Source organism: Ammospiza nelsoni, chromosome 8 (genome assembly GCF_027579445.1).
Source record: "Ammospiza nelsoni isolate bAmmNel1 chromosome 8, bAmmNel1.pri, whole genome shotgun sequence".
Classification (NCBI taxonomy): domain Eukaryota; kingdom Metazoa; phylum Chordata; class Aves; order Passeriformes; family Passerellidae; genus Ammospiza; species Ammospiza nelsoni.
Genome location: NC_080640.1, coordinates 28,244,416 through 28,366,311, shown reverse-complemented (window position 1 = coordinate 28,366,311; position 121,896 = coordinate 28,244,416). Strand labels below are relative to the sequence as shown.

The 121,896-nt window shown below is 40.2% G+C and overlaps 2 protein-coding genes across 2 annotated transcripts; both read right to left on the bottom strand.

Moving 5' to 3' along the window:
* Positions 1-3,687: 3,687 nt before the first annotated feature.
* BICC1 (BicC family RNA binding protein 1) lies at positions 3,688-93,478 on the bottom strand. Its single transcript, XM_059476703.1, has 21 exons — positions 93,187-93,478; positions 60,603-60,649; positions 48,565-48,634; positions 26,792-26,871; positions 25,472-25,630; positions 24,474-24,527; positions 23,455-23,649; positions 22,301-22,552; positions 20,972-21,103; positions 19,896-20,082; positions 18,338-18,496; positions 17,770-17,966; positions 17,338-17,479; positions 16,124-16,280; positions 14,203-14,368; positions 12,989-13,028; positions 12,162-12,316; positions 10,360-10,513; positions 8,280-8,440; positions 7,746-7,845; positions 3,688-6,666 (listed from the first exon to the last, which is right to left on the bottom strand). Exons 1-21 carry the CDS (start codon positions 93,386-93,388, stop codon positions 6,536-6,538), a joined length of 2,940 nt encoding a protein of 979 aa, XP_059332686.1. The 5' UTR covers positions 93,389-93,478; the 3' UTR covers positions 3,688-6,535.
* Positions 93,479-115,069: 21,591 nt separating this feature from the next.
* Positions 115,070-121,555, bottom strand: LOC132076389 (protein NDNF-like). Its single transcript, XM_059477440.1, has 4 exons — positions 121,406-121,555; positions 119,218-119,413; positions 117,395-117,519; positions 115,070-116,421 (listed from the first exon to the last, which is right to left on the bottom strand). Exons 2-4 carry the CDS (start codon positions 119,403-119,405, stop codon positions 115,070-115,072), a joined length of 1,665 nt encoding a protein of 554 aa, XP_059333423.1. The 5' UTR covers positions 119,406-119,413; positions 121,406-121,555.
* Positions 121,556-121,896: the final 341 nt, after the last annotated feature.

Sequence of the window (121,896 nt, the reverse complement as noted above, 5' to 3'; positions counted from 1 at the left end):
TCTATGAATGTTAAAAAAAAAAAATCAACCAAGCAAACTAACATTTCCTTTACTTAATCTTCACGAACAACTGCTCACAAGAAGAAATTATGCCCTCATCTACTCCAGCCTTGTAACCACAATGTACTGTTTATGCTGTGCTTACAAATTTATTACCTCACACTGGCCAAAGATGACCATTAGCACCTGTATCCTCACTGCCACAGCTTTAAAGTCCAACACAAAAAGCAAACACTAGTCTGCCTGAAAAGTTAAAATGCCTCAAACTTCCCAGAAGTACTTGCTTGAAACTTGAGTGCTGATCAGAAGAGAGCAGAAACTTGAGCCAAGCAGGGAGAGCCAAGATGTAGGGGAGGTGAGCAGACACCACCAGTGGCCAGGAAAGGCAGCGGTGCCAGAAGTGTTATTTCCAGTCTCCACTCATGGTTCTTAAATCCCTTAAAAAAATTCTTTCAAAGCTCTCATCCACTCTAGTGGTTCTGGATACTGTCCACACTAATCACTCCTAGGAAAAGAAGAAAACATTATGCTTGTGCAAGCAAAAAGCTCATCAAGCTGCATGCAAAATTTAAAAGTTTGCCCTTTGTAGCATTTGGAGTCCAAGTACAATGGAAAGAAGGAAAGAAAGAAAGAGTCAACAGTGGAGCATCTGCAACCAATTTCAGTGAAGATGGAAGATAACCAGTACTGGAGGCATGCTCAGGATGAGCCTTCCTACATGACAGATGCCTTCAGCATTCCAGTTTGCTGGCTATTGTCACCATTTGGTTCAAAGAGAAGCACTGCTAGCACGAAGCTAGTTTTAATTTAGCCACACCAAAACACCTCTTGCCCCACAGGGATTAGTTACCTCGTTGTTTCCCATCCAGTTTCCAAGCAAGATTCAAATCTTTCAGCAATTTAACTTTACCATGTCAGTTTTCTTTGTAGTGATTTTTCTGTGTAGATGCTGGGCTACATAAAGAGATCCTGTAGTGTTGGAAGAATCAGCACTCAGTACTCAACTGTCAGTGCTAAGCACCCAGTGCTTATTTAAGCTACTTCAAAGAAAGGGGTTTTTTTGGGACCAGGCATTGTCAACTTCTCTCTGAGGTGAGCTTCAGCATGAAAGCAGAAGAATACTTTTGAGGAACCAAAACACTGTTCAGCTGCATGGTGGAAAAACTCCTGCCAAAGAAAAGGGTTGTGAATATTTTGTTTTATCTGAACTTTGGATCACCTGAAAGTAAAAGGAAATTATCCTTGGGATCCATTTTGTTTTCCTTTAGTATATTTATATGTAACATACAGTAAGCTTTACTGTCTACAGAAAATTTCTTATGTTCTCAATCTCAAAAATACTCACATCCTCTTCACTTTGGTATTGTATATACACAGCATGAGATTGCAGTTCCCATGGATGGCTTTAGTTTTGGAACCATAAGTTATTGCCATGTCCATTTCAGGTCTCTTCAACTCTTCTGTCCTTTGTGGGTGACAAACCATGACGTTTATCACAGCAAAGAAGTGTAGCAACATCCATATCAGTTTATGCTCCTGGGGTTATTAAATTAGTAGCAACATTATTTCCTAAAACATTAATCACCCATTGTTAGAAGTGACAAATTTTTTGCTTCATTAGATAATTATTTTAGGTTTGTTTTTTTTTTTTTTTTCTCATATTATGTTTTGCTTTTTCCATCTGTTAGTTTCCATGAAGTTGCAACACAGTTTTGGCACAAACTTGGGAATTTCCATCACAATGTATTCATCTTTCTTCATATTTTCATCAACATCTGGAATCATTCTGCATTTCTCAGAGAAAATATTCCCCAAATCTTACTCCTTAAGAGAGCAGGGAAATTTGACACCAGATGATGCTGTAATGCAAAAACTTTCTACATTGTTTGAGTCTGTTTCTTTAACAGTACCTTTTCTTCAAAGTAAGAGGAAAAAAAATCTTTATTAACATTTAACCACTCCTAATAGCTGTGTCAGTATTCAAAATTGGCAAGTATGACTGTTCTACTACTTTAAAAATTAAAGTCTGCTTTACTAACTCATGAAAGCATGTAAAATATTAAAATTATAAACACTATAAAAAAGTACATCTGCAGCACAGGAAACAAAGATAAAACTCAAATTTTCCTTAATACAAGATATATAATCTACAAAAAGCTTTCTATAATTTCTGGATGCTTGTTACTTCTGCTCCAGATGCTATCTTAACCCAAATAAAAAGAAGGGAATTTTATACCAAAGCACAAGTTTATTGTGTGCTTTTCAGATTACAAGATAGTCCTCACTCACAACTACACCTAATTCAAAATAAGAGCTCTTTTATCTTTAACCATGCTAAAATACCACCCCTCCACCTGCTTAAACATCCTTACAGCTCACCATTTTCAAAGCAGCTGTCATCAACATAACAGACACCAACCATTCATATTGCAATTTTTTCTACAAGTTCCCCAGTTTATACATCTTCTGACACCCTCAAAAATTTTGCAGCAACTCCAGATAAAAGCAAACCTTCCTTCTGCTCCAGGATCAGTGATGGAAAGGAAGCTGGTTCTTCAAGGATAAAATGTAGCTCCAACTGTATCCAGACTTGCCTGGAATCAAATACTCCTGGGCTTATTTACAGTGTGAGCACAAGCTTTTGAATACCCCTGCCCATCACACCTGTAGTGACCAGCTAACAACAGCACTCATAAAAGTGGTGTAACTGTGTTTTCTGGGATTTGGAAAAACAAGATTCCTCCAGCAACTGTTAGATTGGAGTGGGATTCAACAGCAAAGAGAGATGCCTCATTTTAAATCTTTACAGAGTTTGGAGACTCCATCTATTTTCTCTTGTGTATTGGCAACAATTCTTAGAATGCAACTTTTTGTTCAGACTGAAAATCACCAGTTTTGTTCCACTGATTGACAGCAGAGAGAGACATGCCCAGTTTGTTCAAGAAGCAATCCTGTTGATGCTGTGCCATGCCAGCTGCTGGTAACACTGCTTGCACCATAAGGAGAGCAGCCAACAAGCTCTAATGCTCCATCACCTCCTTCTCTGTCCCACACCAGCTTTACACTCTACTGACTAAAGCTGTTGGAAGCAATATGCCCAAATAAATGGTCCACAAAGGAAACAACCTTGCTTCAGACCCTTGTAGATCTCTATAGGTCAGACAACAGAAACACGGTGCAAATTGCAAGCCCATCTGCCTGTAAATTTCCATGTAATTTATGTCAAAGCCTGGTAAATTGGTGCTCAGCACCACACCCAGTACTGAACCTGTACCAGCAGCTGTGGAGCAAACAAGAGGACTGACTGTGCCTGTTGTGTGCATGTCACCTCAGTGCCTCTGGCCAGCCTGACTGGTCATGTCCCAGCAGCCTGCAGAAATAATTCCCTTTCCCCTCCCCACCACTTACTGGACTTGCCAGTACAATGACCACTGTGAAAACACACAATTCTCTGCTAACCTGACCACAAGAGTCAAAGCGGGAGGACCAAAGGAAAGAGAGAATTCATGAGCCAAACCACTAAAACCTGCTCTGAATTGAACCTGTCATAATTTAACTCCTCTTGGATTAAGAAAAGGCACCCCAAAACAGCATTCTCATTTAAAATCCAGACAAAGACACTGTATGTGATACAAAATGAACAGTAAAACACATAAAGCATTAACATGTGAAAGAAACATGTTGCCATTATGTCAAATAGTGCTTTTTATATTTTATTAACAAGCAAGCATCCCTGGAACTGGGTCTATATAAAAATATTTCATGAACCAATCAGAATACAAGGGAGTTATATAAATTTATTTTATGCAACACTGATTAGTTTTGAAAATCTCCATTTTTAATGTTTTAATTTCAACTTTCATTTTCTTAAAAAAATCACTAAAAGGACACAACCCACAAAAATACAATCTGTATCTGCTCTATATTTACAGATAACTGGTCACTGTTAAGGCACAGATTTAAAACTAACATTTTATGTAGAAAGTCAAATATTTGTGCATAATGTAACACTAACGATACGATACACTGTACTGTTATATTCCCTTTGTGGAATCAAAGTAAGTGAGAATTTACTTCCAGTGTGGTTTTTTTTTTTTTTTTTTAATGTGAAGCCCTACTGAAAAATAATGTTGTTCATGGGAAATTCTTCACTTTGGTGTAGATTAAACAAGCTGCTCAGCAAAAGACCACATCAACTTAATACTGTAAAAAAATCAGTTTCTGAGTATAGTACCATCTGGATGGATAGCACGTACCTACAAAAGGCTAAAAATTTGAGTGCAAAGCTTCTGGATGCTTTTAAATTTAGGCAAAAAAAGTAAGAAGGGGTTGCAGAAAATTCTGTAGAAAGTGCTGCTGAATATTTAGTTCATTAAAAACATTTGATGAAATAAGGAGTCTGAATACAATTTGATTTGCAAGCGCTGGGCTTGCAAATGCAAACATTTAAACAACAGCTTATCTGTAAGCACATAAATAGTCTGTGTGAATGGAACTATCTGCATGCTTAGAAGCAAGCACAAGTGTAAATAGCTTTAGAATGAGAAGAGGTGGCTTCCAAGAGGGTTTCCATGAAGTTGCTCTTGCCTGTGCAACACACACACACACACATAAATCTCTCCTAGACATGTGGATATTGACTCTTGGCATTGAGCAGAGGAAGCTGCTGTGAACAACTGTGTGAGTACCAGATACAGCTTTAGCCAGTCACGTCTGCAGTGCCATTTGAAAACCAAAGCTGCTACTTGATCTACAGGGGAAGTCACCCAGGTATACACCATTAAGTAGATATGGCTGAAATGAGCACTGAGCAGCAATTTTTAGCTAACCACAAGACTTTATATTATTGCTTAATCATCTATGCCCTCAAATAATAGTCTCTTGAAATTCCCTTTGTGTGTGCAATTTTTGCCATAGATCATTTTGCATTCTCACCTTAAAAGAAAGAATTACCCATGGAAAGTGTCAGAACTCCTCTCACCCATTTTTACGTAAACCCCAACTACTGTAAATGTTATTCTAATGCCTTCTGTTAAGAGCACAGTGGTTTATGTCCATCTCAAAAGGCTTGTACACTGAACATAAATAATACATTACAGTAGAGGTAAGGTAATTCACAATATTTCTCATGGGAATGCTTTTCAATTAATGCTTGGAAACTACACATAGCATTGCAAAAAGAGGCACTTAATGGATTCCTTCATTACATTGAAACCCTTCATAAACCCATAACACAACACCTGTAAAGACAGAGGAATAACATTGCCAAATCTTTCGGACTTTCACAGTATAAGAATGCAAAATTTAGCTCTAGCCACTTATAACATGGACTCTTTCTGTTGAACATAACTTGTTTCAGAAATAGTTCATCTCCAGAGTTTCAAACACTTCTGCAGCTGACAATTACAAATCTAGATCGAACAAAACAGATGCTATTACACCTATTTTATGTAGGTCACATCATTGCTGCATGCATAGTCATGTAAGTAATATGTGTCATTTATTAAATGGCAACAGTGCTGTCTTGTCAAATTAGATTAGTTGTCTGTTTAATCAAACTGACAGCCCAGAGCTCTAGTTTGATGAATGCCTTTTGGTCTCTACCATAAATCTGCAGTAGATCAGTTTAATCTGTTACGTATTGTAGGTGTATAGAATCTAAAAATAAAAGTCTGATATAAATAAGTGTCCTTTAGTGGCAGGGTACTAAAAATAGCCCTTTGCTTTGAGACAACCATTAAAAACAGTTTTAGCATAAAGGCAGCAGTTAAATATGTTGACTGAAAAGGGTTAATATTGCAAGGTCCATTTTGGTCTTTCATTGCATTTGTTACAGTGAGTATTATTGCAGGCAGTAGTAGACTGCTTTATAAGAGCATAATAGGACTGGTCCACTACCAAGTGACTTGATTTTGGAACAATCTCTTCAGATAACTAACTACCTGGGAGACAGAGAGGAAAAACAAAACTCTGCATAAGAACCAGTTTCTAGTACCATTATAGTGAGATGTGACAATGTAGGAACACCTGAAAAAATTTGATTAGTGCCAATATAAAAATTGATATGGAAATGAAAGAGAAATAAATTTCCACAGGACAAGAAATCAGAACATGTAAAGTGCAGAAAGACCTCAATAATTATTTTAAGCAGTACCAGAAAAATCCATCTTGATAAAGCCAAATCTATGCTCTCTGGCATCCCAGCTCTTCATTCTTCCTTCATTCAACAAAGTACAAAATTCAGTGCATACATTATAGTTATAGGTAATAAAATACTAAACAAAGAACCCTATATTATTATTATTGCAAATTCTGTCCAATCTACATGAGTAAAACGTAACCCACATTTGGTGTTTCGAAAGACAACTGACAAAATGTGTTCTCTCTGATTTTTTGGCACAGGATTGTGCAGACACAACTTTGCTTTGGTCCTTGACACCCAAACTCCCAAAGTGCAGAGGGTGGTGTGCAGTGAAGGCTGTCCACAGGATTGCCATGTCCATCTTTGCAGCTGCTTTCTGAGCCCAGCCTCCTGCTACCAGCGCCCGCTGACGCTGGCAATGTCCGAGTGATACTGGCGCGGCAGTCTCCCACTGGCTCCACCTTCCAGGAACGAGGCACGGATGTTGGATGGGTCAAAGAGCTTTCTTCGGTTTTTGTTCAGTTCTGGAGGGGGCAAGCACACCCACAGAAATCCATTTTAATGCTTTCTGTCAACCAAATGCACTTCTGTTTGAATGAACAAAGTATTTCAGGCAGATAGGGTATGCACTAAAAATATCTGTGAGGTAGTCCAATTAACAAACAGTCCAACAGGATAATTAAGAGCATCAGGTTGAGACTCAGAGGCTCTACCTGGGACAATTCTTATTTGGCACTGATAATTTTTTGCAATATTGATTTAAATCAGATTGACATAGCTGAAACTTTAAAAAGTTTCTCTTACAATACTCAAACACTGCAATCTTCCTGGAAGCCCAACCATGCAGTGTAGACTGAGACTGACAGAAATGCTTGTTACCAACTTGATAATTTCTCAATGCACAATTCTTTACTTCTAACATAAAACTGAAGCAGTATTTTAACAAGGACTTTCAGAAAAAAACAGCTGCTCAGCTCTCATTTAAACATGAACCCTAATCTTGTGTTAGTAATAGCTCATCTAAAAGATTTTTCTTTTCCCCTCTTTCCTGTTCTTGTAAACAAATTCTGTGCTAGATACAAATTGCTGAGAGATTACACAGATTTTCAAGACTGCTACTGAACTAAGTACCTTTGCAAATCAAAAAACAAAACAAAAAAACCCCAAAAGCCCCCTGCAAGTAGGCACTTTTTCCCAGTAGGATGACTGCTCTGCTAATCAATAAAATGGAGGACAGGGAACCAAGAGGTTGAAAATGCCAGTTGTGACTGGTAAGTAGTGCTGTTCAGGTCCTGCAGTGCCTGTAATCTCAGAAATTCCTGGACCCACAATTTTGGGGCATTAAACTTCACAATGTGAGATGAACTTTCTACCAAGCTGCAGCTTTACAGGACTCTTGCAAGTGAGCTGGTATTAGGTAAGGGAAAAGCTTTATAAAGCCTGGGTTTAAGCACCTCTGGTGAGGGGCAAGTTAATATTACCTCTATAGACTCCAAGCATACTTTTCACTCTTTCCACTCTTTGTTGGCTGCAAATACACAGTTTGAGTGAGAAGAATACAAACAGTGCTTAAAATCAATACATGGCATTCTGAGTTTTTTACCTGAGATTGCAAGCAGCATTTTTCTTCTGGCACCAAAAGTGGTAATTCCCAGCTCTTTCAAATCTTGATCAGTAAGAGTGAGGAATGTCTGCAGATCAATCTAGAATTAAAAAAATAAGAAAACTATGCAAAACAAGTCTTTCCACAAAAGTATTAAGTAATAAACGTGGTTCAGAACAATCTCATTTTTTCCCCCTGCTCCATTTTACAGTTACTCATGTAGGCAGCAATCATGGCTTTTCAATGGCTGCTTCACATAGTTAGTTGCTCAATTTGCTACACTTGTGACAGAAAAGGAGAAATTTAAAAGTAACCAGTTCAGGAAAAGCAGAGAAAATCAGTTAGTCTTATTTATGAGTCTTGAGGTTTTGAGTATTTACCACAATTGTAAGATCTATGACCCAGCTTTGAAAGAACAGCTCAGGAAAACCCTGTCACAAAGTGAGTTCTAAGTGGCTTTTGGTGAAGAGGCAGCACAACTGGTGCTGGAAAACATCCTACCAACACAAAGCTGCCTGTCAAAGGAACACCAACCTCTTGCTGCTGGAATACATCTGTGTATTTGCCCAAACCAAGCTTGCTGAAGAGCTCAGGCAGATCAGATCCCTTGAACAAACTGTTGAGGCTACAGCCATTGCTTCCTGTCAGCGAGGAAATGCAGTCCATGTAGTTACTGCTACTGAGATAGTGTTCAGCTGGAAGGGAACAAGTGCACTTTTCAGACACATCACAGAAGAGCGTGGCTTTGCACCAACACTGTATTCAGCTAGATCATTATAGTTACTAAGTATTTAGATCTTTATTTTTCATTTAAAAAAAAAAAAAGCTTCCCAGTGGTCTGAGAGAATGAACAACATAAAGCAATTTTTTTGTTAATTAAGTTCTGGTGTTTGTTTTCTATAGACGTACTTTTGTCCATCCAATTAATCACTTTTACCCTTTATCCATACATTTTATTTTCTGGGAAAGGTACAGCTGCCACAGAACACTGTCCTTCACTGCCAATGTATTTGTGTTTCTAATTTTCTTCTAACACACATGTAAACACATTTTTAATCCTTAATTATTTTAATTAAACTAGAACTTCCATTTTTGTCCAATTAGGTTGAAAACATCAATAGATTGATTTCAAATAAACTTGTCATCTCTTTAGCTCTTCAAGTACTTAGAACACGATGTGCAGCCATTCACAGCTCAACTAATGTGCTTTTTAAAACCGTGAATATTTTTCTAATTGGAGCTATCCTTTCTTACCATGTCCAAATTTTATTATGTATGTACTTTGAGTTTGGGATTTAGGTTTATCCACTTTTAAAAGAAAAAGCAACAACAAAAAGTATAAACAGCCATAGTCCTTATTTCCCCATAAAGCAGAGAGGTAGTATGGACTTAGAATTCTCTGTCTCCAGTTCTCACTTTTTCAGAAAGGCATCTATTAACCTATTAAAAAATAAAGTTTCTAAGAGTTCAACTAAAGTAAAATTTCAATTATTTAAACTTGCAACAATGTTTAAAAAGCCATTGCAAAACATAGAGCCTGTATCCACAGAAACCAGTATTTAAAATTATGTTTGCCCATGCCAAACACATGGACAAGCTTCTTTTCATAGAATTGCCTGGATTGGAAGGGACCTGAAAGACCATCTCATTTCAACCCACAGCCATAGGCAGGGACATCTTCCACTATCCCAGGCTGATCCAAGCCCCATCCAGCCTGGCCTTGGACTCTTCCAAGGGATGCAGGGGCAGCCACAGCTTCTCTTGGCAACCTGTGCCAGACCCTCAGCACCCTCATAGGGAAAATTTTTTCATAATATCTGGGCTAAACCTACTCTCTTTGTAGCCACTCCCCCTTGTCCTGTCACTACACAGTGTTCTTGTAAATTTTATCCCCATGAGGAGACTCATGCTTTAAAATCCAGTTTCAGCATGGCTTATAACTTCACTAGTGAGCAAACAGCCCAAAGCCCTGGCTGCTGTTGCATTGGCAACAGAGCAGAATGAGAGTGGTCTAGAAATAAGCCTTTTTACAGATCTGCTTTTGGTACATCTTGAAAAACCCACTCCATGACAGCAAAGAGTTTTCAGCAAGGATGCCTGGCATTTAACAAATATCCTTAAAAGCTTTCCTTTCGGACCATTATTTGGATTATCATGTTATACAAGCTTCTTGCTTTGTTTTTCTAAGTTCTTCTAAGCTTTCTGATGTTTACATTTTTATAATGGAGTTTTTCACACATTTTTAATGTAAATAATAATAATTGTTTTACATTTCTTTCTAGAAGAAGAAAAAATTGATAGACTATTAGTTTGACCAGTGTGGCTTGAGAAGTAGCAATTTCATCCTCCAATCCATAGTCACTTTCAAAAGTCTATAAATATTAGAATTTGAAAATAAACTACCCTCTTTTTACCTTAAACATTTCAGCTTGTGTGTGTCATTCATTTCGTGTCCTACTGCAATACAAGCTCACACTTCTCAATTTGTAAAAAAAGTAATTACAAGGTGTCAGTAATTTAAATCCCTCGTGAAGTCAGGGCACATTCATTTCAAAATAAATACTGGTATCGAAATGATTATTTTCTTTTAAGCAGATAATAAGAGCTTATTAACCTGATTTGTTTTGTTTCCTTTTGGGGCTGCCAATTGAGGAGACAAAGTCGTGAGCAGAGGGTCCAAGGCCGTTCCGGTCTCTCCAGTTATCAGATTCACTGCCACTGCCCAGGTGCTCCCGACTGCTGGACCGGGACAGAGACATGGATGAGCCCTGCAAACCACAGACAGAAAATTCGGGCTGAAAACAGAGCTTTCATTGTGACTCAGATGTTTTCTTTGAAGCAGCTTGCTTGAAAAGCAGCTTTTAACGCTCCCAAACATTCTTCTGGCAGTTGATCAATAGGCAAATAATTGCAAACCGGACACAAAAACAGCAGGTGTGCCTAAAACATGTGCAGCTTACAGTTTTTAAGCAGAAGTTATTTAAAGGACATGATTCAAAATAAATTGCTCGGTATTTCCAAGTTTGTTTCCAAAACATTCCATGGTATCAAATTCCCACACAAATTCTAGACAAAGCAGTCTATTGACTACAGGGAAGAGAACATAACAGAACATTTATCTGAAGATAAGTGGATCAAGTACACACTACTTGACAACAGTTTTGCACACCATACTACAACAACAATTCTGCAATGCCGTGTAAATTTGTAGTTGTTTTGTCTGGGGTCTTTCTAAATAGATTTTCACATACCTGTGAAATACTTATTATCAACTCTCATCACTGTGAGTCAGAATGTAGCAATACAAGGCAGCAGTATTCCATGGGAACATACCCAAAAGAAATCAGCCTTGTAGATATCACATACTTACATGAGCTAATAACTATGGAAATGAACAATTTAATTCTATACACTAGTATCAAATTGCAGTTGAAAAACATCACTTAGGAGGCAATCTTTTACATTATTTAGTAAAACTGGCAGCCCTGAAGAAACGCTCTTCTTGGTTAGAATCACAGACCTATCTAGAGATTTTAGACATCAAGGCCTTGGGGAAAACCCCACCCCAGCTCAACCAAGACAGGAAAGAATGCAAAAGAAAACTGCAGATTTTGGATGCAGTTTTTTCTTTCCCCTAGTTACTACTGCATCTCGTGTAGCCAAGCCTACTACATGTAGCTGAATGGCTCAGGAAGTTGATATGCCAAGTGGAGAACACCAAGGCACATTTTTATCCCAGCTGCATATTTCTTTTGTATTAACAGACAGGTACATCCTAGAGAACTATGAAGTCCCCTTCTTCAAGGAGCATACAAGCAGGAGTGAAAAAGGTGTCTTCATGGAAGATGGAAAGGATTACAGCAAGAAAGCACAGTAAAAAACAACTTCAGCATGCCTTTGAGAAGAAAGGAACAAATTCCCTGCAAGATTCCCATGCTGGGACTCTGTGAGCCCACTGAATAGTGCAAGTAGAGACAGCTGTTCCAGTTCTGTCCACAGAAGGAAAGATGAGCTGCTGGTTCTGCTGTTCTCCTCCACCATGCAGTGGTACACATGATACAGTTTATCTGTCATATATACTCTGTTCTCATTAGGTTAAAAATTCCTTGCTGCTGGTTTGCAACTACTGAGATGTTTGGTCCCGTAAGTTGTTCAAAGCTCCTTTAAACAAATATATTTTAAGAAGCAGACATCTATGCTCTATGACTTATCTATGAAACAGATATAACTTGGTGTGTTGGGCTGAATGTATTCCATATGCCTTAATATTTGTGTAAGAAATATTTTTCACCATAAAAAAATATTTACAACATCTATCTGCAAGGCTTTGTTTTCACAGAAGTTAGACATTTCTCAAGAGAAACAACTGTATCATTCACTAAAAGTAAACTTTCATTACAGTATACTTTTATATACCTCATATGTGGTTGTCATGGAAGGCTTGTATGATACATGATTTGCTCTTCTTAGTTCCTTGATCGTTTCTGCAGGCATTGATTTAGAGAACCCCAAACCACTCCAAGTATTTGTTGGAGTTCTCACTTCTGTTACAACTGGCTTCTTTAACATAGCTGAAAATAGAGACAAATCAGTAAATCTCAGCCTTAGTCAGGGTACTGAGAAGATAATACTGAAGTGATGTTTGCTAACAGCCTGAGCCCAGCAAACAGCAAACCCTGAACACCTCCACTTGCTACATTGCTTTAAGGAAGGGTAGGATTCAAGCTATCTACTCTGCCAGAAGATAGTTAAATCCCACAGGGCTGCATGGAAGCTAAAAAAAAAAAAATCACATCTGTTTCAAAGAGAGGACCTTCTGTTTTTCTTTTGGTGAACAGGTAATTTGGTTTATTTTATAACAAGGTCAAAAATATGGTTAAGTCCCTTACCAATTCTACAACTTAATTTATCCCTGAAATAAGAGGCCATTTAGATGATACGGCAAACACCTTAAAGTTTAACTTGCATCCAAATAAAGTGAAGTGCTAGAGAAATAGGCTCTCTAAAAACCATATTGATCACTTGCACATGGATGTACTTACACATCCCATCTGCAAGCTGCTTATATCACATTTTATACTAGGTTGGTATTAAGAATTTTTTTGGAACATAAAGCTAATATACAAATGTTTCACTACCACTTTCAGATTTTATTTAAAATCAGATTACAAAACTGAAATTTCAGGAAATCATTTCATCCACATGCTAACAAACTTTTCAGAAGTCACTGTTCATCCACATACCTTTGGTTGCTAGTAGTTTCTTCTGTTCATAGTCAAATGCCTAAAAATTAAACATACAGAAGATAATTTAATTGCAATTCTAACTAAACGTCACTCCCGTACTTCTCTGTGAAAACAAATGTTTTCAAAGTGGCCAATGAATATACCTAGAAGAAACCTGAAATACTGCACAATAATTTCACGGTAGCTGAGTTAGAGCCTTAGTTAGTTAAAGTATTCACTCAAACACAGATTTTTAACAACTATTTGATTTCGATATGAGTGAGGCTGCAGCAGTATTTACAAACTCCTAAGGAAGAATTTTTTCTTCAATTTTTTTTTAATAAGTCATCTTTCAAGCATAGTTTCTCATCCTTAACTATCTGTTCTTAGCATTTACAACCTTCTGTAGCAGTACAAAAAAGATAATATATCTTTGCAAATCTGGGCACCACAGTTATTTTCAATAATCTTCCAGGTTAGGTTCTCCTCCATGCACTCATCTTGTGAAAGGAAAAGAATGTAGGTTTTGAGAGAATATAAAGAACTTTTGCTTGCATTCTACCTATGTCCATGGAAGATGTGAAGTTTAAATACCCCTGATGAAACAATCTACACTTTGTTGAATTACAAATTGGGAAATCTAAACACAAAATTACAAAAATGCTGTATTAGCCTGAAGTACTGCATTCTCTACTGAAAGTAACTAGAGGAATAACTGAAGAAAAGGGCTGCAAAACACTAGTCTGCCTCTTGTTCCACTACTCCATACAGTCTGGTTGTGCTCTCTTTCAACAGATCTAGTCTGAAAATAACCCTGTTACTGCTTCCTGAAAAACAAAGGGGTCTCCTCCCTCTTTGGGGAGATTTGCAGTAACATGGCAGTAGTTTATATTTGTAGGCTGTAATTAACTGAGCTGTCACTGCACATGAAAAGCTGCAATATGTATTTTGTAGCTATAATGTTCTCCAAACAACAATGTAAGATTTCTAACAGGCAAATGATGCTTGTGGAGACAAATACAGTCACACAATTTTCTGTACTTAAATTTTTCTTACAGAAAAGAAGAGCTTTTCAGCTTTCAAGACTTTTCATTGACAACCCACTCCTCAGCGAAACAGCTGTGAATGCTTTTACTGAACTGATGACAATTCAGTCTCCAGGGCCAGTCTCCTCTGCATTCTATGGTAACTTCACTCTGCACTTATCACTTGGCCTCATCCAGGGGACCCACCTGCATGTTGACGAAGGAGGGCTGCGGGGCCAGGCGCGCTCTCTCGGAGTTGTGCTGGGCGGCTGCCGCCCGCTCGGCCGCGCGCTCGCTGCCCGGGGCCTTCTTGTCAGCCACGGGGCCCTCGGGGGCGCCCAGCTCGGCCTCGGCCAGCAGCCTCTCCGCGGTGCTGCGGGACAAACACACTGTCAGCGTGGGGACACCTCGGGCTGGGCCACCTCAGTGCAGCCCTGCCAGTCAGCTTCACCCTGAGCACCCCGGCAGCCAAGTTTGAGACGTGTCTGTACACAGAGATCTCAGTGTTTTTAGCAATATTTCCAAACATGCCAGATCTCCTGTGTCTTTTTCTGTCAGTGAAGGAAAACAAGTGTTTATCCTTCCTGTATTACCAAATACAAGGTAGAGCTTACAGATTCAGTTTTGAGCTGTCTGGTATCTGGAGTTATTGCATTCAATCCTACACAGTGTGATTTCCTGTTTAGCCTTGCTCAGGCCAGCAGTTCTAACAGGTTCATTGTTGTAAGATAAAAAGGGATTGCATAATAGGGACTAAGAAAGCAGACATAGGCTCTGCTTGCTTTCACAGATTCAATAACTGCAGTCCTTCATGCCTACATTAACTCTTGGTGCAATTGCTTTTCCCCCAAACTCAGACACATTTTAGGGCTACTCTAGAACAGTATAAACTCTTATTTTAAAGGTGTGGCATTCTCATTTTCTGGAAAAATCCCTTTGCCCAGGATTTTTTTCCTGGGAAGCTGAGAACCATGAGAGAAAAAGGAAAACAATAATTATCTGATTTGCTTCTCCTGTGTTTTGCTTCTTTGGAATGTGTTTGGAGATTGTTTACCAACAGGTGATTGTTTAACTAGTTTCTGGTGTGGGCTGTTTTCACTCATGGGCCAATTGCGGCCAAGCTGTGTCAGGACTCTGGAAAGAGTCACGAGTTTTCATTATTATCTTTTTAGCTTTCTGTAAATATCCTTTTTGTGTTCTTTAATATAGCATTCATAGTATAGCATTCTTTAGTATAATATAGTATCCTAAAATAATAAATTAACCTTCTGAGAACATGGAGTCAAATTCATCATTCCTCCCTGCCACAGGAGCACCCCACAAATACAATAAAAAGTCATCATGTTTAGAAGCTGTAAACTACTATCCCCAAGGAAACTGTGAGCACTATGTCCTCAACAAAAAGAACAAGACACACAAACAACCAAATTTGGTAAGCAGGATTCCTCAGATTTTTAAACTGTGAAAGCAGAATGAAATACATATCATAGCCTTGACAGTGTAAATAAATGAAGCAAAAGAAAATATGTGTCTCAAAAGAGTGGTGATAAACAGTTCCCAAACAAACAGTGAGAACATGAGTACCCTGGACAAAAACACTGCATTAAGAACACAACCTGAGTTGCCAAGATGTATTATGACTCAAACAAGCCTTTCCTACTGCTGGGTCATTAAAGAGACAACCCAACCAAAATCAGCACTGAGACAAGTGTCTGAGCACATGCTGCTATGCCCTGAGCACAGCTTTCCTAAGAAGAAAATAGCCTCAGGTACAAAAGGAAAAAGCTGTCAGAAATCCTTCTCTAAGCAATCAATAAAGAAGCAAAAGCACATACTTTAGCAACAGGTAATAAAAGTTCCTCTGATAAGGATCCTCCATTCTTTTGTGGAAGAGGAAAGACATTTTTGAACTCACAGTCAAATAGGATGAACAAAAAGCATTCAAAGTCTGCAGTTACCAGACAAACAGGGGGCTATATTAACACCTAAAGTGATGGAAAATCAAGGCCAAATTAAATCAGTTCTTTAAATATCTTATGACTGAACCACCTATTCTGTGTATAAAAGCATGTGAAATAATTTTATGTTGTGGAAGTTCCCCTAATCTGTGTTTATACACTCAGCTTACTGTAAGTGGGAGTTTTTGGTGCCTTGCAGTAATTCCACCGTTTGTCTCTTGGCACAGGCCTGCTTGGAGGAGCTCATCATCTGCTTCAGGTCACTGGTGTTGGCTGAGTGCGACGGGCTCCGAGGCATGCCCACCTCCACAAAAGCATCATTGCAACCTACCAGGCCAAGAAAGGAGACGTCAACAACCACCCTGCTGGGCTCCAGGGAGCTCTCTGGGGGAATGAGCTGTGGGAGAAACACTCCTCTTCCTCATTACAGGACTGTATTCAGGTCAAGGTTAAGCAGTCAAGATGTGCAAGTTCAAATGCACAAAAAAGGCGTCAGTATTCACATATACAGTAGTCACACTAAGTATTTTCTTTCTTAAAATATTATAAGTAATATTTATTAATAACCAATGTGAAGACTGACAATTCGAAGTGACTAAGTATTCTGAAGAAATTTGATTTTATACCCAGTTTTAATAGACTTAGCCAGGTGCTCAGGTAACTTCTGCAGGAATAAGAGCTCCCCCCACTTTATGTTCAAATATCTTTATAACATGTTCTTAGAAATATTTATCACCCTAAATTGGCAATGTACCTTTTATTCAAATCAGCATTTCAAATGACCACAGCCCTAAATAAGAGATTATCTCCTTGATCAGTATTGACAAGGGAAACAAGGCCTTTACACGTATTTGCTCAAGTTGAAGTGGAGCTGTTTTTCCCCCCTCCAGGAATGATGGGGACAGTTAAGTACTTTCACTTCTAAAGGGCAGCATAACTGAAATGCTGCTGCAAAACACAAAAAATTGTTTCCCAGTGTCATCTAGGTTAGAGCTACACAATTTTCTGCAAAAAACCTTCTCAGTAACATTATGTCCTTTTGTTAAAAAGCAAAAAAGACATCATTTAAACCAGCAGAGTTTAGTTTTGGTGCTGTAAAAAATACTAAAATCCTCATAGGTTATCTCCCTCTGCTCCTAGGGAATAAGTAAAATGTTGCAAGTACATTTATGTTGATTTAAGGTGTTTCTATCAACAGCACAGCTCAGTTACTACAGGCTCTATTTACTTTCCTTGACAATGAATCTGGGACATCCAGCAATATTATCCCTAAACATGGTTGCAAAACCAATTCGGAGAGAATATTGTTATATTTTTGTATCGTGAACTGTACACAGACTGTACAAACACTACCAGACAAAGGAATGCAGTGTCAAAAACTCACCTTCTTCACTATTTGCCTTGGCAGCCACTTGTTCTGAGGCACCATGAGCACTTGTTTGTCTTACTCCATCACTGTGGTTTGTGCTCAACACGTTTTCTCCCAGCGATGTGGCAGACAGTGCAGCATACTTGATATTTGAGGCCTGAAAAGATTGCCACAAATCACTGAAGTGATTTTTATGCTTAAGGAAATACTGAAACAATTTCCCCTTTCTGTCTCTGCAGGAAAATGAGAAATTCATTCCTGGTACAGCAGAAGAGTATGTTTGGATCTTCTATTTCTCAATCTTTAAGTCATATTTGAAAACACTGTTGCGTATTTTTAAACTTAGAAGCTTTATAAATCTACTAATATAGCTAGTTTTCTATTTCAGCTTTTCTTAGCAGAGGTCTAGGACAAAGAAATCAGATTCTCTAGTGTAGTATCACTTACCTTTACATGACCATTTAATGAAGGTGAACCTTTTTTACTTTCTGATTGCATGCCATTAACGTGGACTTCAACAGGAGTCAAGCCTGGTGGTGGAGATGGAGTGTTTTGACCATAATTAGGCACTCCAGACAGCAGAATACTGGTTAAGGTTGCTTGGGCAGTAGATGGTATCATTAGGTGTGGAATAGCAGAAAAACCTGTAATAAAGTTTGGTTATGTTCTGTTCAAGTGTCTCATTTAACTTCCTCAGGCATTACACTATTTTACCTAAATTTTTATGTAGCTATGATACTTTACTAAAAAGTTTCCATTAGAATTGCATGCCAAAACCATAATGCTTTATTTGGGTAGGTTAACTTTGTTTTCTACATAAAACAGATGAAAACACTGCCTTTGACAGCATGTTATATAGTAGGTTATAACCTTAAATTTGCATATTTATTCATCCGTGCCAAGGTAAGTGTAGGAATTAAAGTTCCAAATAATTAATTAATCTCGACTTTTCAACTGCAATTCTAATAAGTTGATGTTGCACAGTTCATTTAATTCCCATTAAACTTCCACTGACCTGTGGTGTTTGTGTTAGCGAGAGATGTTGCCCACAGTGTGGGACTGGGCGTGCCTGAACTTGGACTCTGCAGAGGGCTCACAGAGCTGTTAAGGGCATTCAACAGAGTGTTTGGAGTAGTTGAGGTGTTGACTGACAGGGCTGTTGGACCTAAAAGGCCTGCAAAAAATTATGCAAGATGAATATTTAGTTTAGACTTACAGGAAAGCATTTTTCACACAAGTACCAATTGAAGAGAAACAAACAAACCCCCTGGAAATTTGCACCAGCCTGTATTTCACAAACCAATTTTAACATTACACCTGCTGCTCATTTGGTGCACATTAAGAATTTTTGTTCTTAAACTGGGCATCATATATCCAAGAAGAATTGGAGCATCTTTTTTGTCCTTCTACTGGACCCTATCTCCTGTCATAACATAGTTTGAACTCACTGCTTCTCAGCCCCAGCATCCCTCTGTATCCCCTCTGCTGCTTCTGATGGTTTGTTTCAAAGCAGCATCACAGAGACAAGAAAGAAACTGTACTGCACCACCTCACTTTCATTTCACACAATAACCTTTTGCTCAGAAGCTCCTGTGTGAATCAACCACTACTTGCACACTAACAACTATTCAATTTCTTTTTGCACCTTCAATACAGGCTGCAAGTGATCCCCCAAATCCATTGATTACTTCCAAAACATTCCTCCAAACCAGCTCTTTGTGCAAAAGCACTCACAAAGCAGTTCAGCACTACACACTGAAAAGGTAAAAGCCCCAAACCTGCAAAGTGCAGCATGACAAGAACAGTCACAGAAGCAGCATTAAAAATCACAGTCAAATGGCAGAAACATATTCTCCTGTGCGACCCGAGGGAAGCATGCGAGATGGAACTACACAGCATTCCTGCATGGCAGGTCACAAGGGACAGTGCTGTTTACACGAGAACTCAGAAAATTCAAGTAGACCCAAAAGAATCTAGTGACAAATCTTGACACAGGTCTCAGAAACTATATCTATACATTTCTGATACAAACATATTTGCAGAGCTTGAAAAGAAAATGGTAACTTCAGTCTGGACTACAAGCTGCTTCTATACAATTAAGCTAAGTAGTTTAGTCATTTTTGTCCTAAATTTCCTACTGGTAAGGTCTAAACTAGAAGCACATGGACCCCTCAATTACAGTGAGATACTGACCTGAAGTATGGTGTTTGCTACGTTACCTTTCCAGTACTGTTGCCAGGCTTAAGCACCCACCCAAATTCAGGACAGCCTGGGACATCACACAGCCAAAGCAAGTGTGAAAGCCATGCCCTGCCTCAGCTGTAATTGCCTCCCTTTCAGCTGGGTGGTTTGCACACTTACAGAGATTTTTCTACAGGGATGAGTCCCACACCTGATTACAAAAGCCTTGGAGAAGTTTTATAACAACAAGCCCTTGAGAGGCCGCTGTAATTCTCTGACACTTTAACCTGATTACTTACACAAAACACACCTCTGGTACTTTTTTCTAGTACAAGTGAATTAAGTTAAAACAAAACTATATAAAAGAAAATATAAATATAATGAATGCATACCAAGCCCAGTGAGTCCTAGTCCTGCTGAGGACAAAATATCCAAACCAGGACAAGACAGACCAACAGGGCAGGAGACAGTAGAGGGATTTGATACTACGGTGACTCCGCTACTTTCAAGTCCCAAGAGACATTTCCGTGCCTCGTACATATTTAAGGCATTTCGTTCAACACTTTTTACAATCACAGACTGCAGGGAAAGGAAACAACAACAAAAAAAGGAAAATCAGTAGGTAACACTGCTCCATAACACAGATAATTCTTCCTCATACCATTGCAAGGCTACCACAACCACAGCAGTGTGAGACAGCATGAGCTAACATCCATTAGCAACTATTTAAATTCAGGGGTATGAAGTTCAGGAGAGCAAGACTAGGGATTTCACAAGGATTTGCAATGAGAATGATGGAACACCTCTCCAAGAAAATTAATTGCTATAGTACCTTGGTGATACTTGGTAGCCCAAATGTTAAGCACCTCAAGAGCTAGATAACTGAATCAATAATTAATAAATTCTCTTTTACCTTTTACTTTTTGTCCACCTTGAAGTGAACAAAACCCCAATTGTTCATTTAAATTTACTAATTAAATTCACAGCTGTCTGAGAATAAGGTAGTAAGTTTCTGGAAAATTAAATTACAAAATCCCATTGCTTCTTGTACATTTTCTACAGGATGTTTCTTTGTACTGATTATATATATATCCCTACACAGGGAAGCTGACATACTGACACAATGGAATGATCATTTAAAATTTTAGAACTTTTGCCTGCTTTGGCATTTTATACAACACAAGAGTGCCCTATCTACACTGGCCTAATATTTTACAATAAATACCTCCTACTTTATCAATGTATTCCATACAAAAGCTAATTTCTTTATTATTAAGCATTTAATGAAAGTCAAATCACCCTAAATCAGAGCTGCTGGATTGTTTAAACTGGTATTTCAAGTAGAAAATACATATGGCTTTCACAAGTTTATGATCTGTTAAATCGGGGGGAAAGAGCACACAGCAACTCATCAGCTCTAAAACTTTGTCATGAAAGCCTAAAAGGAAAATATTAGCTTTGCACAAACCTTGCTTGGTTGTTTTGGCTTAGGCTTAATGCTTATGAAGACATCTAACTGCTCCATTAGCTGTGTTATAAACTGTGGTTCTACTTCAATTTCTTCCTTCATATCAAACATGAGCACGAGGGGAAGGCAACCCTGAAAAGGAAGGCACAAAAAATTCCTAGAACTTGTAACTGGACATTTCCCATAAAAATGGTAGCAATAAACTGAACTACAGACATTGTAACGTTTACACGCCATGATGTGTAAGGATGTAAGGAAATTTCTGTAAGTTCAGAAAAAATAGCAAGGATGACATTTTTGGGAAAGACATTTCCTTGTATGCAAGAATACAGGTGTATCTTCCTGTCCCAGGACTCTGAACAAAGAGTCTGGTAGCACAAGGGTGAAATGATTAGCTGAATATTTGACATTCCAATCAGCACAGTCTTGTCAGGAAATGATGTCAGGACACCCATACTAAAAGTCTCCTGTTAAACTGTATGAAATAAGGAAAAACACTTGTAAAAAAATGTCTAATTCACCATTGCCTAAGTCTTAACTTTTATCTTTTCTTCCCCATTCTAGATCAGCTATATAGATATTTCTGACTGATATGGATAACATCTGTAATACACTTGAAATACTACAGCTAGAGTAAAAACCCCAAAAACTGAATGGTCCAGTCCCCACACATTTTGTCCCTCAATATTCGTATATATGAAAAATGTGTACGTAAGTTAGTAGTAAAATAATGGCTGAAGGCTGTTGTAAAGTTTAAAGACCAATATAACAAAAATCACCACAAATAATGATATTCACCACCAGAGCTATGTTTATAAAAGACCTTCTAGAATTGTGGCTGTGGTACTATAAAGAATGTAAGACATCAAAACAAGTAATTATTTCCTATGGCTTCCCAATTTCATTGAACACTTGCCTACATGGGAACTGAGGAATTCCAGACATTTCCCTCAAAAGAAACCTAATTGCCTGACAAACATAGAAAAGACAGGTTGGCAAAATAAAACATAACCCATCACCCAACACCCACAAAATATTTCAGAAAACTGCCTCTACTCAGAGGCATATTGTTGTAAATTTAAATTACTTATGTCAGATTTATATTAAAAAGGTTATTTTTCAAGTCATGTTACCAGAGATTACAAATATTTTCAATAACTACAAATAATGACAAAACCCTGACAAAAACTGAATCAGCTGTTTGCAGTGCAATAGCAATCCTTCCTCTCTAAAGCTAATTTACATGTGACCTGTAAACACAGGCAGAACAAGCATATTTTCTGTGATCTGGCAATTTTTTCACACAAAAGCTTCACTGAAAGTATTTACCATGAGATATTGCCTGGCAAGACAGACAGACTCAATGGTGCCCTGGAGGTAGACAGTGGATTTCTTCTGTGGGTTACTGGGGTCAGGGAAGTGGATCTGAGCACCAGTCCTCTGCATGATATGTTTGATGTTGCTGCCGTTGCGGCCCATCATAAAGAGATGATGCTGCGCCGCGATGTCCAGCTGCGTGCTCACGGGGATGGCAGAGGCCAGGCTCCCAGCCAGGTGTTCCAAGAGCATGGCTGTTCCTTCCTGGGGGAAAGGGGAGAAACCAGTGAAGCAGGGCCCACAGGCACACAAAAGGACAACTCAGACTGCTTTCTCTCTTGCCATGCGCTCCACAGGCAAGATGAGAAAACGCTGTTGGGTTTAAAACCACGATCCATTTGTTAAAGGTAACAAAACTCTGCCCATTACTCCCATTTTATGGCCAAATGCAGCATTTAATTGCCACTCTGTAACAGGCAGTAAGACAATGGCACATGGAGTGGTCCCAATAGACCTTTTGTGGTCAGTAAGTCACCAGAGATTAATCTGGGTAGCCACACTTGCAAAACTTTGCTCTCAGTGTTGGGCTCAAATGTTCTTACTGGCTTGGGATCCACCTATCTGGGGCTGTATCAATCTCTCCTACTGCCAGTTCCTACCAAGAACACTTTTTTACTTTATTAAGATGAACAGGCTCCTGGCAGCTCCTTGCCTTGGCTGTCAAATTCACACCTCCAAGAGCTGGATTCAGTTTTATTGACTGGGCAACTTTCAAGGTTGTATATTTGTGTGTGTGTTGAGAAGAGCTCAGCATGAACAATTTGAGACGGGAGGTGTATTTTGTGGTTTTTTTTTTTTTTTTGCATTGTTTTTGAATTAAAAGATGGGTAAGACCAGCACATATTCCAGAATTGCTGAAAACCTGAGCAAGTGTGCAGGAGTTGAACACTGGATTAAAACCTCACCACCAACAATGCTAACTCCTAAACTTAAAACTATTTTCTATGCATTTTTACACTTCACCTGTATAAGTTAAGTATAGGAAAAATTCAAACCCTCAGGGTTTGCAAGTAATTACACAATAACATGTGCTGATGAGGCAAGATATACCATCTTAGACATATAAATATATGACATTCAGAAGCCTTCTTAGGAGCAGAGATTACCTTCACAGCACTAGTGTTGTTTTGTGACCCTCTGACAATGACTGTAGCACCATACATTCGAGAGCGTTGTTTGAAGGAAACCGAAATGTTGTATGTCTGACACATGTGCTGAATGGTTGGAGAATTAGGATCTGGGATGGGTTGGAGAATTCCAGCAATAGGCAATTCAAACATGAGTACCAATGGAAGCAGCTCCTACAACAGTAATGAAGAACAGATATTGAAAACCAGATCGCTACAATTTTATTCCTCAGTCATGATACACTGGTCAGTGATGATTTAAGTGATAAAACACATTCTCTGCCCAGAGTTCATGGATAAAAATATACTGCCACTTGCAAAAAGGCACCTCTTTTTTCCAGGAATACTAGAGTAGTTTTTTTTTTGGGGTTTTGTTTTTTTTTTGCAGAGGCTTTTTTGAGTTTTGTTTGATAGATTTTTTTTCTCCAAAATAGTGGGAGCATGTGGAATAAGGTTTGTGTGACACATCTGGCTCAAAAATTGCTGTAAGCTTCTGGTAATTTATTTGATTTTTCATTATCCATGCCAAAATACACATAAAAGTTAAAACTATAAGGAAAAGATAGAAAAAAAGCTACAAGTGGAGAATGACACTGAATTATTTACACAAATTATACATGAAAATGGTTAAAATGTGAGAAGCAGAAATTTTGCCTTTCCCAAGTCATAGATTCACACAGGATGCCTGAGCTTCCACAGGCCATCTGTGGTAGGTAAGTTAAGATATGATTTTCTACACAGTATGGAATTAATTTACATCTTGCTTAGAGTGTAGACTGCGTGTTCAGGACCCACTTTGGGCCAATTAAAAATTCAGCCAGAATGTGAATCACTGTTTTAATATCCTTGGCATATTTCTCATATGGATACTCACATTTGTTCCTACACTTCTGCTGTCACCAGACAGAGGCAGACAGGAGTTCCCAAAACTAGAGTTGTCAAAACTATGCATTTTTTCCCTGTTTTTAGGGGTACACTACACTGAGCTAGAGCATTACCCGAATTCTGACTCTTGCAGACTCCACTCCAGCTGGCTGTCCTGCAATAGACACCTGGAAAAGCAAGAATGTGAAAAACATTGGATTGCATTTTCAAGTGAGGCATGGAGAAGTTATTCAGATAGCTGTGCTCTCCTTAAAAAAAATAAAAAATCTAAGAAAAAAAATCAACATATTCCACACTTGCTGACATCCTAATTGTTCTCTAAACACTAGTTGAGAACTGCAGCCAACATTAAAAAAATGTTTCAGCATCTTAGGTTATATATATTTAAGCAACTAGAAAAAAAGGATACATCAAAAAATACAGTGTTTTAGGTTAAATAATGGAATTACTACTGCATACATGTGCTCAATGCTAATATTCAGGCAACAGTAGATTTTTCTGAATGTTTTGAAATTACTGCATTTTGCTCAGCAGCCATTAGGATGCACAAGTGGGAATTCTAAGTACAAGGATGAGAGACTTGAAAGTAAACATTCCACCAATATTAGCACAAGAAAAGATGAACAATTTAGGCTCAATGATTTATTCTAATGAAGTTGAACTCTTACAATAGGACATTCATTTCTGCTGGCTATTTGCTAAGTTTAGTCTTCAACAAAGTTACACCATAAGCAAAAAGCCCCAAAAAATCAATCAACATGTTGAATAAGTCATTGTGTTGAACAGGAAAAAAAAATTACAAAAGCAGATTTTTTCATACCACTTCTCTACCATTCACACTAAGTTGCTGACTTCTGTATGCGCAAAGTAATTTTAGCTTAAAAAAATTAAAATGATTCATGAGCCATCACAAATTGTTTCCATCTGTTTTTAAAGATTTGCTCACTTAGGAAGCTCTGTACTTTCCACACAGTGTGAAAAACAAAAAATCTACTTCCCTGAATATGAACACACCATCCCCAAAAAACCCATATTGATGAGAGAAGTTTAGAAATGTTTTATACTCTCAGGAATTACAACACAAACGAGCTCAGTATTAAACAACACTTACTTGGTTGCTTTTCTCTGCTTGATTGTTCCTATTTGAGTCTGGAAAATGGATATGGCATCCTGTTTCCTCCATCACTTTTTTAATATTATTGCCACCTTTACCTATCACATGAGAATGTTCTGTATGTGAAACATCCATCTTCAAGGTTACCCGATTGCTCTGGAAATCAAGCAGCCACAGTTTGACTTGGTCATAGCAGAAGCCCAGTATTTGTGTTTTTAAGAGTAATATACTTCAAGAATGACATCAAAATTGTATTTCCAAAGTATTTCTGCTATTACTTAACTTCTACTCAAGGATGTTTTTTATAGGAATCAGTTGGATGTTAATTTGGTCTTGTTTTCTTTCTAGTGAGGAAATAAATAGTGGAGATAAATACCCCAAAGATCCATCTCCAAAAATAACTAATGCTTTTAAAATACTCTTGAACTTTTATCAATTGTGACCTAAGTGTCCTTCTGCAATTTATTCTGATTTCTTTTAATTCTGTGCTCTTTCAACTGAAGTCATGCACGCCAGTTTGATCTGAAAGGAATACATTGTGAAGACTTTGCAAATCACAGCCATGGGACCAAGTAACTGTTTTTTCTTCCTCAGTTTTTTTTGGTACATGAATTTTTAAAACACACAAACATTGCCTACAGCTATTCTTAAAAGCTCTATTGTTAGCAGCTCACAATAATGTTGTTAATAGTTGTTAAAAAAGTGGTGCTTATCACTGGAGTGCTCCTCTTGGCAACGTGCTCAGAGAGCCAGGAAGGTGCCAAACTGGTACACAGGAGCCATATACACTGCCCCAAAAGAGCTGCTGCTGAATAAAAATAACATCTGATGAACAGAAGAGACCTCAGCCAAAATCTAGATGTTTTAGAAATTCTGGTCCTGATGTTTCAGAGTGCAAGAATAGAGTAACTGTTAAACATAAACCAGCATAAATGCTCCTAAAATCAAATTTCAAACAGAAACAAAATTTTAGGTTCTCTGAAGTGGTTGCATAATCTATTGCTTGCAGTGAAGCTGTATTTCAGATTTCGAAGTAAAACTCCAATTCAATGAACAAATCACTCATGCTTTTAACCATATGGCAGGAAATATTTTTTCTATATAATTCATATCTGGAAAAGCTGCTACAAGCAAGTATTTTTCTCTCAAAACGTTTAAATATGTGGGAATACACCAATATCAACATCTGCAAGGCATTTATTGGAGACTTTGCTTCAGAGCTTCCATAAATACCTCCTCTTGAAATGTGCCCATTAAAGAGATCAATGTCACCACAAAATTAGGGGCTAAGGAGTCATTCTAAGAAAGTTTTCTTACTTTTGTGTCCAAGACAGACATGATTTTCTCTTTTGCTTCCTTAACGTTCTCTTTTTTTCCAGAAACTTTAATATGGGGATCTATAAAAGAAATAAGCTTGTAAGAAAAATACAGTACAATACCTATAAAAAAATTTCCTCACCACTCCAATAAATATGAGCCCATTATTCATAATCCACTGATAAACCATACCACCAGCCTTTGGGATTCAGCTGAAGGCCAAAATGTCTTATTCCATCCCTCCTGCCCCACAATTAGTATTACCAGAGGAATTTATTAAACACAAGAACCAACTCAAAATAAACAGAAATCAAATTTCAAATGTATATCACAGTATCATAAACACTGTCTGCAATGCAATTACATAGCTAAGCCACCGTATCTTCTCAAACCAAAAGTAACAACAGACAATTCAAAGCTTTTTGGCAGCCACCAAACTCAAACCCTCCCTCATCATCACTTTGATATATTTAATTAGTCTCTACAAATACTCTTTGCAGTTTTAACCTGGCACTAAAGGTGGCTCCACGCAAAGTTTCTGATTGCAGTTATCAAATGAAATTTAAATGACATTTATTAAAGTAAATTGCTGAAATTCAAGTGCATAAATCAGCAGGAACACCAGCTGATGGGGGGTTTTGCCCAGTGAGATCTAAAATATTTAGTCTACAGCCCACTTGGTTTACATGATAATCTTCACACCACTGCCCTTAAACAACACAAGGTGTTGGGCTGAGCTACCAGGTGCAGTTCTGCATCCCATAATATACACCTGGTCAGGGAGTACAGATCCAACTCTGGAAGTAAATCAAATACCAATTACTGCAAGTGTGAAAATGACACATCAGCCAGTTTAGCAGCACCATCTGGTGTCCAGGAGCACAAAGTGCCACCGTGCAAAATTACCGACAGAGCATTAAATGTAAGTTCAGTTACAGCAAACCAAGAAATGCCCAACTCCCACCCACATTTCTGTGTGCTAGAAACAAGGGTATGACATTGCAGGTGATGCCTCTTGCCCCTGTTCTTGAGCCCTCTGCCCTTCTGCAGCGCCTTTTTCTCCTGTATTACAATGAACTGCTCTTAAAACAAAAATTCTCAACCTTCTTCTGACCCTTGAATTAATGTAATTCATTATGCTAGACAAATACATACATCTTAGGGAATATAAAAATAAATATATTCTCAATGGCCGGAGAAAACAGCTGTAACACAACAGATCTGCCTTTTGCATCTGAATGATTGAAATCACTTCCCTGCTAAAGAAATGTGAAATAATACAACTTAAGGCTGTAAACCTGTTCTATTCAATTGAAAATTGAAACTCTTTAAGTCATGCCTGGATACTCTTTTCATTCCAACAGTAAAAATAAGCCTCTAGTCGTTACCACTGAGAAGTCCTGAGCACATTCAGCTGGGGATACAAAAACACTGAAGGAACACAGGATTCACTGCCAAGTTTCATGAAAGTCAAGAAAAATGCAGCATTTTGAGTTCTGAGAAACAGACATATTTTATTTTTTAAAATGGAAAAACCGTAGTCACAAAAACATGGTATGCACATGGAACCTACAGAGGCTTCAAAAATCTGCTGCTTCAGCCTTTCACAATGGAGCAAAGTCAAACAAAACCCCAACTAAATAGTCTTAAGGGCAAATTTTCTTTTCTTTTTAAAGTTGTCAAGAAGCCATGTGGTTGTAATGCATTTAAGCTGTGAATGATATTTGAAGTGGATGTTGCCGTCAGAAATTCCCAGCAGCAGATTCTAGCACACTGTGTGTGCTCCAAGTGCTCTTCATTTGCAACCAGGAAAAACACAAGCCCAGACCATCACCACCACTGTGGAGCTGATTTTCACATATTTGTAAACATTGTATTTAAATACACATTTGATTATATGTAGGAAAATTACCTGAAATCAAGCCTGGCATCCTATTAGTACCAAAGGAGATTACTATCATTCCATAATATTTGCTCACTCATGAGTGAAAATACAGTTTAGAATACCTATTTTTTCCATTTCTCATCTCAGCTGGACACCTCTTTTCTGTTGATACTGACAGCTTCAGCCAAACATCCTGTATTTCTACACTTGCTTGTTCTTTTAAGATGAAAAAAAGCTCAATCGCTCAGTTTAAAAACAAAATCAAAAAACCCACAAAGTAAAACAGAATCCATTGATGCCAGAGACTATTCTAAAATGTGCTACCAAATCTTTTAAAATTGGTCTTAAGTACCCTCTCCTTAACTGATTTCATCTCAAGGACACAGTGGTTGGAAATGGATATGAAGCAGGTCATTTTAAGCCAAAGAAATTCTTACTTGGAGTGTTGTTCCTTCATTCCTTCAGTGAAAAACTAATTAAATACAACATCCTCATCAAATTTTGCATGAAAATAATTACTTGTAACTAAAAGATTCTGAAGTGTTTGAATTGGCCTTGCATGAGTTGAAAGCACATTGAAACTAGAGATGATCTGCAGGAAAACTCACAGGTACCCAAATAGCAATCAACAAACAGATCATTTCAGCAAACAATTAAGAAATTAGAGAGACAATTAGATCATAATAACCTGACTTTCTGTGTATTACAGAAAGAAAATTAATTTCTTAATATAGCTATGGAATCAAACAGCTTGTTTGCTTTGCAGCTGATTCCATGGATTAACAGTTACATTTAATTTAGGAAAAAAATCCTACCATGTCTTAGGCATTAAGACAAAAATCTTGGTTGGATAAAACTCTATATTTAATATTTGAGTTACCTACAGGTGTGATGGCAGCAATGCACTGTCAAAGCCCCCAGAAATCCCCATGGCACTCTCAGAAGTGTGGAGAGGATTGTCAGGCACAAATCTGTGCCAAGTGTGATGATGTCTGGGAGTGACAGTGCAGATAAGCACAAAGCAGCCCTCCAGTGGTTACTGCCACTGAGCCACCTGGCCATGGCACCCAGCACCCACTGAACCAAACAACTCCCCTGGCTGGGGCCACAACCATCAACTTCTGTCCAGGTGGTGCTAAGCCATCCCTCATCCCTAAAGAACACCTGTTTTTACTGGGGGGAAAAAAATCACCTTGTTCTTTAAGTTCCTCAGTATAACTGGGAGTAAGCTCCATATAAAACTGGAGAGAGCAAAGAGCAGGTGCCTACCACAAATAAAGACATGAGACACCAAAGCTTTGCAAGCTATTTGCAAACACAGAACAAAGGTCTGTGCACTAGAGGCATATAAGGCTTTAACACTTTATATAAAGTGTAGTATCAGACCCTGGAAAAGGTTTTAACTCATAAGAAACAACATGATTAGTGTCATGCAAACTATTAAAAATGCCATTCTATAGTAATCCATCTTTTCCATCAATTTTTGAAGGGCAGTATATTTTTCTTTGGGAATGGAAAAGATAAAATGCATTTTAACAGGCCTTCCCCCTCCACCTCAAGAATGGAGGAATATTTACATAGAATAGAAAGCTGAAGTTATGCAACAGACACTGCTGGAATTTTTTCTCAACAGTCTTCATGTTGCCAGACTCCTGCCTTCAAGTGGTCTTTTATTGCTCCTATCCTCAAATTCCTCACTCCACACTTTGGCAGAGTTTTCTCTCCCCAGTCTTTGTCCACAGCTACACCAGCAAGCCTCCAGCTTTATTGCTACTATTGTGTGTGACACTTCAGCAAACAAAACAAAATTCCTCCAAGCAAAAGTATATTTGTGCCAGTGCAAATGCATCTACACCAACTTCTCCCAGGCAAGAAATATTGCTAATAATGAAGCCATTTAACTGTATAGGACTCTCCTGAAATTCAAGTGTTACATTTAATGTCTGGGGCAGCTCTTCAGACTACAGCTATGCATCCAGCTTGTTTACAGGATGAACAGCCTTAAGTTAAGTAACACAAATACCAAAATACCACTGCTCTAAAAATAGCCAGACAACTGGGCAACACCAGGGCAGATGACAGTCATTCTTAACGAGGGGCTGATTAAGATCTGAATAGCCCAAGAGCATTACAGAACTTGAGCCATTCAAACAAAAAGACAAAAGAGACCCAGCATTTTTAAGGGACAAGTTATGAGAGTGTCTGTCCCAAAAGTACTAACAAAAACACACTAAGCTATGTGAGAAGTTAAAAAGAAAAAAAAACCCAAGCAACAAATTAACACATAGAAGTTGGTATGTTCTCATCTGAAAGGCCAAATGCACTGATCACCCTACAATAAGATGACAAAACAGACCTATAAAACAAGTGAGTTAAGCAAAAAGGTCAAACAAGGCTTCTTATTAATATGGAACAAAGGATAATTAAATTGAAACAATTTACTTAACGCCCATAAATTAGGAAATACTGGGTGTACAGTTTTAGGAGGGGACATTGCCTCGCCAAAGTAGATGATTGGTAATAGCAAAGAGAGACTTGAAATGGCTCATGGAAAAGCAACATGAAGGCTAAAAGCATGGCACAAATGCTCAGGATTAAGGGCACATGCAAAGGAGCTTGACTGAATAACAAAGTCAATTCAGCACTTGGACACTTGGTGCTGGTGGCTTACCCAGTTTAAAAGAATTCTTACTCTCTCTCCAATACAAGTCAGGACACTCACTTCTCCTCCCAGTGCCTAAACCACAGAAGGAAAAATCTACTCGTGTACTGAGGCAGAAAGCAATGAGCCATTTCCTACTGCAGACTCCTGTGTATTCTCAGAGGTATCACTCAAAAACAACATGTAGTTTTTTTCATTTGGGGCTGGTCTTTTTTCTTGCTTTTAAGCTGAAGTTAGACTGCAGCATCATTTTGTCTGAAGGAGATTTCACCCAGCTAACTTGGGCATGATCAAAAGCCTACTCAGAGCACCATAAAACTCAACATGGGCTGCAAGCAATTAAAAGTGTCTTCAGAGGAGACATATCCTGAGGCTCTGGGCATTCTGGGGGATCTGTTTGTTGTGGACAAACAACTGATTATGAAATGTCCCTGGGAGGAGCTAGAGCCACTGCCTATATGTGAGCACACATTTGAAGGACTGTTTTCTCAGCATTTTTTCACTCTTAACTTTCCCATTACTGGCACCTACCTCCAAACCATCTTTAGAAGAATTTCTGGTCAACTCAGGACATAAGAAGGAAGCTGAGAAAGAGCAAACACTTGTTGCACTGTTCTGCACACTTTTCCCTCCAGGGAAGGCAGTTTACACACAGCCCTTCACTCTTGTCACAGTTTGGTTGCTCTCACATGGGAAGTGTTAACCAGCAGAGCACTGCTTTTCAACCCTGCCCTGTAACAACTGCATGATGTGCAGCCAGCAATCCCCTCCTCACTTTTCTCCACCATTTATAGTGACACACTTACATACACAGGCAAACATACAGATATTCACAAAGCAGAGACTGAGTAACACACCAACCTTACGCATACAGAAACCTGAAGAAATGCAGCACAGCATCTGGTAGAGCAGAGAAAAAAATTTTCTTCCTCAAAGATTTCAGTGTAGCTCAAAAGAAAGCATCAATATCTGCAACAGGCTACTTAAAATGGCTCTTGGAGTGAAGTATCTGTTTGATGTAAGCCTCACAAATTAAAAGAAATGAGATGCCTGTACATGAATCATAGCTGAACCCCACATTTGGATCTCCTAGCAGCTCTGAAAAATCCCCATAGAACACTGAAAATTCATGTTCAGAATGACCAGAATTAAATGAAAATTAGCCAGAAACATCAGATAAGCTTTAAAAAATAGATTACCTGTACAACATTACGTTTGGAGAATTAAACTATTGATGACTGGATTTCGGACCACTGACAGAGGAAATGAAGTTGAAAAGACTTCTCTTAAAGCATAAGCAAAGAGGGAAGACAAGGAAGAGGTAACAGATCATATGGCAATTTAAACAGAAAAGTGACCAGATTTCAAGGGAGAAGGGGAAGCCAAGGTGGAGAAGAAAACCTGAAAAGAAGAAATGAGAATGAATTAATTGTAATCACCGAGACACTCCATTTCAGTTACACAACTTTAGTTACCACCATGATCAGCTTAAATTCCTTCTTTTATTTCCAAAAAGAGCCTTCAGGGACATTTTGCAAATACAGTCAGCTACAAAAAGGCACATATCATGAAGCCCTTCTGCTGCTGCTCTTCAGCCTTTAGCCCAAGCAGCCACCCAAAGCAAGGCAATCTCTCAGCTGGACACAAAGCCTGTTATGGCTTATTTTTTTTCAGCACGGACACAACAAATTCACAGTTCATGACTTAAACGTCTGTTGCCATTGCATCTCAAAGCACAAACACAGAATCACAATGCCTGGGAAAGAAAATAAGCAATACAGAGAGGAAAAAAGCTATAGTATTGCAAGATCAGCTTAATAGACGACCTAGAAAACAGCCACGACATTCCTGTCAGAAATAACACCACTGTATTTTCAGTGCACATGGACTCATACTCAGGGTTGCAATTCTGATGCATACATCATGAGATAATTTTAGTTTCTCTCACACACATTCTCAAACAAGTCCTTGTGACTCCTTTTTCTAAATAAAAAACATCATCTGACTCGTGAGCTGAAGTTCCTGCCTGAGGCTCAGCCTTCCTTGCAGCGCTCCCACATCCAATCCCTGGCTGCACCTTTCAGTGTCTGATTGCTCTGACTGACTGCACCCCCTGTGTGAGCTGGGCTGGACACAGCCCCTGCAAGGAGGAATTCTGGGGCTGGACCACCAGTAGAACAGGCAGTTTGCAGCTGATTTGGGAAGAGAACCTTCATCTCCTGAAGAACAGCGACTTAAAAACTTCCTTCCATGGAGGGGTTCAGAGCAAGCAAACACTGCCCACACTGCTCCTCTGCAAGGGTAATTTCCTTGTGATATACTGAGAAATAACACCAAACACCTGAAAGATGCCCAGTGTTGCCTTTCAAATCAAGAAGTCATTCCTGAGCTGTTCTCAGATGAATTTTCTCTGCATCACTTCTGTCCATCTGTCTCTCCCAGTATTACACTAATAGCAAAACTCACCTCTGGGAAATTAATCACCTATTGAGCATCTCTGCAATGTGAATTTCAGCAGTCACTCTGATAAATTGCATCTGGTGTCCCAAAAATTGAGTTTAAATAGAAAGATGGGCCTCAGAGTAGAATACTCAGTCTCCAGTTTACCTGCAAATGCAGTGCAGAGCACATTGCAAGGTATCTGCTTGCTAGAAGCTCCTAAAAATCCAAATCCAACTAATTCAAATTTTCACTGAAAGATCATGACAAATTTGTACTCTCAAGTAATTTAATTACAGCAATAAGTTTATATAACTACATTCCAGAGCTTGAAATTTCAGTTTTACTATAGTTACTGCCAAGCACACTCACTGGATATTAAGTCCCTTGATAATTCCCTTCATATTACAACTGTGTTTGTATTCTACCCCTCCCTTGTCTGGCCAAATGTAAGCAAATCATTGCTCTTCCCAAAAAAACACAGCAAGCCCTGATCAAAACCAGAAAAGCCCAAAGTCTTCCTGCTCTTACAGGAATGACCAAAGTTCAAATCACTCTTGTGTGAGTGTAGTTACAGTACAATGCTCACCTGCTGGCTCCTTTGCTACCTAGAATTTCCTTAAAACATTCACCAACGTGAAACATTGACCAATGTGACCATAAATACATTTCATCTTCCTCAGAGCCAGTACAAATCCATGAGTTTAAGCTCTGGTGGCTGCAGGCACACAGAAATGAGATAAAAGGCTCAAACAAATGTGACTTTCTTTAAAAGCCTCCTTGCCTGTCACCTACCCTGCAGAATTAATGGCTGGGGCTGCTTTCTGAAGTGGCAGCAGTCTGGGAGAAATGACTCCAGCAAATGAGGGATTTGCTGCCAGCTGCTGGCACAAGGGATGCTGTGGGTTTGTGCGTGTCCGACTGCTTGGATCAGAGAGAACCAACACCAGCTCCTGTGGCTGAGTTTCAAATGCCCTGGGATGGTCTTTCTGTCCATTTATTTATTGCAAAACAGGGAGGAGTCATCTGTGCTTGAGTCAGCTGCTCCAGAAACAAAAGAAATAAACAAACTTGTGATCTAAACACAACAATTCTTTAATTTTTAAAGTACACAGTTGTGGGGTTTGGGGGAATTTTTCTTCAGAATGTAAGAAACAGTCTGCACTGACAGTTTCTCATTTACAGAGAAAGTTAATAAAAAGCAGATGGAAGTCACAATACAGCAACTACAATACGTGCTGTAATTAATCTGGCACTCCAAACAATCAACACAATGTCAGCAAGAGACTCACTTTAAGTCTCTAAGTCAATTACAGACTGATTAACAGCAACACATTACAGAAATTATTGACCATTTACAAAGTTGCACTGAGGTAAGAAATCCTTCAGCTGCAATAGGTACCCTGTAGGTTAATTAGGAAAAGTACTTCTCCCAAGTACTTGCTCAAAGTGAATACTTGGGAGAGGTACTTAAACAAAAAGAGGTTTCCCCTCAAAATATTCACAAACCAAACATCATAAACACAGAAAACTGTGGAATTTTTCCACCTTTACATCTCACACTGAGGAGAGCAGCCACTGGCCAAAGAAAAACTGGATAATCCACATGCATGCACTCATTTCAAACGGCAAAATATGCAAACACTGTCACTCCTGGCAAACTATTAAAAAAACTAGACTAGAAGAAAGTGAGGCATAGGAAGTTAGAGCCTCCAGATAGAGAGCATGTCCACTCAGAAAAAGGGTGGCAGTGCTGTTCCATTTGAAATACTGCGAAAAATCAAAGAAAATCATCCTTGTTTCAAGTTCTACATCCACAGTTGGAAGAAAAAAAAAATAATCATCCCTGTGTTACTTTTCCAGTAACTGTTTCTCTAAAGAAAAAAATAATTACAGTCCCTTTCCAGCCATCTCCTACAAATATTTCACATCCCACCAACTTGCATCAGGAAAAGGTAGTCCCAGCTGTGGATGAAAAGCATAAGTCAGCTGAAAATTGTCCCCACAGTGTATCTGTCTAAATACTTGTGGGAGAATACAAGTTTTACATTAACTGTAGCAAAATCAAATTCTAGTTCACAAGTACAGCAAAAAAACACCCTAAAAATTGGTAATTCCATCAATAATATATTTATGTTATATTCATAAAGTTGCCTGCAACTGATTTTACTTGGGTAAATTTCAACCAGCATTAGATCAAAGGAGTTCTGTAAATACTTGTGTACTATACCAGGCATGAGAGTTACTTCAAAAATTACCAGCAAACACTAGACTTAAAAACCAGAGAACTGGTTGAGAGAAACCACAAAATATGACCCAGAACTGCCCATACTCCACCATGGCAGTCTAACTCCTGAATGGCAATGCTGGGCATAGGTTTATGTCAATATTTTAGTTAGCAGCTTCAATATTTTAGTTAGCAGCTAAGGCCTCACATATCTCACTCTCTGGATAATATTTAGCCTGCCCATGAAAAAATGAACAAAAAAAAGGCTTGTGCCATGAGGGTGATTAAGGCACCGGCAACTGAAAGAAGTCAACAGGACCAAAATTCATATCATTATCAGCAGTAGGGAGCATCACCTCTCCCTACGGCTCTTGCTCACATCTTTTCCCTGCCAGCAGATGAGAGCAGAGCAGCAAAGGGCACCACTTGCAGACACAGGTTTAGAAATTGCACTTTAGGCACTCAGGTCTGAGTTACCAGATGTTCATTTTCAGTTGCTGCTGATGCTGGCAATGAGTGAGGTTAAAGTTTTAGTTGTAAAAATAACAGAAGATGGAGCAGAAAATATGCAAAAAATATCTGCGTCCGTTAATGTATGTTAGGAAGAAAAAACGAGAGTTAATGGCCAAGAGGCTCTTAATTCTTGATAATTCCTTCTTTTGGCTGATATGCTGCTTACACTGCTAAGAAGCAATTTTCTATATAATGAGTCAGCTGATTAAAAGCATAACCCATTTTGTAGTAGCTTTCTTATCTTGGTCTGGCACTGCACCAGTAATTCATTCTATAAATGAACTTCTCTGTAGTAGTTTCTTTTGGTTTATTTTTTTCCAACCCCATCACTCTGGAACTAACTCCATCTTACTTATGGAATCCAAAATCTGCTCCCCTCCCAAATGCATCCATCTACACTGTCATGGCATTCCTACATGGATTCCTTCTTGCAACATCCTTCAGTAAGCAAATCCACAAGAATAAAAAAATAATTATGCACCCAAATAAGCACTTCCAGTATTCCTTCCCATCACAGAAAGCACACATTCAATCTGACAATTCAGATTTCTTTGATGTGACCAAATGTGCATCTATGAGCAAAGTCAATTCCCCTTTGCAACACTCCACATGACAGTGGCAGGAGAGCTGAGCACGAGCAGGAATTTGCACACATATAGCTACAAATTTACTGCTGGAAATCTCAGTGGGGGTGTTTGGCATTAGAGGATTTTACGCCAATTCCACAAAAAAAAAAAGCTTGCACTTTCCTGAAGCCCAGTATTTTCACAGCTTACTTTCTTGGCCACTACTCTCCTCCAGCACTGCAAAACCAAGTTTACATTATTTGACATTGCACTGGAAACAAATCCAATCAGCTGGATGAAAGCTGCACTCAGAATTAATCATTTTTATTGCCATCTTGGTTTACTTGCACACATTCTAACTCTGTGATTTTTTTTAGTAGAAACTGCCAATATCCTCAGCTCCCATGGACTAGAAATTCATATTTTGCATTCCTGGTATTTTAAGTCACCCATATGTTTTGATGCAAAATAAGACATCTGGTAAATGTTTAAGAAATTTAAATTGCAGTCATCAAAACTGCAACTTTATGGAAGCTGCACAAAAACATCAAATGGGAATGGTGACATGTTAGACACTGAATCACTGGTTTAGGACAGTAATTAAGGTACACATCAATACAGCAGCATTTAGCAGCTTTTTCCTAGGATATTCATTAAGTAAGAACCTCAGAGTTGTGTCTGATCTGATTTCCAAGACAAGGATATGTATTGGAAATCCATGCCAGGCACCTATGAACAGAAAGCCGGAATCCTCCCCTCCATCTTTTGGAATATGCATTTTCACCACCCTCCTCCTTTGCAGCTCCCATCTGTTTTCCCATTTACACCATCTTTGGCACTAACTCTATCATTCAATTCTTTCAAAATCCTTATTTCTTTAAGACTCCCACTCCAACCTCACATTTCTTGCCATCCCACCTACCTCTTTCCAACTGGCTTCAGTCTCCTCATCGGCCTCTCATTTCCTCTCCATGTCTCTCTCCATTCCACTTCATTCCCAACTTTGTCCTTTCCCACAGCTTTGTTCCCATTAACAAGAGCTCATTTGCCTTTCCCTTTCACAGGAGTTAATACAGGGGGAAGATGTTGCCAGCAGCCCTCTGAGACTGGCCATGGCTGGTGAGCATTGCCAGAAGGCTTTGGTCTCCCCAGCTAAACGAACCCAATTCCAAAGACAAAACTACCAGGGTGCTTAACAAGCATTTACCATAAAAACACAAAGTTTTTTAAACATTAAAAATCTGGACCAAAATAATCACCAGAACACTAGCTATGCCCGGGAATTTGTTCAATTTAGATTTGACTTCCTTTACAGACAAAATAATCTTGCCAAGTAATCATGGAATTAAATGACCAGCACAGTTTTATGCAAGGTTAAGTTTGTACAGATGAAAAGTCTAAAATTCTGAAAACTCTATTACAGCTATTTTTCAGATATTCCCTCCTACTGCTACTTCAGAAAAACCCTGATTCAAATTACAGCTTCCAGAGGAAGTCATTAAAGAGACCAGAATTTCTATCAATGATGGTTTTGTAAGTTTGCACTTTGCCTTTGGCACAGACTCTGTCTATATTTAGAATGCTTGAAATCAAAGCACACAAATATATCACAGTTTTAATAGTAATACATGCAATTTGCAGGGGGAGGATGATACTCATGCAGACTGTAATTTCAGAAGGTTTTTATAGGGCTTCATGAGGGTTGGAGCAGGGAATGCAGCATCCAGCCCTACCTGAAAGTGCTCCTGTCCCCTGGAAAGCCTCTTTGGGGAAGCTACAGAAACACTGTATCATAACCTGAAAAGACTATATTTTTTTTGTCAGCTACAGAATATCACACATTAGGTATAATTGCTTCAGAGTATAAAAATGTAGTGTTCCCCCCAGTAATATTCAAGGGCATATGATCTTTTTTTCCTTCAAACTGTGACAAGACTCTTAAGTAGATTTCCATCATGCATCTTTGTTTCTCTAAGCTTTTGAGAGCTGGAGGGTTCTGGCCTCCTCCACTCAAAGCATTTTTTTGTTCCAAACCAAAACAAGAATTCAAGTCCTGTTTGCTAACCTGACATATCATTGCCACTTACTAAATAATGCTTAATTATGCTTAATGCATCATTGGTGTGTTGAAATTAGCACCCTCAGTTACTAATATTAGTGTCAGATATTTTCATTCAGTAATGCATTATTTTGGCAGCAAGAACTTCTCAGCATCCCTTTATGCCTTCTCAGCCATTGGGATTGAAACACATGGTAGCAGGAGTATGTCATACTCTAAAAAAATGAAACATGACACTTGGCCTTTTTAACACTTCTCCAACCAAACCCAAGAAAAAGTACATGGTGACAAAAGAACAAAAAAGTACTATGGACAGTTAACACCAAGAGTTCATCTTCTCTCATGAAAAATACTCAAGAGGATGAATAATCCTTTCTCTGAAGGAAAAAACACTAGAGTAATACAAATAGTATTAGTTTTGCTGTAACAAGGTCGAACAAAAATAAGCTTAATGCCACTCTAAGGAACAGAAAAAACTTCTAACTTCCCAGACCCTTTACCAGATCTGACTGAAATTTTATTTTGTGAAGCAACTGCATAGATAAGAAACCATGCTACTCCCCCCTCCCCAAACACTGCCAGTATTCTCAAGAAACATTGCAGAGCACCCTTTATCTCCTGGCATGAGCAACTTTCAATTGCATTGCAGAATCATATGTGCAATTCATCTACTTTGAAGATATGAGCAGAACCTTTTATAAAGAAATCTACTTATATACACAGTCCTTAGCTGGACAATTGCATAACAGGGTGAATGTTTTTTCCTGTTTTTAGTGAGGTCAAATAAGAACTGCAAAGGAATTTTGCTGCACACAGAGAGAGCTGACACAGAATACCCAAACCAACAGTTCTGTTGTCATGGGCACCAACAAGGAAAAGGTTTTTAAATGCCAAGATTTTTGAGAAAAACTTTACTGAACTGGTATAAAGTCAGACCCAAAACTTTACACCTTGGGAACCAAAACTAAGCAGCTTCAGGAAAAATTCTGCTGACAAAGGAGCACTGGCCCCCACAAGCCAGCGGCCCTGAATGCCCCCTGCGTCAGTGGGACTGGCACCAGGGCATGCCAGGCTGCAGGGCTGGGCTGCCTAGCAGGGAGCCATGGAGGCAGGGGACAGCCTGCAAGTATGCAGCAAGGCAGGAGAGACAGGGAAGACCACAATTGTGTTTGCCAGCTGTGAAAACAATCATGTCTCCCTGATTTTGTTTCTAGCAGAAGTAGTTACAAGTCTTGCCTTTGCAAGTGCTTGGAAAAGGCACAGGTGAGTGCACCTTTGTCATTATTCACATGTGGAATAAACCTGTCCTGGGGTCTGGTGATCAAAACCCATTGTGCCTACTGCTATTACATGGAGGTGTCTCAAACTGGTGCACTGGGATCCCCTTTCCATTTGCAGCTGGGAAAGACTCATGAAGTGAACTCCATCCATCCAAGCCCATCCTGCAGCACCTTTCTGTTGCTCACTGCGTTACCAGGTGAAAAGCTCCTCTCCTGAGGGAGCAGAGGCCCACAGCAGCCATCAAACCACCACCTCCCTCACATCATTGCATCAGGTAGGGACAGGGGCTGTTTCCTTGGCTTTAAGGGTGGGGAACCACATGAGTAAAGGAAGGCTCCAGAGCAGCAGCAGGTTTGAGTGGCTGGCAGAGCTCCAGCTGGGATAAAGTACATAACATTCTCGCTAAGCTGAAGGATAACTTGGAGCAAGTTGAGCCAACACTTCTACTGATGTGCACACTGAAATCAGTGCTGAGACTAAACGAATTAAACCTTAATAAGAGACCAATACAAAAGTTACCTCTGTGTGCTTAAGCATCCAGGCACTTGAGAGGTTTAGATGCTCTCTTCTTTCCATCACTCTACATCCCTTCATCCCTAGCTAAAGGAACAGGAAGAGTCATCACTCCATACATGTTTGGTTCCTAGCAAGAGTTAGGGTACAGCCTTTCAGGTGGCACAGTTTTCAAAAGTATCTTAGTGGGTGAGAAGCTCAAGTTTGTCAGAAAAACTCCACCTATCACTGCAGGTCTCCAAGGACCTGATTAATTACCCTACCCTTTTTTTTTAATTGGAGCATAAGGCTCTAAACCAATTAAGTGGCTATTCATAGCACAGAATTTAAGGTAGGAAAATTAGTTGATAATATCCCACATTCACTTGATCAGGTTTGGTTTTGGGGTTTTATTGTAACTAGAAACAGCACACAAAGATATGAAAGTAGGTCAAGAGCAGGAGTTGACCCAACCTATGAAAAACCTCAGAGTCCTTAATTCATTAACAGCACTTGGTAGTCTTGGGATGCTGTGTGACCTTCCCAGGTGGGGCTGATTCAGCATTTAAGACTCAGGTGCAAAGTAAAACTCAGTGCCTTGCTGCATTTAAAGCAACACAAAACATCAATTCCATCCACAGTAATTTACAGTAGAGTGTTTTCCTTTAAGATTGATAAATCAGTAACACAGGCAAGTAGTGACAGGCACACAAGCAATTCCAGCACATGAAGTTCTGTTTCCTATTATTAACAACATTTTAATGCACTTTTAGAGGTTATATATGGCTATAAAGGAAAAGATTGCAATTTTAGAAGTGAATGAAATTATAGGAGGGCTTTTAATCCTATTAACATGAGTACTTTTACCTCACATTTTACTTGGGCATAGTCTTTAAGAAAGTAGCAAGATTCACTTCTATACTGAAATAATTAGGAATAAATCTACCATAACTAAGAAAAGTAGCTTCTGTAAGAAAATGTTTTCATGCAACTTAAACCATCTCTGAAATCCCCAATCTTTAATTTCTGTGGGTTTTCCACAACACCACTAGTTCCAAATCACTTTTTAACAAAATTAAAAACAGGCATAATATATATACAATGTGAAAAAAGGAAAAAAAATAACTAATGCCTCTTTGGCCCAGAAGAAGGAAGTCATTCAAGGAAACCACTGAAACCCTCTGTTATGGCTGCAACTATATTAAGAAGGAGTAACATGTATGTAAAACCTTAAAGAAAAGGAAAACACCCAAGACCTAAAAATAAGGTCATTATTTTATATGGAATCACAGGATCTTTAAGGTTGGAAAAGACCTCCAAGATCATGAAGTCCAACCTTTGACTGAACACCACCTTGTCAATTAAGCCATGGCAGTGAGTGCCATGACTGCTTAGTTTTTGGTTTTTTTGAACCCTTCCAAAGATGGCAACTCCACCACTTCCCTGTTCCAATTTCCCAATTCTTCACCACTCCTCCAGGGAAGATATGCACACAACCACACAGAGCACAGCATTATCTGCTTAGGAGTTGCATAAGACAAAGAAGCAAATAGCCTAAACTATTAGGAATTTTCAAGTTGCTTTTATGTTTATTTGACTGAACTAGGACTTGGCTAATTTCTTGGGGAAATTTCAAGTTATATAACTGCCCTTCGCAGACATGCCAGCATCTGAAGAACACCAAGACACCTGGTATTTAGAAAAGATGAAGTATGTAATGTAAATCTAGTGGCCTACACCAAAATCCTTTCAGTGTTTCAGCAATCCCAGTGATACGAAAGCAGAGAAATCTATTAATTCCACCAAACTTTGCATTTACTACAAAATACCATCAATGCAATGACAATCTCCTGAAGAAAAGGTCCAAACCCCCTTGATACCACACAAGTTCTTTTCCCTCTACTCAAGTTTCTCAACATCTGCCTCATTGAGCTCTCTGGTTTGCTTAGGGGTGTTTTGGTTTGGTGGAGGCTTTGGAGTTGTGGTTTTTGGTTGGCTGGGTGTTTCCTGGGGGGAAGAAAACTCTAGAGACTCCCAGACATGCTACAAGAGGTTACAATTATGTTTAAAAGTTCACAAGACTCCTAGATAACGATGTTGTGGAGGGTTATTAATTCTTCTACTATCACTGATATTTAATAACAAAATACAGGTTTGGACAGAAGCATTGACAAAGTCCTACTCACATCCATTAATCTGAGGTGGGTTTTTTGCAGTGTGGAATTCCTGAGTCCTGAGCAGAGTCCTGAGTCTCTGCTCTGTACAAATGTGGGATTCAGCTCAGCTGCAGCACAAAGAGCAATATTGCATAACTTATGATGCACTTGTGCTTTAAGCAGTGATGTAATCCCTCCATGGAACACGTGTGTAAATGATGAAGGGCTTGCAATGGGATGCTGAACTGGCAGGCACAACTCTGAACTACTCATAGATTAACCACTCCTGGGATATTGTACTGCTAGAGGTTTAAAAGCAGTTCACACTCTTCTCAAAAATGATTGCATTGACAAACTGAATTGAGAAAATCAGGTATTTTGGAAAGAAATTATCTAAAAAGCCTAAAATCAGATTTATCAGAAAGCCTATGGCAAAAGAAGAGATCACCTGGCATTTTATCTGCACACTGTCCTAAGGCTGCACAGCCTGACACCGCAGTTCTTGGTTCTCTCCCTCCCTGTTTCAACTGAAAATATAAACTTCAGCTTCTATCACAGTACTGGGAAACAACTGAAAGTGGATTTAAAGGTCTGAAAGGACAAATATTTTAGCTTACTCTAGATATCTAAGGCAGTAACTCACAAGTTTGGCCTTGAGTTCACTAAGCAGTGACATTTGTTTTAACAAAAGAGGAGGCTCTACCTTTTATCACAACACCTCCTGAAATAGGCAGAATGCTTCCCTTGCACCTAAACAACATTCCAATAAACCAGAGTCAGCTTTTACTGATTTGGCTGAAGTTATTTGTCTCAAGCTTGGTATTGGGTATTAACTTCATTGTGCATGTTACCTTCACAGCTCAGGATGCAAAGAGGGAAACAGCTGCACTTGGCTTACAATGTAATTTGCAAAAGGCAAAGTTAATAGAAAAATAAGAAACCAAATTGCCAGTGTAACCAAAAGTGTAAGCAGTGCCCAATGCCAGTTATTGCGGCCTTCCTTCCAGTACCTCCAGTACTTTGCTGTTCTCCTTGGATATGAATTTAACATGCTCTGTACTTGTGTTGGAGATATGCTAATGAAAAAAAGCATGTATGAAATGCTTTGATAACAAAAGCTAGTTCAAATTTTTTGAAGTTATTAAAAAAGATGAAAGAATTGGTAAAAAGTAAAATCAAAAGGAAAAAGTACAAATAGATTTTTATTGACCAACTTAAAATGCATCAGTGATAAGAGAGGAAAAACAGAAAAAAAGCAAAACAAAAAGTCACAATGCCAGAAACAGCAAATAAGAGAAGTAAAATAAAATAATGAAGCTCAAGAAAGAAAGAAAATAAATTGGTAATTTCAAGATATGATACAGATTAAAAAGAGCTGGAGACTAAAGAAAATAGAAGAGGAATGAAAATATGGGAGTAAGAGGAAGAAAAAAGAGCAAGAGAAGTCCTTTTTAGAAGTGAATGATGGAAGAGACCCCAGAGTTCTACCTGCTCTGCAAGTTCAATTTATTTTGCATTTCCCCTTACCATCTTTTTTAACATATTAAAATATTCCTTGCTCCAACTCTCTGATCATCTTCCAGCTTAGAGCCATTAAGTTTCCAAGAGCTGAAGGGATTCTTACGGTGGCTGTTCCCCAAAAGTTATTCCAAGCTGCATTCTGAGCACACACATCCCACAACCTCTTTATGGCTGTTGGAATGCAAAGGGACACAGGGGTATGGGGGAGGGAGAATTTAGAAATAAAAATTAGTAAGGAATATAGGTGAAATCTGAACTCCCATATATCCATTTCCTAAAGAACAGCTTCACTATGCATCCACAAGCACTGCTGCTGGTTGACATGACATTCACCTGCTTCCAAGGCATTCAGCATTCCAGTTCCATACAAACAGATGGGGAAACACATGAGCATGCATAGTGAGGGTTCAGACACCCAGCAAATGAACAAGAACGCTCCCTCTGCAAAAGTAAAAATTATCCATGGCTAGACTTAAGGAACAGTCACTCTGGTCCCCCATGTGAGCACCAATGACAGCACAGCAGAAAGGGCTGGACACCAAGAACAAGACTATTTCAGAAAGGGAGAAGGAAAATCCCATCACCTTATGCCTGCCTGGAAAATGTTTGTGGAACTACAGCATCTGATCTGATGAGTAGATTTGGCAATCTACTCATGCTTTCATACCACTGAATAAATCTTTAAAAGACAATTAACAGCATTCCAAAGGAACAGTAACTACAACAGAGTGAAAAGGCATGTTGAGAGCCAAAGTTACTGTCTCTCAAATTGTTCTTTAATTCACCAGACTAGAAAAGATCCCAAACCTCCAGAACATGAGGCTTTGATACACCCTGAGCTCCACAGCACCGGTGCCAAGCAGAGCAAACCCTGCCAGTGCCAATTCTTTCATTACTGATGGAATCAGTCATGAAAAGCTTTAAATTGTTCACTTCCCTCCCTAAATTCTGCATGTTATGGGATCTATTTGGCAACCTGAACAAATGGGTTGCTTTAAGATGCTGTGGAAGATTTATATGTTTGTGTGTTTTCTAAACATTTATTTCAAAATGCTTTAACCCTCTGCATCACTAGAGTAAGGCTACAGCATCTGGTGTTCATTAAAACCAGGAAATTCCTGTTTTGCTCTTATGAAACTGTTGAGAGTTGATAATAGTTTTTTTAAAAATTTAGCTTTGTGATGATGTGTTTTAGAAAACACATTAAATAATGAATTTGAATTAGCAAATTTTTTAAATCTGCTTATGCCTAATTCAGACATTAGTATTTTGCAACTCAAAAACCCCTTCAGAAAATATTTATCAAATGTAAGTTAACCACTATGATACTTAAAATATACAATTTTGGACTCATCAATTTAAAAGTTGTAATCCATATAAGAGAAATGATACAAAGGTTCACAAGTCATCTACTCTTGGTGCTTAAGCTTCACTATAGCACATTTTTTTCTAAAAGATCACAAAAGGATTCTGGATCTTTTAGAGAACTTATTCTTCATCCTCATCCTTGCTGAATCTTACTATGTACACCTTGGCTGTAAATTTCAATATCTTTGTGTTTCAATTCAAAACAAAACATGGTTTCTTCTTATTGATTTAGTATCGGTAGTGTCTAATTAAAACCGTCACCAGCAGTGAGAAGAACGACACCATTGAGCCCTGAGTGCTTCATGACAGACTGACCAATATCACAGGAAGAAAAGCAATGTTTTCCTAACAACTGTTTTTCCCCTGTATTGGGAGGAAAGCTGTGAATGACCTAAGGCCACAACACACAAGATCTGAAGCTGGTGAAACCACAAGCAGATTAGATTGCAAAACGATACAAAAAACATAAAATCTGGGATGTCTGGGTGATGCCTGGGTGCAGCGTGGGGCTGGGGTAAAGCACTGTCCATCCAGAGCTGCTGCTCCCTCATGAGTGACTCAGGCTCAGCCCCAGCCAAGGAGGCAGGCAGACCATGTTCTGAGGTCAAGTCCCTGCAGAGCCAGCCAGTTATTTGTTGCAGACTCTCAATCAGAAAATGTCATTAAGTGAAGCTAAGATTATGTTAAACACTTGGAATATTTACCCCTATATAAACAGCTGCTGTAGCTGCAAATGGAAACTTACAGAATTGCAAACAATTGGTATTAAATGTAAACAGATCATATAAACTGCACCTTATTTCACAAGAAATAGGAACCTCAGGGTTAAGGGGCTCTTTGCACACAGGCTGCAATTTACTATCTTAGGTGTATATACACACAACCCAGCACACCAGAGCTGGCCAGAGAGTGGTTTAAGTCTTTAGAGCCACCCTGAAATCCACAGGCATTTGAAACACTTTTTTTAATAGTTCAGCATATTGCTAAAACGTCTTGTTTACAGCCCATTACTATCTCACTATCTAAAGTTTCTTTTGGCACAAGGACTTTGCAGGATAATCATTCCCACTGCAGATTTACTCAGTGTGCCCAGCTGGAATATGTGTTCCCTTTCCTCAGTTTTTACTTTTATGAGCCCATAACTCTTTTAGCTGTTTTATTTCCCATGGTACTCAAATTCATTCCATGTATTGATAGAGCTTCACCACATTATCTTCTACTTGAAGTCACAAATAAATAGGTCAAATTAATTTAATTTAAAGCTGCACCTCCAAGTACCAATGCAGAAGCCAGCCAACCACCTCTCTTACCCCCCTTTTTTTGCCTTTCATTCATGCTTTTCAGAACTAAGCCCACTTAAATTAGGGGGGGAAGTTACAGGCACCACTTTATTTTTTCTTTTCTATCCTCAGAAGAAAAACAACCTCTTGTGCCTCAGCTTGTTGAGGAGTATCAGGTGTGCATCAATTCCCAGCACCCCAAGGAGAGGGCACACAGAACTCCCCAGGTTTGCACAGAGACCTTGTCACTCCTGCATTACTAGAAATGTTAGTTGCACACATTAATGCCTATATACAAAACACCTGCATTTTCCCCAGTCTTAATTCCTTCCCCATTTTAGCAAGATTCTTTTTCCATGCAAGTGGGGAAAAGAAAAAATGAAATCAATTTGGACTTTAACACCATGTGGCAAAGTACCTCAGAAACAATCTCACTTTACACCATAAAAATTTTATTAATCCTGCACCTTTCTAAAAAGGTCATTTTTCTTCCCAAGAGATGTCATTAATTTACTAAGGGGAGCCCACACCTCCACCTATACACTCTATATATAACATGGAGAGAAATTATTTGAAGTTCATTTTCTTGGTTTTTAAATATGTATCAGCCTGGACAGAAATGCATGCATTGTTCCCACTTCCATTTCTTATGCAGAAGAGAAATTAAGTGTTGCTTTCAACAGTCACAGCTATGACTCCTTAAGAACAGAACAAGAAGGTTTATTTCAAAGAGAGATGTCCAGACTGTATACTTAGTTCACACTAATGGGCTGGACTTCCAAAAGAAACATAATTTAAACCACAATACTGGTCATGCCTAAGAAACAGCTCCACTTAGGTTTCTTAGAGAACCCAAAAAAGTGTGCAGGCTGTCCCTGTCAGGGACACAATGAATGTTTACTGTTCTGCTGGGCTCGGCCAACACTCATCTTTGTTCTCTACAGAAACAAACACAAAACCCCACAAAACACCCACTCATCTAAAATGTTACCAGAAACACTGGTTTTGACTGCTGTAAAATAAAGAAACTGTTCTGATTAGATACAGAATCGTACAGCAGAAGGCAAACATGCCTAATACAGCAGTTTTGATTAAATAAATACTCACAGAATTGCAAGCTCCTTAAAATGGCTTGGTGTATCAAATACCTATATAAAGCCAAGATAACTTCAACAAGAAATTTCTATAAGAAACAGCAGACTGAAATGGAAATACTTCAGGTGACCAGTATTGATGTGTGACTCTAAAAATCTAATTCTTTATTCTATGGTTGTCACTATGCTAACAACAAATCCCACCCCATAAAAAGAGCAAAGTAAAATACCTTTTTTCGATTTTGCTCCGATCTTCAACTTTGATGGCCAAGCAATCTGTGTGTTTGTTTCTTCCATAATCTATTAAAAAAGAAAGCATTTTCAAAGAATTAAGCTTTTATTTTTCTCCTGCAAAAGCATACATTCATTTTCTGAAAATATGATGTTTACCATTTTTAAAACTGTTAAATATTATTACTTTTAAATAGCACAAGCCATGAACTGCTTCTCTGGTTTTCCTGAGAACTTTTATCTGTTAATAAGCATGGCTGAGTTCTGATCATTCAAAAGAATTCCACAGAGCAAACCCAAAATGCTCAGCAGCTTCCATGAAGTTCAAATGACCACTAATAGCTACAGCAGACTCCACATCCATCTCTGAGGGAATGTCAAACCTTTACAATTCAACACAAATATTTCTTCAGTTACCTTAAAATGGTTCTTAAGTAAAGCCTATCAAATTTAAATTGAGTCTTTCTGAGTCTCCATAAGTCAAAATATATTGGTTTGCCTCACTTTTACCCAAAAGCAGCTTTTCATTATAAGCTTATCCAGACTCCAGAATTTTTACTTAGTTTAGCAGGTCAGAGCAGACATTTGACAGCATTTATTTATTATGACACAGTGTGTAACCTATCTGTACATCTCCAACCAGCCAACAGGGAAAAACTATGCACACACTCTCACACTGTGAAAACCAGGCAGTCATTTAGCTCCGTGTCAGCTCTCATTCTGCTGCTGCCTTGGGCTCAGTGACAATTCCACCAGCCCTATTACAGGCAGATTATACTGAAATTTCATCCTGGCACAGAGCTACAGAGCTTCACCAACCCACTCAGTTGTAACACAGGAGAAGGAACTGCTTGACACCAAGGACTTCAGATAGATGAATGGAAATGCAGCTCCTAGAAATGCTGGGCATGTCTACTGAGGCTAAAGGACTTCTCTTATACCAAGGTCTCATCAACAAGCATGGTGAGCTCATACCTCTCATCATACTCATGAGGGAATGAAAACAATTAAAATGTCAAAATAATTAGCAAAGTCACTTGCAAGCAGAAGACTAATGCATTAACAGCTACAATACCAGTATGTTTTCCATAACAGTATAATTCAAAATTAGGCAGATTTCCCTAACAGTTCCTAATTCTTATCTTCTACATCCAAATCCCAAAGACACCACAACAACTTCCAGATTAGCATGCCATGTGGAAAAACAAAGCATCAGCCAACTTCATTATACTGTATTTTTGGTTTCAGCACTATTGGATAATAAGTTACAGCTGAAATAAAACATTTCCAGGAGGGTGAAATTCTACCAGCAACATACATATACTTTTCACCATTTTCCAATCCAGATGTGAAAAAAGCTGTTTCAAAGAATTCACTTGTCTCTGATAAAAGGCTTTGGGCGAGGATTTTTTTTTTCATTGTGCAACAGGCAGTGAAATGCACAGAAAATTGGAAGGCACTGGCTAAAAGCAAAGGGGAGATGCTAAAACAGAGAACAGTGCAGGACTGAGTTATAGAAGATCCAACATGAAAGGAACCACAAGAGAGGAGACAGAAGAAGAATGCATGTCATTCAAGGCAAGTGTTACATCCCATCAGTCCTTTACCCTCTCAATAAAGGTTGGAGACTTCTGTCTTGGAGAAATTAAATCCTCCCCATTTCTTATGCTAAACTAAAATAAAATGAAAGCCCACAACTTCACAGCTGCACATTCTGGGGACATATGAGAAAGATGCATATAAGATCTTCAAAGGAAAAGCAGTCTGACTGCCAGCCACTGGAGATTTGGCCATCTACTATCCTTAAGCTCTTTGTAATGTTAAAAATTGCCACATTAGACCAAAGAAGATAACTCAATTTGGTCTCTACAAAGACAAGATTATCTCCTATCTTAGACAGGCAAAAAAAAAAAAAAGTCAGGATGCATTTAAATGAAGTACATTTACTGAAGTATCAAAATGCTCAGTCTGTGCTAGCATTCAACTCCAGGCTGTAATGTTACAATAAACCAGAACTTTCCTAAGAACACTTAAAAAAATTAAACTACACTGCTTACTTCTTAAACCACTTAAATAAGTAATTACTTAAGAAGTAATAATTTAAGTTATTACTTCTGTATTGTATTTATTATAACAGCAGAGTGACACAAAGCTCTGGAAAACTTGGAACTGAGTTTTTATGAGAGCAGTTAAACTTGAAAGTAAAGATGATACTGAAGAATGCATAGATCACTGTTCCATCAACTTTTTGTTTCAGCTTTACCATTCAAACCCAGGCAATTTTAAGTGACAAGACTTTATTTTTTTCCCTGAAAAATCTGGAATAATTCCATGACAACCTCAAGTTCATGTTGCAATGGAACTGCCTCATTAATGAAATCAGTATTATGCCACATACCCTGAGAACAGGGGTTCTGCTCTCACATGAAAAAGAGAACTCTCAAGTGCTCCAGCCATATTACATGCATTCCAATTGTATAAATACTTGAGTTACATAACATTCAGAAGAAATTCAGCCTAGGGATGACTCAGAGTTCATGATCTCTGCAGAACAGCACCTCTGCATAGCTTCCCTTATTTCCACACAAAATAAGAGATAGAGCGAGTACTAATCAGTGCTTGCCTTGCCTTGAGGGATCAACTGACCAAAGGGATCCAGCATACCTGTCAGCAAGGTTTAATCCCCAACAAATAACCTCATGCTTCTTCTCAAAATGAAGGAAAACCTAAGAAATTGTCTTTCTACAACTTTCCTTCCTCCCCTTTGCCCAAGTGTAATTGTAGTGTTTACAAGCCAAAATATGTAAGCTATTCTCAGTGGAGAAAAAACAGAAGAGGACAAGACACTGGAGGACACCAACAAAACAAATCAGACTGTACTCTGACCCTGAAAAAATTGGCTCTAGCTGCATATCATTGGGCCTTCAAGAAAAAAAGAGAGTCTAACTGTAAGGCAGCTGGAAGACAAGCTTTTGGCTTCCTTGTATTCCAGCTTGAAAAGTTTATAGTTTCAGCACTTTGGGGAGTTTTTACATTAAGACAGTAAGAAATTATTTGTTCTTATGCTGTATTTTTTGTTTAGCTGATTTTGGATGCAAACTGGAATGTCCTGAATGCAACAAAACCAACCAAACAAAACTCCCCCAAAGCCCACAAGTATTTCAGAATTCAAAGGAAATCTTTTACACACAGTGGATGAACAAGAACAACATATATAACAGACTTCTTCATTTAAAGCAGGCACATTAAATCAAAGTATTATTCTTTATAGTTAGTGTTGGTAAGATACCTATTTCTGACCCTCCCACCTTTGGGATTTGGGCATCTTGGCCTTTTCTGCCTCCAGTATTAATCACAGTGAAAGGAAAAATGGGTCAGACAGGAATCTGCATCTACTAGTGGGTCTCTGCAGTTACCCAGTCTGAATTCCTTCCCCACTTAAGTGAATTTCTTTTTCCAGGCAAGTGAGAAAAAGAACAAAATTAAATCAGTTTGGACTTCAATACCATGTGGGAAAGTAACTCAGAGACAACCTCATTTTACACCATGAAGATGTTATGCCTAGGCTTGGAATACTTGGTTTCACAGACTTTCAGTGTTGATCTTGCATCTTCAGCTTTCAGAGAAGTTCTCTTAGTTCCCTCAGTTTAAATGCATTTACAGCTGTATAAACAAGTTTACTCTTAGGTTTTATTTGAATATGATTTAGATGAAAATGAAAGGAAAACATGTTTCCATAGGACAAGACCTGAAGAGTCACAGCAGACAAGTGAAATTCTGCATGGGGTGATCCTTAGTTCTATCTCTTGCAGTGCATAAGAGGTGATGCAGCACAATCTGAGAGGATGACTAATCCCTGAACATGACTTTTGGCAGCAAGAACACAGCCATGGGTGTAGCTGGAACCAGAATTATTATATTTAAGGGTTTGTTGTTTTTTTGGTTTGGGGGGAGGAGAAAGCAAGGCAAGAACAAGGATGGGAAGGAAGAACAAGATTCAAAAGAGGTTTGTGTGAAGTTACCCATTGGGAATTCAAACTCCAAAACTGGTGAGGCCAGAGAAAGCATTTGCATTCCCAGAGGACATCAGCAGGGCAGCATCAAGGATTACTGGTTGGTGAGGAAATTTGAGTATAAGGAGTTAAAAAGGAGATTACAAAACTTCGCCCAAAGCCTGGTACGCAGCTCTTGTGGAAGTCCGGCCAACATTTTGGGTGCAGCAATGGATTTGCATCCCAAGCCCTGTTGTGGTTTCTTTCCCCGAGGTGATGACCTACATAAGCAATTCCAATCAAGAATTCACAGTTTGTAACAGCCACTACTCAAAGTTGGACAGTACAGCCTGACCGCCTGTGTAAACCCTAATTCTGCAGGTAAGGAGGAGGGGCTGTTCCTGAGAAGCAGCAATGGCACATGGCTCCAGACACCCCACATCCCAGACTACACTGTCCAGAGCTTCCAGTTTGTGCTCCTGTGTGGCAAAAACCTCCACCTCCTATGCAGAGACCAGAATTAAAACCATAAAATACAGAAAATGCTTTAGCAAGTTTGCTGTGACTGCAGTCTGTCAGTACTGACAGCACACATGTAGGTGCAATCTGTTTAAAACACACAACCAAAGGATGCACAGGGAGGACAAGGACCAAGCTGCACTTGTGTGTCTGTACAGAAAGGAGCAGTGGGACAACAGACATGAGTGCCTGTGTGTCTTCAAGGGCAGGGCTCCTCATTTTCCCATTTTATAGCCGAACTGTCAGAAACCCAGACACTTTCAGAAAAGGTGACTGCTTGGCTAATCCTTCTTCCCTAGTTTTACTTGTCTTGAAAAAAGGTAATATGTAAATTATTTTAGACATTACTGTCTGGAATAAGCAGCATGGATAAGGATCAGTACTCCCATATGTTTTTGTTCATGCTTATACTGCAAGTCATTTGCTTTAATACTGCAGGAAATTGATCTTCACCTACTCACTTGTCCATCTCTGTTAAATTGATTTTATTTCAAGTTTTGATTAAATGCTAAAACAACTATCAAAAAACATTGATGTGCTTCTGATTGATATATAAAAAGGGAACAGAAGGAAAACTCACCTGCATATTGCTATACAGGGTCATGTCAAGCTAAGTAGAACACCAATAATGCCTCCCTACAACTTCTCAGGGCCAATACTTTTGTGCAGAGTTTGAGGCTTCCCCAGAGCAGCACACAGGCTGTTTGCTGTCAAGGACTAATCCTAGCCCATGCTGACTCTAACAAATTTACCATCTTCACAAAGTATTGACAGCTATTCCTAAAGAGCTTACCAAGAATTAAGGCAAGCATGTGCAGGATGAAGAGGTCCTGAAGCTAAAATTAGAGGTCAGGGTTAACATCATGGGCAATGTATTTGTTCTTAATTTTGATCAATGTGTATCCAAACTTTTATACTAAATACTAAAACTAATGAACAGATTATGTATAAATGCAATAAAGGCAGCAGAGTAAAAGACATCAGTTTTACAAATGAAACTTTCAGACTGCACATAAAAGCTCTAAATCACTAAAGATGGAATTGGGAAAGCTGCCTATATGGATGTGGCTTTGGAATTTTTATTGTTTCCATTTCCAGTAAGGGATTTTTACCCTAGAAAGGGTGAGAACAGATGCATGCATGCACATACACAGTGCATCTTTTTTTAACCTTTGCTTCACCTGAAAACAACTAAGATGATTCTTTAAAAAAGGGTCTTGTTTAAGAAAATATTGCAGTATTGTTGCTGCATACAAAAGCTACATTAAGTAAACCTTCTGCAACAAAAATGTTTACAGAACTTGGTACTTAATTTACAAGTACAGCAAAAAAGTTGAGAGTAAAAATCAATCAATCAAATGCCCTTACCTATGGAGAAACACTCAAGTCCTTCACTTGAATTAAAAGTTTATTTTACCCTCAATGGAAGTACTAGTCAAGGGTCACAGGTAACACATTTGTTTTAAATACAGGACAAAGCATAAAACAAAAAACAATTAGGCATGCAAAAAATTATCTATAGAAATATCTGTCTCTACAGCATTAATGAATTACACAAGTAATATAAAAATTCTAAATATCACTCAAAAATGAAACCCCACAGAACACTGTTCAAAACACCAGTATGCATCCAAATCTCCTCTCTGAAATCAAACCCAGCAATTCTCCTTACAAGCCAGAAAGCCAGTGTATATTCTTGATTTGATTCATTCTCATACTTGCCTCCTTTATATTTTTTTTCCTCAAGGTAAAAGTACAAACATTTCTGAGAAGGAAATCCCTCCTCTCTTCTGAGGGAGGATTTGACTCTCAGAATGAAAAGCACTGAGAACCTCAGTTGAGATGGTGGTGACAAACCACTCCTCCTCTACTGCTTTACAATGCAAGGGATCTTGCACAGTGTTAAGTATAGCAATATAGTGGCATAAAGCTGAACTTTATCAACTAACTTGATATTACAGGTAAAATCTCAAGCTAGTACTCATTGTATCAGAAGCAGCATAGGAGAAACTGGAGATAAAATGAAAAAAAAAAAAAAAAAAAAACAAAAAATCCTTGGAATTACTCCATTGCCTTAGCAGAATGGTCACTATACTACAGATGGGATGAGTGCCATTTTCCACAAAAATGAAGCCTTCCCACCACTCAGCTCTGCCTGAACTAAGCAAAAAGTTAAGCAAGCATTCTTGATTTACCTTTTCAGAGAAACTGATCCAACCTAAATAGCCTCCTTTCCACTGGGTGGGGTTTTGCCAAAAGGGAGACAAATGTCTCAATCCCAAGATTTCCCGCAAATGTTAACTTGCACTGACATTCTTTCAGCCCCCTAATCCACGCTGCCCTCTCCAAGCAGTCACTTCCTCTTCCCAGGAAGCCAAATGAGAGGAAGCTCAGGGTAAACTGGATGCCAGCACTCCCATCCCAGCCAGGCACTTGAAGCCAGCTCAGGAAACGTATGGCCTTAATAAATCCTTGTCACATGCTATGAGCCAAGCTCTACATCAAGAGGTTATTTTAATGCTAGTGCAGATCCTGATTTCCAACCAGAAAAAGTGGAATGTGTGGAACCAGCTCCTGCAGCTCCAAGCTGCTGCTGTGGTTGAAACAGAGACCAGAGCCATGATAATGTCTGATCAGCAGCAGCTCACGAGGTCTCACCACCAGATAAATAACACTGCAAGAAACTCAGTGGCTGCCATCAGAAATGGAAACACAGCCCTGGGGGAGCTACAGCTATAAATAGGCAGCTGGGGAATAGTCATGGCTGAAGACACATGAAAAGCCCTTCAGAAGTTAGTCCTGAATGTGGATAATAATTAGCTTGAGACATCTTGGTCTCAGGTCAATGATTAATATTTTTAATGCCTGAAAATGCCCCAAGCCACTTGCATTTGAAGCTCTAGATATGCTTCATGTTCAGAGATGAAAAAGTGAGACTGATTCACTTCCAGCCTGACCTACTGCAAAGAGAAAATTAAATTTATTTGCATCAGAATATACTACCTATACTTACAAAATGCATACATGAACACTGTGTTAATATATTCACAAGTAAGAATATTGCAACAGTTCAAAGGTTTGTCCCAGAACAACAGAAAAGAGATTTTTCAAAGATACAAGAGAAAACACAGGATGTTACAAACCAAGCTCTTTTACTGTCTTAGAAAAGCAAACAGGGCTTGAGGAAGATTCCTTGCTGCCTTTGTTGCCAGAGCCTCCTAAATAAATAAAAATGCACAATCATTAATGACTACTGCATAGAGGACTTGAACAGAAATATGATTAAAGATACAGTTAGATATAGCTATTTTTCACATCTTCCAATAATCACAGGGGGTTTATTTTTTGGCTTTGGTTGGGCATTTGTTTGATTTTTTTTTTAGTCTCTTTGTACTCCTGTTTCCAAATATCTGGACTGAAAGATCACCTGTTTTTAAAGAATGGTTTCACCACATCAGGCTTCCAAAATGGCCTCAGTAACTTCTACAGTGCTAATTATTTAATAAAATCAGAAGCTATAGTTTTAACATTATACACATAAGCACAAGAAGGAAAATGAAAAGAAACCACTAGTCTTCCTTTACACTCCTGAACTCCTAATAATTAACAGAAGAGATTTTGGTACACACATGAAACTTATGCCCAGTTGCAACTTCACAGCTCCAAGCACATTTTTGTCTCCCTCAGGGAATAACAGACTCAGCAGTGAGAGAAACACAAGCATTTAAATACACTTTTTGCCTAAATCCAGAGATATCTCAAAAACCCCTAAGGATCTGCAACTGGGCAAATGCATGCAAACACCACTTCTGTTTGCTTAAAAATGGTTCAGAAGAAACTCTAAACATAAAACATAAAAGGATGTTAAACACTCAGGACCAGTAAAACACACAAGTTACAGCTGGCTGGTAGTATTCAGTGCTTCCTACAAAACCAAGCTCTGCAAATGAACTCTAAAAGGCAGGAAAGCCAGAGCTGAGGAGCCCCTCCAGGCATTCTCCCAAAGCCCACACTAACACATGCACACTGAAATACAGAGCTTGGATGTGACCTGTGCAGTGCATCATTTCCAGTCACCAACTTCTGCATGTGCAGTCCCAAGAATTCCACCCAAATTCCACTAAAGCCACATTGTTCACCTATCACCCACCCTACTCTGCTCACAGGCCCTTGAGAAGGCTACAGATACACTCTTGTCCAAAGAAATTTCAGAATGAAAGATTACCATCAGCACTGAGATTCCCAAGTGTTTAAAAAGAAGAAAAGAAGCCAACTTGATGATGACAGAGCTAAAAGCAAACCAAAATGATGCATGAAATTCCTCTTGGTCCACAGGGCCGACCCTCACCTGTTTTGGATTATGAACTCTTCAGGACAGAGAATCACCACCTTGCATTTTATCTAAGAGTGCCACACACTTCTATAGGGCTACACAAATTATCTGTTCCCTGGAACAATGTCCTGGCTTTAAAGCAAAAGGAGATTGTTCCAGGGAATAGATAATTCCTATGAGGCGTGAACCAGATGTTGTGGAACTTGGTGGAAAAAATCCACCATCAACTGAAAATGGGCTCTGGATCAAGGACATGTAATAACTTCATATTATGTATTCCCTCACAGAATAAATAAGGAAAACAATTTAGAGAGCAAGGCCCACAAGGATCTTTTACATAAATAGTATGTAACACAACAGCAGAGCAACCCATGTTTATTTAGGATTACCTGTTACTGAACTGCAGATCCAAGGGCTCTACAGAGAAAACCATGCCATTATTTACTTATTTCTTGCTAAATTATTAGTAGCTCCCAGTGGTTTTGAAAAATCCTGATTAGGAGATGGTAGGTTTTCCCTTATCTGAAGCAGCACTGCAACTTAGAAACTTTACAAGAAAGTATGATAAAGTTTTTGAACTGTTAAAAATGACACCACCAAAAGACATTTATCTACTTTTCACTTGAATTCAGGACCAGAGGAAAGGGCATTTTTCACCTGATCTCCCTGACACAACAGGGCAGAAAAATTACCTGAATTCACCAAGAACTGGGGCTCATTCTGTAACTCCACAAGCAACTTCATTGCATGTGCTTGTTTCTGCTAAAATGCTCAGTAAAATTATGCATTTTTACATTTAAAGTGTTATTCAACTCTGGAAGTTGAAAGTTGGTAGGACTACCATCTCACATCCACTGAGATCCTGCTTGATTATGAAAATCCAAGTAACACTTCTTTCTCACATGTTTGGAGGCCAGCAGAAGACTGCTTAGCACCAAACCCTTGTATTAACTTTTAATTTTCTTTAAAATACTCTCTGCAGCTTAACAATGCAGCCTGAGTCTCTGCCAACCCCCAAGGAACAGCCTCCTCTCTCCTCCCTCTTGGTCTGCATACCTTGACATACAGAATCACCTTCCTGAATTTTTGCCTTGTCATTTGCCATTTCAGCATTCCTATGGAAACTTCTTCCACCTCACAAGCCACTTCCAACCTCAGCACATTGAGGGCAGTCCATCAGAATCCACCAAACATGGCATGATTTATGCAAATAATGCCCCCATGTTCTAGATGTGGCCTATCAAGGATGCATTTCTCCCTCCCTGATCCACTCAAAATCCTGCCAATAATGTCCTGAAGTCTCATTATCTGAACTGCTTTACAAAACCACCTTTGCTGCAGCTTTGAGTTTACACTGAGTTTCTGGAAGTGTCCTGCTGACTTAGATTGCAATGTGTTTCTAATGCCACAAATCACTGCACCAACCTGAAACACATGAAATGAGTCTTCATTTTACCTCCACATACTCTGCCTTATTCATTTCACATGAGATGGGAAAAATTTAACTCTGATTAAAGGAAATTGCACAGACAGAGACGGTGAGTAAGCTATGAGCAACTGTCCAGAGATTTCTTCCAACAAAAGAGAACTCAAAGGAGATAGTTTCCATCTGGTTTTATTAGCTGTAGCATTGTGTGTATGTGCTCAAAAACTACAGAAATCCACACTGTGGAGTCGATGATACTTTAAGAAGAATGCCAGTTAAAATGAAGCAGCTTTATTTAACCTATTGCAGCACCCACACTGTGCCTAGATAATAATTATGCAAAAATATGATAAAATCTAAATGCCAGGATAGCCACTGTATCATCAGTGGGGATAAAGAGTTGCACTCATTGACATAGTGGAAGTTTAGCACATTTTGCTTTCCTCTTAAATTCAACACAGTATTTTCTGTTATTACACTAGTGACTGCATAATTGTAAGGCACATCATATCTACAGTAAATAATCAAGCAACCAAATACACATGTCAAACAGATAAGCAACTCAAGAAGAAACATTTTATCCATACCTTTAAGAGCAGATTTGAGAGAGAAAACACTGTGACAAAATGAATAATGTAGAGAATAAACCACAGGCTACTATGGCTTAGCTTTGTTTCAGCAAGTAAAAAAACTCAAAGTATTTTGATAAAATCTTAAGGAGGCACTATTGACACATTCTCCTCTGTGCACACCAATATCAGACACTTAAGCACCACATTTAGAAAAACAACTCTCACTGTCAGTAAAGAGCGACATAAATCTGAAAATCCAAACATTTTGGCAGCATATATACTCCTCCTCACCAGCCTTCATCAAGGCATCCCACAGTCACATGCAGGGTAAAGCAACCTTCAACGTCTTCCTTTCTGGAACAACCACTTAAAATTATGCAAAATACAGCAAATTACTTCAATGGACAATGACTCAAAAGGAGTGTCAAGGTATTTCAGCATACAGCAAAGTTTGCACTGTCTTTCTTCTCCGTACTAAAGAAAAAACAGCTCATCATTTTTATTAGTCTGCAACATGCAGATTTTCATTAAAATAACACAAATAATGTTCTTCACACAATTTTTGAAAAAAAAAAAAAACAACCTCAGTACTATGCTGTTTTGTAAAAATAATTTGCAAGTCATTACTCTTGACCATGTTTCACTTTGTAGTTTAGTTGCTGCAGGACTCCCTTTTCCAGTCCTTCCGTGCCTCTGTCCAACCACAAACTTTGTTGAATCATTTTGTGGATTGTGCATTTCTTTCTTAAAAGCCCACTGCATTTCTCAACCAAATATTTATGCTTTCAACAATATCAGAGTAAGTTGCAAGGCAGTATTTTAATAACAGGATGCAGCATTTATCCACTGACAATATGCTTAAGACCACCTCACAACATCTTCTAGGTTAACAATTAATCATAACAAATGTTCATCATGTGTATTTTAACATTTTCAGTTAAGTAATTGGTAAAACTGTTAATTTGTTTTTGTGCATGGATGACAGGAGCATACACTAAAGAACCTGTTTCTCATCTCATTCCATGCCTGGCTGGTACCAAGAAGACACTGAATGACAAAATTTTTAAAAATTTGATCAATATGGTGGAAACTGCACATGAAGTTTAATTAGCTGATCACGTGCATGAATAATGGGTATCTTTTTCTTTTCTTTCTCTATTCAGGTGCTGTTATAGAATTGAAATATCTTTCTTACCTTCTGAAAAAAGTCTTCCCCACTTTTCCCTTTGCCCTCTGCAGCAGCTGTAAAACAAAAGTGGGATCTGGTTACTAAATACACAGGAGACAATGTGCAGGCTTACATATAGAAATTCTCAGTGAGTACATGCTACTGTAAAATAACAACTCTGGGTATTTTTTCTCATGCAATAAACATTTGTCAACAGCTGACTAACACCCAGATTAACCTTTTACAAGTCACTTGCCAAGGACAGAGTCTGAGCCCTTTGTATTTGGGTACTCGAGCTCTAACCCTCTGATAGATATTTTAGTTACAAGATACACATGGTCTAAGTTTAACAATTTAGTCACACTGCATACTTGCCCTGCAATTCTACCAACTGCAGGATCAAAAGAAAGCCAGAAGATCAAAAGATTTTCTGTATCAAGTATCACATTATTCAGTGATCTCAAGACCACAACCTGGATTATCTCCCACTTGTATTTAAACCCATAACTGCAAGTTTAGTTAATGCAAATTATTGCACTTAAAATGATACAAGTGTTTGCACATAGCTTATGCTGTAGTTCATCGGTGTTGAACTAGCAGGCAGTTCAAAACACAGTAGATCAAACTGATTACAAAGAGGATCATTTCCTTTTCCCTGGAGAAAAGGATGCCTTCAAAAACAACTCCGAGGGTGGAGAAGAGTTTCCTGAATGGTAGAGGATTACTGGAGCACCTTTGTATTTCTCATGTACAAAACAGACCCCTCAAGCTCACCCCATCACCCTGGCTTCAAAGCTGTGTTTAAACTATTCTGTTCTGCCCTCCTCCTCCAATTACACAACCAATTCCAAGCTCTTAAGGAACTGTTAACTCAGCTAATGCAATATGATAGCAAAATGCAAGCGAGCAGATACAGGCTGGAGGCATGAGATGACTTCTACCCTAGAGGAAGAAGTGCCACTACATCTGAAATAAGCTTCTCAAAACCTTAATAACAACACTTAAATACCACAGAGAAGAGCTCACTAGCAAGTTTTATCTAATACAGTTCAGAAGTTCATGATTCAGCTCCAGTGCAGCCAGAACAGAGGCAGCAAATGAAGCCTGTCAAGCGCTCATCCTGCTGCAAAGCAACTCCAGTTCCACAAGCTTGAGAAAAAAAAAGCCCTCTCCACCTTCAAAAGCCATAGGTGCCTGCATGAGAAGAGCCAAGTGGTTCATATTCACCAGAACAAGGTTTTCTGGGAGCAGAGAAAGCAACTGGGGAAGGTTTGTTTTCCAGATTTACAAGCTACTGATACAAGCAGAAAAACACAACTTCCTTGAAGCAGCCCCTTGATAGGTACACGTTTCTTGACATGCTTTCCATTAACTCAGGAATAGATAGGAAATGCTTTTGGGAAGGGAGGAGCACCACCACTCCATTTCAAGGGGAACATGGGACCAACATGCTTTTAATCAGATGATACCCAAGATAAATTGGAGATGAGAACGTGACAGATGTGTGGCTGAAGCTGCAGTTTTGAGAAGAGACAGATTTTGTTCCAGCTGCAAATGCATAATTTCCAAACTGAACACAAACAAGAGATGGCTTAAGATAATAGCAGTGATGCTCTGCAGGGCATTAAGCAGAATGCTGACAAAGAGGATTCCAAGCTTTTTATTGTAGGTTTATTTTTAATATGAATCATTCTGGTGACCTGATTTACAGCTTGGCCCCACCAACAACTGATGGCACAACAGACAGAAACCAGCAAGCACGGACAAAGTGGGAAAGAAGAGGGAATGAAAACATCCCAAAATGTGTTCACAGGAAAAAAAGCCCACAACAGTAGAGACAATAGGAAATTTGAAGCAAATGGCACCTTGTAAAAACCTTTAGTTAGTAACTAGAAGGTTCAGTTGTTCCAACACATTATAAAGATAGGGTCTTTCATTAGAGCTTTTCAGCACATAAGATGCTTTATGATAATCCATTTGTCAGGTCTTGTGATAGCTGTGAAATGGCAGGGCAGACTGTATGGTGGTTTTTGGAAAGACACTGACGTTGAAGGTCTGTACCTGAGAATAGTTCTTCACATGTTAAGATATACTGTTGGAATTTGTCACTTTGTGTCCAAGATGCAGCACTATTTAATCCAGGAAGAGGTATGCCTCTGATCATACCTCATTTTTCTATATTAAGGTGATCTAGTCATTACCATCTCCATTATGCATTTAATTAATAGGGGAAAGATGCTCAGAACTGTGGCTTAAAATATTTTGTTACACTTAGAATGATATATTTCACTATAAAAGTGAAAAAAAAGCCTAAAAACTTGAAGACAAACTACATAAACCAATGCATAATGCTTCTTTTGAGACTAGCTATTTTCCAGCAATTGTCTCCCTTTTCCCTCCATCATATCATAGAATTCTTTGTACCAATTATCTACTTACTCTTTCATTTTACTTCCTAAATTTCCTCTGGTTTTTATGAGGAGCAATTGCAGTTAAAGAAATTTAAATTCTACTGGTAGTTTATGAATTTTGTGATGCTACCCACCATTAGCTATACTTGCATGTATGTGTACTCCCAAACCAAGCACCTATGTTTAAGAAAGCTTCCAACATGTGTCTGAAATTTGTATAATTCATGTGAAAAAATCTTGAAGCCTTTCTGCTCTCTAAAGTAGATAAAGGCAGTATTGAAAATTCTGAAAAGAGTAGGAATAGCCAAAATCAAGGGCAAATTTATCCATTTTTCTTATAATTGAAAAGCTAAACAGATTTTGTTACAGCAAGACAAACCCATCATCTTTTGCAGGGAAATGAGCAAGAGAAGCATTGCAGAGTTATGAAATTTATGCAGAAGCCATTAAAATGCAAATCATTTACAGTGTTCTCTACAAGCAGATGCAATTTAGTAAGGCATTGAGGTTTACCTCAAATCAGATGAGCTGAGATAAAAGCAAACTTGAATTTGTGTTTAGGAAAAAAAATCTCCTAGGTCATCACATGCCAAGATCATATTTTCTAAACAAATCTTGAGAGTATTAACCCCGACTCTCAAAATAAACTTCAGCTTTGAAATATCATATTAAGAAGCTCACGATATTTACATCTGACAATGCACTCTGGCAAATTATTTTTGTAATCTTAGTAATAATAATTAGTTTTTCAAACCAAGCTTTATCCAGAAAAGCAGGAAATTTTCCAAGTTACCAAACACCACAGACAACAAGCCTTTTGTGGGAGGCTGAGGGGGCCAGCAGTGCTGTACCTGAGCTGCATGGAAGGTACAACAGAGTCCATCTCTACTAAATTTAAATAAGCTTTCAGATGTTAATGAACAAAGTTCCACATTTTCTGAAATTACTGAATTCAAAATACCACACCAATAACAACCAGCATAAAGAAGTGACATTATTGCCTGGCACGTGCCACAGGAAACCACTCCACCCTTCTGCCAGTGGTCCCTGTCCCCAAAGCAGGTTTGAGAGAAATCACAAAGCAAATGCCAATTAATGCAGCTGTACCCGACTTCTCACTGACAAACTGCTTCATTTCTGCCAACTCAGGAAATAGTGTTTTCTTAGAAAACAGTATTTACTTTATGGTATTGAATAGTCACTTAACTGACCCTCCAAAAACTAGGATTACTTTTACACAGGGTGGCTACATTGGTTTCAGAAATACAGATGAAACCTATGTAAATGTGCATAACAAGCATTTTATATTTTAAGCTATACTCTGTTTATTGTAATTTCTTCCATACCATGAAATATTTTATATTAGATTTTTGCTTTTCAAGACATATTGGATTGCTGAGGTTCCATCCAATACAAATATGAAACAGTTGAAACAGGTGTTAACTGTTATGGTACCAAAGAAGTGCACCATTTGTCTACTCAATCACCAAATCATAAAAAGGCCCAATTGTAATTTCCAGGTTCACATGGAAAAAATGAATTTGAGCTTTCACTTCAAATGTTATTTTAGTTATTAAACAAGTTATTACAATACAGGTCATATTTTACAGGAAGGGAACCCAAGAAATACTGATTAAGTCAAGTGTTTAAATGAATTACTGTAACTTTGCTGATCTCACACATCAGTTTTGTGTCTTATTTTCCAAACTCTTGAAGTTACCAAAAACCCAGGGTAACTGAGTGTGACTGAGTTGGTGACTTTGCCTTTACATTGATTAGTGTCCAAACTTCTTCCTCTGTCTGCATTCAAAGACTACATCTCTTTTTAAGATGTAGAGAGCAAAAAAGCATGTTCTGCTATTTAGGTCTCAACTATGCTGAAAAAAAAATCATTCATAGCATCAAAATACTCTTTAACATGACAGATAACTAGATATTTCCATTGTATCAAGACAAATCAACTTAACAGGATTTCAAGAAGCTGCAGAATAATATGGGTAAGAAGGTAAGTGCTCAATTCTCCTTTACCTTTCCTATCCATTGCAAGAGAAAGATTTCATAACCTTTATGTCAAGAGTGTCCTCATGTTATTTAGATTTGAGTTTTTTCCCTCAAACTGCCATGGAAACATGCTAGCTACCTAAGAGTGTTGATTTTTATTTACTCCTACCTTTTTAAATGGACTGGACAGTTATTTATTGAAAGCTTGAGCTACTTCTCCAAAGTTACCAAGCTGCTGTCATACACAAAGAAACCCAACCAAAAACTTGATTCATTGAACCAGAAACCACCTGATAAAGAGATTGTGTTCTCCTGTGCACCAAGTCAGACATTAACCCACACATGCACTGAAAGCTTGCTTATATCAAGCCAAGATAAAGAATTCCACCCCCATGACCACAGAGTTAAGCCAAATTGCTGAAAATATGCCTTTAGGAATAAAAAGATAGAGCGTACATTGTTAAAGAAAAAAATCTGACCTTAAATTGAATTTGCTGAAATCCAAACAAAACAATTTTCCATTTTTGTTGTAACTGCAAAGGCAGTCTCACTTCCAGTTTTCAGCTTAGGAACTAAAAAGTCTCAGAGACAACTCAACTAAAATATACAGGCTGGCAAGAGAAGTAACAAGGATTAAACAAGCAAGAAGTCTGCATGAAAAATCCAAATATATGTTAACTGACTTTGCAATAAGGTTATGTATTCTTTTTACTTTATTAATGATAACAAACTTCATAAAATAACCTGTTACACATAGCAATCTTTTTGGAGTCTTATTTGGCTTCATGGAGTTTTCCAGACTTGATGAATGAAAATCAGACATTCAAATGTTGTTAAACTTATATACAGAGCAATCTTCAGGTTTTGAGGATGTTCACTATAGACATCACTATGTCAACTGATGGTACCAGCAAAGGAGACTGAGAAAAGGCAGAAAAGCTCCAAAATCCTTGAGAAATTACTGGAACACTCAACAAAAGAGAAAAGAGCAAACTATACCTGTCCATACTGCATGCTGACAAAAAAAGTAATGATAAAGTCAGAACCTACATGGTATCTGGAATATTACAGAAACTATCATCAATCTACATATCTGACAATAGTACTCTTGTACTGAATGTGAAAGTGTCACCTCTCATTAAGAAGTCAGACAAAAATTTCCTAAGTCCAAACAAAACCATCCATGCTACCAACTTAAAATGTCTATAAGGGAGCATTCTTCCTCTGTTAGAGCAGCCAGGGAAGAACTGGAAGAATTTCAGCATGCTCAGTAAATGACAATAAGTAGCCTGTCAAATATCTGGACAGTTTTGGGTGGGTTCCAGTGCATCTCCTGCTGTTAGCAGGAACTCAACACACAACTGCTGAGCTATCCACAGAGAGCCCAGCTGTGCTCCTGCATCTGATAGACCAAACCAGCGCTGGGAACTAAGCAGGCTGAGTCTGGGGTGCTTCTCCCTGCTGCTGACATACAGGGTCAATGAGCCCCCTTGGCCATCCTGGGTCCACAGGCTGGAGGAGGCTCCCTGGATCAAGGCTGGCGCCATCAGAATGTGACTGTAAACACAGACAGGTGACACATCCATCATCTTCATTCTCCCCTTAATACTAGTCATATTCATTTACAAGAATATTAACTTTTCAACTCCCCTGAATTCTATATTAAAATTAAACTGTTGATACTAAAATTAAGATAGTTGGCAAATAACTAAAACCAGCTCTACAACCAGAATTCAGGAAGCTTCACCCACCATTTGTGGTGAATAAAAGGAGCAGCAACACAGAGAAAAAGAAAAAGCTTAAAATAAACTACACTTGCTTCCACTAGCTCTGCATGCATTGACAAGAAAGAATGCAAGAAAAAACAACACACATACTCTGATGACCAAAAGGACATTGATTTTCAACAAGTATTCCTAGAGATTTCCTCATGGTATTTGTAGAGACCTGACAGATTTAGTGACTGAAAGCTAAGGGGAAAAACAAATAGAAAGGGGAAAAAAAGGAAAAAATAAATGGGTTATACAGAAAGCAACTTGCCTTGTCCATTCCACCATCAATATTTTTCGAGTTGCATAACTCCAAAACTCTATCTCTAAAAGCAATAATTTAATACATAACAACTGTAAATTTAAGATATCTAACAGATTTTTTTCATTTGGCAAAACAAATTTATCCCTAGGGAAAAAGCTGTCTGGCCAAGATTCTGCATAGAAGTAAGTCAGCTTGTTTATTTATTTTCAGAGACAAGTCACAGCTTGAAGGCAGGCAGTGAAGCTGGGGTTCCTTGGTGGAAATCTCTCCTTCCAGAGGCACACATGGGTGCAGCTCATGCCCAGGGCCTGGTGGAGCACAGTGAGGCATTGAGGAATTAATGAGGATAATGAAGTGACTGCTCTGCCTCCTGCCAGCCCCTGCAGAACAAAGCCAGGGAAACTGAGGAGCTGTCAGCACTGTATTACCTGATTAAAACTGCTCTGCTGGCTGCCACTTGCTCACTGTTAGAGCCACAAATGCTCCATCATTTCTCTAACTGGGTAAAATATTCCTGGAAGTCTCCTACATCCCCCTTCAGAAGCACCCAAGGACTTTTGCTGTTTCCTACACAAGATTTGCCAGCTGATGCCTCCAAATAGATTTTCAAAGCCCTACTGAAGTCCTCAATCCCATGACTGACAGAGAGTAAATCAATGACCCTGCTTCTGGGATCAGCGAGGGCTTCTTGGAAACTGCTTAACTAATAAAATTCAACTGAAGTCAACAAGAAAACAACTTCACTTAGGATTTCCTCAAAGTATAAGCAATCTGAAATGAACACAAGTTTTCCATTTCAAGTTTGTAACCACTTTAATGGTACTTTGAAGGGAGAATATCCAAGCAAACACTGTACCCAGCTGCCAGGTTGGGGGAAAGAAGATGAGAATTCCAAGGAAGAAAGAAGAAAGACATTGATTTTTCATTAAATTATTCCATTATCCTCAGATTTAAAATCACAAGCTACATTTTTCTTCCATTGTAATCAATGGATGAAGATGGCTTTTTGACACCTAAATAACAGCCAAGTTGAACACCCTATCAATAGGTCCTCTTAAGACAGAAAACTTCCATCTGTGCTACTGATAATCACTTTTTTTACAAATGAGTCTATCAAAAAGTGAATTATAAGACAGCTCTGTTAAGATCCATAGCTATGAGCATGAGTGAAACCTGATTGAAACCTTACATTAAGTACATTCCAACACTATAGCTCTGCCAGTTCTGAGAAAAACATCTTTGAAATACTACTGGAGGCAGTAACAAAAAGGGAAGAGAACCATTCTATGACTTACATGTTTATAAAGCATTTTTGCTGCCTACATATACAAAAATAAAGCATCTGTGACCTCAGTCTTCCTTTGCTCTTTGCCAAGCAGCTCCCTGAGAGATGCAAAGTGCTATCAGTCACATCCAAAAAGCATCACCTATATTGAGATGTGTAAAGGACAGGTGCTGTGGTTTAGCTTCTATTATTTTCATCAAGGAGTCAGTTAATTGACTCCCTACCTTCAAACAGGCCTTTCCGCATTTCAATTTTCCATTTTGAACTCTGTATCCAAAATGATAGGCTGGCCAGAAAAAAAATTCACATTGTATTAATTTGTTCTGAATCCTTTGTAGTGAAGAACTGACAGCAGCAGTGTGCAGCCAGCCATGAGAGCACTCTCCCACTTCAAACACAGCTTAGATGTTATCAATTCCCTGACCTGTTACCCAAAGAGAGGCAGTTCTGGAGGAGACAGCTGCAGGACAATCTCACCAACTCACCATACCACACCATACTGCTGTTATAAAATACTTCTCTGCACAGCTGTAAAAATTATTGATATTTATGCCAGCAACTCACCTGTCCACTACTCCAGGCTTCCTCTGCAGCTCAAGGGAAGAGACCACAACACTGACAGGATGAAGCCATTACAGCCCTTCTCCCACCGTGCCTGCCACAGCTAACACCCCCATTATCATTAGTGCATGAGCTGCCATGCACATAACCTGCACTAAATATGGGGGCTGTGGTTCCCTAGGAAAGTATTTAAAATAAAAATATGGAATACAAGGACCCAGGGTGCAGCATCTTGCCCTTCCCATCCAGTGTGGCCACTGTAAACACTGCAAAGGGACAGGACAGCTGAGTGAGCTGCCCCTGTGCTGTCACACATCTGGAAATGGGCCAGAGCATTCATGGGAGGGCAGGAGAAATAAGACATGTAAAGCTTGTCATTCTTCTAAAAAGCTCTGCAGTGGGACTGCCTTGAGTCTCTGGATGAGACAGCTCAAAAAAAACGCCTCTGAGTGCCTCAGGAGGCAGAACCTCCCTTGCTGCCAGTGCCTGACATATCCAACTCTGCCCCAAGCCAGAGTATCCATTTAACAGGGCTTGCTGTTTACAGGAGGAAAGAAAATCATCATATCAGCAGTGCCTCGGGGGCTGACTGAGGATACCTGCCAAACACAAAAGCTCTGCTCTCAGCAGATTGATGGCTGGGGATATTCTCTCTGTTTAGCATTCAACTTTCCCTCAATGCTCAAGCACTTTTCCTGTCAGGTATGAGTACAGACACTGCATGATTCATTGCATGGGAGGGGAGAATGTAGCAAGGCTGTAAAAAAATGAGAAACAAAAACCCTACAGATTTGGATAAAAATGTACACAGTATTCTTCTGATGGTCCTGCTTGTTATGAGTCATTCACAGATGTGGAGTTCAATGAGAGAAGCCAAGATTAAGTCAAAGACAAAGCTTTATACAGGAAACCAGTTTAAGTCTGTTGCAATGCAGGTTAAACACTGAGCTCCAAGGCCTTTTCCAACAGTAAGGAGACACTGCCTGTATCTGGGCCCATTATGCTGAACAAGATTCTGGAATACATTTGACAGGACAAAAAACTCCCATTATTTGGAATTACAAAGTCTCCTGCTTCTCTAAAATAGAACCAACCCCACACTCTCCAGCTTCCTGGATGAAACTGGAATATTTGGAGAACAAAACAGGAGTTTCTTTTTTCTGTCCAAACCCACTCAATCTTAATTTCTGTCTCTAGAAGAAAAAACCCAACAGCCTCAGTTTTTAAATGACACATATTGTGAACCCTTTTCTAGGCATCTGCTCTCCTGTTCCTGCACATCCATACAGCTGGTAACACTTGCAAATCCACACACCAAGGCTGCTTGGCACCTCCTTTTCCCTTAACCTGAGAATTTTGAATGCCTGCTGACTTCTATTTTGCATTCATCAGTTTCAAACTATACTGATCGCTTTAGTTGTAAATTCTTCCCCAGACAAAAATCCAGTTCAGGCTTCTTGCTATATTTTAATTCCAGATTCTAAGGCATGTGGCAATAGAGGAATTCTAGCAGAGGGCTGTTCCGTTCAGAGTAAAATTGAGAGTCACTCCTGTGCACTAAATGTGTAATATGTTACACTACTGACAGTACTACTGAAGCAGTGCCCACCTGACATCAGCTGTTACCTTGAGTATTTGCAAACAGTAAATTGGATCTTTTTTGCATCTTTTACTCCCTATAAATGAAAAACACCAGTTTAAATATACGCACAGAAAAATGTAAACCCACTTAAGCACTTGAGAAAGATAATTGAGCTATAAACCAGCATTAAGTAGCAAAGGACAAAAAGTTTAAAAAGCCAAGAAGAAAAGCATAAGATAAACAAACGTAAATAAGTGCAGGCATAAGCACTGGGGCAAGGCACCGATGCATTCAGTTAATTAAAAAAAGAAAGAAGATAAAGGTAAAAATCACACAAAATCCCATTTTGAGGAATACACCCTATGTCTCAATTCATAGCTTTAAAGACAGGAAAAAAGAGTGCCAGTTTATTCTTGGACACCATCATAATCCATGTAATATTGGAAGAAGGCAAGTTCATCAGTTTGACCCAAGAACCAAAAATATTTGTTCAAGTAATATCACTGAGGAAATTGCAAGGAGAAAGTGGGATGGATCCCCCCCAAAGGGTGGAAGCAGAGGAAGTAAATTCACCCATCCATCCACTCTAGAGCTGTGTATCACCACAACAAAATGTGCACCGACTTGTCACCCATTGTTCCATGCACTTGTTAGGCATGAAATCCAAATTATGTATGAGGACAAAAATACAGTGATGAAAGTTACTTTGCCAAACTCAAGGTTACTCACAATACCAAGATCTTTCTGCCTTTAAGAAACTAAGGAAATGAAGTAATTGTTTAGGTAAGAAGATCAAAGCACAACAGAAGTCTAGACCCTTCTGGTAAAGGTGAACAAGTCTTATTTTCACAGCTGGTTTTATGTCCACATTTTCATCATCTACATGAATTTTTCTTATGAACAGTTCTCATATTAAAAAACACAACTGGTATATACAGCTGGCAAAGCATTAAATTACTCCATTTATGTGCATGCACGTAAACAAAAACATACACATTCACAGTGAACCAAGAATGTCAAGCTGTATAATTAGGATTTCTAGACACAGTTTACAGTAAGATAAAAGCCTGCATTGGTTTAGATTACACTGGTAAAATCTGGCCAGAAGCTTGGCATCCATACCAGCTCTAATCATGCCACATTAGATGTGGACTGCATAAGGTGTTAAGAATAATTAGTTAGTTTTTAATTTAGAATTGTGGACTGTTTAGCAAAAAAGAGGACAGTTGCCTTAAGAAAAGCAAGAGCATTCTGATTTTAGGGTGTTACACAAAAATAAATTAAACCAATTATGTTAGCTTTCATCTCCTAAGTGAAATTACTCCACCTGGGAAATTCTACCTGCTTTTTCACTGAGGCAGCACTACATATATAAACAGTTCAGGACTGAGACTTAGCAGATGATTGTATGCAGAAAAACACTGCTCTAAGCTGGCACCAGGAGAAAGACCCTTCTGGGCAGAAAGAGTCAAATCCACAGGGAATTCTGCACTTCTACTGGTCTCATTTCTTTTTATTACCAAAGAGTTTTTCAAACTAAATCATCTTCTAGAAGTTGTTTTCTGAATGGTAGCACATCCTTGTGAAATTCATATAGACCATAATGACATTCATTCACCATCTATTCCTCAATATTCATCCATAACTACAGAAAACCCATAACAGTTTTCTCTACAGTGGAAGAGGAGGTGAATAGCTGAGGATAAATCATGCTAATACTGTATTTAGCTTGTCATATACTTTCCTTGAGAAAACCTGAGCATTCTTGCCAAACCATGGGTAAGGTGGCATAGACAAGTGGAATTTCAAGCCACACAAGCAAGCAGCAAAGCCACAGATTCATTACAGTTTCATGGAGAAGTGCTCTACACTCCGAAGAATGCACCATGGCTCAAGTATTACACAACGGAGCTCAGGCTGTGTATGAGAGTCAAAGCAAAGACACCACAAGTCAGTCACCTAAAGGTTAAAATAAACCCAAACCAAAATCTTATCTGGCAGAACACACAGTGATATTTATTCAAATACCTCAATGCTACTGAGATTTGTCCCTCAAAGATCCCAAAGCTCTTTGTGAAATTGAATACAGACATGCTGGAAGCACTCATCACTAAAGGCTACATGCAGAGAGAAGCTTTAACTGCCCCTTCACCTTAAAGCACTGATCCAGGCTGTCAGCCTTCTTCACAGGGTGACACCTCCCAAATTTGGACTTATCTCAAAAAATTAGCCAAGGATGCAAATTTTGCAGTACTTAAATAAAAATAAACTAACATCTTACAGAGATAAAGATTATGAACAACTTTATAGCTCAGCTGTCAAATCCTGTATGTATTTTTGGGCCATGCTTTCATATAAATTAACATGCTCAAGTTAATTTTTCTTGGTTTCCAAGCTGTGTTTTCTGGCTACAGGGCAGATGTATAGAAATGCAAAGCTCTCTCTACCCAAAGGCTCTGAAGAGATGAGTCTTTAGAAATCCAGCTGCATTAACCACTGGATTGCTTGTGATTGCCACCTCCTAGAGGCAAGGTCCTGCCACAGGGTAGCTGAAACTCTCCCAAAAATTCCTGGCAACACCTTTGAGTTGCTACACTTGTGAGCCAAGAGGAATCTTCATTTGCACTTTTCAGTACTCAGGAAGCAACCCCACAGAGGGGTGAAAGCCCCAGCAGAGGCCTGGACTGCTCAAACCTATCCCAACACTGCTGTGGGCATCAGACTAACCCTAAATAAACACCACTGGGGAGTGTGTGCCCTAAGAATTGAAAGCCAGCCTTTGTGGGCTGCTGAACCCTTTATTCAAACCTTATGAAACCAAGAAAGGAGTTTAAGGACTGGGCAGGAAGTGCAGAGCTGAAGTTATGTTGCCTACACAAACAGGCCCAAGATATGCTCCTCAAATCCTAAGATTCCTTTCTTCTCAAGCACAAGCAAATCACAGACTCCAGTGTACAACCTCAAAGACCTGTATCTGGCCCCCTGCTATCTAATTTGTATTTTTATGGACTCAAAGCTATTTCTACAACTGCTGTTTACAAGAAATATATAAGTCAGGAAAACTCTACAAAGCTGCATTTACACAACCTTGTGATACAGTGCAGGAAATGCTTAAACTAAATTAATGACCACGAGTAAACAAGAAAGCATTGTTTTGTGGTTAGACAACTGTAATTCTGAGTTACACAACTCATTTATCTAGAAACCTTGACTATTTCTGATATTAAATTCCCCTTTTTTATGTTAAAGACTCAGGAAAGTTCTATTTAGAAGAGCTGATACAATACAAAACCCCTTAACTCCATGCAAAATAAACTGGAAAGAAACTTGTAAACTTAAAGGATATAAAATGTCAAGTGTGGGGAAGTGAAAAATTAAAACAAAGAATGTGCAATTTCTGCCAAAATCTAGAAAAACAAACAATAACAAGTAAGGAACTAATATTTGGCCCACTTCTGCCTCCAGTTCCTGCGTGGGGGCTTTAGCTGAAGAAATACCATATTTTTGCAAACAAAAAGAGGCTTAAGTAGCAAGATGTTAGTGCAGCTGATTTAATGCAATGCTGCTTTCAGGACTCTCTTACCATTTTTGCTCAACATTACCCAATTTGAATCTTTTCCATAAAAGTTTATGTCAATTTTTTTTCCTGCATTACATCAACAATCGGCTTCTTTTCCAGTAACAAACACAAAACCAATTCTTTATCACCAAACACAGAATGACATGACCACCTATTCATAAAAACCATTGTGTAACATCCCTCAACATGTTGCACTTGCAAAATGTCCCAGTTTTTAGAAATATTGCCCATGTGTTTCATGCTTTCATAAAGCTTTTGCCAAAACACTCACTTTTTAAGTGACATGGAAAGCTTAGTAATGTGGAAGGAATGTCAGTGAACCAAAGAGAAAAATCAAGTCTACTTTCAAACCTTGCTACTTTCCCTGTTACCTGGCAATTGGTGCTCTTTGGAGTAACCATAATTAACCAACGTAATTAATGCACACATCCAGATCTGCTGAGGCTGAGCTGACATGGTAGTCTCAGCAATTTTATAGTATCTTTTATAATCAATGTATGTCACTCTCAGGACTTGATAGTGAACAAAACCAAACCTACAGCCAGTTTCTGGACAAAAAAAAATATCTCAGCAGAGTGTAATCTGATAATTAGATAATGATTAGATTGCTATGGTAGTAGATAAGTTAGACTGGAAACCACAGGAAAGCGAGCTTTTACTGAAGAGGTACAGAATATTGATGAGGTTCTTTTCAAAAAGACCAAGAAATAAGTAGCATAAAACATCAACTTCTGTATCAAAGAAGACTGGCAAAAGGAAAAATATTATCCAAAGGTCTTTAACATAAGCACAAGCAAGAGCTATTCACAGGGAACACTAGAAGGGATTGCTCTTGAGGATAACTCTAGCTAGGAATGATAAAGACAGCCAATATAGGAAAAAGGGCTCTTTTATTTATTTATGGAGCCACATTTGCTCCTGAGAAATCCCTAACTGTGTGTGACTCATATGATGTAAAGCACAAGCAGACACATACATTAAGGTACTTCCAGTTCAGCTCTACAAACAGGGTATATTTAATTTACAATAACCATATCTGTGTGCTGGCATGTGGGAAACAAGGACGCCGTGCAAACGCATAATTTCTAACTCAAACAACAGCTTTGTTTCCAACAGGCAAGGGGGCTTTGAACTGCAAACCTTGCTAAGGAAATACAGTCCACTTGAGAGCAGGGGGAAGTAGCTCAAAGTCAGCATTCCCAGACATAAATAAGCATGTACTGGGGTCAGATTTCTGCAAAAGAAATGAGTTACCCATCAGTAAAAAAAAGAATATTTGTGCACTTGCAATACCCATCAGTAGTTTCTGCAACCAAAAACAAACCACGTGAGTGCTTTATATTCAACAGAATTAACAATAAACCAAGCCTCAAGCAGAGTAAAAACATAATGGCACTGGTGCCACTTGACAGCCAAGGGGATCTAAGCTTTGTATTTCAGTGAAAAACAATCACCACCCTGGAGCACAGATTGGTCAATGCCCCTTATGTCCCACATTTGGCTACTGTTTCCAGTAAACACCAGCTAGTAGTTCATTAAAAAAAAAAAAACAACAAAGCATCCAACAAAGTCCTAAGACGTCCCAGTTAAGAAATATTAAAAAGATTGCTTTAGGTTTGCATTCTCTACCAAAATGGGCAATAGGAGTAGATGATGAACAATGAATAGCAGGAACAAACCAGCCCCAATAAAAATCACACAGTTTATGTAAGAGCTGAACACGGTGTAACTCAGCCTCACTTTCTCTCTGATGGCTATTTCAATCCATGTAATTTTACAACACCAAATTGCAATGCATGTATGCAAGTATCACAATCACAGAAAAACCTGTCATTTTCCAAGTCCTCCATCACTTCCTCAAAGCTTGATCAACCCCTTAGGAAAGAAATCTTTCACATATTAGGTGAGATTTGGAAGTCTTGGAAATTCTCTAAGTTGACTTGTAAGTTTTTTTAAAAAGTAAATATATATATAACAAACTCAAAATAATATCTAATGCCTTTTCCTCTTTAAATTTCACAAAAAACCTCTCCACAGAACAGTCTATTTAACTGTGTTGTTCCCAGTGTATTGAACCTCTGACATTTATTTCAGCTTTTTTTTAATCACACAGAGCAACTGAGGATCCAAAAAGCCAGGTCAGCAGTCCCACAGGTTTTCAAGAACTATGCAAAGCCTGGAATAATGCTGAATAAGCCAAAAAGCCATCCAGGAGAAAAATAAAAACAAAGCTGTACCACCAGCTGAAAACAGAAAATTAAGGCTAAGTATTTTACTCAAAATTGCCAACCCCACAATTATTTTCCTGAGAAAGGAGGGAGAGGATAGATCATGGAGCCCTTGAACATGAAAATGCCTGCTACTAAGGAATAGAAAAGTTAAAAAACCCATGACAGCCTTTGCTCTTTGCCATGCAGCAAGCTCTGCTTTAAAAAAAAAATGTCCACAAAGGATTCCAAACATTCTTCTTCCATTACAATTATATAGATTTCAAGATGTTCCACAACGTGAACCAAAGCTTTGTGCAGTGCAAAGCAGCCAACAGTAAAATTACATTTTTCTTGCAGTTAAAATGGATTAGCTTTAAAACCAAGCAGAAAAGGAAAAAAAGGGAGGACTTGCTGCTCTAGTTCCTCTGCTGAATGTTTGGAAAGTTCATGTTTCAGGAGTTTTTAAGCAGAGCAAACTGCACTGGAAGAGGAAGGAGGTTAAACACTAAGTTATACTGGTAGAGTCAGGATCTTAAATCACAAATGCATTGAGAAAGGGTAAGAATGAGTCCCCACAGAGAGACCTGCAGCTGTACTCAGCCCTGCTGTCACACAGCACACACAAACACCACCAGGGAAAATGGGCTTCTCCAGCCCAGGAAAATCCTCCCCACAGTGACAGCATCCACTCCAAATAAAGTGCATTATGCCTCCTGCAGAAAAATGGCAAACACAGCCCTGCCCACACATGATAAGTATTAGGCAAAGCCTCCTACTATTGACTTTATTTAACTGGGTCTTCCTAGAGTTGCAATTAATCCCTAGGAATTTTCCAAGTTCCTAACTCTGCAGAGACTGTGGGTCATTTTTATACCAAGTCTGTTTTTGCAGCTGAAAAAAGTCCATACTCTCAGAAAAATGCAAGCCCACAATTCAAACACCATCTCCTGATACTGAAATCCAGATATCCTAAAACAAATAGAACTATAAATACATAGACCTTATTTACTCTAAAGACAATACATACCATCATCAATAGCACCTAATCTTGAACTCAAAAATAATACAGAAGTCACAACTGCATATAGTTTATTGCATAGATGAAATAGTACAAGTATGACCCATCAGATGTGGCTCCAATCTTTACAATTCAAGCTGTTCTTGAGATAAACATGACAGTATTGTGCTTCCTGCTGTGCCAACAATGACTTTATCCCTTAATTTATGCTTCTTCCTTCATGTTGTTTTTTTTACCAGAGCTATTTCAATTATTTGAGCTGTTCCTTTAAAAAAGAATTTGGCTATTGTTTGGCTTTTTTTGGCATATTACTAAAAACAATGAGGCACTGCATACAATTAGCACTAATTAAGTGATATGGAGACCAGTAGATTGTTCTGTAAGTGCAAGCATGTAAATTTATAAATTATTCTTGTGGAAGAAAGGACATTGTAACAGCCAGAAGTTACAGTCAAAAAGCTCACTAGACTCTGAAAGTCTCTGCTTATCTCAACCATAATTATAAAGAAAAAACCAAACCCAAACCATCTAGAATTAACAGAGGTGAAAGTCTGGAGGGTGTACTCCATTTCTGGAGTTCATAAACCATTATTATTAAGACTGCCAAAAAAAGCAATGTTTCCTGTTTGCATTTTTTTCTTCTGTTTTGATTTTGGTTGAATTTGGGTATTCTGTTACAGCTCAACTGGATTTCACCATAAAATACTTTTCAGCTCTTTAAGTTGCTACCCTGAAATCATGAGACTGCTTGGCTACCACAAACCCACAGCCTTGGCAAAACCCATTTGCAGAAATTGATACAAATCCTCTCTGAAATCTAATGAAAAATAACCACCAAATTTAAGGTGTCAGAAGAAAAAATTGTTTTAGAAAAGAAAAGTAAATAAACTTCTGTTGCCTAAGCTGTCATATTGAAATGTTAACCAGCTCTCACTGGGCCTCCATGGAGCCCACTTGCCCACAGATGAGAGAGGTTTCTCCAGAAAAGGAAACTATTCTTCCATTGCTGAAGAAACAGCACCAGGGAGCTGAGACAGCCCAAGCACCAGTCCCCAAGGTGTTCAGTTCACTTCAATCTCTATATTGCAGTAATTAACCAGTTCCTGCCAGAAACACCCCAAACCAGTCTGTATTTGAGCAACAGGAGCTGACCTGGGTTCCACCTGCAGCAGTAACCCCCACTTACAGCAGAACAAACTAGTGTCAGTAGAGTGCATTAAAAAAATCGAATTAAGAATTATTGAACTTACCAGAAAAGGTGCTTTCCTCCTAAATACCCTCTTCACCTCTACTTCTGTCCTTAAAAATGTTGAGATACTCTCCCTTTAAATTCAATAAGGTTTAAATCATAGACTACTTCAAAGGAGAAATTGACTTTGTATTTCTGAAGTAAAAAAAATACAGCCCAAGAGCAGAATGTTTGAGAAGACAACATCACTTGGGAATCACAAGAGACCACAAAGATAATTATATTTTATAATCAGAGAAGCATGTTTTCACTTAGGCTGGTGTTAAACCTTTTTATGGGATATAAAATTACTCAGACCTTAATAAGAGCACATTCTTACTCCTTTGATTATTAAATGGTGGAAGAAAGGTTGAATTACAACAAAATGCTAAATACAAAGAACTTTCAAGTGTTTCATAATGAGAAGCCCCATCTCTAAGTTTACCATTACCTTCACACTACCAGGTAAAATTGACCTACTTTACAAATACGTATATTCCTCCAATCACTTTTTAATCATTTGGAAATAATTAAGATGAGTAAAACAGCACAACAGCAATCCCTCACAAAGTGACTACACTTCTCAAGTCTCTACTGTTATCCAGAAGATTGCAAAATTTCTTTTATGGCTGTGGCTCTTCTCTTCAGAAAAATACAAATCCATGCTGGCCAGCAGCTCCACACCATGGTCCTCCAGGTCACATCTTTAATTTGGAAGCCAACATGCACTGCAGCATCTGACTTTGCCTTACTGCAGCAAACAGAATGCACCCAAATGCCAAACATCCCAACCATCCTGCCTTCATTCCAGTGGAACAGGCCTGATGAGCCAGAGTAGCTGTTTGGGACACACATGACACAGAAAGAACCCATCCTGGGTAGAGACATAGCAAAGCACCTACACCAAAGCCTGCACCCAAATGCAATGTTCACCAATGATCCGTACTGTATCTGAAAGGGCATTTAGGAGAGGATGGAAGAAGGCTGTGTCCATCCAGCCCTGCAGGCTCCCTGCTCTCCCTGCCCGCCCCTGGCCTGCTCTCACTCCCATGAAGAGGAGCAGCCCAGAGTCTGGGTACCAGGTGCAGAAATGCTGAATGTGCTCCAAGTGATCTCGATCCATCAGGCTGCTGGGAGGGGCAGAACAGAGCTGGTGAGTGGTTCCTCCTCCTCTCCTCCCAGGAAACACTTCAAACAGAAGGAGAGCAGGAGAGAGGCTGAACAGAAGCCCTGAGCAGCTCCTCTCCCAGCAGCGTGCCTGGCTGCCGTGCAATGTATGGGGAGATCCTTCCTGTGCTCATCCAAAGCTACTGGACTTGAATAATCCTCTTAGTCACGTTTCCCTTCACCTCCTGGGCCCTGAGATTTCCCACTCTGAAGTTTCCTATCTGTCTGGAAGTCCCGGCTGTGCTGCCCTGCTCTCTGTGCTCTGGCCAGCCTGCAGGGGCAGCTGTGTCACTCTTTCCTTTCGCTGCTCCCACGCCTCGCTCACTCCTGCCCTGGCCAGACCCTGCACTGCTCACTTGGAGGATGAACATTCCTCCAACTCACGCAATGCAGAAAGCAGGAGCACGGAGAGAGACACCAAAAGCAGCCTCAGGCAGCACAGAGCTGTAGCACGAAGCTGACAGCACTTAATTCTTTAACACATTATTAAAACCAGGCTCAAATTTTCTGCTGGCGGTTCAAGCCTGGAGGGAAGGCAGTGCCAACAGAAGCTCTGCAGTGATACAGGAGAGACACCCAATGAAAAGATTCCTGTAAATATGCAGCTGCTATATCTAGCTGCTATCTTCTAAGGAAAAAAAGTGCATTAGCATTTTACTTTTTAATTGATTTGCATTATATTCTCAAGTCAAGGAACCCTTGGCTCTCTACATAAACACAGAAAACATAATTCCAATGACATATAAACCAATTTTAAAACACTTCAGTCAAAGGAATGAGACTTGGTGTCCCTTTTTCAGGATGAGTAAGCACATCCATGGGTGAGAAGCACATCCATAGAGTGGTGAAATATTAAATTAAATTAGATGGCCTTTGTAAAGGTAAAATTCATCTGTTGTCTAAGTTTGCATCTTTCAGGAGATAAACGCCTAAAACTATACTTAAAATCCAGCAGAATAATCTTCTAGCTCTCACTACCCTCAAACATTTACAAGAACACAGAAAATAAAGTTTTGTAAATGTTTAAATACATACAAAACTTTGCAATACCCTACTCTTTTTTTTCCTTAAATGATTCCTCATGTCTCAAACACTGGAATGACTTTTTTTATTTCTGCCAAGTCTCTGAACAATCTAAAGATGTCACTGAAGACCACTTAAAGTAAAAAACCTGAGTGCTGCTAAGCAACCCAAAAACATCATTACATGTTCAATTGTTTAGTGCATTGAAAAATTTCACACATATTGAGAGTCCATGTATTCTGCATTTTAATGATGGTAATGTCTTCCACACAGAGGAAGGAAAGAAAATTCTGCAGAATATGTTCTTATTTCAAAAAGGAATTGCTTAAAAAAAACTTAAGATTTGATCAAATTTATTCACTGTTTCTGCACATGGAACAGATTAGAAACAGATTCTCTCTTATCCACTATTTTATACACACTCCGGAAGCAAATTTACTAAGCAAAAACAGCACTTGTGTTTGTTTAACTAAAAAACTAAAGACATACCAGGATTCTTTTCCACTATATAAAACAGTATTTAAAAAATGTATTCCACATCCAGACTCTTTAAATCATTGCTATTTTAACTGCTCCAGCTGCATATAAACAAAGGCCATCTAATGTAATTTAATACTTCACCACTCTATAGCACTTCTCACCCATGGATGTGCTCACACATCCTGAGAAAGGGACACCAAGTCTCATACTCCTTCAATGAAAAGGATTCCCATATCCCAGCAAGGGTGACATGCAAATGTATCCTTAATTTCATAAATTACATGTGTGTTTTTCCACTTAAATGTAAGTATTTAACACAAAGAGACATGGTTTTAAATACAGGTGATTTTAACCCCTTTCTGTTCATGGCTCATCTTTCACTCATCAAGGCTCTGTACCACAGTGGAATGCTCTGCACAAGAACTCCTTTACAACAAAGCTCCTGTTTAATTACTCTGCATCCCAGTTTATACACCCTCAAGGAACACAATCTCACCATAAAGAACATGGGGAATATCTTCAGAAGACATCAATGTAACTAAACATAAAACTGTTTTAACTGCATCACTTATAATGGACTTAATATTTATTTTGGAATTATGAATTTCATTTTTCCATCTCTCAAGATGCTTGGTTTTAAGTTAGCAATCTTGTATATTCAACAGCCATAAATTTATTGCAGGCACTGAACAGAACAGAGCCAATCAAAATAGACATAATCAAAGCCCTCCATTCATACAAAGTGATCTGCAATAAGGTAAAAGGCACACTTAAAGGTTAAACCACTAATTCAGAGTGGTAACACAGATTCCCCAAACCAAAGTTTGCTTAAAACGTAGAAAAAGAATCATCACCTGTACGCAGAATTAAAAAAATGGTTTATAAACAAAAAAGAAAAATGTGAAAATATATTTAAAATTTTGGAATATGTGGCAACCTCATCATGGAACCTTAGACTATCAAAACAATAAAACAATGTAAAGTTTTATATAGCAAGGCAGAACAAGAGAATGTCAGAAGCTGCTGCCCAGGAAGTTCCATGTGCACATGAGGCAGAACTTCCTTACAGTGCAGTGACCAAGCACTGGCACAGCCCAGAGAGGGAGCGGAGCCTCCCTCCCTGGAGATGCTCCAGACCCAGCTGGACACAGCTCTGTGCCATGTGCTGCAGGGAGGCAGCACCAGTGACCCCCTGTGCTCCTTTCCTGACCCACTCTGGGATGTGGGAGCTAAGAACAGCACAGATAAGAGGACATGTTCCAGAAAACAAAAGCAGCGCTTCAAAACAACAGGATAAATCATTAGTGTTACCAACTTCCCTCTCCAGTTATCTTTTAACATTGCTTCTTTCAGACCAGATTAACTTGGCTTAGTACTGATTTTCAGATATGTTGTACTAGAGACCATTTAGCTCAGCTTGATTATAAAAATGTTGCAAGTTCTCCTCACAAGGAAATCTAGCATAAATCCTTTCCAAGAACAAAGTTTAAACAGATGAAGCCCATGATCTGAGCTGTTCCACAAGCAGCAGAATGGTATTTTGGGTTTGTTCTGCTTGTCATCTCTTCACTAGAATGGACAATCATTCAAGCATTTACACAGACTTTGTGCCAAGTAAGCGAGAAAACACATAGCTCAATCTTTTCAAGTACATAACTTGAACTTGCAGATATATTTCACTTGAATGATCTGGAACGAAGCTTTGTTTTTTTCTTTCCTTGGCACTCTTATTTATAGTTTTTTGCTTTCAAAACCTCCTTAACATCTTAGCAGCCCAATCAAAATCCTGTGCCATTCTAACTCCTACAAATAGAAGTTATTTTTTGAGTTAAAAAGCTGTAGAGAAGGGCTGAAAGTCCTAAAAGAATTATCAACCCATAGCTTTTTAACATGTTGGGCAGGCACAAAGGAAAACAAACCAACCAAACAGAAAAACTTTTCAATGAGATGGGGGAGAAGTACCACCTATAAAACCCCAGTATAATAAACATTCCTCAGCATCTACATACTGCAAGCCTGGCAATAACCACATAAGCACCATGATTGCTGCTTATTTTTCCTCGAAACCCATTCTTACAGACCTGATTCATATCACACAGTTCTAGGGGAAAATGGAACCAAGATTTGCAAAGCCTCCCAGACCTGGCCTGCAGAGAAGTTTAGTAAATGGAAAATGGACTGCTCATGTCTCACTTGCAGCTACACATGTTCCCAACAAGTAAAAAGCCAAAAGAGCAATGGGGAATCACTATTTTCATACATGAATATCTGAGAAAATGTTCCTCCACACAAGTTTATCAAGCTTTATACATAAGTAGTATTTTTCACAAGTTTTATTGCAACCTTTACATGCCAGGCAAGCCCTGGAATTGCAACAGAATGGGGAATGCAGCTGCATTGTGGCTGGCACCAGCTACACTGACCAGCTTCCTACCTCTGGGAAAAGGCTCAGCAGTCAAATCAGATGGGGAAAAGAAAAGCAATTTTTTCAAAGTCTCAAAGCAGCAAACCAGAGAATATTCCTTCCAGTCCAGGAAAATTTCTACCAGGCTGCATTGGAGCCCTTCTAGAAATGGCTAAAACATTTAGCTGCATACAAAACTATCACTTATCAAGGACTAACTACATCTTCAGATGGCAGATTGTGTGGGTGTCCTGGAAAGCACCTCCTCAAGCCACCAGTGTGCCCCAAAGTTCACAGCCCCTAAAGCAATGGGACAAAATCTAATCTTTAAAGCTTTAGGATATATCAACATGGGCAATTATTTAAAAAAAATTAATAGAAGAAATAAAAAAGGAGCTTTACTCCACAGCATTTCTAAACTGTTGATCTCAAGATGCCAAAATCAAGACACAGCTGCTGGCAGCTGGCCATTTGGGAGGCAGTCAGAATGACTGGAAATCTCATGCCTTTTAAATGCATCATCTATTATTGTCTTTCTCACCACAAGTGATACGTTTACAAATACATTTTTTAAAAACCTTTCACGATTGAAGGGAAAGAACCCTACAGAACAAGTTATTTCCTGTTTGTTGTCACTCACATGTGCAAGGAAGACACTTCCAGGAAGGATAAATTGAGCAACATGTCCTTCTGTGGTTTACACAACAGAATCCAAGCAGCAGAGATAACAGGACTGTGCTCCAAGCCCAGCTGCACTCCCAGGTCCTGTTTTCACAGCTTGCTCACATACCAGCAGCAGGAACACAAAGCTCAGGAGGATGTGGTGTAACCCAGAGCACAGCATCCCTGAACTGCACCCCTGGGGCCAGCCAGGCCATGCAGCCCACAGGCAGCTCCCACTGCTCAGGCCCAAGCACCCAGTGAGTTTATCCATCCCTGGAGCCAGCCCTGAGAGCCTCAGCAAAGCCCAGCAGGCGGGAGGCTCCCAGAGATAACCACAGCCACATCCTTGGAGGACCAGCACCTCAAAAGCTGCCTGGAGGCAGCAAAGCAGCAGCACTCAGGTGCTGCCAGGGCAGATCTGTGTCCCAGCTCACCCAGCAGGGTGCAGGGAGCCTCCAGCTGTGCTCCTGTGGGCCAGAGCACCCCAACACCACCATCTGCAGCCAGACACGGCCCCCAGCACCCCTCTTGTGCATGAGAACCAAGAGCTGCCCTGGCAGCAGCTGCCTGACCCAGCCAGCATCTGTAGGGATCTCCCTGGGGGCCAGCACAACCAAATCCCACCAGGACTGCCAAAGGTGGGCTCTACAGACCAGTTTTCCCAGCAGATGTTTCTCAATGCTCTGAGGAAGGTAAACTGACCCTAACTTAATCACAATTTTATCAACTATGGAGAATGCTTCAGGCTGCAAACTGCTACTTTTAATACTGGTATTTGATCAAGGATTTACCTCAAAATGTATTTTTAGTCATCTCCAATACCTAACATTAATAAACACTGTGCTTTAATATAATAGCCCAATTTAAGATTTAGTATTTTAACTCAACAACTGAAATTGTAGTTAAGAATTCTTTAATTCCTTTGCTGTCCAAAAAAGACAGCAGTGACCTCACTTCAGCACTGAACACTGCAAAAACTGGAAAGCCTCCAGATTCTATGGATTATTTCCTTCTCACAAAAAGAGGAAAAGTAATAAGATGACATTTTTTTAATGCTTGTCCTGTCATTAAGCACCACTGAGGAGACTCTGGCTCCATCTGCCTATATCCCCTGACACACACAATCGATACGGTGTTCCCTGTGCCTTCTCAAGATTAAAGCTAAACAGTCCCAGATGTCTCAGCCTCCCCTCCAGTCCCTCAGGAGCACTGTGGCCCTTTGCTGGATTTGTTCCAGAATGCTCATGTCTCCCTGCCACTGGGGAACCAGGGCTGGACCCTGCACTCCTGATGTGTCTCACCAGGGCAGCACAGAGTGTCAGGCCCCAACCTCTGACAGTTTTCTTCCCTGGAGAAGCCCTTCATGTTCCCTTTTGCTGAACTTCATGGAATTCCTTTGGGCCATTTCTTCAGCTTGCCAGGGTCCCTCTCAATGGCTGCCCTCCATCTTCACATTCATGAATAATTTTTCCTTGTAAGTGAGGAAAAATCCCAGCAAACCTGCTGTCAGTTCCTTGATCACCTGTCTGGAAGCTGTCACAAAATGCATTCCAGAAACTTCCTCCATGGTTTGTGTGCTGCCAGGCTCTTGTCCCAGCAGAGAACAAAGGGGTTAAACCCCTCCATGGGGACTGACTGCAAACAGGAGCCTCCCTCCAGCTGTTTTAAGGCCTCCTGTGCTGCTTCTTCCCACCCAGATGGTCTGCAGCATCCACCTGTAAAACCACCCAGCACTCCTATATGGCTGGTGCTGCTCCAAGGCAGAGCTCCCTGCAATCCTGCCACTCCCTCACATCAAAGGCAACACCTTCTCCCCAGCATCCCACTCTGAGCACCCTACAGACCCTGGCACTGAAGGACTCCAGTCCCCAGAGCTGTCCCACCACACCGCTCGAGCCTCAGGGAGATTGCAGCCCTGCAGTTCCACCTGTCTGCACCCATGCATCACCATCAGCAGCTTCAGGGATGTACCACACTCATGGGTTCCCAGTGAAGGTTCTCCTGGCACAGTCCTGCAGGCACACACCTATGCCTTCCCAATTTCTGTGCCCTGGTGTCTGTAACTTCAGCAGAGCTGCACAGCAGGAGAACAGCTGGGACAGAACAGTGTTGCTACGTGCCCACCAACTTCTCCATGAAATCTGGCTTGAGCAGAAAAATTACATGGAGTTATGCTACCAGGCAAGGGACTTATCCAGACACTTAGTGTTCACAGTTATGGATTTGTTTTCAATCCCCTATCCATTACACCCATCTTTTTCTGCAGAGACATCAAGAGTTTTTCCACCCAATATCCAAACCCTGCTTTCACACATGAGAGAACTTGTTGATTACTCGGATTCCTTAGACTGTATTATCTAGTGAGATAACACTCTCACTCTGGAGTGTTCCTTCAAAACATCAATAGAACTCTAACTCTATTTATTCCAGTAAAGAGGATATCACTGCAGATATCTTGACATAAATCAGCTATAAAAGTCACTGACACATGAAGAGTTTCTTTGCCTCATGCAATACACTAATTCTGCTCTTTGCCAGAGGCAAGAAACAAAAACAAAGACTGAACAAGAGCTGAGGCTATGGTCAAAGAATGGTTTCAACTGCTTAAGTCAAAATTGTTTTAGAATTACCCTTGATTAATAGGTAGCATCTTAAAGAAAACCTTAAATCAAGTGCTTGTTCCTTCAGATAGCTTATTAGGTGTGGGTATTTTCTGTAGCTGAACTCCAACTCGTGTAGTCACACCAGTTTTTAAGGCTAAAGTTCATCAAAGTCACCAAAGAGTCTTCACAGCAACAGTCACTACTGTAAAAAATATTTTTAAAAAAGCTATTAGTTCATTGACACAGAGGTTTGAAATTAAAGAAAACTAGCATGTTTCATTGTTTGAGAGGCATGAAGCCAAGAGCCTGAAATGAGTACTCAAAATAGGACATATTTTCCAGTGGAGGTAAAGATTACAATATAACCAACAGGAATGTGCAAGCCAGCAATACTTAACTCAGCAGCTCATGCCAAACCATGATAGTCCCTTGTACTACTTGAACACTGAAACTTGAGAAAGTGGTATTATTACAATTGTTAATAGTGGAATGCAAGAACTACAAGTCACACTAATTCATTTCATGTATTTATTTTTTGTAGAAATAGACTATTCAGCACTTTGGGGATTTGAAAACCTGACAAAGAACTTGGATTCTTTTTTCCTGCTACATATAGGTTAAAGACCAAATGTAAATGCTATTAGGAAGGTTCCAATTTCCCCACAACTATGTCCTTGTATAGGTTATGCTGACACATTACAAGGAACAAAATATAATAAAAACCACCAACAGAAATCTCACAATTTAGTAGGAAAACCCAATATTTTCTTCCTCTAGGAAAAGCAACTGTGGTCAGGACCTACTAAAATAAAGAGTAAGATATTTCAGTACAAATCTGGTCATAGATAAGACATAGTTCACAACCCTTGGAGCTCCAAGACGGACATGGGAACTGTAAACAGGAGTATAAATCACCAGCACTCTGAGTATTTTTAACTTCAGCTGCAAGCAAGGTACACTAATTATTTGAAGGACCACAGTACACTAAGTTTTATTGGGCAGATTTCTACCATTATCACAAACACACACAAAAAAATCCAGGGGAATATCAGTAATTGCTGCTTAGCCATCTAAACATAAAACCCCAAAATAAATTTAACATGGAACTTGCCCTCCCTGCACAGGCACCATCACAGGAACATTACAATTGCCTGTTAAGCAGCCAAATTGCTCAAAATGTGTATCTTCAGGGTCCAGCCTCTAATAAAACCATTGTTTGTAGCATTCAGCACAAGCCTGGGTTACTTAGAATATCTGTGTTCTTTAGCACATTCCAATTAAAGTGCTTTTCTTCCCCCCACTCCATTTCCCCCAAGCTTTGCCTGCCACACGCATCGATTTCTCATTCTCTGCAGATGAAACAAACCAGTGCAGAAGACTATGAAAAGAACTCAAGCAAACTTTCCTGCAGTTATGCATTAAGCAGGGAAAATGTACTTGTTTAAACACAAGTTTCACCTGATGGATCAGCAAACAAAAGCTGGTTATCATCCAGACATCAGAAAGAGGCATTGCATAAGTGCAATCAAGATCTGACAATGGTCTCTGGGTGACCTTTAGGCAGAGGAATTAACAACTTACTGTAAGTTTCATGTGGATTAAACCATGCAAAAAAAGTTATCTAATCAAACATGTCACCTCCCCCTAAGAAAATCAGGGGTTGTTTTGGACAGAAAATTACTAGCTGAGCATTTTCTTAGCTCCCCATGGCAGGCAAAGAGCAATGAAACAGGGAGTAGGATGGGGGAGAGCTCTCTCAACACTGCAGTGGCAGGACAGAGCTACACAAGGACACCTCAATGAGCAGCTTTCACTGACTGCTCATGCTGAATTTGTTACAGCACTTTTGTCCTTCCTGCCTGGAAAGCAACCAGTGATCCACTATTATTGTTAGAGTTTACATGATTCCTCTGATTCTGGCCTAGTCCAGCTGACCTGTGACATAACCAATATGGCCAGCACCATACCCAGTGCTATTTTCCAAGGTGTCCATCTGGTCTCAACACAACCTCCTCTGTAAGATGAGCTCTAGAGCAAACTGGGTGCTCTTCAGAGTTTGCTGGGCATGCAGGTCTGTGCTTTTCTCCATGTGCTTATCAATAAATAGCCAAATGCTGAATTACCTCCTAAAGGAAAAAAATATCAACGAACAAAAAACCACCACCCATAAAGTTTTAGATCCTTGAGTAAAATTACCCTGAGGAGTCCTCAAAATCTAAGATGATGCACAAAAAAATACAAAACAAAGTGAAGAAATACAGATTTTTAACTAGCACAGTTTTGTACTTTAATGAAAGAGCCATATACAATATGGGCCCACATCATTGCTAGATTTAGACTCTTATTAAAAACAGCACGGATTTGGTTTTTTTTAGCAAACTACTATCGTGTGATAGTACATTATAAAGTCAAAAAGTATTTAACTGTGAGTGCTTAAACCACACATACCACATAAAAAACCCCTACATCTGCTAAAGAACACGACAAAGAAAGAGGATTATTTGAAATGCAAGACTGGCATAACATTGTGTAACCAAGAATGAGACACACCACGCAAGCAAAAAAAGGTGTTGCTTTCTTTGGTTTGGGTTTTTTTCAATGTTCATGGCCAACTTGTCTAAGCCTACTGATTGCTGCAACATCAGCTGATAGATTATACTTTTTGGACAGTTTCCTAAGTGTACTGTTCTGCCTCTTTACAATAATATTCAGCTCCTATGGTAACAGGCACTCACACACTGAGTAAATCATCCCACAATATGAAGTCACCTGAGCATTAACCAGAATTTGTGCAGAGCAGCTGTAATTAATTGGGCTACTAGGAAATACCATCTTCTGTCACTGCTGAAAAGAAAAGTTGATCTGTTTTACTCATATTGGCCTCCTAGAAAAAAAATATTCTAGAATAATAACCAAAAAACTGATGAAGACATGAGGCATAAGAGAGCTTACATCCCACTGTAAATACTGAGATTTGTTTATGGGACACAATTCCAGTCATCTACGTGCATGAAGTAATGAAACAGTGATACAAAGATGGACACAAGGAAAAAAACAGTCCTTATTGGCAAGGGGTTTACCACAGCTTTTGCAGTTTCTGATATTCCAGAAACAGAGCCATTCAGGAAATAACAATACAGTTATTTTAAAGTGGAGGGAGAAAAAAAAAAAAGATAGCAGAAGCATCCGCAAATCTATCAATTTTTTTGGCACCACAAGTCGGATTTGATTTCAGATTTCTGTTTCAGATACAACTGGTAGCAAACTACCTGCACCTCCTTTTTTGAAAGAGAACTACTGAGAGCTCTTGCAACAGCACTTACAGCAGTTATTCTGTATCTCACAGGGAGATGTCCCACTCCCCTGATGAGCTGCAGAGGCTGCTATTCCCAGGTGAGCCTTGCTGGGATCAGCCCTGGCCTTCAGGCAACTGCCCACAAACTGTGGGAAAGATGAAAATAACCACAGCAGCAGCAGCACATATCAAAACTCAGCAATGCAAGAAGTAACAGAAGCACTGAGTTGAACATGGAGCTGCTGCTTATTCTTTCTCCCAGATAGTTTTTCTTACATTTCACGATTAGTTCAGTAAACAACAGATGTTGATGAGGGAAAAAAAAAAACCACCAAGGCACCTCCAAGCAAGAATGAGAACATTTCCTGATAAGTTCCTTCAACAAATGCTCCTTCAGACTTGGCTGTAAAGACAACTGAACTAAAGATAATGCATTCTCACTCTTCCATAATATAAGAAAGGTGTGGTGGTCACGAGAAGACATTCTAAGTTTTTTTATAATTTAAAAAGTAACTTTCCCAAATGTAAACAAGCTAACTAGTAAAAGCAAAAGAGGACCCTTTAAGCATTTAATATGAATAAAAAGCTGTATTTACACCAGCCTGAAATTAAAAAAAAAAAGCCTAAAAATTGGCTAACTTAAATAAAGTTATAAAATAAAGGAAATAAAAAATCCGCTCATCACTTGGATTGAAAAGATGTTTCTTTTCCATGATGCAATTTCTGCATATTTTAAGAACTTCCAGTAAAGGATCTGGTATTAAAAACCATAGGGAACACAATCCTACAAACTACCTAACAGAAGTTTGTTCCTGGAGATGATCCACACTGCTTCCATTCCATTGTCACTTTCCTAATAGGGCAAGTCAAAGCTTCACTTCCAAAAGACGGACACAAACAAAAGGTGGGGAGGGTGGGAGAAGTTAAAAAATAAAATCAAGTTTGGCTTGTTATCAGCAGCACTGCTGACTGAATTCCTGGGTAGCAAGTACAGATCTGGCTTCAAGATGCTTTCCCTGGCAGAGCTGGTTGGTGCTTGAGGTCCTTGTAAGTCAAGAGATGAGACAAATACTTGTAAAGCACAGAGAGGAAACTGACAAAATGTTTACCAAACAGTTCAGTTTTCTAACATAAAGAACTGCTGTTTGCTTCTTGTTTCCTAATAAACAGTTTCTCTTAACAGTAAGCCAGACAGTTCAGATTTTCACATAAAGCCACTTATTTCCAAATCCAATATAAACTTTCCATCACATCAAGGACATCTGATACAAATCCTCCTCAAACCATCACCAGAAGAATGTGTGTTCTAGACAGAGCATACAGTAGCCTCACATCAAAAACCAGGCAGTACTCTGCTTGTATTTACTCACTATGCTCTATCATTCATATACTTTTTTACTACTTTATTTTTCTTACAAAGGTAAGCAATAAAATTTGAAAAAGGAGCAAAGAAAAATCTTACATTTTGACACTGGCTACTACTGGGTCACACAACCTACAGAGTATTTGTCCTCTGCTTGGGAGTTTGTTTATCCCTTCATGCTTACTACCTCAGGCAGTAGAAGAAAGGACTGGGTGAGGGATGAGATAATGGAAATTTATTTGGCTATTAGAGGAAAAAGTTAAGGCAACCTTCATCTTCTTACAGAACTCTAACTTTTGACCCTTCTCTACCACTTCTTACACAGAAATACCCATGTGGTTTTGGTTTTCAGACACTTTTGATGAGCACATCTTTATAAATAGTTGTCGCTGCTCTGTTTCTCCAAATTCCTTTCTCTTTACTGCATTACATAATGAGATTTTTCTACTAGCTCTAAAGTATTAACTGATTAAAGATTAACTCACCCCCAGGAGAGACCATCTCAATTAAAAAAATTCCAATCATTGTAGTCACCAACTCTAAACCGCAGCTCTTCAGTGAGCAACCCAGCTCACCAGCTGCTGCTCTCCTGCTCGCTCCCACAGCCTCCCTTCCCCTGCTGCAAGGAGGGAGGCAGGTCCCTGACAGCGGATGCTCAGGTAGGGAGCACCCAAAGCTTCCAGTAAGTGACCGGAACGCCTTCTCTGTGACAGGCCAGGTAAAACATTTGTCAAGGGTTTCTTCTGAAAGCGCACACAAATATGTGAGTTACCGTGTTAGTGTAACATTGAATGTTTACAAAACGCTAGTTCCAAAGGGAAAAGCGCCCTCTTGAAGCCACCACCGTCTCTCCTTGTTGACCCAGACACACCCTGAGATTTGACACTCTAAGGCCTGAAACTCACCTCGGTTCTCACGGGCTCCTCAGAGCAGACAGCCGGGAACAGCCCGAGGGAATCATCCCGCTCAGAGCATCCTCAGCTGGTTCAAACCCACTCATGTGCTCTTTAGCAACAAAACCAGCAAATTACTACTCCTGTTTTGTCAAAAGCTGCCTACGTAACTTCCACTGAGAGCAGATAATTCAAAACATACTGGAACAAAATATGTAGCCTCAAGGAAAGAAAAAAACCTTCAAAAAAACGCCAGACGGCGAAGCCAAGGGCCGAGCCGGTCCCACGGCCGCTGTCAGCCCTGCGGATCCATCCCCGCTGCTCCGGCCGGGACGCCGGGCTCCGGCGGCTCCTTGGGAGTTGGGCTGTTCCTCGAAAGCCGAGAGCCCGCAGCGCCTGCCCGGGCGGGATGTCCCCTCCTCACCGACGGACGGAACTCTGAGGGACCAGGACGCTCCGAGCCCCGCGGGGCCGGGCAGCGGCACTATCACGACACCAGGGCCGACCCCAAGCGGCATCTGGCTGTCCGGGCTGGGCCCGGGGCGCTCGGCTCCGCTCCAAGGTACAGGGAGCCGCTTCCCCCGGCCCGAGAGGCCACGGCAGCGCCCGGAGCACGGACCGGCCCACGGGGCTCCCGCCGACCCGGGCCCGCGTCCAGCACCGGGGAAGGGGGTGACAGGACGGGAATCCCGTTCCGGCGGGGAAAGGAGAGCCGGGACACGGCACGGCGGGGACCGGGGCCCCTCTCGCCGCTCCCGGCCGCCGCCGCCGCCCCGCGCCCCCCGGCACCGCCGCCGCTCCCGCCCTCACCTTGGAGCATGGCCTCCAGTTTCTTCCTGTCCACCCGGAATCGCTCCTCGCCCCACTCGGGGCTGTGCAGGGGCCGCGGCGGCCCGGCCGAGTCCTCCTCGGAGCCGGGCGCGGGCGAGTCGGCGCTGCGCTCGCTGTTGGAGCCCGGGTCGGAGAGCGACTGGGGCAGGTACCCGCTCAGCGGGTCGCACTGCGCCGCCATGGCGCTGCCCGGCGGCCGCCGCCCCGGGCCCCACTCGGCCGCCTCGCCGCGGGACGCTATCTGCCCCCAGAGCCGCCCGGCCGGCGCATCCCAGCCGCCGCCGCACCGAGCCCCGGCGCCGCCCGCCTCTGCCCGCGGCTCCCCGCCGAGTGAGCGCGGCCCCGGCCCGGCGGCGTCCGCGGCTCGGCGGCGCCCCCAGCCCGCCCGCAGCCCGCACAGCATCCCCACCTCCATTGGGCCGCCGCCCGCCGGGGAGGGGCCGGGGATATCCCCGGCGGGAGGGGGCAGCGCCGCGGCCCCGCAGGAGGGCGGGGAGGGCGGAGGGAGGGCAGGGGAGGAGAGGGGAGGAGAGGGGAGATGCCACCGCCCCCAGCGGCACCGCCCCGCCTGCGGGAGCGGGGCCGGGGGCTGTGGCAGCCGGGGTCACCCTGCCAGCCGGCGACCCCCGACCCTGAGTGGCGGTCCTGAGCCGCACCGTGCCCAGAGCCGATCCCGAATCCCGCCCGTGAGGGCGGCAGGGACCAGCTGGCCGTGGTGCCCCGGCTGGCACATCCCCTCCCGCCCGGCAGGGCCCCGAATCCCCGCTCGGGCGTTTCGCTGCACGGATTCTCCTGAGGGAGCAGTGCCTTGTGCTGCTGGACCTCAAGAGACTGGGTTACACATCCCTCACCTTCCAGCTGAACTGCTTTTACCCACACCCAGAATCCCAGCTGGATGCACTCCGGCACAGTTCATGCCGCTGTGCAAACAGTTTGAGCCCAGGAGCACGCAGTGGTGGAGAGGAATCAGCATGAGCTGCCACACTGGCCTGGTGGCAGTGGTGGCATTTTGCTGTTCCCTCAGCCAGACACTGCCCGGGAGGCCCATCACTGCCCAAGTGTGACTGTCCAAAGCACCTGGACAAAGAGTGGAGCATGGACATGCCACTGTCTTTGGGTCTGCTTTGTTTCTACTAAATCAGAGAAATCCTTTCTGACGCAAAACGTTACACACCAGGCACTCCAACAAAAGCTTTCTGCTTCAATTGATCACTGTTTTCTGCTGGTTTCCAGTCTGTTAGATAGAAGGTGATCCAGCAGCATTGGGTCTGGAACCCCTCAAGGTATCCTGCACTGCTGCAGATGCCTCTCTCCTCCAGAGCTGCAGCATCCATGCATTTCCAAACCAGCATGCACTCTGGATGCCAATAGAAAATTATAACTGATGTGACAGTGAACTCACCTCGTTGATAACATCAGCCTGAAGGACCATGCTAACATTTGTGAGGAGATTTGCTGGCACTCCAGGTAGATCCAGGGATGTAGTCTCAACATGCACTCATTTTTACCAAGTTCCAGTTTGGGATTTCCAAGTTTTCACATATTTCCCACTTAGTTCCATGACAGTATGAATTCCACAACACCCAGGATTCCAGTTGTGCATTACATGCATGGAGTGAGGCATTCTCAGCCTCTGTGGATGCTAGCCAGCAGCTTGCAGGTAGCTACACACTGCTCACAAGGTCCTCTGATACTTCCCATGGCCCCAGGAAATAAAGTGCCTAAAGTCAAAAACATTAGAACAAAATATGATTGTAGGTCTTGAAAACAGTGCAATCTCCCTTTTTCTTAATATTTTCTTGTAGTGTGATCTCACTATAGGTGTGAGGGGCAGTCTCAGGAAAGACTGAAAGTCTTTTCCTTCCAAGTTGAGAAGTTTATAGTCATCAAGCAGTTTTTTGGTTTTTTTTTTTCCTTCTGGTAGATGGGAAAGTGAACATTGTCCTTACCAAAACAACTTGAAATCCAGCGAAGCGTGCTGCCTCGCCCCACAGCAACACCAGCTGGAGTTGTGTGTTTCCTGGATGCCAGGACCTGTCAGTTGCACAATCCAAATATTCACAAGTGGTGAGTGTTGACAGCACCAGGTACAATCCACAACAGCTACAGGTGCTTAGCTTCTCTGAGCAAAACAATTATTTGGGTATTTCCACTCATAAATTAGTAAGATTTACAGTCAGAGATTCTTAGTGTAGGAGGTCCCTTTCCTTGTATTTTATCCATTCCTTCAATACAGCCACAGAAACATTCTTTCTCATCAGTTAGTTGAACCCAAAAGTAATTTTTTTTCAGCAGCCATAAAAATAATATAATCAATCAAAGACCTCTTAAAAATAATTTTGTCTGCAGTTTAGTTTTTATTTGCTGAAAGGAACCTTTTCTTAATGTACTTTTAGATTAAAAAATCAGAAGTAAACTCTTTGATTTCCTCCTGAAATCCATATGAATGCTTTTAAAAGGATACAGTCATTAGGCATTATTATTGGTAGTTAAATTCAGTACTTTACCACTTCAATTGAATAAATGACATTTTATTTTCCTAGTATATTGCAGGGGAAGAATAAAATGCCTTTTACACAGAAAACTTGAACTAAGTAGAAAAACACATTTTTAATGGCTACATACTATTACATGTGGATAAAATTGGGGAAATGGGTGGAAGTTGGCAGATACAAAATCAAATGGCTAGAAAGAACATCAGCTGAAGTTGACTTTGGCATATATAATTTATGTTGGACATTTTTTCTGGGGCCAATATCTTGATCAAAGAAAAGAATAACAGGATCTTTCTCATTCTGGTGTACCATGTCTATTTTGCTACATTCTCTGCCTTCTTTTTTCCTCCTGGTCTCTTTCCCTCACCTCACACACACACATAATATCTGCAAATCTCAGAAAAAGCATCACTGAATAGGAGAACATTTCACTGTCACACTCAGCCTCTGTGCAGAGCCCACATTCATTGGGGTGAAATAGTGGAATTTAAAGCAACTTCATGAACTGGGTGATCCACTGCAATCAGTCCCACATATTTGGGGCTGCACAAAGTCCCCACACCAAGAGCAGTGCAGGATCTCTCCTGGAAGGATTTGGCTCTGCCCTTGGCCCTGGGGATGAGAAGTGAGGGTCACCATGCAGGGAGCATCACTGGATGTGCATGGGGCTGATGGCTGGGTGTGTCTGCCCAGGAGGGAGAAGTGAAATATAAACAGTCTGACAGTGTAACTTACCCTTAATACAGCACGGTCTGTGTTGTAGAGCCTGCATTTATTTATTGTTCTTCAGCCCAAATTTCTCTACTTCACAGCACCACGAAGAAGCAAAGTGCTCTTTTCTGAACTCCCTGAGGTGGGTGCAGAAAGGGTGGTTTGGAAAGCTGCAAAGTGAGGGTGGGGAAAGAGAAGGTGGCACACAGATTCTTTCATCATCTGTAGTATCTAGAAATGCTTTTCTAGGAGGAGTGCTAAAGTTGGGGTTTGTTATTTGGGAGAGGTTATCGCTAGTGAAAATTAATGCTGGTGGTGTTTTGAAAGGCTTTATTGCATTCACTATTTTACAGAAGTAAGAGCCTATAATGTTTTGTCTTTTCATGATGCTATACCATATTCCCCAAACAAGTCCCATTAACTTAAATTTCTCATAATAATATAATGTGTCTTACTCTGTTCTAAAGTAGTGGGCACCCACCAGCAAATAAATAAAATGTCTTCCACAGCCATTACAGAAACTTTTCCACTCCTAGAAATTCCCCAGATAAATTCTAACTGAAAGGGCAGAGAGATTCTGAATCATCTTTTTAGTGATACAGAATTATGGAACCATAAACCAAAAAGATTGAAAGAGATAACAAAAAATGTTATCTCATTCATCTCCTAAGTATGCTGAATTCATTTCTGATAGATATTTGTTTATTCACTCCTTTACAATTTCTCATGATGAGGTCTTCATGACCTATCCAGGAAATTCCTGTGTTTCACTTACCATCAAGAAGTATTTTCTCCCTTTAATAAGTAACTTGGATTATTCTTCCTGCAACTTAAAGCTATTAGTTTTTGTCCTGTCCAACATGGACACATTGAATGAATTATTTCTTCTTTCTATCAGACTTTGGTGCTTATAAATACTTTTATCAAGCATTGATTAATCTTTAATAGTTACCTTCATTAAGCTAGATACTCCTAAGTCTTTCAGCTCATTCTCAGAGGTTGTATCATATTGTTGGTCTGCAACAAACTCTTCCCCTAGTAAGGTACATCCTGTCTGCATGGCATTACTGGCTTGTAACCCCCTGGTCCTTTTCTGAAAATACCATTGTCCAGCTAATTGTTCTTTGGTGCATTTTGGTGTTGAGTTCTGCTGCTCAGCATGGTCTCCTGGTCTTGTCCCAAATGAATTTGATCCTGGTTTTTCTGAAAGATTGTGTTCTTGGTTTTTGACATCTATTTGCACTAATGCTGTACTTCTTCAGCTTCAGTTTTTACATCCCTTAGAGCATCCTTTCAGTTTTCTCACAGAATCATCAGTGAAACACAGTACACAGTGGGCCCAGGATAGAATATCTATTTTAATACATCCTTCCATCCTAATGGTCACAACAGTCCTGTGTGGGGATGCTTATTACACATTTTGTTTCATTGACAACTTCTGCTGTATTTTATGGGAATGTTACAGGAAATAGGATTTAAACTCTGCTGAAGTCCGGAGTTATGGCCATGCTACAGACATTCCTGGTTTGTTATAGTAGCACATTATTCTAGTAGAATTTATTCTTGTCACAGCCATACTTGCTGTGTGTGACTCTTGTTATTAGGTTACCTATCCCAATTACCTATTCCAATTACTTTTTTTACTCCAGAATATTTCTAGGAGAAGAAGTTAAACTGACTAGTCTGGAATTTATTGGTTCCCTTCCTGCCTTTTTTACAGATAGTCACCACATTTGACCTTTTTCTGTTTTCTGGAACTTCACCCATCACCAAAGGATTTAAAGAGAGCCATTAATAGTTGTGAGAATGAGCAGGGAAATAAATACAGCCTCGGTGAAACTTGCAGAAAACCATTGGATCTCAGCTTAAAAGTCTGACTGATCACACATGAGGTGTTAACATTTGGTAACATTCAATGTGCTGTATAACCTTATATATACACTGTTATTTATTAGAGCCATGCAGTTTTAAACATCTTAATCTCTGGAAGATTTTTCAACAGATGGATTATGTGAACCTTGTCTTTTCAGAAATGTTAGGAGAATTGGAAACAAATATACAAGACTCAGAAGTCCAGGAATTTTCACTCTTGGAAATGGCACGGGCTCTTTCTGGCAAGGGCAAAACCTGTCTGTTGTGGTTCTCAGAAGCAAAGCCATAGTTCACACTCTAAATCTAATTAGAAAACACTATAATGAGAGGTTTAAATATTACCAATTAGAAAAACAAAACTGATATTTGTAAGGAGAGCAACTAATGAAGAAAAGCATGAATTAGAATTGAGTATGGCACTGTAAAGAACCAAAAGGATGAGAGCAATGATCCTGCACTGGCAATCTCCTTGTCATGTCAAATGTCAACATCCTGCATTGCTGTCAAAGGAACGGCATTGGTAATCTATAAATAAGGAAAAGTTGGTTTATAATCTAAACCCTAAACTTGATAACCATGTTATTTCCTTAATTAAGAAAAAGAAAAGTTCTCTCATCTTTAGAAGCCACTGGAAGAAAGCTCTCCTGGATTAAGAAAAAGTATTCTTGTTTTGAAACTTGCCTCTTTACACTATAACCTTCACAGGTGATATTTAGGTGTATTAAATTCTTTCTATTCCACTCACATGAAGTGTCAAACAGGAAAAAGTGGTTTTATTTAAGGAGAGGGTATCTGAACTAAATTCTCATACAAGTTTACAATTGGAGTTAATACTTTGATTTAAAATACATATATATTGAATCAGTTTTTCTCTGTTTCTTCCAAAACTAATGGAAATAAAATTACAGATAGGTAAAAGTGTTTTCCGGATTCAGATTCCAAATGGATCAACCTTCTTTATTAGGAATATTCTGGTTATTTTTCTTTCCTATTACTGGGGTATGATGGAGTGTACATCCTTCTTACCATCCTGCATAGCTAAAATGCTGCATTTAACAGTGATACATTTCAAAAAATCTGTTCTTCTTTTTGTCTCAACAGATAAGATTTACTCAATTATTAGAGTAGTCCCTCAACTAAGAAAAAATTCCCCTTTACACTGCAGAGACTCCTTCACTCTCTCAAGGTTTTCATATTGTATATAATAGCTGAAGTAATTAATGTACTTCCCTTTCAGTAGTAAAGGCTGATAGCTGCTGAGATTAGCTTTGGGTATCTATCAGAAACTGAACAAAATATGGGATTGGAGGATTTCTTGTTTTACTTTGTTTCTTTCATAGAGGTTTCATATGTGGCTTCATTATTATAAAATTGTTTACCCTTGGTGAGTCACTGGTCTGTAAAAAGCACCTGGATTTGTTTCGCACTTAGAACATGGCTGTTTTTATTTCTCACAGCTACTCATCCTCGAAGGCTGGGAAGCCCCTCTGCTGCAGTGCCAGGGCTTTAATTAACAGGCTTTAATTGCCTGATCAGCCCCACCTGGCCTGGATCCCACCCACACCCTCTACCCATGGGCTCAGGAGCTCCATTTAAGCTTGGCCCAGAATTCAGTCCTGGTTTGATCTTCCCTGGCTCTTGGGCTCTTGCTCTGTTCCTGCCTTGGAGAGTTGGATGTTGGTTCTGGGGTTATAGGTAGGTGGTTTTCTGTTCTGCCTGTTGTTGTTACCATAGGGCCTCCCTGGATGGGTCTTTCACCTATTGAGTTTTCTTGTTCCTTTTTTGTGTGTGTGTCTTTTCCTCTGCCCAAGGCCTAGGAATACACAGAGGAATATTTCTGCATTAGAATGCATTGGTAGACTTTATATGATTAGGTGTAAAGACTTTGTTCTATTTAAATAAATGGTAGGATACAGTTGTATGGCCACGTTTCTAAAGTCTTGCTGGTCATCTGCAGGGGTTTTGTCAGAATAGTCACAAAACACTGGGTCCAGACTGTCCACACCTAGAACTTCATATGGCTTTGAGGAGTTTATGATGACAACTGAACTTCAATGGTTTGCATTAGGGAAAAATGTAATTGTTTCAACGAAACAGATAAATCTACTCTAATAGAGCAATGGTTCCTGCACGCAGCACAATTAAAACCAGGAGCAGAAGAGGAGCATTGGCAGTTCCTACTATCCTGAAGGCTGCAGCCAAACCAGCAAAGATTTAAGGAAATGACTCACAGTACTCACAAGAAAGAAAAATATCATAGTAATGGCAAGGAAAGCTAGGTTAATGTAACCAAACTGTTCAAGTCAAGTTTACTAGCCCACAGAGGCAGAGACAGGAAGCACTGAAAGGACTGAATAACATTCCTAAAACAAGTCTGTAATAGTGCTTTGTCAGGTCAGTGACTGTAAATATCCAAGAACTCCAGTGGACATGTAGGAATACATTTTGCTCTTGGATGTTTTCACACAGATATGTTGGAGTAAATGCCTTTGGACATGAAACAGATAAATATTTGATTCAGACATCTCAGTGTAGTGAATGCTCTTTGATAATGCCATCAAGCATGTGCTTCAGTTTGCCTAATGAATACCTGAGTCTCAAAATGCTAGTATGCTAATTTTTTAAGAGTTGCTGTAAAAAAAAAAAAAAATCCTTTGCTTTTTTATTTTTTGGGCAAATGTCTATACTGCCCTTAAAAAAAAGAATGTTTCTAAATGCATTCATTAGCAAGATTAATTGTGTATGAATGCTCTCTATCTTATGCATGAATAGGCTACAAAGAGCAAAGAAAAGCCTGAGATTTCAGAAGATTCTGTTGCATTTTAGAATCATCTGAAATACTTATGCTGTAATGTAGTGCTTATTTCTAAAATTAAGCACTTATTTTAATGATGTTTTTCTTGAATAATTGTTGTTGCCTTCAGCAGTGTGCCAAGATAGCAGGGCTGCCTGACTGAGAGCCCTTTTTTCCCCAAAAAAGGAGTCAGGTGATAACAGGATGATGGTAGTGGGCACAGGGTAGCACACAGTCCTGAATGGATTTTATTCAGAACATGATCACTTAAAGGTGGTCATTTACTGTAGCACTTATACAGGGAGAATGTAACCTTTTGCTATGGTTTAGTCTTCCTGCAAAGCTGAGGCCAACACTGGGGTTAAAGTAAATTTGCCTTTTTTAAGCATTGTTTGGAGAAGTGGCTGGCTGGGACTGCCAGTCACAAGTCCCCATAGGTGTAAGGTATAAATGTGTCTATACAGCAGGTGTGAAGTACAAGTAAGGTTGTAAATGCATTGTTATATGTGCAGCTTGCCTACATTCTGTGTGAATGTACACAGCCATGCTGTGTAAGCTGGGGCAGTCACCAGGGCAGTTTCAGCTATGCAGGTATGTCTTCTATAGCAATCTGAGAGGCTTGGATGGCTTCAAGGTATGTGCCTTGCTGCACTATGTCACAAATGCCAAGGTATGGAGCAATATTGTGCTTTCCTGAAAGCATATTACATTTCTGTATGTGGTTATAATGCACAGCTCTGCATGGATGAAATGCAAAATCATCCAACAGTCTTCCTTTTTGGACCTAGTACATGCACTTTAAATGAGAGGAATAACTAACTTGACTTGGTTAACCCTAGGGGAAGGCCTTTTAATTATTAACTTAAATAGTTGTGGGAGTTTTGCACATTTTGCTCTAAGAATGTTTTGCATTTTATGCTGAAATGGGCCGAGTGTGTCTTATCTGACTCTGTTGGGACATTTAAAATAAATCTTTTGAATGTAGTGCAAAAGCACTGGCTGAGAGCATTGAGCTACATCAATCCAAACAGGTGCAGCAGGGATTTCAACTGATAAGAGCAATGCTATTCCACACAGCCATCGTGCCTGAGGAGCTGCTGGATTTGGGAAGAGCATTGTGATTTTTGCAGGGCGATGTAAGAGCAGGGAGGTGAGGGCTCTCAGTTATGAGGTGTATCTGAGAATATTGCAGCCCAGGGGATTCTGCACAGGTGCTGTGTTCCAAATGATGCTCCCTTAACTAATCTGCACCTCTCCTGAACCCATTTTCTGTAACAAACTGCAAAGTTCTGGAGTGGCAAAGGGCATACAGGGCTTGAGATGAGGGAAGATGAAAGGCACTTAATCATTGTGTATTGAAAAAAAAAATCAAAAAATACTGTACAACAGGCAATCCTCCCCCAGTGGTTGAACAACTACTGCAGTGATGCTGAGCACTGATGTAGGGAAGAGACTTCCTGAGCCTCCTTGCAGAGTGTAGTGGTCCAGAGACACACCTGCAATGTCCTGTGCCTCAGGAGGCAAGGGAGGGCAGGGTTCAGATACCTGGGGATACCACAGCACCAACGTTTGGCTAATACCACAAAACCATGGACACATGTATTTATTAGTATTTATATATATATATAATATTTATACATTATGATATAAATATATTCATTAGTATTTTTCTATGGCCACAACTGTTGTGAAGTAGCTCAGGCTGACTGATTGTACATTCATACCTTGATATTAGCATAGCTGGATGATTGTGGATGCTGTGGGTTGATAAAGAAAGGCATTGTTCACTATGGTGCTTAAACCTGGCTTCGTGTGTACAAACAAAATCACCCAAGTCAATGGGCTGAATTGACAGAATTCATGGGTCTGCTTAATTCCTGCTGGAAGGGAGTGCTGCTTCCAGCTGTGGTATGTGAAACAATGCACTTCAGGAGTAAAGCATGATCCCCAAAAGTATGGCATGAGAAGGAGATAAAAATTTGTATTTGACTATTATACACAAGCCTGAAAGAGACAAAGCATGGCAAGTGGAACATAACAAGCAGTGAGGAATAGGGTTTTGGAAGGTGGATTGTTGCCTGCTTATAAGTAGGTTTTTTAATTGGGGGCACAAGCATTTGAACACTTTTCCCACACTTTAGTAGGAAAAAGTTGTATGATGGCACTTAGGAAAACCTGTTGGCTACTAATACTATTTGTTAGTATTTTTTCCTCTATATTTTTTTCTGGTTTTGAGGCAGCTTTGTCAGTTAGGAATCATTACAATTCTGGTGAAAACTCATCTTTTTCTCTCATGGAGCTGATAAAACAATAGCTAATCATTGAAAAGCTTCCATGTGCTCACACCAGGTTAAGTTTCACAAGCAGCATTCCTGGGTCTTAGAAATGAGCTGCTGTGGCACTGTGATTCCTGAGCTATGAGAAAATGTTTTCTTTGGTTTACAGGTGGGTTAATATTGGAAATGCCTATGAACAGTGCCAGGTATTATTTGCTGTGATAAGGAACAACAGTTTCGTTTTAATCTTGTGTTTGAGGGAAATATATCAGTCATGTAGACTGAGATAGCATGGACAGAGCAAATTTCAGAATTACTTTTTGCATTTTTTGGGATCTTTTTCTACTGTAGTTGTAGAAATTTAGGCAGGTCCAAAATGTGAATTTTCACTTGTTGTTTTCTTTGCATTAAATAGATCAGGGTTGTGTTTTTAAAAACAGCCTATTTTTACACTTATAGCTCAGGTACTACTCTTAAAAACAGTATAATAAAGGAAGGATTAGTTAAATTGGCGACTTTTCATTTCCATGCAAGTGAAACTTGAGCCATTAGGAAAAGATTGCATTTCTAGACTCTTACACATCTTTTGCCCATGCAGTTACTTTAATGTTTAGTCTGTTCTTAGTATTTGGGGATCATTTTCCACAGATTTTGCTTACTTTTGTTGGAATGGACCAGTCTGGCTAGAAATCTTGAGGAAGAGGAGTTGGTTCTGGGGCTTTGCAGGGTTTTTACTCTCTTCACCAGTGCCATGGTTTCTTTCAGGTTTTTTGCTCAGCCCGTGGCCTGTTAGGGATTCTCCAGCAGCCTCTACTCAGGCTTTACTCCCCCTAGAGCAAGCCAGAGCTCTGCAGTGTAGGGAATGGAATCTGCTCTGGATTGAGCAGCTTGACCCAAGAGAAGCCAGGTCTGAGAAGTGCCTGCAGGGCTGTGGGGAGGAAAGCATCCCAGCCTTTGGCTTGTCTATGGATAATTGGCATTTTGTATGTTTATTGCCATCAACCTTGGACAGTCAGTCACTGGAAGCTAAATACAAAAGGACCTAACCAGTGACTTTCAACATGCTGAATTCAGGCATAAGCACAGCATGAAATGACCTGTGGACCTTCACCTTCCTTGCAAGATGTGTGATTAAAACAAAAATTAACCCAGAAACATTCTTAACTTAGTGAAGAATATGCTGTTGCTGACCTGGATTGACACACTGACCCAGTACAGTGGGAATAATCCCTGACAGTTTATATGGCTCTTAAGATGATGTAATAAATTTCAGTAAGAATATGAAATATTGTTTAATGTACAAATGGGTTCCTCATGTTTTTCCCCTAGAGGTTTTATGAGTTCTGCTCCATTGTTGTGAATATATCATCGCTTTTCCATCTTGCTGTCAAGTAGAATAGCTGGAGATTCTATGATGCAGGCATGGTATGAAAGCACATTGTGTCCAGGGCTTTGGGGTAAGGATTCCTGTGAGTGAGAACATGGCACTGGACTCAGTTGTTTAGTCAGATGTATCAGCAATATGCATAATGTACCAGTGTCCTGGTGTTTATCCAGCTGGATCAGGATGTTGTCTTAAAAAGCAATCTGCATTTAACAGTTAAAAAAATTGTCAACTATATGGTATATTTTTGTTTTGTTATGTAAGAAAGATACAGTTCTTTTCCTCTCTGACAAATGAAACAAGCTGTTGCTGGAGTTTTCTGTAGAGCTTGAAAGTAAACGTACCTCTAATAGTTTATGGTGGCTCGGAATCAGCGTTGGTAGAATGCCTAAAAATTCCTGCTTCCTGTTGAAAGTACATTCAGCACTGGGACACATTTGTCTGGATGTGATCTCTGGGTCTACTTTTTTTATTTACACTAAATTTGCAGTGATTCCTGTTATTTCAAACCACATACACCCACACAGCTATGGTTACTTGGAATCTGTCTTTGACTGGAATATATCAGGAGTAATTGGGTTGGTATGCCATCTTTTGTTGATAATTAGAAACTCTTGGATCTGACACAAGAAGTTAACAAATTCCCTGTACTTAGCCATATGCTTTAGAAGTTCTTGCAACAGCAATTTTCAGGTCATTTGTCTGGCTAGAACTTGAGAAGAAACATATGGCTACTGCTTATGTCCTGCCTTATTATTCTTAAGAGTATTATTTCATAAACAGAAGAGAGCTCATTAGCTAGTAAATTATTCATAGACCTTGCTGAAATTGTACCAGATATGCACAGGGATTCTTGAAAGGCTCTCTTTTAACAGCCCACATTTGGAATTGTCTGGGCAGAAATATATTTTTCTTTTCAGTAAGACAAATAAAACCCCACAAAGCCGTTCATCTCAGTTAAATCCAACTGTATGGCAATTTCATGTTAAATACTTCTCGTGTATGATTAAAAGCTAGTTGCTAATAAATCATGGCTGTAGCTGCAACTTGGGTTCTGATGAGCTGTGTATCACTTCTAGTTAGTAATTAAAGAGCTCATATGCATAGCAAAGAGGACTATGGTTAATTAAGACTATCCCAGTTCCAATGGTCCTTCCTGGTACTGTTCAAATATTCTCTGGTGCCACCTAATGGTAAAATTGTCCAGTTACTCTGGAGTGAGAATAAACAATGGGTGCCCACCACATTTATTGCTGCACTGATCCCATTGGGATCAGTGTTGTGGCCTGAATATGCATGTCATAAAAAAAGGCTCCTGACTCTAATTGCTTCCAGTCAAAACATTTCACTGCAAAAGGAAAAAGTGCAGTAAACCCTATAGTACTTCCTTTAACTGTTCTAACTGAACTGGTTTTTAAAAGGTTTGGACACAAGCCTGAACCAAACCAATTAGAGTTTAAATCAAAGCTGTCTTGTGACAGTAACCCATAATTTCCTAAAAGCCAAATGCTGTTCACCCTTATTGTACTGGGAATCCAACGTTCAGATTTGCGATATAGCTTTGTGTTTATTTTTTTTTCTATATTCTAGCCACAATGCTGCAGTTTCCAGGACATGGAGAGATGCCTCTCTGGCTGTGGCATATGCAGTAGGGATAGAAGTGAACAGTGCCCCTCATTGTGACCCTTTCCTTAGCCCCTGGGTGTTGTGGATGGCTGGAGGGAGCACAGGAGAGGCAGGGTGCAGAAGGCCAGTCTCTTTACCTGCTCAAAGTAACCTTTATGGCACATGGATCTGGCTCCTTCCTGTCTGCAGGCTGTAGGTAGCTTTCTAGTTTTTCTTTGAAAATTTAGTCTTTCCATTATCTTATTTTCATTTAATTATGCTCTAGCAGTGAGAAGTTACACTTCAAGTGTAAGTTACACTTACAGTTCTACCTGGGGCCTTGCTATGACAGTTTACTTTCTTTTCTTGGAGTGGGCGGGGAACTGTTCTGTCAGGGATGAAGTAGCAATTTCCTGCTCCAAATAAAGTACAAATGCACATGAATACTTAGCTCAGTTGGTTTGAGCCTGGTGCTAATGATGGCAAGGCTGTGTGCTCCATCTCTGTATGGGCCATTCACTTAAGGGTTGGACTCAATAATCCTTGTGGGTGTTTTCAGAATACTCTGTGATAATTTATCTCAAGTTAGTAGGGAAACAAACTGTAGTGAGGCAATAATAGCTGTAATTCAATGATTCTTATAAGAAGCTGGTGGGAGGGACAGTGTAGCCAAAAGATGTTGCAAAAGAACACTTAAATGAGCTATTTCACAATCCTCTGGAAAAGAATGTTCGCTATGTTTTGACTGATCAATTCTGCTATCACACATTTTCTGAATACCTGGTTTAGATGGAATTAATAGAGTTGAGGCAAATAAACAGCAATACCCTAGAGACAAGGAACAGTTTTATCCAAATAGCTGAAATATTAGGTTTGCTGCCAATTTCTGAGACTCAAAAGGCTATTGAATAATGTAATTGTCAGTTATTCTAGTCAGAACTGTCTGTGCCCAACACAATGTGAGCTGCAGATTTCTACTCTAATGACCTTTCTAGCACCAGACTTAGAGTTCTGCATCACCTTTCCATTCCATTGTGGAGTCCTTTCTTCAAGAACAACCACCCTTGCAAATGAAAACCATTTCCATGAGTGGGAGTTGTGATATTGCTTTTGGAGAAGTTTCATTTCCAAGAGAGTTGTTCTGCTGCTTAGCTATGGATTAGTTGTATTTTGGAGTTAGAAATGACTGCTTCTTTGTGGAAATTCTCTTTTGGGAGGAATAAAATAAAACACCTTTCTGCTTTCTCCTGGGTATTCTAGAAAAGAAAGCTACTGCTATTGGGCATTAGCTAGTATACATGTGAATAACGTGGATAAAGTAGTCACTATGAAAGTGGCATTTTTTCCCTTTGCATAAGCATGACTAGAGAGGAAAATATTGTGAGCCAAATTGTTTGCAGATGTAACTGTTGTGGTTTCATTGAGTTACAGGCAGATTTGAAAAGATTTTGTCCCAATAGGAGATAATATGTGCAAAACACTGCTGATGGTCTGGCCAATTTGTGGGTTCTCAGTCTGAGCTGAGAAGCTGGCACTCTGTTTTTGAAAATCTGGCTTTGAGGACTGTACCATGTTACAAAAGCAGAGGGTTTGGCCCACTATGAAACTAACTGCCTGAATAGAAGTACTTTCTTTTTATTTTTCAGGCCAACCAAATAATAAAATTGTGTTTCCTTCCCTGAGTTGTAGATGGAGAAAAAAAATCCTTTTCTGTGGGTGGATGGCTCTTGTCCTCAAAGGCACTTGTCACTGACTGTAGTGCTTAATATTGGCTCCCTCTTTGGCTGGGATTCTTCTAGAGGAAAAAAGGCCAAAGAATTCAAGTTCAAGCTTTCCACCATGTACAGGAAACATCTTAATCCTTCCTGTTTGTCACTGTAAGCAAACTGCTCTTGCTTTCATGATCTGCAGCTCATAAGCCCCAGTCATGGGTATCTGTCAACTCCAAATGCTTAAGAGTCATGAACCTGGCCCCAAGTCGTGGCACTGGGGTACTAACAGTAGCTCATGCTTAGGATCACTTTGTGTGTGTCAGGAATGGGGAATGGAAAGAAGGAATTAACTCCCTGATTGTGGGAGTTGAGAGGGTGAAGCCTCAGGAGATGAGCACTTGTCAGCACTGCAGTCAATAGCAACAGTTCTGCTCTGACTCTGGTTGTGTTTGCAGCCTTGGGTGAGACAGATCATGCCCTAAGCTCAGAATGGAGCTGCATTTAATCTCTTTAAAACCATCACCTGCCTGGACAAAAAGTGTGGGACCCAGCATGGGCATTTCCTATCTTTAAAACTGAAGTTTTTCTTAACACTTGTACCACCTTAGCTGTTCTGGCTAGTACCACTTCGGGTGTTGCTGGGCTGTTTTCTGAACTGTATGTTCCAAAGGAAAATGAAAAGTAGGGCAGCTAGGTTTTGGCTATTTGCTCTGAGGCCCTGTTTGGGTTTTGTGGTGTTTTTCATGTAGCAGATATGTCAGATGTGAGATCCAGGTCTAACAGCACATTACCTTGACAGTGGACTGTGTGTGATTATTTTCAGAGGCCTCTAAAGGAGAATCAGATTGAGTATTTCCTTAGGATCATAGTCTTGGAGCAGAAAACACTGCATGCTGGGCTCTCCTGTGAGTCACAGGCTAAAGGAGAACTAGGGGCTTAGTGGGTTTGTGTGCTGGCAGAGAACCCTGGAGATAGAAATTAATCAGTAGTGAAGCTCAATCAAATGTAATCTTCTTGCTGCTGGAAGGAGAATGAAAAGATTGCTGGTATCAGTTACTGCCATGGTGCTGGTGCCTGCAAAATGCTGTGGGAAGGGCCAGGACTGATGTATCTCACTGGCAGCCCTTATCAAGGCTCCTGCAGAGCCCTTCTGAAAATGAATGTCATTCCAGACAAATCTGTCCAGGCAAATAGGCTTCCTGTCCATAGCTGACAACTTATAAAAATGTGAGGTGGATGCAAAATGTGGATCCAGGTTTGGCCCTTTGTTTCCTTAGAAGCTTCTAACAAATTTGAATTTTACCTCATTACTTTCAGATTCTTCACGGTTTTCTTCTGCTTTCACCCTGGCTCCTGGAGGTCTCCCTTCCTACTGAGTTCTGCTTTCAGAGCCAATTACCATGGGAGTCTGAGACAATCTTTTTGAACCTGAGCTTCAGGGCCACCTTCTCAAAGCCCCCGTTGTGTCACTGATACCAATGTCTGCAAAAAGAAACAGCATCTCTGGCTCTTTGACTTGGTCCCTTCTGCTGTCAGCCCTGTCCTTGTTCACGTCCTTTTGTAAACTTGAGGTGGAGAAGCAGAATTTCAGAGAGCTTTCCTCAATGCAAAAGCAGTATAGGTCAGGGTCTGCAGTTTTTTGGGGATGGCTCCTGGCCCCTGTAAGTAAATCCTTAGTCTCTTATAGAGGCTACAAGGTCAGTGACCAAATTCCCCCCAGAAAAGGGCCTTGACAAACTGCAGTCTGTTTGCTGTGTCCCAGAGTATAGGTAGGACATCCAGCTCCAGTGACAGGTTAAGTCTTGAAATGTTGGTGAGTCAGGGAAGTAATATTCCAGGAAAGGTCCCTCAGTATAAGGGTGCTACAGGAGAAGAGATGGGGTGCCTGGGATAGGAACTTGCTGAGCAGATTGTGCCTGAAATACGCCTCCCCACCTGAGTATGATGGAATCTGACTGTCCTCAGTACCAGAGTGTTTGTTTTATAGGAGCTTTAGCCCATTAGTGATTGATTTGACATCTCAGAGGCAGTGGGGTGGGAGTACTGGTGTTTTGGTCCTTTTAGCAAGTGCTTCTCTCTTACTATTCCACAGTTTATTTTAACAAAAATCCCTCAAGCTTGGAAGACATAAAAGACTAAAAGAAAATAAAATGTGAGCTCTTTGGATTTTTTCTTCTATCTGTTCCTCTTAATAATCTTACTAGAAAAATGCTTGAGTTGTTAAATTTGCTGAGATAGTTGTTGCTGATAAGCCTTATCGAGCACACTCTGCGCTCCTTCTGCAGCCGGGGAGTGCCCTCTGGTGTTTGCAGTTCTGGTGGCAGCGGGTGCTGCCCGGGATGCTCTGCTGGCAGCCCAGGATCCTCCGTGTGCTGCCCAAGATGCTCTGCTCGGGATGCTCCGGGCCCATCCTTGACTTTCATGGCATTTCTGGGCAGAGGAATGCGTTGCAGCAGTGAGACACACTCGTTGTTTGCCTCTGCTAGTACATTGATCTCCTTTTTCACAAAGCTGTTGTTTAGTATTGCCTGGCAGGCTTGTCCATGAAGTCCCTGTTGCTGTGCAAGAGAAGCACACTGGCCTGGCTCTGTTACACTGTTGGTGTCTCAGTCCTGCACGTGCAGAAAAGGGAACACTGATGAGCAGCCACACATATTTTGTTCCCCTTCTGCCCCCAAAGCCACCCTCTATTTTGTTTTGCCTGGCTGATTGTTTTGCTGAAGGACTACTCAGTCATCCATTTTCCTCTAAATGCCAGAGAGCTTCATCTGCTCTAACAGCACCTGAAAGCCTTTGGCATTTTGGGGTCACTGGTCTGTACTTGCTGTCAGTGCTAATGCTGTTTGATTTTCAATATTGGATTTTATGCCTTGTGCAAAGCTGCACGTGGCCAGGATGTTTAACTGCAGTGTCCATGGCTCATAAATTCTTAACCCACAAAACCCAACAGGGAATAGTAAGGAAGCCCAAAATGAGGGTGGTGTGTGTGCATGTAAACCAACACTTGAGCTCTGTGTCTTTCAAAGCAAATAATGAGCAGGATTTTGCCTCTGCACTACAGGCCAAAGTAGGAAGAATATTTTAACATGTTGTTTAAGCTGGAAGGGAGTCTTCCAAGTGGGAAAGCATCAGCCAGAAAAAGAAATTGCAAGATACAAAGTTGAAATTAAGCTTTTTTTTTTTTCTTTTAAAGCTGTGAATGCATCCCTGAATGTGGGCAGATAGGGAACGATTTATTAAGCTACCAGGTCCACTTGGGAGGCTATTTAAATTTATTAGCAAACAAAAAGTAACAGGGAATAAATAAATGCAGGAAATAAGAAAGGGATGAACAATATAGATGATTTTTGCTGTCAGTTAAATATTAACTCATAAATGCCATTAGTCTATGAACACAGTGTCTGAAACCTCTACACTAGTTTTGGGCAGCAGTATCTTTCAAAGTGTATCAATTGTTACTGACTTGGGTCACATTTCAAGGTTCCTATCAGCAGCAGTTCTATGAAAGGTGATGCTGGAGAGCCCCTCATTGTTCTGGTTTGTGCCCAGCAGCAGCAATTGTGCATTGTCTTATGGTTTGTGCCCAGCAGCAGCGCACAATGGTAAACTTAGGCCCATGCTCTATTATTTCACTGTATCCCATACCAGCACTTCATTTTGCCAATTCTAGTTTCCTTTGTGAGGCTGAGCCCACAGGTAAAGTGGATGTGGAGTTAAACCTGTTCTCTCTTATTTTCCTGCTGTGCTTTTGGTACCCTGACCCTCACTTCCCATGTGCAGGGGGTGTCATGGCAGTGGAGCAATTCTGTAAAAAGGCTGGGAGGAGAAGCATGTCCTTTGATCTCAGCTGTGACAGGACTTGACATATATTAGCCAGGGAAATACTTTGGCCTGATAATAATGTTGATGGCTTACTTTAAATGATCCACAAGAACAAGACATTGCTCTGAAATGTTCTCCATGAAGAGATCTGTCTGGTGTGACTCAGATTGAGCAGGGGTGAGAAGAGCTGATGGCAGGACAGGCTGAGCTGAAGGCATTGAGCAGGAAGGACTGCAGAAAGCATGAAGACAAGAAAGGAGAAATCGCTTGGGAAATGCTTTTGGTCAGACATGGCCTAGTAGGCCAGGACTAGTCAAAAGGGAAGGAAGGGAAAAGGAAAGATGCCAAAGAGCTTTGAAATAAAAGGACTTGTGGGTGCTGAAGATGGGGAGCTGTACACACAAACAGCTGCCTATGTAAGGGAGGGAAGAGCAGCAAAGGTGTAATGCAGCACCTTTGGTTTTGCTGTGGAAGAGCCTTTGAAAATTTCAGGACAGCACTGAGCCCCAGCTCAAACCAGTGCACCCAAAGGCCACTCAGGAGCAGGGTCTGGGCATGAGTGAACTGAATACAGGTTTGCAGCCTGGTGCAATCACAGTGGAAAGATCAGTGGAGAGGAACATGCCCTGCTGCTCCTGGGCTCTGTTACACAGCATGGCTGGCTGCCCACATGAGCAAAGTGGGCTCTGCCTGGAGGGCAGGTACCTGCCCTGCTGTGTCAGAGGTGATGAGCTGTGGCAGAACAGCATGTTCCTCTCTACAGCCCTGCTGAGTGCTCAGAGGGGGCCTTGGCTGATGGAGGGGCTGGTGAGTGTGGGAGGAAGCTCCTCCTGTGAGTGAGGGATGGCATCAGCCCTCCCAGCAGCACCAGTGCTCCCTGCCCTGCCCGGCTCCCAGCCTGGGCTCCAGGACCAGCAAGCTGTGCTCTGCAGAGCTTCCCACTGGGCTCTGCCTTAGGGGGAAGGGCATGTGGGGCAGTGGCTAGGGGAGGAGGAGTAAAGAGCAAATGGTGAATCTGGGAAGAAGAGAATCACCTGGCTCTTTTCCAAGTCCCTCTGAAATAGCTGCCATCCTCCCAACCTGAACTGCTTCCTTGCAGGTTCTTAACTGTAGCACTTAACTTGGTGCAACTCTGAGCCTTTGCTTCTATGCTGCCTCTGCCCTATTTCAGGCTCTCCTTCTATCCCTTCCTCACATCTCTTGATTACAGCCTTAAACCAGGATATTGCTGAGAAGCCCAAGGCCAGTTCCATTTTCTACTTTAGTAGAAACACTCGTGCTGGTCGAGGTGCCAATGTATCTTCTTCCAAAAGACTTTTTTTGTGGCATTTCTGCATAGAGGGTAAAAGCAAGGGTTAATGCTCTGCCAGACTGAGGGCAGGGGATTAAGAATGTATTGAATCTGCAGTTAGACAGGTCTTCCTGTTCCTCTATTATAGTTATGGTTGTTATTACAGTCAGTTGTAGGGCATCTGAGTGAAATTCATCCACAATATAAGTGCCTGAAATTGAGAAGGAAGGCAGAAAACACTGAGATTTCCAAGTAGAGATGACCTCTGTTGCTCTCTGAGCTCAGACTATTTTTGGCAGGAGGCAAATGAAGCGAGGGCCTGCCTTGGAATGAAGGCAGAGCAGCTGCCAGCCCCTGTAATTAGCCAAAAGGCTGTGGAGTGTGGGCAGGAGGCTGCAGAGCACGTGGCTCCTGCTGTGGCCCTGCTCAGTCCAGAGCAATGCCTGCAGGAATGCAAAGCCCAGCCAAGCCCAGACACTGCAGCTGATCCCTGGGGAGCCCTGAGCCCCTTATCTGGGGCTGAGCAGGGACAGGGTGCACAGGGGCAGAGTCTTTGGAGCAGGAGATACAACCCTGGTCCTGCACATGGCACTGATTCTGTCCTTACCAAGGGCCTCCAAACACACTCAAATGGAATAATGGCTCAGAGTAAACTGGGACTTTGGTGACCCTGAATTGCAAGAGAATGACTCAAATACACAATAATGGATTTAATCATTTATGTATGTGCTTAGTGTAATTGTAGAGGAAAAAGTATTACTACAGGCAAGATTTCTCTGGCACCCTCTTGGTTAGTGAAGCTATTGTATCTGTTTATATGTAAATTACAGGCCTGCCAAACAGCCTACACACAAAATACTTTCTACTGATAACTGAAAATGAACCTAAGGGAGTTCATGAAGACTTAATTGTCTCTTTTTTTTTTTTTTTTTACACTGTCTCATGTCATATATGGAAGGTAATCAAGGAAACAAGACAACCAAAATGTGTTTGTCAGAATTTTTACTACAAATATTTTCCTTCCATGATATTTAGTAGGAAAACCACATCAAATTTTTCTCAAAGCAACGCATTCATTGAGATAGGCTGGCTTAAGGATGCAAAGAATGGATATATTACAGTCAGGAATCACAGAATCACAGAAATGGGCTTGATATCAGAGGCTATAGATAAATCTTTCAATGGCAAGATTCCTCAATTGCTGTTTTCCTCCATGGGCAGTAGCACAGCAGTATATTTGTCCACTCCTGAGAAAAGCCAGATCCAGAGCCAGTTCCTGGCCTGAATTTTGTATGTTTCTACCCAAGCACAGTTTCTCTGCAGGAATGAAACCAAGCAAGCATGCAGGTAATAGGGGGAGATGTAGTTCAGCCTGCTTTACTCAATGTGTGGAGCTATACATCAGTTCCTCTGCTTTTTCAATTTATTTTTGTCTCCTTTCTTGTTCAAGCAGAGAGGAATCTGTTGAAGAGCAGTCTGATTTGTGAGGTCTCTCAGTTCCTCATTAGCTGCATGAGTTACAGAAAGTGGAAAACTCTCAGGGACTTGGGAAATGTGTGCTTCATGTGAGGCATTTCCCCATCACTTCTGTGCTGGATTTCAAAAACATTTTAGGTAACCAGTCTATTTCTCATGAGTACTCTTGGGTTATTTTATTTCTATGTGTGTGTTTCACAACTCTGTTTTTAATGTTTGAATGAGACAAGGAAAGAAAAAATGCACCCCACCTTACCCAGGAGAGAAGATGTATAATCACCTAAGATGTGTTTTGCTGTAGAATCTTTTAGCTTTAAATTTCTTGTTTGTCAGCATAGTTCAAACTGCAGGGGCTCTGATTTGGATTGGAGTAGATTTTGATAGTACCTGCTTTCACTCACTTGAAAACTTTCATTCAAAACCTTCAACACTTTTTCCTGGTCTTCACAACTTTGCTGTGATATCTGACAGGGATGCCAGATGGCCCAAAGAGATAAACATCAAACAAGTAGAGTGTCCCTGCCTCCAGCCCTTTGATGGTCTCTGTGGTGACTGCTCTCTGGAGGTTCAGGTCATAGAAGTACTTGCACAGCACTTTCTCTGATTTGTGCCGAGATTCAGGCCCAGAGCACCTGTCTGCACTCTGCAGCTCCCTCCAGATCTCATCCTCCTCAATCCTTTTCCTGTACACACAGTACTTGCTCTCCTCTTGTGTTCCCAGCCAGGCAATGGTCACAGACCTGCATGTCCTCAGTTTACTGAAGGATTTGATCTTTAAGCTGTCTGGAAGTAGTGGGAATAAGGGCTTGTGGAAATGGGGGGATGCCAGTACCTTCACAGAAGAGTTAGACTCCTCTGTGGACCTCAGCTGCACCGAATAGATGTCCAGCAGCTTTCCCTTCAGGGAGAAATACCTCAGCCCAGAGAGGTTTTCTGATGCCACTGTTTTGCCGTTCCTTGTTATGTGAACCCGTATTTGGCCTCGACACAACTGAAAGGTGAAGTGGATTTTCTTGTGCCTTGCCTGGTACTGCAGACTGTAGAATTTCTGCTTTTTCCCATCCAGGACCACATGAATCACTTTGCCATCTTTCAGCTCTGTCACCTTGGGCTCAGGTTCTTCCAGGGTCCTGGCGAATGTCCCAGTGTACGCGGCGCTGGCGTTTGTGAGGAGGTTGACAATAAAAACATCGAAGTAATACTGAGTGTTGGGGCTGAGGTTGGGCACTGTGTAGGTGTTCTTGGTGCCCATGCACACCTGCCTGACTTCCCCACTGCTCACTTTGTTGATGATGCTTAGTTCACTGTTGGACAGTATCATCACCTGCTGTGGCTCCAGAAGATATGGAGAGAGGGATAGAGCTACTGTGGGTGGCAGCTTCATTCCAGAGGATCGGATGGCTGTCTCAGCAGCACACAAGCTCTTGTAGTTGTGCTTTTCATTGACCAGGAGGCAGTACTGGATGCCCTCGCTGTGCTGAAGGACAGAAGGGCTGTGTTTCCAGGCCAGGGTCACTGTTGTGTGCCCGATGCCGATGACATCGATGCGTGGATCCCCTGGGAGCTCTGGGTACAGGTGCCCAGACGTGGTGTCACTGGTTAGGTACACAGTGATGTGTGTGTCCCTCTCTGTGGACAGGAACTCCAGCAGGTACAGGGCAGAATGGGAAGACATTCCCATGTAAGTCTCTACAGAATTTCCCTTGTAGTTGAAGATAGTGGACACCAGGCTTGAAGCCTTGCGAGATTTGGAGACCTCTTGTGTATCATGGTCACCTGCAGGGCAAAGGCAGACTTGTAACTTCTGCTTTAAAAGATGTGAAATAAAGCACATCATGCAAGTTTCACTGTTAGGGAACATTATATTTTCTTCTTGAAAGCAGCAATTATAACTAAAAATATGTTTTAGTTAAAATATGTTGCTACTGGCAATTTATTAAATTAAAATTTGAGAAGCTTTTATTTTAGCAGTGCAGCTGTAGAATTATGTTTTCAAAAATACTGTAATTATGAAACCACAACTTGCAAAAGCTTGGCTTGTATCATGCCTGATGCCCCTACAATTTTCTTCTGTTTGCTATCTCTGAGGGTACTTTAGGAGACTCATTATTTCTATGCTAGGCTTTTTTCTTTGGGTTAGTTTTAGCCCATTGTCTCATGAAGAGGGAAAACTTAACAATTCAAAGGAGTGTAATTTGAACTCCTATGTCAGGTGTACCTGCTTGATGGGTCAGAACTTTTTATTGGCAGCCTTTAGATTTTTACTTTGAAAAATTAATGTGAAAAATCATGCAAGAGAAAAGAATTGCCTTTAAGGCAATGTAGAAGCCACTGCCATGGCAGATGTGGCTAGAATAAATGGCTAAATCTTGTCTGCTTCATGTGGGGAGCAAATAGTTGTCTCAAGTGACCTAAGCCACAGAAAAATAACTGAGGCAGCAGAGGGAAATTGGGCCCAGTACCAAGAGCTTATGAAGTTGCTCTGTTTGCGCAGCCTGGAAGACCTGCAGTTGTTCCCAAATATTCACCTTAGATGTAGACATTTTAATATCTAATCCTTAATTTATTTGTGTTGAGGGCAGGATCTGATGGGTTTCCGTGTTTTACCCATGGAGACTGGGTCAGTCCATGACAATTTAAAGAAGGGAACCAAAAAGTGTATAGGTTTGTGGGAAATTTCCTGTAACACACTTATCCATGAGTAACTTGTGCTTTCTCTGCCTCTGCTTGGGCAGCCTGAAGGCCTTACCTGGTGCTGCTTTTCCTGGTGGAGGCTTGTACACCAGTATGCTCCACTCAATGGGAACATCACAGGGAGTAACTGTTATGGAGAAGGGGGCAAGGGCCCTGCCCTCTTCCAAAACAAAGTAGAACCTGTGAATGTGAACAGAAATAGAGGCAATGCATCAGGGAGTTCAGGTTTGCCCAAAACTCCTTGTAATCAGCCATTCTGACATGGGTCACTTTGCTCTGGGTAGAAATGACTGTTCTCTGAGGTGCATCCACACAAAGGGATGATGAGTGTCTGCAGTCTTCAGCTGTGGCAAGAAAACAGGCTGAGGGGTGTTTGTTTTTAATCCACATGTATTTGCTGAAATTTTATCCACTTAAGGCAATATTTTTCCCTCTCAGTTTTTTTTCCCGTGCTTTGGGTGAACATTGTATCTCATCCTTAGCTGGTTATTTTGGATGATGGATGTGATTTGCCTGTTGCCAGTTGTGTCTTGATTGCCTTTGTGTCAGAGGCTGCTATGCATGAGCACCACAGAGTGTCATCAGTCTCTTTGGTCAGGTTTTGATTCCTGCCTTGAAAAAGCCCAACCTCCTGCCTTGCTCTGTTTTTTTTCTTTTTTTTTTTTTTTTATAGAGGCTGTACAATGTTTGGGCTTGGCCATAACATGTTTGGATTTGGGTGCCTCCCTCTGCACTTTAATGAAGGCAATTGGCAATCCAAGGGTTTTTTTGTTGTTCACCAGTGAGACAAGCACAGCCCCTATGGACAGTCCCTGTCAGCCTGGAGATGTGGCTTTCTTTTAGGGCATGGCTCCTGGGCCAGAGTGGAGCTTCCCTGGAATCAGTTCCACGTTTTTGAGTCTTTTACTCTCAGCCAAAACTTGTCATTGCTTGTCTTCCCCTTTGGATGACTGAGGTTCAGAAAAACCTTCCTGATCATGCTAAACCACTTCCTAATTGCCATCTTAGTGTTATGCCACAAGAGCATCGAAAAACTCCCTTTTCATTGTTTCAACACCCCTGCTCTTGAACTAGGAGAGCTCCTAGTCCTGCTCTTGTGAGCATGGTCACGTTATGTAACATGTGCCATGTTCCAGTTTTTCTGTGCAGTGTACATGAAGGCTCAGCAATCTGGCTCAACCTCTGCTCCATGGCCACTCGGGTGTGTGTCAAAAATCTGTGTTTGCTGGGCTCTGTCCAAAGTGCATCTCTTCCCAAACAAGCAGATTGATTTTTGCTACCCAGATGCAGTGCCAGTTGTAATATCTAGATCACCTCCATATCTGGGTATGGCAGAATACTTTTCAGATATTTTGGGAAGGTGAAGAATGTGGAATTTTCACATGCAAAGCACTTTTGATCTTAGCTGGTTGTACTGCCATTCAGCAAGAACACTTTTAGTGTGTAGGACAGTGGCAGATTTCCTGATAAGATGTCTGTGCAGGTATGCTATTGATTTTGGGTAGTAGATATTCTAGGTAAAATGTTTGTATCTCACCATGAATGTAGGATGGCTGCAGTTTGCAGAGCTGAAATTGGGCTGTTTGTCACGCAGCTGTTTGCTGCTGGAGCCCACCCATCCTGTATCAGTTCTGCTGCTGCTCTGACAGCTCAGAAAGCTGCTGAAATGTGTACAGCAATCTAAATTTCATCTCAGAGGTTCATTCCAGATTGTGGGCAGTGTAATGACCCTTGAGGAGTGGGGCATTTTTCTGGCACTTCAGTGTGCACTGCTGGAGCCCTGCAGGTACACAGGGGTTCTTGGCTTATCCTGGTAGTGTACAATTCCCAGTGACACGGGGATGTCTCTGAGAATAGGAGGGGCTGATTTGCTCTTACCTTTTGGGGATATCCTTCAGCAGGTGAATTGTAGTTTCCTTACCATCTGCAAGTATCAAGGAGTGGTAGAAATCAAAGAGGTTGCTCTTGAAGCTCTGTTGGGAGCTGGTGGTGGGTGCTTTTATAGAATGGCACAAACAAGTTGCCATGAGAAGATGGAGAGGAAGATAAAGCCAGAGCCAGGACATCTTCAGTACTGCAAAGTGAGATAACAAAAGTGAACAGAGAAAGTAATGTGACCCTCTCTTTCTGTGCTTTTCCTGGTATTTGTTATAATCCCAGCAAGCCAGGCATTCAAATAGTGCTAGTCTCCATTTTGCTGAATTCTTTAAAATTCACAGAAATATTCCTCAGAGGATCTCTCAGCAAAGATTTAATTGCGGAAATTGCTATGGAGTCTTTGATTAGAGGGGGGAAAAATGTAGTCAATGCAGCACAAGTGCACCATGACAATTATTAAAAAAAATTATTTTACTGCTGTCAGAATGAGTAGAAAATCACATTTAGAAGATTTTTTTCTGGTTTGTGATGTTCAGTTACTAAATTTCAAGGCTGAGCTATTTGTAATGGAACTGTCCCTTTAAAACTCTCAGGAGGTCCCTGTGTCCCAAACCCTGCTTCTGCTGTTCTGTCAGAGATCACTGCATTTTTGTTTTGTCCACTGGGGCAGTAGGCATGTGTAGATAAGAGGATCACTGTAACTTACCCAAAGCTGTGTAAGATGCTGTTTGGTCAAAGGTGGAGAATCTTGGATAAGAATCCCTGAACTGGTGCTTAGATCTTAAGCTCTGTGGATCTCATTTGGAAGAAAGCTTTATCACTATAGGGCAATAATCTTGTTCTTAGATTTTTGTGTTGCCTATCATTCTCATACTTGCATCACTTCCAGCCTCTCTCAGCATTTGCTGCTCACTGGAGCTATAACAACTGTCTTGTAGGGCAAGAAATTTTTAGAAAATCACTTATTTTCCAACAGGCTTTATTATCAGCTTGGAATCTATGAAAAAAAAAAGTACTAAACCAGTCCCCAGCAAATACAGATGTTATTTAAACTGTTGTGTGCATTGCCCAAAGCTGCACAGAGGAGGAGGCTCCAGTTAGCACAGGAAACTTTGGCAGTGCAGTTATTGACTATAACTTACAGCTCCTTTGTCTGCCATGGTCAGTTTCAGAAAGTGTGAAAGTGAAAGGAGCAGAGACCCTCAATACAGGTGCCAGTTGTAGCTCAGGGATTTGGAAAGCAGAGGGAGCTCTGTGTGCAAGATCCCTTTTTTGAGGAAAAAGCAGCCTATTGCATCTTACAAACAGCAAGGAGTAAAGATACTGGTTACATCTGATTATTGGCTGGTGAGGGGAGAAAGCACACAGGACAAAGTCTAATTCTTTGTAATTTTTATTTCTTTCTGAGATCAGCTCTTTCCCCACAGTGCCTGTAAAAGTGTGGAAGATTTTAGGCAGTCAAATCTCCAGTTCAGCACGCCCTCTGTCCATTGCAGTTAAAGTGACTTTATAAAAGGACTCCTTCCTTTTTAAATCCATTTCAAACATACATTTAAATACAGCATTGACTAAATCTATAGGTTTTTATGTACAAAATCTGTAATTCCCATAGTCAAGCACATCTTCAGTATCAGTGAGATGATTATGGAAATTATGTTTACCAAGTCATCTGAATGTCCCTCTCAAAATCCAGAAAAGTTGGTTTATTCTCTGCCTGCTTGTACTATTTTAGCACTTGGTTGAATGCAGGCTTAAACACCATCTGAACAAGTTGGAAGAATAGATAAGATTTCCATATCAATTCCATTTTAATGCTCTTATAATAGAGCTTTTCCTTATGACTCTGAGTCACTTTGCCACTTGGTTATTCCTCTAGTCTAATTATAGCTTACAGATGTTAAATAGAACCCCAAATATTTTGCTTTACCTTTGACAGTGGAATCTGAGTGGCTCTGTGCTTTGGAGGGGATTTAAAACAAGTTTTTCTGCTGCTTAAATGACAGGATCATGCAAACCACAGCAGCTCAGCTTTTCTTGTCCAGGAAAACAAACAAACCAAGTGATCAACAAACCTATAATCAGCTTATCCCAAAGAGAGCATCATCCCAAAGGCTATTTTCACTCAATTACACAAACAATATATTCTCAGACTATTGGAAATATGTTACACAAAAAATACTGTACTTACCTATTTTGTTCCTGGCTAGATGATCCTCAGACCACTCGGTTTCTTTGCCAAAAAAGCAGAAAAGAACAGACTTTTCAGATCTCTGTAGGCAGATGAAAATCAAAACTGTGCAACCAGTTTAACAAGACAGAACTGATTTTTCCATATGGCTCCTGAACAGACATAGCAACTGAAATGCTTGCAGTCCTTCATGAAAAGTAAAAACAAAAAAAACCAAGCCAAAGCCACAATGGGATTTTGGTGCTTCCTTCAGTGGGGTGTTTTCAGAGGTTGTTTTCAACTTGCCCAGCTGTGCAGTCTCCCAGGTGCTGGTTGCTGTCCCCCCAGTTCCTGGGCTGTGCTGCCTGCAGAGCCCAGGAGCTGCTCCTGCACCGAGTGTCAGCCAGGCTGCTCCTGCAGCCTAATCCAGCCCTGCCTGCCCGGGGAGCAGCTCTGTGAGCAGGGGGGTGATGCAGAGAGGAGCAAACACTGTTAACCCTTGTCAGCCCTTA

Excerpts from the sequence above, each read along its gene's own strand:
- BICC1 (XM_059476703.1), bottom strand. The coding sequence starts at position 93,388 with ATGGCGGCGCAGTGCGACCCGCTGAGCGGGTACCTGCCCCAGTCGCTC. Across the intron at positions 48,635-60,602 it reads GGGAAGACTTTTTTCAGAAG|ATTATGGAAGAAACAAACAC; the intron begins GTAAGAAAGATA and ends CTTTTTTAATAG. Across the intron at positions 23,650-24,473 it reads CTGCAAGAGTCAGAATTCGG|GAGCTGCTTCCATTGGTACT; the intron begins GTAATGCTCTAG and ends TTACTGTTGTAG.
- LOC132076389 (XM_059477440.1), bottom strand. The coding sequence starts at position 119,405 with ATGTCCTGGCTCTGGCTTTATCTTCCTCTCCATCTTCTCATGGCAACT. Across the intron at positions 117,520-119,217 it reads CTGAAGGATATCCCCAAAAG|GTTCTACTTTGTTTTGGAAG; the intron begins GTAAGAGCAAAT and ends TCACATTCACAG. Across the intron at positions 116,422-117,394 it reads ACCAGGAAAAGCAGCACCAG|GTGACCATGATACACAAGAG; the intron begins GTAAGGCCTTCA and ends TTTGCCCTGCAG.